This window comes from Sabethes cyaneus, chromosome 2 (genome assembly GCF_943734655.1).
Source record: "Sabethes cyaneus chromosome 2, idSabCyanKW18_F2, whole genome shotgun sequence".
Classification (NCBI taxonomy): domain Eukaryota; kingdom Metazoa; phylum Arthropoda; class Insecta; order Diptera; family Culicidae; genus Sabethes; species Sabethes cyaneus.
In genome coordinates, this window is record NC_071354.1 from 219072042 (window position 1) to 219216220 (window position 144179).

Consider the following 144179-nt stretch of genomic DNA (forward strand, 5'->3'; position numbering starts at 1 on the left):
CACTGGTCGACTGCTGGACTGCTTGATTGCTCAACTGGTTGACTAGACTGCTCGATTGGACTGGTCGATTGGACTGCTCGATTTGAATGCTCGACTGGACTGCTTAACTGTACTGCACGACTGTTCGATTCGCCTGTTCGACTCAATTGTTTGATTGAACAGATCGACTTAACTGCTTGACTGAACAGCTCGATTTAACTATTCGAGTGGACTACTCGACTCGACTGCTCAATCAAACTGCTCGACTGAACTGCTCGACTTGACTGCTCAAGTAAACTGCTTTATTCAACTGCTCGACTTTACTGTTCGACTGGACTGCTTGACGGAACAGCTTGATGCAACTGCACGACTCGACTGCTCGATTTGACTGCTCGCAAAATTTTAAAAAATTTGTTAATGACAGCAAACGATTGAGAATTTTCTAAGCAACATTTTACTCTAATCAGACTACATAAATATTGCAAACAACCAGGGTTAGAAGATGATTTCGAATGCAGCAAACTTTGAATGCGTTTTTCTTGAAGTCAGAATTTTGTCGGTCGGATCTGTCCGACTTAACACCGACCATATGAATCGGTTCGCGGTAGATAATGGACGGTTAAGAGCCACTCTCACAAAAGAGCCATTTTGCCCACCTATAGAATCAGCATAGTGGAAATAATGTTTTTATTCAGTTTAATAAAATCCAATGCGAGCATCAAAACTATTTGTTTCAGTTTCCGGCTATGACTTTTTATGTATAACAACTTAGGACTATATATTATGCAATATAAGAACTCAAAGAACTAATACAAAGATTCGGGCTCAACTAGTATAGTATAAGCGTGTAGGGCGCTAGAGGATGAAATGAAAACCAATCTATTCTTGCTTTTAATACATAAGTTGTTAATTTTCATGCAAAAATCTATGAAAAAAAGACAAAAACGAAAGAAAATTTTATTGGCAGATTTTCAGAAATACCGCTGTTTGAATTATTATTTCTATTTCATGCTAGAAGCGTTAACTACTAGAAGCGTAAAAACTTTTGAAATGATTTGCAATGGCCTTATTGGCTTTACAAGAAAATTTTCGAGTATCAAGGTCAGTCTCATTTAACCCTTTATAAGGCAGTGGCAACTATATTGCCACCTACAAAAATTTTTTATTTTACTTCTATAATTATATTGATGTCATTATAGACGCAAAACAAATATTTTTCGTTGGTGGCAAAATAATTGCCACGGCCTTATAAAGGGTTAACAGGTGTTTACATACTGAGTGTCGTATCGTATAGCAATTTCGCATCGTTTGCTTTTGTGCCTCGCTCGTTGCATTTTTCAGGCAGCGTTTGTTTCTAAAAGTCATTTTGAATTAGCTTGGGCTCACTTAACATTGACGTATTTATAAACCGTGACTTATATGGAAGCGTTATAAATGAGGTATCTCGCGCATTGTAATCGTGAAACTGGCGGGAAAGTGAAGTGGTCAACTTCCTAAGGTTAACCTTGGCCCGGCTAACAACACATTGTGCATTATGAGCGGGCCCTTTTCCCCACCTATTGGGGTCATTCTGCATTGGGAGGGCTTACTTAACGATTGACTCATGTGATCTAGTTTCTGGAAGGAGATTCAATACCCCTGGTACGTGCAAGTGATGTTGCTTGCCGACCGATTTCGTTTTGGCCCTTCATACAGGAGCTGGTAAACGTGACCAATCGTTATGTTTGTACAATTCCCCTTGTCAAAATAGGCCCATTGCTAAGAACGGTTGTTCTGCTAGGATAGGTGGTAGTCCTCATACTCACATACATACAAGTGTATTCTTTTATAGTCCCTCTGGCACTGTCGCTGCTACTCGTAAGCTGATGTTGGTGGTGGCGAAAACCAAATCGGCTGCTGCTGCTAAAATGATAGTCCGACACTGACATGACATGAGCAAACAATCGAACAATTTTACATACCTGCGATGGGGATTACGCAAATCTAACGTTAATTTCATCGTTTGGGGATCAAGCTGGCCATTGCCGTCTGATACCGTTTGTCAGTGTAGCCGTCAAGTGCCGCCAATTGCCATCGGTGATGATGCCAATTAGATCGGAAACCCTTTTCTGTGGCTTACAAAGTGGTCTCATACGTTATCATTTGGATCCGAATTGCTTGGTGTATCTAATTCCGTCGTCCGTGCTTGTGAAGCAAAGCGATCACAAGGGAAATGTATGGAGAAATTCCGCCTTGAAACTTTACATACATTTTCACTATTTAGCGTAAAAAAAATTATTATTAATATGCTACTATAAAATTGCTAGACATTTTATCCATCCAACGACATATTAACTGTTATATTTCGTGCAATAGTATAGTAGCTATTGGATTTTGAAATCTTTCGTTCAAACGTTACACTTCTATTTTTCGTTTTCACAAAGTGCTACCCGGTATAGTAAACAAAGACGTAGTTCTACGTCAAAACGGACTAAAGAAAATAGTAAAACGTAACAGAAAAAATCGAATAACAAAAGACAAAACGGAAAATCGGAGGGGGAAGGAAAAAAATGGGGGCCAAAAACAGAATAGGAAGACAGAAAAGACGTGAAGAAAACGCGAGGTATTAAAAGGAGGAAAACGCAACAAATAAAGACGAAAAACGTGGAAGAAAGGAGAAAACAAAGATAAATAAATATAACAACTGAAAGGGAGAAAAACTGGGCTGGAAAAGGGAAAAAAGAGGTCAAAACACGTAAGACGATAATACGAAAATTTCAAGCTCAAATTAGTTTCTAATTAACTTAAATTCAAGTCTTATTTAATGTACAATGTTGAATTAAATGTACGATTTTAAGCCAATATCATGTCTGACTTAACTCTATTTTTAGTCAAAATCAATAAAATTTAAGTCCAGTTTCAAGTACAATCAGAACTCCAATTTCAAGTACTTTAATTCCAATTTTAAGTTCAATTTCGATCGTAATTTCAAATCAATTTTTAAGCCAAATTTCAGCTTTAATTTTAAATCCAACCTAAAGTCCAATTCAAGCCCAATTTCAAAATATAAATTATAAACTATACATTCTGTTTTAAGTCCTATTTCATATCCAATTTCAAGTAACACTTTCATCCAAGAGAGCCCAAATTCAAGTCAAATTTCCAGTTCAAAGCTTTAAGACCAAATAAGTTCAATTTCAAGTCTAATTAAATGCCCAATGTCAAGTCAGATTATCAGTCTAATTTCCACTCCAATTAAAATTAAAACTCTATTCCAGTTCCAAGTCTTCAAATTGGACTTAAATTTTAAATCCATTTGCCCACAAAAGTCTGCAATTTTAAACCTAATCGGCTGGTATCTTTGTAATAAGTAGCAATAGAATCGTCATCCTACGAACCGTTTTTCCGTTCATGTCTAGGCATGCCAGTGATTTCAACTACGACTTGTAGCTTTCTTCCGCGTGTGGCAAATTTCCGAGCAACTGGTGAAAACTAAGGTCATATACATACTGACAGGGAAAGTGACGAGGAATAGCCTTGTCAGCCTTAAACGTCTGTGTTCATATTGGCTGGGGCGGCTCTTGATGGCTTGACGATTCATCTATCAGGTGCGTGCTTGTACTCCAGGTTAGGAGCAGGTCACGACAGCGTCTGATCCGGAGCGGGTTGCTGAACTAAGAAACGTGGTATCTCGGCACTACACCTATGATGGCAACCCCATCACGACACTCGGTAGCGTGGCCCTAGTAAGGCAACGTACCTACATCAAACTAACTACGAACAATCAAGAAAACGCGACTCGGAACATTCGGCAGGGGCATGCCTGGTACCTGGAACTGCAGATCGCTGGATTTCGCTGGTTGTGACGGGGTGCTGCTGGAACAGCTGGATCTGTCGCAAGAAGGCGTGGAGGATCCGTGCCGGCTAGCTTTAATTTTAGAACGGTAGAGCTACCAACGGGTTGTAAACGGGATTTGTAGTGATGGGCAAAATGTAGGATGTACTGGAAGGCGATCAGCTGTTGTTGGGTATGTTGAGGATAAAAGGCCGTAACGAGAAAATTTGTCGTTAATTTGATACAACTAAATAGGTAGACATAAATATTCAAACCATATTTCTCCCGAGTTTATAGCTATTAAAGCATTATGGCCTATAGCTTCAAACAGTTCTCAGTGACATTGCGAATTCGCGGAAACAGAAGCTTCGTCCGTTCGACAGGTGACCTATTGATTTTCTCCAGTGTACGCACGTGGCCCAACCCAATTAACTCAACTGTTCAAGTAAACCTGGACAGCTTTTGGCAATAATGTTACGGGCAAAATCACATCGACCATCCGCCACTCGGTTCGAATGGCGGGCCACCATCATCGGCTGCGTCATCAAGTCCGCAGTGACACAGGTCTGTCCGTCACACCCCACCGCCGGTGAAACATGTGCTACTTTCCTTTTCGAATGGTTTTTCTTTTCTGCGGAAAAAAAGGTCATTTCCGCCAGGCAACCATCATTTTGATCTGATATGATGGCTGCTTTTTTATATCATGATGGAATACTGTCCATTTTGTATGCCGCGTGCGTGAAAAAATCGATAACAGTTACAGTACCGAATCCGACGGTTTTACTTTCCATTCTGCATTTCCTGAATTCTGGTGGAGTGTCTCAATGTCATTTCCTAAGAATTTCCCCAAATGTAAAAGTTTGATACTAGTAATTCAACTTGTAAAGTTTTGCTTAGTAATACCGCCAACAGCTAAGTCAATTTAGTACAGTCAATAGAGTGAGCAAGCTTTCCGAATGTCATCTTTAGCATAACTTAGCTTCACCTTTAGATAAGATAGTTGTCGGCTAATGAATTTATCATGTTTGCGAATGTGACACATAGGCGGAATAGAAGTCGCCTTACGGTGAGATTGCGCCACGGGGTGAGCGTTTGTCAGCAGGATTTCCAAACCATTATTTAGACTCAAAACAGTTCCATTTGTATTGATTATTTGATAATACCCATCAGCAATGGGTCTGATAAGGGTATAGCTTGTTGAGATTTTTTTTTTCGGCCGGTTTGATTGATATCCGCGTTTACCGATTTTCAATTGTGGAAAATTGAGCAGTGCCTAGTGTATCGAATGCCGCGCAGCACAAACAGCCTCTTTATCTATTTGTCTAAAAGATACAACGGGGCACGTAAGTAGCAGTAACTGCGATAAGACGGTTGTTGTTGAAACTCTCATGGTCCTCACGCCTAGGCTATAGGAGGATATCGCGGCGGCTTTTTGAGTGGTCCGCAAATGCACATCGGAAGAATTCAAAAAGCCTGTTAACACAATCGAAAGACATCGTCGATCCGATACCGCCGCAATAAGTCGTGATTGGAAAGTCGGCACTGATCGGTAACTCATCATCGCTAAGTGCGCTGTAATTGTGACTTCGCAACAGAAAAAACGGCCTGAACCGCCACTCCGTTATCTGTGAGCGTGTTAAGTGATCCAATTTCTACACACCGACGATTGACAATCGACACAATGCATTGGCCGGACACGCTATACTACATGACGTAGCCTGATTCGATCGCAGTCAAGCCGAGTGGCCACCGACTGACTGGTTATGTTAAGTCCTGGCTGGTGGAACGACGCACGCACGCACGGCTGGTGGCGGATGGTGGCGGTCGGTAACGGATAGCTAAATTAAAACGAAAATCGAATCAAAGCTACTATCGATTTGTTTAAATCTTATCTGTGAGCTGACATGTTTTGAAAATTAATCAATATTGAGTGTATTTATGGCGTAAGCAGATAATTTAGAATTTGAAGCCTTAATGTGGAGGTTGTTTACAGGTCTGATAAGGCTGCATCTGCTGATTCGGGAATCAATTACCAAAGTGATTATGTTGCTGAAAATAAAGTTGGGAAGTTTCGACTATATCGCAACCAGCAACCATTTGAAAGCTTGTGACTTTATACTTAGCAATAAAATTCAATAAATGTAAAACTAATCTAGTCAATTAATAAAAATGGTCGTGCCATCGCAATTTTGCAGGTTTTGTAACTCATACTATTCATTTGCAAGCATTGTAAAACTTCTTACTGTGACTGCTAACTTTTCACAATATTGTGAGTTTCAATCATGTATTCAAACTACGCGTACTGAATTCAGTGACTTTATCTTACAAAAAAAAGTTTTCCAGGCGCACTGAATTTTTCTTCAATAAATTATTCGTAAAATGTAATTATTGAGACAAATATTGAAAATGCATTAAGTGTAATGTGCTCCATACGAAGACCACAGAAAAATTCCGTTCAGTAAGGTGTTCGGGTAGAGTAATGCGAAATGCTACAAAAGCGCTTATTGTAAAACTCGGGTAAGGTGGCAGGTTATCAGGATGCCGCCATGGGAGATGTCGTAGAGCCAGCCGAATAAACCTACGTTGCACACGTTCGATCCGTAGGTTCCAAGTAAGATGACTGGGGGACCAAACCAAATTACAGCTCTCAAGTAGCGGACGAACCAAAGCGCAATATAATGATTTCAGGCAGTGAACATCTCTAAAGTTACGTCAAATCTTAGCAATAAATCCAAGTTGTCGGGTCGCCTTGGAAATGACTGATTCACAGTGTAAATTAAACGTCAATTTAGTGTCCAGCAAAACACCCAGGTCGCTAACTTGATCCACTCTGCGAAGTTCAATGTCGTCGATAGTATAACCGAAGCAAATTGGATTTTTAATCCGGTAAAAGCTCATAACTTCACACTTTGAAATGCTTATAATAAACCAATTAAGTCTGCACCATTCAGTAAATAGATTGAGCAAATGTTGCAAATGGCGGCAGTCATCTTCACTATCTATCGTAGCAAATAATTTCAGGTCATCGGCGTAAACTAACTTGCAGCCGTGTTCTAGCAGAATCGCAACATCATTGAAGAACAATGAGAAAGGCAAAGGACCCAAGTTGCTACCTTGAGGAACTCCAGATTTGTTGCTAAACACTGTCGAAGTACTGGATCCTAGTTTCACACGTAGTACTCTATCGCTAAGATATGAGTGATGCTCCGATTACAGCTTGGTTCGATCCATGGAATCCCCCAGCTTGGATAAAAGATTACGGTACACAACTTCTTAAGCGTTGCTTCATGTGACCCTCCCTTACCCCCTCATCTTCCGCTCTTTCCCTTTCACACCTGGCCTCAATCTGTTAGATCCTTTCGACGCTTTGTTTAATTGTTTTCTTTTACCGTTCTTTCCGTCAATTGTAAAATCTACCGTTATAAAAACTTTTTTGTCTTCACGTAAATGCCCATAAATTTATTATTTTTCAAGCGATCAGTTAGAGATTTCCGCCCAGTTAGCTTTGAGGTACGTTGCTGGTCCAGTAAGCCAGTTGTCGTATGTTCGAATCTTGGCTAGGCAGTACTGCTAGTTAGAGTCAGTAGAATTTTTGCGCTAGCCCCGTAATTGTCCAGTACTCTTACAGCCGGCCGTGAAGTCTGCGGATAAAGAAGGGTCAAGTTTTAGAAAGATGTTTAAGTCTAAAGGCTTTGGTTTTTTAGAGATTTCCCAAAAAATATACTTTGTTCTTATTTTTTTGCAATTTCATACATACATACACCGTTGAAACGTTGGAAAGATTACAAAATCTGTTCTACTTGTAATAGACTGACAATTGACTAAACTCGTGACTTTAGTCATGACCTTGAAATGCGGTCAGGCATATATTAATATTTTTTTTTTTTGAAACGATGATTCTACAATTGATGAAGGGACGGTAAGGGAAAGTAATGAAGAAGGATTTTTTTTCCGGGAATGAAGGGGAAGGGTGGAGAGGAAGGGGGGGGGGGGTAATAGGTAACTATGCTTAACAAGTTGTCGTTGTGACTCCTATCTTTTGTCCAATGCTGGAAGGTGCATGGGTCGAACATGGTGCATGGGTGCATGGGTTACAATCTCTGATTACAGCTTGGTTCGACCCATGCACCTTCCAGCATTGGACAAAAGATAGGAGTCACAACGACAACTTGTTAAGCTTAGTTACCTATTACCCCCCCTTCCTCTCCACCCTTCCCCTTCATTCCCGAAAAAAAATCCTTCTTCATTACTTTCCCTTACCGTCCCTTCATCAATTGTAGAATCATCGTTTCAAAAAAATAGACTGACAGCCAATTAAAACGAGAAGTTATGGACGAATGCCAAAAGGTGGCCCATTCAAAAATCCAGATTTCATGAATCAGAAACAGCTACCGGAGAAGTGGAAGGAGGGAATAATATGCCCAATATACGAGAAGGGTGCCTAGTTGGAATGTAAGAACTATCGAGCGATCACCATTCTCAACACCGCCTAAAAACTGATTCAGAGCATCTTTCGTCGTCTATCGCCGCTAGCAAGTAGATTCGTGGGAAGTTATCAAGTCGGCTTTGTGGACGGGCGCTCGACAACGGACCAAATCTTTGTGCTAAGACGGATCTTCCAGCAGTGTCGCGAATACCAAGTCCCTACGCACCACCTATTCATAGCTATCAAGGTCGGGTACGATACCATCGACCGTGAAGACCTGTGGAAAATTATGGACGAAAACGGCTTTTCCGGAAAGCTTGCAAGACTGTTTAAGGCCGCGATTGATGGTGTGCAGTGCCGTGTGGGGATATCGGGCGCGTTATCAAGCCCGTTTTTGATACGCAGGATACTGCGACAAGGCAATGGTATTTCCTGTCTTTGTGTATCTCGAGCCGTTGATGACGTCGGTTAAATGCAGCAGAGAAATACGCAGACGTATTCTTGGCGGAAGTTATGCTTACTACAGACTCAACAAGACCCTATGTTCTGATAAGTTTCACCCCGTACCAACCCAACAAACATTTTTGTTTAACAGTAGCTTATTCAACTATTGTATAGCCAGTACCAATGGAATAAGCGCTTGATAAGCTATTATACAGCAACAATGTTCCTTGGGGCATGTACCATGTATAAAACGCTAATTATACCGCTAGTCCGGCAAGGGCGCAAAACGTGTAAAATGCTCGACGGTGACTTGGAAGCACTGGCTGTTTTTGAACGTGGTGGACTTAGGACCATCTTTGGTGGTGTATGTGAGAACGGTGTACGAAGGAGAAAAATGAACCACGAGCTGGCGCAGCTCTTCGGCGAACAGAGTATCTAGAAAGCTGCTTAAGTTGGAATTGTACTATGGGTAGGACATATTGTGAGAATGCTGGACAGAAAATGGTTTTCGCCTCGAATCCGGTAGGTACCAGAGGCAGAGGTTCGCAGCGTGCTCGATGGTTAGACCAAGTGGAGCATGACCTTGAAAATGTGGGAGAGCTCCAAATTGGAGACATACAGCAATGGACCAAGTTTGTTGGCGGAACATTACCCAAGTAACAATTCCAAGTTTTATTACGTTCGTATAGCGGTTTTCATGACCAATTTCATAAAACCGCTAATAAAACTATAAGCTACACCAGAACTTCCTGACCACTATAAAACGGCTTTCTGACCAAGTAGCCCACTTTTCAGAATGTTTTCATAAGCGCTATAAGAATCAGGTTATAAGCTCAAGTAACTGTATCACGCTCTGCTGAAAGCAGCAATAAAACCGGTTAAGCTTTCGCTGCTTGACAGCCATCCCTATAATATAAAAAAGCTTTTTACTTTTTGCTCTGGCAAAAGCTAAATAAGTTCACCAGCTTTGTCAACTTGAAAATACATCCGTGAGCAGTAAAGTAAGTTTTACTGTCAAATCATTCTAATCGATTTGGTTTATAGCGACCGTAATAAAATATCTCATAGAATATTTAATAAATTTGAGGCAATTTCGTAGGTTTGCAGCATGTGCGCATTTAATTACATCGTGCATAATTAATATGATAGGTCGATAAATCAGCGCGCTACTGAAATTTTGCAATTTCCGAAAACTGGTTGTTTTCGGAAATAAAAATATTCAGTTAGTTAATCTCAATTTCTTTCCAAATCATTTTAGTTGCTTCCTCTGACAGGAAAACCGATTGATAATAACTTTCCTTCTGCAAAACACTTTGCTTTGATGAATTGTTGTTTGCGAGCTAAAACAAACTACTGAATATGGCAATATGGCTTCGCATAAAAAAATGATTTTGGTGTTAAACTTTGGTGTTCTTCATAATAGCAGCAAAAAAACTGTTTGGTCAGGGTGTTACCGTTTTAATAGCTCTATAAAACTAACAGATATATTGCGGTGTAACCGCGATAAGATCAATTTTGTTTGGTGCGCCATTTTGTATTGCTACGCCACACTTATGGTAAGTTTATAGGAGTCGTGGTGCAGCCAACAAGTTTTAACGTGGTGATATAAGCAACTACAATAAATTTGCCTTAATAACAGTTTTATTATGGTTTTATAGCTAGCTATAAGTGTATTTGGACTCGTATCTTCTTGGCATTGCGCATTACCACTATAAACACAGAGGTAATGATTAATACCGTAATAAAACCTTTATGTAATTCAAGTAAAAGCAAGTGACTTTAGAACTGTTACTTGGGTTATGCAGGTCAAATCTTGAGAGGATACGTAAGTAAGTAATATCTTATGAACCAACGGACTGTTTCGTTACGAGCAAACAATTTGTTATGAAAATATAAGAAAGTTTTCCTAATCTATTACCGATGGATCTAGAGGTAGGCCGTCTCTTGTTGCTCCTGGATAAAAAACGAAAGAAAAGCTGGTGAGAAACGTGAAAAAAAACTAATCAGACGTGATTGCAAAGAAAAACTGTTATGAAAAAAAAACAAACGCGGGTTACAATGGGAAGGAAAACGTAAAGAGAGAAAAAAGTTGAGAAAAAAGGGGGGAAAAGTGAAAACGAGGCAAAAAAAAGAATCAGAAAAATAGGAAGAGAAAAGAAGTAATGTGAGATAAAAATACGAAAAATGAGAGAGAAAAACAATAAAAGAAGTGAAAGTAAATAACAAACCGGAAAGAAAAAGAGCAAAACGAAACAAACAGGAAAAAATGGGATATAAAAGGAGAAAAACAAAAGAGGAAAATAAGGGAGCAGGAAAATTGAGAAACGAGAAAAAAAACATGGAAAATGGAGAAATAAATGAAAACAAACGGTATAAAACAAAAAAAAAGCGCGACTAAAAGGAGGAAAAGCATAGATGTGCAACGGAACAAACGAAAACTAAAACATATAAAAAGAGTTAATAACGGAACAGAAAAATAAACAAAACGAGACTAGAAAAGAGGAAAATCGGGTCAGAAAATGGAACAAAAACGACAAAAATAGGAACAGCAAAGAGAAAAACAGAAGTAAAATTAGGACAAAAGAGGGCGCAAAATGGGGCAGAAAGAGGGTATAAAATGAGAAAAACGAGATAATGGGAAGAAAACGTGACAGAGTGAATACCGAATAGAAAAAGAAAAACACGGAAAAAAAGGAAAATGTAAGAAAGGGAAAAGGGAATAGGAAACAAAAAAATCAAAAGGAAAAAAAGAATAATTAGTGATAAAAAAGAATACCGAAGACAAGAAACGAGGAAAAACGGAAAAAGATGTCAAATGGGATACAACAGGAGAAAGATGGGACAAATAGGACTGAGAAATGGGATTGGGATGGGAAAATGTGATAGTAAAAGAAGCAAAGACAAGCAAAAGAAACGGACCAGTGAAAGAGGTAAACCTGGAGAAAAAAACGAAAAACAGTAGATGAAAAATAAAAACCGGAGAACACAGGAAAAAGGAGCCAAAACCAGAATAAACGCAACAGAGAAAAAAAAACAAAATAAACGTAGCGTTTAAAATATTAAAAACGGAACCGACGAAACACGAAAGGAGGAGAGTTTGAAAAAGATGAAAACTGGAAATGGAAAAAGTGAAAAAAATGAGAAAAAACGAAAGACGGAAAAGAGAATTACAAAAAAAATAGTAAAACATAGGAATAAAAACAAAACAAACGGGACAGGAAACGAAGAAAACAGAACAATGAAACAGAAAACACGGCACAGAAAAAGAAGAAAAATTCGAAGTAAAAAGAAGGAAAGTGAGAGTGAAAACCAAAAAAGGCATAGAAAAGACGAAAACAGTTCTGAAAAGAATAAAAATGGAAAAGAGGAGAAAAGGAACATGAAATCCCTAAAATGTGAGGAAAATAAAAAAACGAAATATGTCAATCCCAATTTATTTTTATGAACTCCTACGTTTAAATCCTAGAGAGTGGTAAAATCAATATCAATCCTAATTTCAAATAATAATTTGTGTCTAATTTTGTGTCCACGTCCAAATAGTAGCGTGTAGGGCGCTATATTTTTGCATATTATCGTTGGTAAGAGGAAATGCTTATCAACTTGGGGACTATATTGGCTCGTTTCATTATGCCTGATTGTTTTCAGGTATAATAAGTTCAAGTTGTCATACGGTTTTCGAGCCGTAAATCTCGCATGTGCATAGTATTTTTCGATATAAACTAACAAATTATGGTTGTTTATGAGTAGCATTACCATTATATTAGATTTATAATAAAAAGGATGTATTTTATATCTTAATTTTCGTAATTACCGGCTATATAAGAAGTTTTACGGAAATCTAGCTTACTTGCTCCCCCATCTACTAACAACAATTCCCTTCCCGAAATACTTGTGAAGATGCAGAGGATTCGCTGGTCTTTAGTAGTAACAAGTATTGGACTAACATTCCTTCCCATCCCACCAGGGATGCACATGCAGGGATAAGGATGCACAATGAGGAATAGCATGCTGTCCCAAGTATGATTTTCCTGGCATCATTTTGTAATTTTGATCGGTCCTGGTCAATAACGGAGTAGCAGCACACGGGCGGTATCCTATGCTTATGCTAATTTTGTGTTCACGTCCAAATACAAGCCTAATTTAATGTACAATTTTTAATGCAATGCCAAGTTCAATTTTAAGTCCAATTCCGTGACTGTTTTAGGACCCAACTTTAGGTCTAATTTATTTTATTATGCTTATGCTCTGCTCATAAAATAACCTTAATTCTCTGCGTTTTACTGGCAAAGCACAGAAGACGAATCGACATGAGTCATTCCACGTCAAGTGACCGACAAAAAATACAAACTAGTAACTGACCTCCTCGGATTTTTACCAAATTCGGCCAGATTGTTCATTTCGAGCCAAAAAACCAAAATTCCAAGTTTGGTGCCGATTGGACATCCCCTCGATTTATGGGAGCCCCCTTTTTATAAGAAAAAGTCTCATTTTCGTCAAATCCACTTTTTTTTGCTTATATCTCCGAAAGTAATCGGTTTAGAAAGAAACTCTTTTCTATATTTTCAAGGGAAATTATCAGAGGAATCCGAAAAAGATATTAGTTTTTAACGGCAGTGTTGCCAAGTATTTTTGTTTTCGAATTTAAGACTAAATTTGCATTTTTCCCTCAACGAGTACTATTTGATCTCAAAAATTTCAACACCATCGTATTCTTCAGAATTTTTTACATAAGAATCACTCATAACCACGAGATGTTCTTTGCCGATCTCGAGATATACCGTTTTGAAATAAACAATTTCCAATTTCTCATGTCAATATGATGAATATGAGTCATGATTATAACTATGACTCGTACACTTGGTGTGGAATAACCTCTCTCTCAATTGGATGTTATGTTTTCTAACAAGCCTCGACACTGCTTTCTTTTAAAGTGCTTTGGTGCTTTGCTCTGCCTCCGAATGAGCGACAGTTTTATTTCCTCTTTCTTTCTCTACAGGAACAATACCGAATGCATGCTGTCAAGGTCACGAAGCAAGTTGTTTTAGTCCATATAATTCTCTGCGCGCTTCTCTTTGGCATACGGAGAAAATAGTCTCTAGCCTCCAATGTGTGAAGAAAAGATTAGCTCTGCTTGTAGTTGTGCTCTTTCTGCGCAAATTGAGTGACTGTAAGAGAAAACAGTATTCTTGCGCAGAGCCGTAGCGTGACATTTTGTCGCCCTTGGCGGAAACCCAACTTGGCACCCTCTCATATCTTAAATCAGTGCTCGTTCCAGGTTTATCACTTTTTCGGATTCACCCCTTATCCAGTATTGAAAAAATTAATCGGCGTCATCACTTACTTTTTGGTGGGAACGTAAAGTACTCGGTCCTTTGCCAGCCGTTACGTCCACCATCAAATAGTTTTCGTCGCCCATTATGACCATGACCAGGGATGGAGAAAAACGCTTCTAGCGATCAAGAGCATAGGAGCGACCAGATTCAGATTCATTGACATCACTACTTGTAAGCGTCAAATACTTTATCGCGATCTGTACAGATTATGACAAACTTCATGTCAGATCATGTTCATTGCATGATTGCGTTGAGAAATATAAGAGATACAGATGATTGGTTGTATGCATCATATGAATCTCAATACAAACAACATGAGTGACCTTTTTTCTCGCAGCTAGGTAAGATCTAACACTATGATCGACTGCTGAGACGGTTTAGAGAACAAAATCTTGTGATCAATGGTAAAGATTCATGGTGTCATGATCTGTGCGGATCGTGATCTGCGTGTGTGGCAATAACTGACAGGTTTGATCAAAATCACTAATTTTCCATCCCTGACCACGACATCGTGCTTCGCCGGTAAGATATTTTTCACTTGCACCTTCAGCCGTTTTCTAGTCGATTGCCTCCTACTCAGACACGGTCAGTCTCGACTGACGCTTCCGCATAAAAATGTCCATTTTCGGTCTCACTACGGGGTGTAGCTGGAAGTAGGAACAAAGCATCTAGCGTAGTTGTTTGACGGTTTTCACCATGGCTGCTGCATGCAAATCAACTGTTATCATGGCATGAAAAACCGCTACAATTAGTACAGTTTTTAATGTATACGTTATTACTAATGCTTTACTGAAATGCAGACCTTTTTAGGCGCCCTTTAGTGCTTGCGCCCTTGGCGTGGGTTAGTCTGGCCAACCGCACGCTACGGCGCTGTTCTTGCCTGATTTGGAGGCACAGCAAACGGTTAATCAGAAAACAAAAGCACTTGGTCATTGTGATAAGCAGATGTCTCTTGAGGTTGAGATGAGCAACATCAAGCCTAAGATTTTAAGTTAAATTTTAACTCTGATTGCAAGTCCGATTTCTAGTAAAATTAGTTCCTAATTTTAAGTCTAAATTCAAATGTAAATCCAAATCTAATCTCAAATCCAGTTTAAACCCAAAAGAGCAAAGCTATGGGCTATAAACGGCTTTAAAACTTAATCCTTCTTTATCGGCACACTTTGCAGTCGGTTATTAGACTACAGGCAGTAATTGTCCTGTAATTGCTAGTGTAACAATACTACCGATGCTAGCAACACTGCTCTGCGGAGTTTCGAACATACGGCGACTGGCTTGTTAGACCAGCATCGTACCTCGAAACTAACTGGAAGTTCGATTAAATCTACTTTACGTCCACCTTTAATTCCAATTTTAAATTCAATTACGAACATAATTTCAAATTAATTTTCAAGTCCAATTTCAGTCTAATTGTATTCCAATTTTAAGCGAAATGTCAAGTCCAGTTTCCAGTTTCAAATTCTCTTTTAAGTCCGAAATTAGCAGTCATTTACTTTTCGTCAGAAAGTCCAATTTCGGAAGTACATCATTTTGAGCACAAAACAGGGGTTCTGTATTTAAAAATGTATTTACTGAATTCTTCTTGTCGATCTGAACCCAGCGAATATATGTTCATGGACAGAATTTTTACTTTTGAAATGTACAAAATCAATGACGACTCATTTTACCTTAATTGCAAATAAGACCAAATCCAAATGAGTTTAAATTATTTAGTTTGAGGTCCAATTTCCAGATCAACTTGTAAAAAAAATCTAAGTCCAAATTCAGTCTATTTCAATGCCCTACGTCACGTCCGATTTTTGGTCAAATTTCGATTCCGATTTTAAGTTGAGTTCCAAGTTAAATTTTTAGTCTAATTTCAACTTTTAAAACCAATTGCACCCAAAAATCCGAAGTTTTCAACCGAATCAGTCAGTATGTTTGTACCTAATAAGAAATAGTAGATTCGCCGTCCTACGATTACTAAAACTTTCCCGATCTTTCAGGGTGCCCAATTTTTTGTTCATCTTTGGTTTCGCTAGTGGACATAAAAAAGCAAAGCCTAGGTGCTACATTCCGTTATCGGAACTTGACCTTCTGTTTTTTTATACGACAGACTACGCAGCCAGCTGTTAGAGTGCAGGACAATTGCACGGCCAGTTGCTACGATCCTATTGACTCTAACAGTCTCTCCCAGTCGGGTTGCGAACATACGACGACTGGCCTAATTGGCCATTTGAATGTATCAAGCGTCCCACTTTTCTGGTAATAAACATACTGGTTACGGTTTTAGTACAAGCTGACGAAATCAGCAAAATAAATTAGCAAAAACTTATTCCACTACGAAAAGCATGATGTTCCGAGCAAACGCCAAAAATGCCGGTGAATTTGAGAAATGCTTTCAGATTTATCGTCTTCTTCGCTCACTTTTTATAATTTCGAAGTTTCTTTCTCATTCACAATAATATGTCAGAAGAACAGGTATAGCAGGAATGGAATCCCAAAGTATGATCAACTTTCTGGGTACTCTCGTCACCGATTTAGAGCAAAACAATTTGTTTTTTTTTCAGATTTAAACTGATGATTGCTGACCGCTACGCCAGGATTACCAGAATCTTACAAATAGACAGTAATATTGTCAATTTAAAATAAGTCAATTGCCAGTCATCGTTCAACTGTCCTACAGTTTCTTATCAAGAATTATATGTATTTTACAATATAACCATTATGTCAAACGATTATAATGCAAAACAACAATATTCTAAACAGCATTGGCCAAAGTATCAACTACAAAAGATCAAACATAGTCATTGGTTAAATTATATCTGTTTATAACTCAAATACCACTTATTTGTCCAGCTTTGCAAGAAATAAATCCTATTAAGGAAGCAATGAAATGAGTAATTCGTAACATTCACAACAGCTAATAAAAAATATCTCTTTGGATTTAAAATCGATTACCTGAGCAATATCAAAATTTATCATAACGACATATCGAAAAAAAAGCAATACTAAAATTTATTTTACTGTATTACAAACTTAGCAAAAACATTCGTTTGCAATGGTTCATGGTCATCCGATTCAAAAATGTATTCCCCCTGAATACCGTTAGGTTTCAAGCCAAATTTCCAGCTAAGTGGTGCCAAATTTCCATCCAAAACAAGCCCCCGGTTCCGTCTACGTGCTGTTGTTTCAATAATTGATTAATTACAGCCAACCGGTTCGTCGCGCCATACGCCATGACATCAAGGCTCGTCAATTTTCGAAGTGCCAACACCTAATTTGCGGCCAGAGCGGCATGAAAAGTGTCACCCGGACACGAATTATGGCGCCTCGGTACGATGGTCAAGCCCTCCGCCATTCTGCTGCGGCGGCGATGAATGATTACCATCGATTGCGATTAGGTCGATATAGGAATAGGTCTCTGGCGCTTAACGCACTGCTACGGCTAGTCCCACCGATGAGCAAACAACGGAAAAACCGCTCCACGCGGCTTGGAAGGTCAAACTAGAACCAGACCGAGCCGGCCAAGGAAATCCCGCATGGGGGCGGTGCTCGAAGCTGCAACGGTGGATAAAACCCGCCTCTCTCTGCTCGACAGCGAACCGAAGCGAACCAGAAAACGGCGCATGCTCCCCAAAGATTCACCAACATCGAGCAGATTGGGGGGGTTTATTGGCTTCTTTCGTGTTTTTTTTTCTTCTCGGCTTTCTTCTCGTTTCGCTATCTTCATCCCTGCGTATCCGATGCCGTATTTTCCGAGAAGACGATTTTTCCCATCCCCACGGAGCGCGAAAGTGTATTAGTAGCACATAAGCTGCTGTGCTTTTCTTGGATGCGCTCTGCGCGGCGGATGGGTTGCTGCAGTGGAAGGTTGATAACTGACAGTGTGCTTTTTTGTGTATCACGCAGATGACAGGGATATAAAGCTCATATCGGGTGGTAAGGAATTTTCTCATTCTTTCACTTTAGTAGCTTTGTGTACTCTACCGGAGTACATAGGGACGTGTACTTCACGCTTTAGCTGGAACGAGACTTTTTGGGGTGGTTTGGTTGGGTCTAGTACACGCGACTCGACTGATGCTGGAATTATTTTTCCCATCTCGTTAGCTCTGTTACATTGGACTTTTATCTTGGAAAATATTTTAGGTGAACGTGAAAGAAAAAAAAAAACTTCGGGAAAGCATGATCGTGATAGCTTAACGTAAAAAGCAGTACTTTGTTAGAGTAGAAGACAGTTATATGGGATGGCTTTCGGTTTTATTTTCTCTCGTTCGCTTCAGTGCCATCGCGATATAATGCACTTTACTGCTAATTATGGCTTCATTTTTCTTCGTTAAGAGCCAGCGCCCGTTCCAAAGTGCAGGCAGCTTTTTGCGATAATGAAACGTATAGCTGGAGAGAGTAATGAAATTGATGGCTGAGCAGCTGTGCTGCAATACGGAGGAAAGTCACTTGTAACTAGCGCTAATGACTAGCAGTCTATAGTGCACAAGTGCAATAATTTTTGTTCCCCCGTTGGCAAATGCAACGTAATCTGATAAATGTTTTGCAGCTAAGGTTTTTAGTTCTTATAATTCGAACCATAAAATGCTAATTTATTCCGATGGTTTTTTATGAGTGTTAAATTAGTCGTTGTAAACTAATTACCATATGGATGACTATATTCTGGGAGAAATTGGTATCAGTGTTGATATAAATTATGATTCAGCAAACTGATCAAACATTGAACTAAATTTCTAGTTCACAGTTTCTGAGGTCAAATTAATTAAATATATTACAGCTATAGTTCATTTTTGACAACAAAACTGAAACCCTATGTTGCCAAAATCGAACAGTTTCTTCATTTTTATTTTAGTATCAATATTAATTGTCCAATCCAAAATTTAAATGTTACATTGCATTATGAGGCACTAAAAACTAGTTTAAACCTGCTTCCACGAGTACTGCAACGCCATTTAAAAACTATCGACAATCTGATTCTGAATCAGTCAAATCTAAATAGACAGTTTATATTCATGCAAGAAGATCCATGATTGTACAAATTATGATTGATTCATTGCATTAACGACCATCGTTGTGTGATTCTGAAGATCATCACATAGACCACTAACTATCTTCGTGAAAACATTTGTCCCCTTTTAAAGTTTGCACAGCACCTGAATCATGCTTGATTTTATTTTGAAAAGCTTACTATATTAGTTATATATATTCCACAATTTGTTTCGCTCATTTATCCTACTTTTCGTGATTTATACTAAAACGCTCGAAAATAATTAATAATTATTCTTGGATGAATAAAGTTTGAGTCGAGTTTTCCTTGTCTTTAACAGGCCAACAATTTACAAAAGACTTAATTTCTTTCAAAATTCATATCAAAACTTCGTGCAGCGGTCAGAAACTGTCTGCTTGGTCTAAAATCATATCTAATAACTAGGTTTCCAAGAATCAGCTTACCAGAAAGGTACTTTTAACGGTACAATGAACAATAAACAACTTCGTTATAAGGTAACTCGATATAACATAGCTTTTACTTCGATATAACGTAATTTTTAAAAATTAATAAAAAATGAATTAATTTTTTTGTGATTTTCTACTGAGCTAAAGCATTAATATTTTTAAAATTTTTGAGTTGTATATATGAGTATGATGATATATAATTCCGTTAATTCGATTTTCAAATTTCAATCAACAAAATCATCACACACTCTTCGTTTCGTCGCATTTCTTGATGCTTCTTTCAAAACACAAGTCCATTTACTAATTTGAAAGTTAACGGTTCGAAAGGTTCCCCTTTCTTTTGCAATCAACTTCATTTGGCTTCAATATAACGTAACTTCGACGTAACGTAACGAAAGTTGCTTTCTAACGAGGTATAACTGTATCGTGAAATTTCCTGTTTCTCGGCTGCACCGAAACTATTCGAGATAATTGTTTCACAAAGCATTCTCTCCGGCGTGAATTACTATAACTCTCCAGATCAGTCAGATTTTATGCTGATTGATTTCCCGTTTACTTGTTTTACACAAATTGAATCGAAAGCTCAGGTTGATTTGGTTTACACTGACCTCAAGCCAGCCTTTGATAGAATTGATTATCGCATACTTCTGCCCAAACTACGTCATCTGAGGACCTCAGATAGCTTGATTGAATGACCTAACTTTTGTAACACCAATATAATACAACTCGTAAAATCGGGAGTAACTTTACCGTTTGGTAATGTGAGCGGAATAGCACAGGAGAGCAGCTTAGGACCTTTGTTGTTCAGGATATTTTTCAATGATAATTGCGTTTTTGCTCAATGGCTGCAGACTCGTTTAGACTGACAATGCCAGCACATCATGGCTATATGTCACATAGTCTCGAAGTTATCACGGTGTTTCTTGGGAGACCTTTTTAAGATAAGGTTACCAAATATGGGTATGAAATGAAGAGAGTTATCTGGAAGGAGTGCCAAAGCCAGAGCCAGGAAAGCCAGAGCTGTAGCTCTCTCAAGTCCCTAACCAGCGCCTGCTCGAAAACTTAAGTCAGTGATGTCGATCGATGGCCATACCTAGAAATGCTTCATGTACATACTGAAGCAGCTAAGCTAAAAGGTGCGGAACTGTTCTCTAGGTGAGGGGTGGTTCAAACAGCGTCTGTCTCGGAACGAGCGGTTAAATATAAAATGTTATATCCCGCCAAAGTGTATTGAAAGGGAGGTGTGATAATAGCGTGACCGCTCCTAATATTGCGCAGCTCCTAATTCTGCGCATTTTTCTTTATATTAGTATTTTTTAACATTGTGCATAACTATGACCATTGCGTTATTTTTTTAAAAATGTCTGTTGAATATTACGCCATTATTCACAAACGGATCATAATATTTGAGAGCGAAACTGAAAGTATTTTATATCGCAGAAAACATCGCCGTTAGCACCAACGCTAAGATTGTCCTTCTAGAAAATTAACAAATTTATGATCGAAATTCTTTGCAATGATCAAATTACCCAGCATAATTAGAAAGAATAATTAGTTTTAGTCATGTTTTAGATAAAAAGAGTGACTGCATGCATTGCTTTACTTAGAAAAATGCGATGCAATAATGCGCAGATTAAGGCACAGATTTTTTATTCATGTACCAAATTCTGCGCAGTAATGTATCCTACGAAGAAATCGCGAAAGAATACGCAACCTCACCCAAATGGCTGAGGTATAGAGGCATGAAAATTCAACTAGAATCTTTAACTTGCATTTATTGGCATCCTGTGCTGTGTCTCGGGGTCCGAACCTACGAGCGTCAATTCATGAAACTTCTATTTTTTTTAATGTCCAACCTCATGGGGCTGTCAGAGAGTGGGGAAGTGGTTTCTACATAAAAACACATTTTTTAGTATTAGTTTACAGTGTAATGTTCAGTATGCAGAAAACCCGAATCCATTCGCCCTTCTCGTTATCGAGAATAAAATATTTAAAATGAGGCAATCAAAATGATAACAATATTCCTTTGCCACCCGGACAGCACAAGAATGCCGGATCATGGATTTAATTATGGTAATGGTTAATGCCGCATTTTTTGGTGTGCTTTCAGTGTATAAAGACATAAACAGCATGGCAGGAGTATTTATTTTCACTTTTTGGGTGCACAGAATTAGGCGCAAACATGCGCAGAATTAGGCACCGTGGATAAGTTTACAAAACGAAAAATATACTCAATTGTTGGTCGACTTATATTTTCCATATTTTTTACCAGATAGAGTAAGGAGGGGTAAAAGTGCGATGCGGGTAAAAGTGCGATTCAATGATTTATCGGTGCAGATTCCGAGTAAATTTTCTACATTGGCATGGATGGGCGACTACTTTGACAGCTTGAATCTAACGTAAACTTTGGTTGCTTACGAAGCATAGTTGCTGAGTTATGTGCAAATGTTATTTTAGGGCGATTTTGATGTAATTTTTCGTTATACGGCAAATACGATATCAACAGGAGGATATTACTTGTAGAAAATTTGTAGCAGCGTTTTACATCACTGACATATCTGTTTTGAAAATACGGTCAAAAGAATTTACAAAATATATTTCGCTTTTCCGTAATTTAATCTAACCCCGTCAAGTGCTTATCGGGGTAAAAGTGCGATTCACGGACGGGACAAAAGTGCGATTCATGGACGAGGCAAAAATGTATAGCTAATTATATACAGCTTTAGGCACTATATTGCAGATAGTAGAAATGGAAGATCTGCAGAAAACTGTGTGCTCTACAGATGTTGGCCGAAGGAAAACAATGTTTTTCCGCTGATGAAACAAAAAACAAACGTTTGGAAAAGTTGTGATCTAACGGAGGCTGCAATAAAGAGCATCGCACTTTTGCCCCGCTAGTGGGGTAAAAGTGCGAATTGGCACTTGATCAGAAGAAAGAAGAATTTATTTTGCAAAACACTATTACCGTAGATGATTTATAGTTAAATGTAAAGACATTGAGTTACTGCATCACTATAAAATATATTATGTTGTTGTCCTTCTTTATATCTCACGAAAATTGATGACAACTTCAAACATCGCACTTATGCCCCACCCTACTCTATTATAGACCATAGCACTACACGTTTCTGCTATCCACGTTGTTAATTTAAATCTAGAATACTTAGAATAGCGGAATAATCATAAAAATGTCTTAACTGCGCAGAATATAGTACGTTCAAGGTAGGTCAAATGTTTATGTATATGACTACATTTTTGGTTAACATTTTTTTGAAACGGTAGTTCTTTTACAATTGACGAAGAGACGGTAAGAGGAAGTTATGAAATTTAGAGTGAAGGATGAAGAGCGGAAAGGTGAGAGGAGGGTTCTTTCCGTATGGGCTTATCACTTTGACCACAACATTGTTGATCTATTGTAATGTTGCCCGGGTGTATGCTGTATTCTGCACTGCATTTCTGTGCTCCATTGTTATTGAGTAAACGATAAGCTTATATTTTTTTATGCGTGCTTATGTGTATAAGGGTTTTACCATTGCTTCGATGCATGTCCTACTATACCAAACCTGTTTCGCCTCGTTGTAGGTATAACTGGTAAGTCTTCATGAGGTTCAAAACCATTACCTCAATAGGTCATCATACCAGTATACTAACCAGAAGAAGCGCCTTCGGGATAATGTAGAAACTCAGCATGAAGGAAGGGTGATGAGGGGCCTGAGAATAAACCCTAGAGACTCTAGTTTCCAGATAGATCATGCCTTGATTGTGGGTCGAAACATTGCGAGTGTCATAGATGGTCTTTTCAGGGACCAAATATCCCAAGCAACAATGTGAGTTTTATTGTACTCTTATTGCAGCTTTCAAGTTCAATTTTGGTCTTAACTGCCATCATAAGAGTGTAATAAAACTCAAATTGTAACTTGGGATCGACTCTGACCAGTATCTCGTCGTGTGTAAGAAGAGAGCGTAACAGCTGGTTCGATGCCAAATACCAGAGAGTGATGGATGAGAAAAATCTGGCCAGGAGTCGCAAGCTCACTCACCTGATTGTGGACTTTAAAGCGGCGTGTGATTCTGTCAAACGAAATGATGAACTGTGGAAGATAATGCTAGAACATGGTTTTCCGACGAAACTAGTTAAGCTGATTCGTGTGACGCTGGATGGGTTAAAATCAAGTGCCAGAACTGGGGATGGAACCTCAGCCACTTTCGTGAAGTTGGATGCACTGAGGCAAAGGGATGCATTTCCTAACCTGCTATTCGACATCGCCTTGGACAGTGCAAACGTGTCATGGAACAGATCTATCATCACGAAATCTCACAAGCTTCTTGGTTTTGCCGATGATGTCGATATCATCGGAATCAACCGTAGTGCAGGGAAAGAGACCTTTAGAGCTTCTAAATGGGAAGCAGCGAGGTGGGGATTTTCCATTAACACCGCCAAAACGAGTTGCTGGTGTCCAAAGTAGAGGAGGAATTCATATACTTAGGAACACACGTGGCATGTAACAACGATGTAAGCCGCTTCCGTGTGGTCCGTGTGTTCTTCTGAAAGCAGCAATAAAACCGATTACGCTTTCGCTGATTGACAGCTTTCGCCATAATTTAATAAAGCTTTTCGCTTTTCGCTCTGGTAAAAACTAAATTAGTTCGCCAGCTTTGTCAACTTGAAAATACATCCGGGAGAAGAAAACTTAAAGTTTTACTGTCAGATCAATCGTATCGATTTGGTTTATAGTGACAGTAATAAAACTTCCTATAGAATATTTAATAAATTTTAAGCAAATCCGTTGGTTTGCAGCATGTGCGCATTTAATTTCATCGTGCATATTGATATGATAGAAGGTTAGTTGTTCTAACAAAATAAAAATATTCAGTTAGTCAATCTTAATTTCTAGGAAAATCATTTTAGTTACTTCCTTTGACAGGAAAACTTATTGATAATAACTTTCTTTCTGCAAAACACTTTGCGTTGATGAATTTTTGTTTGCGAGCTAAAACAAAATATTAGAATATGGCAATATGGCCACGCATAAAAAAAATGATTTTGATGTTGAACTATATTCTTCATATCAGCAGCAAAAAAACTGTTTGGTCAGGGTGTCCGTTTTAATAGCTCTATAAAACTAAAAGATTTCTTGCGGTTTGGCAAACAACCGCGATAAGATCAATTTTGATTGGTACGCCATTTTGTATTGCTACACCACACTTATGGTAAATTTATAGGAGACATGGTGCAGCCAACAAGTTTTAAAGTGGTAATGTAAGCAACCAAAATAAACTTGCTTTATAAACAGTTTTATTATGGTTTTCTAGCTAGCTATAAGTGTGTTTGGACTCGTATCCTCTTGGTATTGCGCAATACCACAATAAAACCAGAGGTAATGATTAATAACGCAATAAAACATTTATAAAATTCATGTAAAACCAAGTGGCTTCAGAATTGTTACTTGGGAAAACTATCAATCGAATCGAATTCAATCGAATCGAATAATTCTAGATCATGTGGGAATTGACCGCATTAAAAGACACTTTAGTCGAGTATGAATAAGGTCTGATGAATACTTTTTTCACCGTCGTTTTTTGTTAAATCCTCACAGATCAAGATAGGTCTCGTATTCCAGGGTTTTGATTTTCGCAACCTGGATGATGCCGCTAGGGCAGTAACGGGTGGCAACCAAATTTTGGAATATTTTTCTCAAGCTGTTAAAAAAAGACAAAGATACATGTAGAAGATCTGATTTACCGAAATTAAAGATATTTTTTCTTTCTTTTTTCTAACAACGTATAGCAGTCGGCTTTACTTTTCTGTTTGGGAAGAATAAATGCTTAATGCGAGAAATGTAAATTCAGGCAAACTGAAAATTCTTGATATTAGGCCAAAAATATAGACTTAGCGAAGGTGAGAGTCGAACTCACAGCAAATGAATGATAGAATCAGGCAACAAAACCTTGATATAAGACCACAGAGTATAGACGGCTTAGTGGTGTAATTGGTTAAACAACACGCTCAACTAGAGATTGGGAGCTGTGAGTTCGACTCTCACTTTTGCTAAGTCTATATTTTTGGCCTAATATCAAGAATTTTCAGTTTGCCTGAATCTACATTTCTCGCATTAAGCATTTATTCTTCCCCAACAGAAATTAAAGATACATTATCCATTGTTGAAAAAAAATTAGTGTACATTTGAAAACGGTCCGCAATCGGCTGTTCGGCGAAGCTTTCGTTTGACGTCGAAACAGGAGCGTTGTACGGCTGTCATGTCAACTTTGTCAACTTCATGTCAACTTTGCGCTGTCATGTCAACTTTGCGAATGCATCTCTTGATTCTACAAATCAACTGTTTACAATTCGTGGCTCTCCAGTTATTTATGTACACCAAGGAACTCAAAATCTCGAAGAAATTTTCGATTGGGCGCACTGAGACAAATTTTTCGGGTCGTGGTTTTTGAGTAAAAATAGGATCGAATGGGTGTTAAGTAACGATTGTGTGTTTTTGGTAGTAATGCGATGATGCTATATCCGGCCAAAACACGTATCACATTCACATTCGTTTGGTGCATCTTAATTGATAGCCAAACCAAAGGGCTTGTTGTTGAAGAAACGAGAAAGAGAACGATGTCCTTCTGCGTCCATAATTTTGGCTAGTCTTCCACTACCTTGCTTGCGAATAGTTGTTGGGCATCTTAGGATATGGTAAACAGTCAAAGGCGCAACATATTTGCTTTTTAAATGTTGTACCCTATACTTTTTGCCGAGATTTCTGTTGCAGTACGTAGAAGTGTACAACGCGCTCCCGAAATGCTTCTTGTTTCGACGCCATTTTTAGCAAAACTGGGCAAGTATAAACAAAACAAAAAATATTAACAAAAAGAGGAAAGAGAGAGCTAACACATACATACTCTCATGCCTCTCTGAGCTCGTTTGTTGTTGAGCATAAGGGCCGCGAAAAAATTCCAAAATTTTAGTTGCCACTAAAATTTAGTTAGTATAATGTTCAACGGCGACGAGTTTGAGCTAGTCGGCTCGCATCAAAAATAATTTATTGGAGTAAAACCTTCATCGAAAAAAATATTTGGAGTTAACCACTTCGCAGAACAATCAGTAAAATTCTTTAGTGAGAATAGTGATATGGTAAGGCCGTCTAATCGAACTCAACGAACCGAGACTGCACTAAGCCGCTGTAGTAGTTGTAGTCTGAACTGGCCCTTATCCTGCCGTTGGAAGCGGCGGCCTCATGAATAAGCCATACTGATTTCTTAGGCCTACTCGAACTATTTTGGAAAGGGAGGAAGTGTTTGATACGAAGAATGATTATTCGGATAAACTGGAAAATTTCGACATAGTCCAAAAATATATTGGGTGGTGCAATGGTAGGTGAGTCTCGCATCCACACTCTTTCGACTGATATCCGTATGCTTTACTCACTAAACTACTGTCACCCGTCATAATACCTAGTTGTGTTTAATTCTCCCAATTCTATCATATATTCTGTCGTGTGTGGTGCATAGAAAGAAATGATAGAATTGCGAGAATAAAACCAAACTAGGTACTAGACTACATAATTTAACGGGTGGCAGTAGTTTAGTGAGTAAAACATACGGATACCAATCGAAAGAGTGTGGATGCGAGACTCACCTGCCATTGCACCACCCAATATATTTTTGAACTACCGTGACCACCCCTAATTCTGCGCAGCTCCTAATTCTGCGCTTTTTTTCTTTATATAAGTATTTTTTTTAACATTGTGCATAACTATGATTATTGCGTTATTTTTTAATAAATGTCTGTTGAATATTACGCCATTATTCACCAATGGGCCATAATATTTGAGAGCGAAATAATTTAACGTGAATCTGAAAGTATTTTATATCGCAGAAAACATCGTCGTTAGCACTAACGCAATGATTGTCCTTCTAGAAAATTAACAAATTTATGATCGAAATTCTTTGCAATGATCAAATTACCCAGCATAATTAGAAAGAATAATTAGTTTTAGTCATGTTTGAGACAAAAAGAATGATTGCATGCATTACTTTCCTTAGAAAAATGCGATGCAATAATGCGCAGATTTAGGCACAGATTTTTTATTCATGTCCCAAATTCTGCGCAGTAATGTATCCTACGAAGAAAGCGCGAAAGAATACGCAACCATTCCCAAATGGCTGAAGTATAGAGGCATGAAAATTCAAGTAGAATCTTTAACTTGCATTGATTTGAATCCTGATGTGCTGTGTCTCGGGGTCCGAACCCACGAGCGCCAATTCATGAAACCATGTCTTCTATTTTTTTTAATGTCCAACCTCATGGGGCCGTCAGAGAGTGGGGCAGTGGTTTCTATATGAAAACACAATTTTTGGTATTAGTCTAAAGTGTTCAGTATGCAGAAAACCCGAATCAATTCTCCTATCACGTTATCGAGAATAAAATATTTAAAATGAAGCAATCAAAATGATAACAATATTCTTTTGCCACCCGGACAGCACAAGGAGGCCGGAGCATGAATTTAGTTATGGTAATGGCTAATGCCGCATTTTTTGGTGTGCTTTCAGCGTATAAAGACATAAACAGCATGGCAGGAGTATTTATTTTCACTTTTTGGGTGCGCAGAATTGGGAGCAAACATGCGCAGAATTAGGAACATGGGCAAGAAAGTGCGCAGAATTAGGTACCGTGGATAAGTTTACAAAACGCAAAATATACTCAATTGTTGGTCGACTTATAATTCTCATATTTTTTACCAGATATTATAGACCGTAGTACTACACGTTGTGGCTATCCACGTTGTTAATTTAAACCTAGAATACTTAGAATAGCGGAAGAATCATAAAAATGTCTTAACTGCGCAGAATATGGTACGTTCACGGTATGACGAAATTTTACAGTTGATAGAAATAATCATTATTCGCATCAGACACTTCCTCCCTTTCTAAAATAATTTACGTCAGAGACTATGTTTTACCGGCAACGGCAGCGAGCTTAGAATGCATTTGCATATGAAGTTCGTAGCAGTTTAAACAATGTTCCCAACGTGCTATAATACATGATAATTTATCAAAGTACTATTGGCCGGAAAACTATTGCATAGAAAATTTCGTTCTGCGGGCACAATATTTTTGCGGCACACTATCTCGCGTGCCGATGTTATGGTCCGCACGTATGGAGAGTAAGTGTGAGCCAGCCTTATTTGCTACCCAGGTAACCAATAAGCATCACCAATGCTATTCAAATGCAAGCCAATAAGCATTTAAGTCGCCTTAAATACTACTTAAATGCTGCCGCTAACCTTCTTATAAAGCTGAAAATGCTAATTTGCAGCTAATTTCCGACACGAAGAATTTGAATTGAATTTTAGATGCCAATTCACAACACCTATGCAGTAAAAAAGCTAACATACAAGATACAAGATATGCTAATAAGCGGTTGATTTGCTGCTTGTGTTAATGCAAATGAGACATTTTTGGATCAATCTAATTGCATCTGACGGGGAAATTTTTCTAGATTTTTCTAAAATATCGCAAGAATTGCAGCAGTCAGTGGACATCGGAGATATTCCGGGTTGTCCGGGGGTATGTCAAAACTGATGTTTTTCAACTTTGGTATCTTTTTTTATCATAAATTTTTTTATGATATTCCTATTTTATCTCAAAACTAGACTTCATTTCCAGTCGATTGGTGAAATTTGGACGGAGATTGCATGTAATGTAAGTAATCTGCTGTTCTTTTGTTTTTAGACTGGGAAATTCTGGGAAATGGTTTTCGAATACGTAAGTAAACAACGAGGAAATTCGTTCTAAGCTCGACAATCTTTTATATCTTTCCTCCACTCCAAAAGCATTCACCTTAAATAATAGTGTAATTCGAAAGTCAAGAATATTTCAAATGCCATGCTAGTCGTTTTAACAAAGTTACGTTCCAAAACATTCCAAATACCGATTCGAAAATGTTTCCATTCAGAACTGGGATATAAAGCCAAGATTCCCGACATTGTTCCGAGGCCATCAAACGAGCGCTCAAGCAAATAAAAATGTTTCACTTCGCCCCTCCCAACAGAGCAGATCGTTTCCACCCGGCTTCAGCCTCGTCCGCGCAGCGACGGAATGACGTCGGTGATTGCCTCGCAAAAAGGGAAAATTTCTATTTCAAACTCAATTATGAACGAAATTTTGTTTGAGATTTTCTTGTACCGATCCTACTTTCCAACCACCGGTACCAACTTCGGATTCCCCACCACCACCACCAACAGCCAGTGGAGCAACATTCGAAAAAGATGGTTTTCTGCAAAATGACTCCTACGATGCTTGGCAGCGGCTGGTGTTTCAACCGGGAAAAGCGTTTAGATAACATCAGCTTGTGCTTGATACAGTTTCCACGGGGCCACCTTCACGAGGCATCACGATGATACGATATGGAACCTACGGGGAAAGAATCTGCTGCCTTGGAACGATGAAACCGCCCGCCGCTGCTGCTATGCACGCTAGACTAAATATTGATTCGTAGCCTTCTGTGGAATAATTTAGTCGGAGATGTTTGACCGAACCGGGAAGGGCAATGGGCGGACGAAGCAACGGGGTTGAATTCGAGCAAAAATTTATATTTAATACATATTGATGTTGGTGAATTTATGCTAAGTCTATGTACCGTTTTTGCGACTATGGTGCGATAAAAATGTTTCTGGGCGAACGAAATTCACAAGCCGTTGAACAATTTTGAATCTCCTCACTCCTCAGTGATGATAATAACCAAAATGTTACTTTGGGTGTCGAAAGAAAAATATGCTAGAAATCATTATGTTGTACGCACCAGAGTGGGAAAATTATCTGCGTAACATCTACAGCGTTGTTCCGTAATAAAAAAGAAATCAAATTTTCAATTATCTTGAACAGCTTCAGAAAATTATTACGTAAAGATAGACCACTGGATGGATAACCACTTCTAAATCACTTTAACCACATTGTCGTCGCATTCCAAACAGCAATGATTTACGGAAAGTGAACTGATTTTCGATAAGCTGATAAGAGCGTCGATTGTTTGGTATTCAAAAGCAGGCCGCGTCGTCGTCGTCGTTGAGGCTAAAACATGCACGCCATGGCACTTCCCTCGCAGGTATTTGTAGTGTGTATTAGTTGTCAGCGGGTTTTAGGTGATGAATTCTGAGCGATCCAAAAATAAAAAAATAAAGAAAGAAAGAAAAACAAGATATCTAATCGTTCCCGATAGGTCCTATTCCGAACATGGATTGACAATTGAACTAATTGACAATGGGTGCTTATTCAAACGAATTATATTTGTTGTATTTCGAAATACATCCGCGACTGGGGCTCGATGGACGAATCGGGTCACACCTTTCCGTTCCGTCTTCACAAACGCCTCGCTTCTCGGTGGCAACTCAATCCGTACCTGTCCGACCGCGCCAAACGAGTGGCTGAGCTGATTGCGCACTAATTCCCGCTATGACTTACGGTATGATGGAATATCTGTCGGAATAAGAATGATGGCTTATCGTTCTGTTTGTATTCAAACACGGCCCGGCCTGGCATTAATCGAGTGATAAAACGCTGGTTGTGTTGTGCAGCAGCAAAGTCTCACTCACTAGTGCCGTTGCGGTAATAATCCCGCACAAACGGTCCGTTTTGACTTGTCACACCATACCACCATGGCACAACACACAACAGCCCCACATGGCCCGGGCGGAAGGGATATCGTCACCGAACATGCATGTTATCCGCGAAAGGTGCAGATAAGCTAGATAAGCAGTTTATTGAGGTTTTATTGCTAGATTAATTAGAGTCTACGTGAAGCCATAGAGCAGTGCCAAGCTGCGTCGCGTCGGCAAACGTCCGCAGCGGCTGTAAATGGGAATAAAAAAATGCGAAATACGTTGCGAAGAATTACTCGACTGTGGTGGTGGTAAACATACTAAAATAACACTTTCGGTTAGTCAGAGCAAATATTTGATGACTAAATTAGTTACGTTTTATGGAAATAGTCAAAACTCACCGTAATATAGTTCAACAACGTTTGTTTCAGAAAATAACAAAACAATCGGAGGGTTGGATGATTTCAAATAATTCAATTACTAGTACCTACATATTGGAATCAATCCTTGGTACCGTGACCGCACATAATTGCGATCAGCTCCTAATTCCGATCACTCAACCTAAAGAGTCATTTTTTAAAAAATTGAGCCAAAATCTGTAGTAAATGAGTATGCTCCGTTATTGTGCTATGTGTTTATGTGTCAATTGTTGAAAAATTACTGTCTTTGGGGAACCGAGCACTTCAAAATAAATTAAATACGACAGGCAGTCGCAAAAAACGCCATCAAAATGTATTTTCTTAGCCAAAGTGCTAAGCGCACGATCAAATTTGCTAAGATCATAGCAGCGTGGAAACATATTACCTTCTTTGTTATTCTATCATAACAAATAGATACAAGAATATATAACCGATTTATATCATATTTGGCCGAAAATATGCTGAATTTGCGGAGTTTATTCCATTAAAGTGATTGATCGGAATTATGAACATAACTTTTTTTTCTGCTTTTAATTCCGATGACTATATCATAGTTATAAACTCTCAAAATGCATGTTAACGAAGTTGCTATTTGGATTTTAGGATTATTCGCAACATGATAACAGGGTGGAAATATTGAAATCTTTTGACGTAGAACTACGTCTTACGACAGGATGTCAATCCAAAATTTGGAGTCAAGCCAACGTCACGAAAGAATGAAAAATTATGAACGCTAATAGCACTTCCAATTTAAAACGGATTTTGATCATAAACGATGCAGCAATTGTACGACTTTCTTAAAAAGATTGTTTGCCAATCACTATTTAGTGAAAATTAGCGGAAACTTTTATTTTTTTCATTTTCATTTTCATTTTTTAGCGCATGAGGGGGTCTAGGTGACCAGGTCGCCAGTAAAAAATATCTATACCTTCCATGTTGTGCTAAGGTAAAGGGAGGGGTTTGGTATCTCAGAATAATAATCTTGCTGGGGCCCGATGCCAGACAGGGAGATGATAGGAAAGTAGTGGATAGCTGAGATAAAGCTGAGAATAGTGTTGAATATAAAAAACAGAATGAGATTGCAGCGTATAGATGATGCAAATGCCGTGTAGTTCTCTAATCAAAATGCTTTTGGGGACACATACCCTACCTTGTACCTACATACCTGCTATAAAGGGTACCTGGAGTAATCTTCGTTACCAACCTCAGTTTACAGGTCCTATTTCGTATTTTGTATCTGTTCCGTTTAAACTTCCTTCCTTTCTGTCATTTACGTGTTACCGTGAACGCGGGTAATTCCGATCAGCTCCTAATTCCGATCACTCAACTAATGTAATCGATTTTTAGAAGATGCAATCAAAAAGCATAGTTTATGGGGATCCTCATGATCAAAGCTTGCCAATGAGCTATAAATATTAATTCAATCTTTTAAAAATCGGTTACTTTAGTTGAGTGATCGGAATTAGGAACTGATCGGAATTACCTGCGTTCACGGTAATTCTAGTCCAGTTGAACTTGCCGCTTTGACGGCCTCGGTGCCATTGTATTGCTTCTTCGAAACATGTTCGTTTTTGTATAATAAAGGATCTTAATGCCTTATACTGAATTGACGGTCAAATAAACATTAGCACCACTACGGAGCCCTTCTGTCTTGTTTTCTCCATCATTTTCGAAAGAAATTAATGCTTGACTATTGAGTAGTAAATAATTGCAGGCAACTAACTGACGTAAAGCAGCACTTGAAACATTCAAAACTTTTCTCGGATAAAAGAGTCGCTGGTTTTCCTCACTTTGAGAATTGCTTGCGTACCTATTCGCGACTCGTGAAACTTAACGAAAACTTTCAAGCTAAAATTTTTCCATATATTTTCCGTATGATAGTCTTGCTTCCCAGGCTGCGGATAGACGGACGACCATTACACACGCCATTATTAATGCCTGTTCTCTTAATATAACATATTACTTTGAAGACTTTGCGTATTCTCCTAGAACTTTGTTGATAGCGTGTGGCAGATTTTTATACTGATTTACTCCGATTTTGGCACTGGCAAAAATCTTCTTTTTTGGTATCACAAAATACCTCTCCTACCAAAAATACGCTCCAATTTATTAAGCAAGATAATATTATTATGCTGTTTGTTTTATCTCACTTTACGCTACACATATACCAATATGGTGTAAAATTCTTTAATATTCGAGGTATGTTTGCGAAATACAGCTTAACGTAGTTCTACGCCAACTACGCGGTCATATCTGAAACACAACCTTTCTGATTTGAAGGCTGAATGTGGCTCAGTTCTATTATAATTGTGACAATTGAACGAAGATACAATAAGGGGAAGGTTTCATAATGCATGTCGTGCTCTAATGATAATACTGATCATTAACGCAAGCAGAAGAAGACTGGTAGGGGAATTGTCGTCAGACTCTATAAACGCAAAACATTTCAGATCCACTTTCACTTTCGTATCCATTTGGTACAAATTGACAATAGTTTTATACTCTAACAGCTAATCATGACGTGATCGGAATTAGATACACCTGTGATCGGAATTAGAATCACCCCTTAAAATTGATGATCGGAATTAGGTGCACTGATACAGCATACTTGTTTGCATTTTTTGTAACTTTCGGTTAATAATTTAGGCATTTTAACATTTTTCCATGAAACATAATTGAAAATAATTACTAAAGACACATACTATGTAAATAAATGTGTAACCTTTATTTTTCAGTAGGGACTCAAAGATGAATCATGCCTTAGGTGATCGGAATTGGGTGCTTTCACGGTATAAGATTTGCCAAATGCTTTGTTGAAATTTATGTAGCATGTAATCAATGCTGTTGTTTTAAAATCAAAGGCAGATGTGTTACTATTTCTAATGATGGGCCACGCCACCAAACATGAAATGAATTGTTTACCCTTCAAACCTTCACTAAAAAGTTTATCAACGTCCAGCCAGTCTGATAATTATAATTGAAAGTTTCGAAAATTAGCTCTAGACGGTTGTACAACATTTTCCCGAAAACCTATTTCTCGAATGTAGTTTTTTCCCGAATGTACCACTTTCCCGAACACCATTTTCCCGAATGTACTACTTACCCGGAAAGTATTTTCCTGAACTTACCATTTCCCCGAGAAGTAACGTTTTGTTTTTCGAGGACACAGATTAGATATATGGGCGTTGAAGCTACGCACATCAGAGATCAGACAAGCAAAAATGTTTGTTATAGTAAGTAAACCAAACGGGCGAGTCTTAATAAAACAAAGCAAAATCTTAGATATACGTAAAAACGTCTTTAGGACTTGACCCTTTTTTGTAGATAGAGATAGTAGCTGGTGGCTAGATTACAGGACAATTACGAGGTTAGTGCAATGATCCACCCAGTACCACCCAGCTAAGAATTGAACACACGGCGACTGACTTGTTAGACTAGAATTGTACCTTGAAGCTCACTGGGCGAAATCTTAACAAAAATATTGGTTTTGAAAACACTGATTTCGAGATGTTCGTGCGGTGTACGAACTTCATCAAGGATAAAGAACTGTAGACGCTTTATAGATGACTAGCTGACCCGACAAACTTCGTATTGCCACAAATTAAACTGTGTAGTACATAAATCGTGAATCTCGGATGACCTTTGGCTCGAGTTTTGCAAGTTTCTGGGAAGTTCATGGGTGTTTTAATATACAGATTTTGCTCACAATAAAGTAGAAAACAAATCCCCCCCATTGCTTAGCCTGATAAAATAAAGCGGATAGCATTTAAATATTCGCCATCATTTCAAACCATTTCGCGGAACACCAATTCTGGGTTGGCCATAACGTGGAATATAGAGTTTCGCAGAATACCATTTCGCGAAAAACCTTACGCGGGATGTACCATTTCACGGAAAATCTTTTCGTAGAAAGTACCATTTCGCACGGGTGACCCAACTGAAGGAAAGTAATAGAGGTCAGTAGATCTAGGAAAATAAATAAACCTAGATAGAGGTGATCTCTACGGGGGGCTGCCCCCCGCAGCGGCCGGCGCTTCCGACGGCAGGTCGCCGGCAACACTCTTGGCCTATGGCCGACTCGCGCTGAATTATCTAATGTTACTATTGATAGTTTTTGGTGGTCTTGTTATTGATTAATGTTTTATGAGTCTAAAATTTCTCGAGTTTGATTAGTTTTTGAGTTACGCAAAAATTTCTGTTTTATTTGTATGAGAGTCCTTATCCCCCTACCACAGGGGTGAGGGGTCTCAAACCATCATTAAAAAAATTCCTGCCTCCAAAACCCCCCACATGCCAAATTTGGTTCCTTTTGCTTGATTACTTCTAGAGTTATGAGGAAATTTGTATTTCATCTGTATTGGAGCCCCCCTCCTATTGCAGGGAGAGGTTGCAATTCACCACAGAAAACATTCTTGTCTCTAAAAACACCCACATGTCAAAGTTTGTTCCATTTGCTTGATTAGTTCTCGAGTTACGAGGAAATTTGTATTTCATTTGTATGGGGCCCCCCTCATAAAAAGGTAAGGGGTCCTAATTCATCTTAGAAAAAATTCATGCCTCCAAAAACACCCACATGTTAAATTTGGTTCCATTTGCTTGATTAGTTCTTGAGTTATGAGGAAATTTGTATTTCATTTGTATAGGAGCCCCCCTCCCAAAGTGGGGAGAGGTTTCAATTTACCATAGAAAAAATTCTTGTTTCCAAAAACATCCACATGTCAAATTTTGTTCCATTTGCTTGATTGGTTCTCGAGTTATGAGAAAATTTGTATTTCATGTATATGGAAGCCCCCCCCTATTAAAAGGGAGAGGGGTCATAATTCCACTCCAAAAGAGGGGAGGGGTCTCAATTTACCATAGAAAAAATTCATGCCTCCAGAAACATCCACATGCCAAATATTGTTCCATTTGATTAATTAGTTCTCGAGTTATGAGGAAATTTGTATTTCATTTGTATAGGAGCCCTCTCCCTCCTAAAGTGGAGAGAGGTTTCATTTCACCATGGAAAAAATTCTTGTCTCCAAAAACACCCACATGTCAAATTTGGTTCCATTTGCTCGATTAGTTCTGGAGTTATGAGAAAATTTGAATTTCATTTGAATGGGAGCCCCCCCCCCCTCCTAAAGTGGGGAGGGGTCTTAATTCACCATAGAAAAAATTCTTGTCTCCAAAAACACTCGCGTTATGCAGAAATTTATGTTTCATTTGTATGGGAGCCGCCCCTCTTAGTGGGGGGAGGGGTCTCTAACCATCATAAGAACCTTCCCTAGCCCCAAAAACCTCCACATGCAAATTTTCACGCCGATCGGTTCAGTAGTTTTCGATTCTATAAGGAACATACGGACAGACAGACAGACAGACAGAAATCCTTTTTTATAGGTATAGAAGATTAAGTAAAACTTTCCTCTATCTTTCATTTTTTTCCCAAATCTAACTTCGTTTATTTATGTTTTCTTTATTTATGTAGCCGCTCGCACTCATGGCTTCGTGAGCAGGTTATGAAGAAAGACGCTATGAGGCTGTTCGCTCGTGAGTGTCCAGAATGTACTCACACAGCAACAGCGGTTGTTTTTGTTCTTTGTATGCCAGAAGGACATTGGGTTAAACGGCCACTGCAACAGTTTTAATGATCGTCTTTGGTGGCAAACCCCGATTGCTTTACACAGCTTACGGACCGCTCTAAACCATTGACGAAGTTGAGCCGGATAGTTGTAATCATGTTCAATTGGGGGTACTACATGGTTAATGAATGGGTTACAAATTAATGCGTCAAAAAATTAAATATATGGTAGGAAGAGGCTCCCGAGAAAGTAACGTTTGCCTCCCACGGACAGTGACTATTGACGGCGATGAACTGGAAGTGGCTAATGAGTTCGTATATTTGGGATCTCTGGACTAGAGATGGTCGGGTATGAATATTTGAATACCCGAACCCGACCCGTACCCGATCAAGAGAAAAATTGAAAACCCGTACCCGACCCGAACCCACAGGTTTATTATTTTTGATACCCGAACCCGACCGCAACCCGACGGGTACGGGACGGGCCCGGGTACCCGACCATCTTTAATGTTAAATGTGGTCAATAGAGATACCCGACCCGACCCATACCCGGTTTCAAAAACAAAAATTAAGAACCCGTACCCGACCCGAACCCGCAAATTATTTTTTTTCAATACCCGAACCCGACCCGAACCCGGCGGGTACGGGTATGGGTGCGGGTTTCGGGCAAATTTTCCGCTACCCGACCATCTCTACTCTGGACACCGCGGACAATGATACGAGTAAGGAGATCCAATGACGCATTCAAGCTGGAAATCGAGCCTACTTTTCCCTTCGCAAGACGTATCGATCTAGGAGCATACGCCGCCGCACAAAGCTGACGATGTACAAAACGCTAATAAGACCGGTAGTCCTCTACGGACTTGAAACAGTAACTTTACTTACGTAAGACATACGTGCACTTGTCGTTTTAGAACGAAAGGTGTTGCGGACTATTTTTGGCGGAGTACAGACGGAAAGCAGAGAGTGGCGGAGTCGTATGAATCACGAGCTACAGGCACTGCTTGGAGAGATTCCCATCGTACACCTGACGAAAGTTGTGAGACTACGGTGGGCCGGCCACGTCGTAAGAATGCCGGATGACTGTGTAGTGAAATCCGTTCTCTTTAAGAACCCCACCGGAACCAGGAATAGAGGAGCTCAACGTGCACGATGGTTCGACTAGGTTGAAGTCGACTTGCGTGTATCGAGACGCGCAACGAATTGGCGACGAGTAGCCCAGGACCGAGTACAATGAAGAGCAATTCTTGATACGGAAAGAGCCACCCCGGCTCTCGGCTGAATAAGTAAGTAAGTATGGTTAATGAAACCAATGACCGTTTTGGGATTTAGGCTCCAAACCTGATATGCAGTAGGAAGGAAACTTCCGAAGAAGTTGTGCCTTGATAATGCAAGAGCCCTGCAATAGCAGAGCAGATGCGCTGAACTTTCAGGTTCAGAGTTATAAACGCGGCAGGTGTCAGATGATACCTTACCGACATTATTTAAATAATAAAGAGTGGTGCTGTGTCCTGTTAGGAGTTCCGTGATTGTGCGTAGTTCACTACGATTTAAATTGAGTAGCTTTTTAGCTACTGCAGGATGTGGGTAGATAAACTGTCCCAGCGGTTGTTTGTCGAACGCTTGCATCAGTGGAGTAAGCGTTGGATGCTAATGTTCCTCACACTCGCTCGTGTAAGACTTGGTATCGTTTGCTTCTCACTCGATTTTCACCCTTAATTATTGATCCATGCCACTATACCAGCTTCGTAGACATTGAAAACGTGGTTTTGTTGAATACCATGATGCGCTAATCCGGGGTGCTAAAAAATAATTTGTCGGCTATAAGTCAAAATATTTTTATAAAATCAATTGTCTGTGAGCTCTATAGCCTAAAAAACTCGAAAAATGAGTTTTAACGCTTCTAACACGGTATAGAAACGTAAATTTCGAACAACGGAATTTCCGAAAATCGGAAAAAAGCACGTGATGAAAAATTACTGAAATAATCGTTCGAACATTTCTTGGGGACCATTTAAACTGTGCCTTCGAATCAACTTCTTTAGATTGCACTAGGTCTTATCTCCCATTCTTGCTAATGTATCAAGCACATTTACAGCTAATAGCCAATTATCGCTGAGAAGCTCTCTATCGCAAATGGAACAAACTCGACCCAAAGCCGGCCTTCTTAAAAGTATCCTAGAGTGATAACTTTTTCCCGAGCACTTTCCCGTCCGTAACGTAAATGTCTGGATTCCGAATAGCTGCGTTACTGCCGTACCGTTCGCTCTGTCCATGTCCATGTAATTTTAATTGAGACAAATACCGCTCATATATCACAGGCAGCCAGCAGCTAGCAGCGGCAACAGCGAGCAAGCACCGTTTCCACATTCTCGGAAAACTTTCTATAACCTCCACCCCATAAGCAGAAATCTATGAAAATGAGCCGGCCCCACTTTGCGAACAAGCGCAAATGAAAGTCGTACCTCGTAAGCGCTAGCTGGAAGCTTCTTCCCTCATATATCCTGGCATAACGTCTTCTCTCGACAGATATCTTACGACGTTCTCCGGGAAAAAAGATTTCCTGCATTTTAAACGGGCGGTTATTTTCCATCCAATAATTTCTGGGTCCTACATCGTTTCCATTCCGCATTTCGAGAGAGAGAGAGAAAGAGAAAGAGAAGAGGATGGGAAATTTTCCCACCGACTAGAGCCGCACTTACCGATGATGCGTTGGTGTAAACCACACCGTCACCACCCTTCCACCACCCGCAGTCATCCTGTCCTAGCCGTTTTGCGTATCGTCGTCAGCTAGCTATTGTTGTCATGTCACACAGCATTACAGGGAGGTTCCACGGTTCAGTTGTACATCTTTTCAACAATTAAATTCACGGTTGAAATGTTAATTATGCCAAAGAAAATTCTGAATATTATTCAATTGTGCTGCAACGAGTGCTGTTAAGAAATCATCATTCCCAACCTTGATACAAGTGTCGCATGGATTTGCCACCCTAAGGTGCAGCACTAAGCAAACCACATTCGCTGGTGAAGAATTTCCTGATGCTAAATCGAAACCACTGCACTGCATGGTATATTACTACTTCTGAAGGATAGTGAGACAGTTTTCAAGCTTCATCGGAAAAAGACTGTCTCCCTCGTACTCCCCAATAACCCGACCCGGGAGGGCGTGCAGCAACCTGAAACGATACCTGCACCCGTTATGACGGGGACGACGCTTAAGAAGATATGAAAATTTACAATGTCATTATGCTTTGATATAAAACTTTGATTGTAAATAATTAAATTTTATCCTTTTTAGCATTGAGCGTTGAGTGTAAACGGCACCGACCGACCCAACCGAAGGCGGTGTTGGCACCGAATGTGATTCCCCCCGCTGCGGCAGCAATGTCCTCGGTGTGCAGATTTTGAATTTCCTCCCGGTCGAAACTATTTTGCTGTGGGCAGGGGACACCTTTGTTTCAGCATGATATGTATTGTGCGAAACTGTCAGACTAACGATTATTCTGTGTTGAATGATAGCGTTGAGACCGTTCGGTTTAAACTGTGGGGATTCGTTGGTATATCGCGTAAGAGTTTCCATTTAGCGAGTGTTTTAATAACTCGATTTTGGTACGGTTTACTTGAAATTTCCCAGAATCAAACACAACTTGGTTGCTTTGGATCGTAAGATTCATTAATTGTGGATTTAAGCATTTAAACTGAACTAAAAAACTACGAGGCATTCAGCCCTAAGGGTTGTACGAAAGAGTGACGTAGGGCTATATCACTCGCTTTAAAAGGGCCAAATATGACGTGCCATTCGAATGTCCTCTTTTGACATGAATGGCAACAGGCACGTAATTTAGCGGTGTCGATTCACTGTCTCTAGGTCCGAGAAGATTTTACTAGGTTCCTGCCTCCAAAAACCCCCACACGCCAAATTTGGTTCCTTTTACTTGATTAGTTCTCGAGTTATGATAAATTTGTGTTTCATTTGTATAAGAGCCTCCCCTCTAACGCCCTCCATAAAATTGCTGGTCATTTTATCTATCCAACGAGATATAAATTGTTCAGTTTCGTTCAGTAGTTTAGTAGTTATTATCATTTAAAATCTTTCATTCAAACATTGCAATTCTATTTTCGTTTTCACAAAGTGCTACCCAGTCCCATTATAGTAAACAAAGACGTAGTCCAACGTAGACGTAGTTCCAAAATGAAAATTTATTTTTCAAACCGACATTTAAAAAATATTTGGCAGCGCTGGAAAATATTAAGATTTGACAAAAAAAGGATCTTTTATTTAAGAAAGAAGTTGCTCTCATTAATGGAGGGGAGGTCCGACTGGCACCGAATTTGGGGCTTTTGCCTACTGACTTGAAAGCTGGAACAAAATTTGGTTCCAATCCGATAACTCTTTTGATTATCTATAAATATTCAACGACGCAATCGAATTTTGTTCACTCTTTTCGACAACACGTTAAAATAAACGAATATAACCATGCGTCTCCTTCACAATTGGAATCGATTATGGCGCCTTATTGTTCAGTATGGTTGTAAAAGTTTCTTTATGATAAAGTCTGGAAAAAACAACAAAATATATCAGAAATATAATGCTTTAATGCCCGTAATAATTTGTTTAAACAGTATTTATTGGTATTTTACAGTTTAACAGTTTAACAATTTTTTGGGATATTTTCGAATCAGGAATTTTTGAAAAAATAGGAATGAATAAAAAAATAGTATATACAAGAAAAGAAAGAAATACAAGTTGGGTTTTTATTGCACTCTAAGAATGGCAAAATAATAATGACCAAAATTAATTATTAAAACCACCATGAGAATATAATGAAACTCACATTGCTGCTTGAAAATATAAATTCCTTTGTTCCTCACGCACCTTCGCCACCATGGCCATCGTTACCATCGCAAACACCTTAAAGCATACCGTATAAGCTTTCGTTGTACGGCCCCAATGCCAGAGGACCAGTTTTCAGTATAAGGGCCGCAAACTACTGCAGCTGTTGCAAGTAACGAGGACACCAACGTATGGTATAGAGCCCTCGGGCAATAAGCATCATGGAACTCTTTGGCAACTCGCATAATAAAACCAAGATTTATATATGCTTTAATGACTGTGTGGCTCTAATGCACTTGAAATGTAAGTTTAGTATCCAAAAAAAGGACTTCCAGATCCTCCACCAGCGCCGTAGCGTGCGGTTGGCCAGACTGACCCCCGCCAAGGGCGCTAGGTTTTGGGGGCGCCAAAAGAGGCCTCAATTTCCTACCACCTGGTGATGAATTCACTTATGCATTGCCAATTGTAGCAACCCTGTTGTGTACAAAAAATAGAGAGTGTTATCAGTTGATTTACAAGCAACAGCCATAGCGAAAACACTCAAACTACTCTCGATGCTTTGTTCGTACTGCCAGCTCCAGTCCGTAGCGCAAAAGTGGATATGATGAGGCACTTCGTATCCGCTGGTTAGAGCCATTCCTCTCCCTGCGAAAGCGCCTAACGGAAGCCTGGTTCCAACTGCCCGACGGTGCTGAGCGACCGTGGAGTGCAACAGAAGCTGAACAGGAATATCGAAAGGAAGGTGCCCGTATCTTTCGGCGCTTTGGGCCGGGAGTTCGGAGCAACCGGCCAAACGGTGAAGTTGGTCAAAATGGATATTTTTATTCGGAAGCGTCAGTCGAAGCTGGCGGTGTCTGAATAGTAGACAAACACCTAGAATGTGTTAGTGAAAAACAGCTTTTTAGTGAAGTGAAACGTCGTGGTCATAATGGGTGACGAGAACTTCTTGACGCTGTACGGCCATGATTGGCAGGCGATCGAATGTTTTTCATCCCTCACCGAGAAGGTAAGCGATGATATGAAGTATATCTTCAGCATCAAGTTTTCGAAGAAGGTCCTTCTGTGGCTGACGCTCAGCGACGAGGGGATGTCAGACAAGCCGCGTTTTTTCTTTGCTTCGGTGTTTGCAGTGAACGAGGATATATACAGCATCAAGTGCCTGCTAAAAGTTGCCGCCTTCATCAAGAAGTATCACGTGAAGAATAGGGATGCTATACCGGTTTTACCGAAACCAGTTTTACCGGTATTACCGGACTATTTTCCAATACCGAATTACCGCTTTTTCCACGATGAAAAACCGGTATTTTCGGTATTTTTTTGCATGATCTAATAGCAACTCAAGAAGCTTGAACGCTGGCAAAACTTTTAAAGCACATGGTGAACTAAATTTCATGATTGAAGTTTCTACAAATAATAACTCGATTATGTGGATCTTCCAGAGGAAAAACCCAGAAAAACCGCAGTCAGCATCGAGCCAGAGTGCTTCGTGCTTTTTAAGCAGTCGTCTCCATTCAACTCGGTCCACTCCATGGGCTACTCGTCGCCAATTTCTCTGTTGTCTCTGAAGTCGTAAATCACTATCGATCTGATTGAGCCATCTTGCACGTTGAGCGTCCGGCATCGGCTGTCGTACGGCGTCATGTCCAGCCCACCGTAGCCTTCCGACTTTCGCCAGCTGTGTGATGGGAATCTCTAGTACCTTTAGTTCGTGATTCATACGCCTCCGCCACTCTTTGCTTTCAGTTTGTACTCCGCCAAATATCATCCGCGGCATCTTCCGGTCAAACACGACAAGGGCGCGTATTTCAATCGTGAGCACAGCTTCAAGTCCGTAAAGAACTACCTGTTAAATAAGGGTTTTGTACATTGTCAACTTCGTACGGCGGCGTGTGCTTCTAGATCGTAGAGTTTTGCGAAGGGCAAAGTAGGTTCTATTTCTTGCTTGTGTGCGCTAAATAATTAAGAATATTGCGCAACAAAAGAAATATGCGATATACAGTGAAGCTGTTCAGAAAATCTTCAGTGAAAATTAACGGAGTACTCTAGAGAAATGTCAGAACACACCACGAAAGAGGATTTCGTTCGGTTGCTAGTACAAACTGGACTAGAAACAACTTTATGATTAGTTGAAATAACCTGTTGGCTGAGCCAAGTCTGCGGGCTCTAATCATCGCTTGGAACGTCTCTGTCCGATATAAGAAGCAAGGATACGCTTTACTTAAGCGAGGAATTCGTGAAGAAAGAAGAAATTGTCACAGTGCTAGAACCAGTCTTGGCTGCTGTCAAATTGCTGTACCGGGAAAATTGCAACAACGAACTACGAACCCTAAAACTACACTCAGAGCACCATTCAGGTATCACACAACTGCTGTTCGAGTTACTGTATTGGTAGAATTTCAGAGAAAATTCGTATATTTAAATTTATTCGTGAGGACTTTGATAATATTCTTCAAGGCATCAAGGATGTTTTGATAATAATAATAAAGATAAACCAAGTAGAACCTAATGGACGGAAAAGTTGTCCGCAGATGATGAGCGAAGACCAGTAGTAGCTCGAAACGTCCGGACTAACTGGTAATTAAAATCTTCATACTTACTTCGCCGAAAAACGTCGATTAAATCGAACAAACATAATAATATTCTGCAAGGTTTCATTAATTTAGGAGCCATTGGAATAAATCCAGAAACCGAGCAGGCAGAGGAACCATATCCACTGAACTTTCAGTGTTAATTTATCATAAATGTCAGTATCTAAGCCGCTTTTTAGAAGCTCTTGAATAAGGGTTTCCTAAGCCACATTTTTATTTTACCGCTAGAAAGTGTTCTTTATTTCTCCATGCACACAGAATGAAGATTCTCTGTCTCCGTAAATTTTTGACGTAGGACTACGTCTTTGTTTACTATACTGGGACTGGGTAGCACTTTGTAAAAACGAGAAATAGAAGTGTAACGTTTGAATGAAATATTTCAAACGCTAATAGCTACTATACTACTGAACGAAACATAACAGTTAATATGTCGTTGGATAGATAAAATGTCCAGCAATTTTATAGTAACATACTAATAATAATTTTTTATACGCTAAATAGTGAAAATGTGTGTAAAGATTCAAGGTCGAATTTTTCCATACATTTCCCTTGTTATCGCCTAGCTTCACAGGCACGGACGACAATTAGATACACCAAAGTATTTGGATCCAAATGATAACCTTGAGACCACTTTGTAAGCCACACCCCTTTTCCAATCCAATCGGCAACATCGATGGCTATTGACGGCAACACCGGTCCCAAAGACAAGCGGAATCAGAGGGCAATGGCCAACGTGAATCCCACATGATGCACTTAACATTACATTTTGCATTATCCCCATCGCAGACATGCGAAATTGTTCGATAGCTTGCTCAATCAGTGTCGGACAATCATTTAAGCAGCAGCAGCCGATATGGTTTCCTCCACCACCTACACTAGCTTACAAGCAGCAGCGGCAGTGCCAGTGACTATAAACTGGTACTCTTGGTTCGCCGTCTGCTCATTCATCGCACAATCGCACTGACGGACGGTCAGTATTTACCATCGACGGTTATTGGTGGCGAAAGCAACGGCATTTATAATGAGTATTATATGACACAGTCCTACGTCACCATTTCGTACAACCCTTAGGGCTGTATACCTTGTAGTTTTTCATTAAAATTGGTTCTCGTTTAAAAGATGACACGGTAAATTCTCATCGCTTTGTTAAATATTATTTTTTCAATTAACTCTTTAATTAGTTATTCCATTCAGTACCATTGATTATGTAAAGATCTTCAAATCATATAATTCTTAAATGTAGGTTTCAAGTATTAAATTTTACCGGTTTTTTACCGGTTTTACCGGTATTGCATTTATCAATACCGAAAAACCGGTTTTCGAAATACTCCTCGGTATTGTCATCTCTAGTGAAGGAGGGTTTGGTCTTCTGGCCGGACCAGGCCATGCGATCATGCGAAGAGATCACTGGAGGAGATAAACCGGTTGAAAATAAACGTACCGAAGACCGCTAAAAATGGCCATAACGGAGAAGCAGCTGATCGCCAGGGCCACAACTCCGCCGTCTACCTTTTCGCCGACAATGGCGTATGTTCCTGACAATTGCTGTAAGATCGCCCAGCAGAGCCGCGAAGCAGTTTTGTCGAAGACTCAAAAACGTAGGATTTACGCAAACTGTGTTTCAATGGATTATCCTTTGTAATTTTTTTTTCGTCATCTAAAATTAGTCCATTTTTTCAATGCATACGTGAAGTATAGCGAAAGTTTTGGATAAGGGACGAATACGAAAAAGTGGTAAACTTGGAATCGAAGGAGCGCCAAATTGGACCTTCGGCAAGGGCGCCACCATGTTACGCGACGGCTCTGTCCTCCACAAGATACTTCCGTTGAACTGGCTGGCTGCTTATCACATAATGATAGGGGAGTGACGTCGTGGTTGGGCCACGTTTTGGAATTCGCCCATAACTTTCGTTACAAAAAGAATTTTGGAAATCTAAATACATCGTTGCAAAGGTCTAAGAATAAGGTATATTTCTGGAAAATTTTGAACTGATTGCTTGAAAAATAAAAAAGTTATAGACATTAACGTGAAGACAAAAAACGTTGTCATAGTCGGGCCATGTTGTACAGGTTGGGCCACCGCAGAAAATCTAAGGCATACGTATTGAAATTCTATATAGAGACGTGAAAAGAATGAATTCCGTGAACAACGACTCATATAGGTACAAATTCCTTATTTTTAATTGCATTTTTGCGAAATTTTGGCTATCTTGTAAAATCAATATTGCTACAATCGCCTTTTCCGAAGTGTACAACTACAATAAAAAAAAACAACAAAAATCTAGGTTTTTATCGTATTAATTTTGCTTTATTTCATCACATTTTACGTTACTGACGTTCTCTAGCGATTATTGCGCTTCTGCGCTGAAAATTATGGTGGCCCAACCATGACTACTCAAGTGGCCCGACCTTTACAAATAGCGCTTTTCTAGTATTTCACCTTAGCCTTCCCAAACACCTTACTGGAGGGAATTTTTCTATAGTCTTCGTGTGGAGCACAACACACTTCATACATTTTCAAAATTTGTCTCGATAATTGTATTTCATGAATCATTTCTTGAAGAAAAGTTCATTGCACATGTAAAACTTTTTTTGTAAGATTTAGTCACTGAATTCAGTACGGGTGTTTTGAATACACGATTGTAACTCACAATATTGTGAAAAGTTAGCTATCACAGTAAGAAGTTTTACAAAGTAGTCAAGTCCCCCTTACAAAAAAAAAGTTTTACAATCGTTGTATCATAGATATCATGAGTTACTAAAACTGTAAAACTGTGATGGCCCGACCATAACAGTGGCCCGACGATAACCACAATACCCTACTCTACGACGATAACGAGTTTTATATGCCGAACACTTTGTGAAACTGATAATCAGCCTATTGTTAGCACACCAACTCACCAACACCAAAATATTTGTTTTTGGAGTTTTTGGAGATTTTCACAATCAGCTGCTGAACGGACAACCTTAACCCTTAAATGCGCACACTGAAAAAAATCATTTAAAAAGAAAACTTACTTATCTAAAGGCGGTAAACATGATTTACTTTGAGGATGTTTTTCACTATGTTGTTTTAAAGCACCATTGCGCATTTAAGGGTTAAATAGCCTGAGAACATCTGCATATACAATTTTACATCCACGAGGAAGAGCTAAACATGCATCGCAAAGTACAACGAGAAAAGCAGTGGTCCGAGGGTGCTTCCTTGTGGGACACCACATGTGCTATGAAAACTTCTAGACTCAGTATGACCAAGCTTCACAGAAAGATGACAGTCTGATAAGAAAGAGTTAAGCTGGTGAACAAACGACTGCGATGCACCTAAGCGTTACACTTTTGAAATTCGGATGGAAACATGTAAGGGAACTTATTTGCATCAAACTGTCACAACTTGGCTTGAAGCAGTAAATGAAATGCTCTTAAACTATGGTTCAAAGTATGTCATATAGCTTTTCTGAATAATATAAGTTACTAGATGGCCTCTTGAAAAGCTAACAATTACTCTAATATTGCTAGTTTAAATTTGTTCGATAAAATTAAAGGTTAAAACACGATGAAACGATGACGCTAGAGATCTCCCTGGTGGAGCAATCTCTATATCGGCCAGCAGACGATTTTGGGACTCAAAATCTCCACACAGCGACGATAGGAATGTAGCAAGTAAATTTATGGTAAGTTATCAAGCTCAAGGTTTTGTAGACGGGCGATCGACAATGGACCTAATCTTTGTGCTGCCACAGATCCTTGAAAGGTGCTGCGAATACCTATTCTTAATTTTCAAGGCCGCCTAGGATACTATCATCCGTGAAGAGCTCTATGCTGAATCACGAACAAAAACAGCTTTCCTGGGAAGCTGACACGCCTGATTATGCCCACTGTGGACGGTCCACAGTGCAGTGCAGGAGAATATTGGGCGCGTTATCAAGCCCGTTTGAAACTTGCAGAGGACTTCGACCAAGTTATGATGTTTTCTACTAACGAGATGCGCGGGTTTTTATGATGCGGGTACGAGCTTTAATAAATCTAGCCTATTTATCTGTTTCGCTGACGACGTGGACATTGTCGGAAGGACGTTCTAGGTGGTTTGCTGAACAGTATATCAAGCTGAAACGTGAAACAGAGAAAGTTGGATTAGTGGTGAATACGTCTAAAACCAAGCACCTGTTAGCAGGGGAAACCAAGTGTGATAGAGCTCGCATTGGCAATAGTGTGATGATAGACGGAGACGAGTTCGAGGTGTTGAACAAATTTGTATACCTTGAATCGTCAATCGTCAATCGTCAAGTTGTTTGCATCGTAAGTGGGTTATGCAGAAAGCCGCTACGAGGCAGTGCGATCGTGAGTATGTAGGTAGCAGAATGTCTGCACACAAACGGCAGCTGTTTATCGGAGGCTTGCATCTCATACTCACTCGCGTGAGAGTAGGCATCGTTTGCTTCTCGCTCGAGATAAATAAAATTATTTTCATTTGCACACTTTCATAATCATAGTTGACATAGGAGAGCTTGTTGAATCAAACTGAATTCCCGCAAGGCAGTAACCTGGGCTCGCTGCTCGTTTAGATTTTGACAAGCTATGTTACATTTTTGATTTCATATAATTGTATACTGTTTTATGATGACGAAACAACAATTTTAAAAATCGACACGTTCCTGACCGACTGTGTGGAACTGCAGGAGTACCTTGGAGTATATTGTTTATTTGTTTATTAGTAAAATATATCATCGGACACTTGGTGGTCTTCGTGATATAAACACACACGACAGAATATACATACATTAGTACAATAATAAATTTATCATCTACGAGCGAGTCGTCGTTGAAAGTTATTATCTGTTAAACCGATGTGGAATCAACCGTGGAGTTCGTTGATCCGCATTGCCATAATTCGGATAGGGTCGTACGGTCCGCAGCTTGCATTCCGTCCTTGCAGGTGCAGGAAGTACCTAGTTCTGAGCAGTCGTTCAAGAGCATACAAATTCAGTTAACTCAGGGCAGTCAATATCTCCTAATAGCAATTTCGCCAGAAACGTGGCTTGAGCGTTAACACGTCTTCTTTCAAGAGTCTGCTAGTTTTTTTTAATTAACCCTCCACACACACCCGTTACCAAAAAGCTCACACAAAAAGCCCCCTGGTATCGGACACTTACAGACCTCAACTAGTAGGAAAAAACTGGACAGCGAACAAACTAAACACAAATTTATAGCTGAGGTATTAACAAATATGGTATAAATACTAATTTATTACACAATGAGCACCCAGTGAAATCTATGATTCCTTTTAAGGGGCTCAAAAATAAAAAATAAACTTAACATTAAACTAAAAACAAAAATAAACTAGGCTACAGGTTTTAATCAACAACAAAAAAATTTAATATTATTTTAATTTACATACGGTAGGTTGATACGGCTAGATTATATAAGTACTTATATTAGTTTTGAGGTATTTTTTCACATTACATTTAAAGACGTTGATGCTGGTGATCTGTTTCAATTCATCAGGTAAAGTGTTATAAGTTGAGGGACCGAAAAATGAAATTCGCGACTGGCCTAGATCTGCTACGCTGTATGAAATTTGCTCGACGAGTATTTTGCAATCTATTGCCAACATTTAAAGTCATATTATGGTGGTAATCTGGTTGGTGCAAGACTTTGTGAATATGAATAACAGTCTGCAGATCACGTAAGGCGAGGACAGGTAATATAGTGTGGCTATTATTGAAGTACAGTTGGACAGTTGGATAGAGTATTGACAGTGTAAATATGGTTTTCAAGCATCTGTTTTGCAAGACTTGAATCTTTTTGAGTTTTGATTTACAGGCATGACCCCAAGTTATTGCTAAGTATTGGATTTGGGAATGGATGCAACCATAGTAAAACTGTAACAGTGCCTTTCTAGGAACGAAGCAACTCACTTTCCTCATGGCACCAGATAAAGATGAGATCTTCTGATGCAAATGCCTAATTTGCTGAGCCCAAGACAACGCAGAGTCAAGGTAAATACCCAGGTATTTAAAATTATCCACTTTTTCTATCAGTGTTTCATTAACACACAGGTTTAAGTGACCGGTTGGTTTTTTTCTAGGTGGATGGAATGCCTTATATTTGGTTTTTGCCAAGATAAGCGAAAGCAAATTTGCGTCAAAATATTGTGACAGAATTTTTGAATCCTGTTCCATAGCTGATACCACACTGCCAATGTCAGCGCAAGGGTAAAACAATGCCGTGTCATCCGCGAATAATCTTGGTATCCCTCTCAAATTTAAATTTCCAATGTCATTGATGTAGCTTAGAAATAATAACGGACCAATATTGCTACCTTGCGGCACACCAACTTCAATTTTCTGGACTGAGATGCGTGCATCACCAATTATTATAAATTGTGTCCTATTGGTTAAATAACTGCGGATAATGTTATTTGCGACTCCTCTTATACCATATAATTCTAGTTTCTGTAGTAAGATATTATGATTAAGCGTATCAAATGCTTTTTTGAGATCGAGAAATAATCCTCCAACAAGTTTTTTTGACTCAATTTCATTGATTATGCCGTCTACTAGCCCTGTTATGGCTGTCATAGTACTGCGTTGCTTTCTGAAACCGTATTGAAATTTGTAAAGAGCATTATTTGCTTTGAAAAAGTCTAATAGCCGAGAAACGAGCAATTTTTCTAAGATCTTGTTGAAGACAGACAATGTAGAGATTGGACGATAGTTGCACGCATCCAAGGGATTACCCATTTTAAAGATTGGCACTACCCTTGCAGTTTTTAAACAGTTAGGATATTCTCCAGTGTCAATAATTTTATTGAAAGCTTGGCTTAAAATTGATGCAAAGGCTTGAGGATTTTTTTAACTGTTCTTGCTGTTATGTTATCTGGTCCACAGCTCTTATTTGCATCTAGCTCTTTAAACTAGTTATGAAAACGGCAGCGTTCCTTTTATGGCGGAAGGTTTCTGAGATCGCACCATGGAAGACTGTGCAAAGCATACCGCAGAATTTTTTCTGTACTGTTCCAAATTTGTTGATATAAACACTAGATCACTGATCCGAATTCTAAAACAGACCATGCAAGTGCATAGCACAAGGAACGAAAACAGTGCGGGTCACGGAACTCCTTAGTGGTTTTTTTTAAAGAAACAAGTAAATTCACAATGACACCAAGAACACGAATGTGATAGACGCGTTGTAACAAATGACCTGCCATGTTGTAGCTAAAAGTTATAGGTTTATTTTTACGGTAAAGATGGCGAAGCATATTGAGATGCTGACGGTAAGCATGTTATTCGAGCACCAATCTTCAAATTTCTTCACTAGACGTTGCAGTTTAATACTGTCGGAGTCCATTTTAACTACCCTAAAGATTTTTCCATCAACGACATAAAAAGACCGAAAGCCTGGTGGTAGGAGAGCTGATAGTTCATTTATAAAAAAAGAGCGAGGGTTCAAGGTTACTCCCCTGTGGTGCCCCAGAGACATTGCTGCACGAAACGGAAAACTCGGATCCGATCTTCACACTCAGCCTACACTGAAACAATAACCATGGCATCTCGTACCATTTTGCAGAGAACGCTTGCTTTTTGAATATACCATGAAAAAGCTATTCAAATTTACCATGATTCTTGTATAAGGAACATGTTTTCAGATAACTTTACCACCGCGCATGTAATGTCTAGTAATTTTGACGGTTTATTTATTTTTGTTATTTTTCTTATGCATCGGCGAAACACCGAAAGTAACGTATAGTATAGTTTTATTAGAACACTGCTTAAGCTAAACAAAAATCTTTTAGGCAAAAATTTACCGGTGTGCCCGCTTAATTTTACGCTCTAATATGGTAACAATTACCATGGTCCTTGCTTCACTGTACGGTGTGTTAGGTACGAGTGTAGCCACTTGCAGTTCTGTGCGGAAACTTTAAGCTTCTCCAGCCTAGCAAGCCACCAGCCTAGATGCCGTGATCCAGTCGATCAAGCACTGCTTTCGGGTTCGTGCACTCCTTCATTCATGTTGCGCAGGCAGAATGAGACGAAATCGACGAGAAACGTGGAGACTGAACGTTTTGGGAAAAAACCACGCTGGTCGAAGGAAATGTAATGTTGACAGCTAGCGAACAAAGCGTCGTTCACGAGCACGAGAGTTCTCGAGCACTTTAGAACTAGAGCATTACGAATACGATGTAATCCCTCGATAGCTTTGAACATTGCCTTTATCACCAAAGTATCTATGTTGTACTACACTTATACAGTGCTGGCAGGCAGCACATAATAGTTTTTCCACGGTAGTCTCGAATACCTTGGATTCAGCATACAAGGTGGTTTACGACTCTCCAGTAGTTTACGACATTACAGTTGTCTTCCTTCTTATAGATTAAATGAAATATGTAGGAATTTTTTCATAACACCGGAAAGTATTGTTGCCGGAAGAGATTGTTATAAAGCGACTGGGGTCGCATCCGCTATTCTGACGCTTGATTTTGTTCCATCCGGCATCTAGTTTCGTCGAAAAACCATGCTCTAGCATTATCTGCCACAGCTCATTTCGTTTAACTAAATCGTACGCCGCCTTAAAGTCCTAAAGGTTTTGAAGGGTCTTAGTAGAATGCGAAACCAGAAATTAAATTAAAAAGAAAATTTCTACTATGTATATTTATTTTTGATAGATACGTATTTCGCCTGCAAGTCGTATCTGTCGGCGAAATACGTATCGGTCAAAAATAAATATACATAGTAGAATTAATTGGAAAGTTTTTTTTTTAATTTAATTTCCGGCCTTAAAGTCCATAAACAGATGATGAGTCTGTAAGTTGTACTCCCGAAACTTGTCTAGTAATTGACGCAGGATAAATATCTGATCCGTCGTGGAGCGACCCTTACGAACACTACCTTGGTACTCGTCGTCTCGTTGATAAGGGATTCCGCTAACTGTCTTAGTCTACAGAACGTCAGAATGAAGTAATTTTCGTTTGGGATTTCAGTAGCGCTTATTTGTGTCATGAAGACATAAAGACATGTTCTTGAAATCTTAAAATTGAATTTAAATTAGGCATAGGCAATCTAATTTAAAACTACATTCGTGACAGGTTTTATGTAGATATCCGAGGAACAAAGAAAGAAAACCATTTAAAAACTGTTGGAAATAGTTTTTGTGATTTTCAAAACGAGCAAAGAATAAAATATACTCCTAGGAATATGACTGACAAAAAAATTTGAAAACGGGTGTGGTTTAAAGAAATTGTACATAGACTAATTCGATAAAATGTGCAAAAATATGCACAACCAACCGAAATAAAAAAAAAACAGACGAACAAACCACAACTGATCGCAATCGACAGGGAAGCAAGCGCTGGTTGCAAGCGCGATTGAAGCAACTGTTTCTGCCTGCCTGCCTGCCCAGCAGTCAGTGTGGAGAAGAAAAACGAACAGAGCAGAAAAGAAGCAGGAAAATCCGAGCAGATAAATTAAATTAAGTTTACTCCCCGACTCAACGTGGCTTGGCGGCAGTCATTCTGCTTTCAGCTTCGCGGGTTCCCTTTTGCACTCCAATCCGCGGATGGCGACGCATTGCACATAGCCAGAGCTCGCAGAGCCAGCCAGCTCATTAACGACAACATCAGGCCGCTGCCTTCTCTTTCGCTCCGCTCCAAAAGCTCCGCCCAGTTCCAGCGATTCCGAACCGGGAACTGGATACACGGAGAGGACCTCTTAAAACTGGCTGCATCTTTATCTTTTTATCGGGTTGTTGTGCTCACCGTTCGCCTGTCTCATCTGTGGCGCTTTATGTATTAGCGCGGTAGGTCGAAGCGGTCGAGGGATTCCGAAGGAGAATAGGCTTTGGATGGGGTTTCTTCAATTTCATTCGAAAGTTGGTGTTACCATACAAATGGTTTCGTGATCGTTTGGTGGGAAAATTAACTTTTTATCTTTTAGTTGAAAAAGTAATAACCAGAAGATTTTATCATTGAGTGCAAAGTTCTCGTTTCTTTATTAACCGATCAACATTACATTTAAAAGTTTATTTACCATGGAACTTTTCAATCTGCTCAGTTTTTTGTGCCATACTGTTTGTTGAAGTTTTGCAATTAGAAAACTATATTAAATTTAACTTCAGTTTAAGATAGTTACTTTTGCGTCATTATCATAATAACCCTAGCTTGGTAAACTAGAAAAATTTTTGTTCTCTAGAAAACGAAAACAAAATGGCAACCTTCCAACAAGCACAAAAAAAAACATTGGAAAATCAAAGCGCAATTCCAAAAATTACTCCAAGCTTCGGGAATGGAAATCCTCCGTAAATGCTTCTTATGTAAAACCTTCTTATTGGATGAGAACAATCCGACACGCGCATTCGAAGCTTTCGCCGTGCGCCCGTAAGGCCCTCGGCACAAGCCATTCCTTCCCGTTGCGCTCGCCGGAGGAAGCGAGAAGGAGACAGTTTCGAAGTGCACCATAAGCAACCACCACACCGCCGCAATCATCGTAACGGAGAAAATATCTGCAGGCTTTACGACGATGGAGCCCAACCGTGGTCGTCGCAGACGACGGACGTTGATGGAAATCCTAGGAATACAGGAAAAAATTAAACAAAAATACGCTCTAGCGAATGACTTAAACGGAGAAAGCACATTTCCGTTTCAGCTTCTCCGGAGCGAAAGCCGCTGGTGGGTGGTAAAACGATCATCATTATCCTTCCCTGTGTGTTCTCTCCTCCTGGCAGCAGCACATAAGCACGGAAAGCTGGTTCAGTTTTATATTATGTACTTGTAACAAACTTCATTATCTCGCGTTCTGTTGTCTCATCCACTCGAGGCAGCGGATCGGCTAGCATAAATATTTACCTACAGCTACTGTTGTCAATTCATAGCATACAGCAGTGTCGGTGGGTGGTTGGCGAGGGTGAGTATTTACGATTTTCCACGCTATTTTCTCTCACCCACACAACAGCTGATATCCCAAAGCTTCCGACGCATCATTCTATGTGCAAAAAACAGAGCGAGCGAAAGAGAGTGCGAGCAAGGTGAGCATAGGAGGAAATCCGAAAAAAGAAACTGGAGTGCGATATCCGTTTCTTTTACTCCTGTGCGATTATCGCTGAAGGGTTGAACTTATCCTTTCTCCTTCTAGCGGTTCCCGACAATTACACGCACACACCGGCTCGATATCTATTGTACTCACCCTAACCCGAACCCGTTTGGAGAGGATACAACATAAGCGGGCTTATGAGGCTGTTCCCCGCATGTTCCTCACCAGCATGAGACTTTCATGCTTCGCATAGATCCACACACAAGTTGCTAGAGGAGAGAGAGAGTGAGATCCAATCCACCTCGCAAATACACGGAAGAGAGGCGGCCACGTTTTAGCTCAGTTTAAATAGGTGCTTTGCTGCTGTACATAAAACGCACAGCCGAGTTTATCCGAGCTAAGGCAAACCAACAGCGGCGCACTCACACAGATACAGTGCAAGCGTTGCATCGGATGAGCGGCACACTGGAATTGGCCCGTATGATAACACGCTGGAAACTCATTTTATGCTGCCTTATTGAGTGACACGAGAAGCGTCGCACTCGTATTGCTAGTACTTAGAGGCGAGTTTCAGCTTCATTATGATGTCAAATGCTCCAGAATCCAGTTTTAGTTGGCCTCAGGGTATGATACTGGCCTAATAAGCAAGTCATCGTATGCTCGAATCTCGGCAAGAAGAGGCTGTTAGAGTCAATAGGATCGTAGCTACTGGCCCTGCAATTGTCCTGTACTCTAACAGCTGGCTTTAAGTACGATTCCGAATTTGTTAAGAGATATTTACAATAATTTTCGTACATTTCGTATATTTACAATAATTTTCGCAAGATTATCTAGAAACACGATTGACCTAGTCCAATTTGATGTACTGAAAGTGAACAGTGATAAAAATATAAGGTGATATAGGACAACGTGAGTCTCTTAAATAACATTTATCCGTTTTTGTTTTAGCAGTCGAGAGCCGGGGTGGCTCTTGACGTATCAAGAACTCCTCTCCATTGTACTCAGTCCTGTGCAACTCGTCGCTAATTCGTTGCGCGTCTCGACACACGTCAGTTGGATTCAACCTGGTCGAGCCATCTAGCACGTTGGGCCCCTCTATTCCTGGTGGGGTTCTTGAAGAAAATGGATGTCTTTGAAGAGAATGGAGAATGGAGTGCACAGTCGTCCGGCACCCTTGCGACGTGGTCGGCCCACCGTAGTCTCCCAACAACTTTCGCCAGGTGTACGATGGGAATCTCACAAAGCAGTGTCTGTAGCTCGTGATTTATTCGCCTCCGTCACTTTCCGCCTTCCGTTTGTGCTCCGCCAAAAATAGTCCGCAACACTTTTCGTTCAAATACGGCTAGTGCACGTATGTCTTCCGTAAGCAAAGTTACTGTCTCAAGTCCGCAGAGAACTACCGGTCTGATTAGCGTTTTGTACATCGTCAGCTTTGTGCGGTGGCATATGCTCCTTGATCGAAGCGTCTTGCGGAGGGAAAAGTAGGCTCGATTTCCAAGTTGAATGCGTCGTTGGATCGCATTTCTCGAATTATTGTTGGCGGTGACCAGAGATCCCAAATATACGAACTCATCAACCACTTCCAGTTCATCGCCGTCAATAGTCACTGTCCGTGGGAGGCAAACGTTGCTTTCTCTGGAGCCTCTTCCTGCCACATATTTGGTTTTCGACGCATTGATTTGTAACCCTATCCTCCTAGCCTTCGCTTTTAGTCTGGCGTAGATTGCCTTCCCAAGGTTTCTAGTAATGATGTCGAGGTCGTCTATGAAGGCTAGGAGTTGGCTACTCTTGCTGAAGATCGTTCCTCTCGTTTCGATGCCCGCTCGCCGGACCACGCCTTCAATAGCGATATTGAATAACATACAGGATGATAGTCCAGCCCCTTGCCGCAACCCTCTGCGCGATTCGAAAGCATTCGAAAGTGTCCCCGAAACGCGTACGTAGCACATCACTCGCTCCAGAGTAGCTTAGATCAGCCGCGTCAGTTTGTCTGGAAAACCATACTCGTGCATTAGCCATACCTGATCTCGTTCAACTGTATCGTATTTTGCCCTGAAATCCACGAAAATATGATGCGTGGGCACGTTGTACTCCCGATATTTCTGGAGGATTTGTTGGAGAGTAAAAATTTGATCCGTAGTAGCACGGGCCCCCATAAAGCCCGCCTGATACTGCCCTACGAATTCCCTTGCTATTGGGGATAGACGACGCAACAAAATCTGGGAGAGCACCTTGTAGGCGGCGTTGACCAACGTGATACCCCGGTAATTACAGCAATCTAGCCGGTCGTCCTTTTTGAAGATGGGACAGACTGCACCTTCCATCCACTCCTCCGGTAGTTTCTCCTTTTCCTAAATCCTAGAAATTATCCAATGAAGTGCCGTTGCTAGCGGTTCTTGGCCATTTTTGTAAAGCTCTGCCGGGAGTCGGTCCTTCCCGGCGGCTCTATTATTCTTCAGCTGACGAATTTCTCGCCGGATCTCTTCGAGATCGGGAGCTGTTGTCGTTTGTAGGCACTCCGAGGTTAACTTCCATTGCGTCTTGAGGTGCTCATCGAAATACTGCTTCCACCTGTCGACCACCTCGCGATCGTTTGTGATTAGATCCCCTTCCTCGTCCCTACACATGTTAGGTTTAGGTGTGTAACCCTTACAAGATTGGTTTTCTTTCTCGTAAAACTTGCGCGTGTCATTAGCCTGAAATAGTTGTTCCAACTCCTCCGGATCTCTGACCTCCTTCTGGCGCTTTTTCCTCCTCAGGATCGTGGTCAACTCATTCCTCCCTCGTCGATACTTGGCCATATTATCTCTCGTGGATATGCCTACATAGTTTTTCCAAGCTCTTTTTTCCTGTCCATCGCTTCGCCGCTGGACGTTCATATCCCCGATGACGATCTTGATGTCCCGTCGTGGGCAGCTGTCATACGTCGCCTTCTGCCGCGCATAGAACGCTTTCGTCGGGTCGACCTTCGTGTGAACAATGCTCGTTTATGATGGTGTAGTTGAAGAAACGGCCTTTTATCCTCAACACGCACATCCTCTCGTTGATCGCTTTCCAGTTCATTACGCGATCCTGTATTTTTTCCAACACTACGAAGCCCGTTCCCAGCTCGTTGGTCGCTTCACCGCTCTGGAAAAATTGGGCTTTGCCGCCACGGATTCTCACCATTGTGACAGATCTCCTGCAGTACCACGATGCCAAACTTTCGGGGTTCTAGTTGATCGAGCAGCACACACTGTCGCCACCAACGAAATTTAGCGCGCGGCGGTTCCAAGAACCAAGTTTTCATCCTATTTCCTTATTTCATCACCTTTGTTCATGCCGAATGTACCGAGTAAAATTTTCTTGACTCTTTTTAGCTTTTAGGGTTTAGATAGGCCTACGCTACCGAGTCTCGTGATGGGGCTTAAAGTGGATCTTAGGATGTCGAGACACACGTGCCTCGCTTTCCTGTTGGTATACGACCTTAGTTTTCACCTGGGGTTGGTTACCCGATCTCCGCTAAGGTTGCTCGTATTCCGGCTTGTTTCACGTGGAGGTGGATACTAAGGACCACTAACCCCAATCAGCACACTTTGGGCACTTTTAGTTGAAGAAACTTATTTACGACTGAAAATGGTTCTAAAACAGTTGTCACAACTGTGCTAGTAGGGAGGGGCTGTTTTACACATTATCCAACCATTTACCAACCAACCAACATTTATCCATGCATGTAAAATAATACGATTACACTACGGATCCCTCGTGCCATGTTTTGTCCATCATTTTTGAAAGAAATTTATCTAAATGTAATGCATGACTATTGAAACTATGTAAAGAATTGCAGGCAACTAACTGGCACAAACCAGCAAATGAAACGTTCAAAACTATTTTCGGATAAGAGAGTCGCTAATTTTCCCAGTTTTGAAAATTGCTGCAGTGCGTCACATTGCTAAATATCCTATCAGCCCTGTTCACTTGTAAGATAACAGCAGGGATGGTTCGATCACTTTGACTCAATTTCGATTCATTTGACAGTACCGTCTTAGCCTAGCCAAATATAACAATGTTATGTATGGGACATTTGTAGAACTAGTTCTAATCTATAATTTTTCTGAACAAAGTTTGGCTGTATCTTTTGTAGTTACGGTGCTACAACGCTAGTAACTCATCAGTGACTAAATGAACGTTCATTTTGTCACTAATAAGATTCTAGCATTGTAGCGACGTGACTACAAAAGATACAGCAAAACTTTATTCAGCAAAATTATAGATAATAACCTGTTCTAGAAATGTCCCATATGTAACTATGTCATATTTTGCTCCGTTAAGACGGTACTGTGAAATGAATCAAAATTGAGTCAAAGTGATCGAACCATCCCTGGATAACAGTTTCGAACGAATTCTTGCAGCATCTATATGGATACAATCTGGCAAAAGTAAAGGACGTAGGACTAGGACAGGAAGCTAGCTGGTCAGGGAATAAATATAAAAAAAATGCGTGCGTCACAGAAAAATGAAAGATTTTGTTGCTCTGCCAATTATGAATGAATTTTGATGGTTTAAATACCGATTGATTCAAAATAGATGTAAAAATTATGTAATTTTTATTACAATTTTAATTTTCAAGAACTAAATAGTGAAAATCAACGTGGCCTTTCATGATCGAATTTCTCCATATATTTTCATCGTGATTTCCTTGCTTCACAGGCAGATGTTGTTATTGGTGGAAGTTTCTGTTTTTGCAGATAAAATACCGTACTTTCCTACGAAAGTTGTTTGATTTGCCCGAAGTAACCCGGAATTGAAAGTAATAAATAACCTCGATATTGCTGATTGCAAGGAAAATTGTACCATCCAAAGTGCGATATCGCTCATAGAAGTGCCATTTTATTTTAAATCGTTTCGGTATCTTCGGCGCACTTTTTCGTTACATTCCAAGCAATAAGTGCGCCGAAGAGACCGAAGCAATTTAAGCTAAAATAGCAATTTTAAGAGCGATTTCGCACTTATAGATTGGACAATTTTTCTTGCAATTAGCAATATAAGACAATTTTTAATTTCAAAAAGTTGTCTTATATCGAAATTGTCTTATTTCGAAACTTGATTTTTTTATTTCGGATATTCAATTTTTAATCTGCATTGGAGGTTTTCAGTTGTTACCTGTTTATTAATGACTATTTGAGCCCTAATATCTATGCGATTTTTAGGATGGGATCAAAGTAGTGATGTACTAATATGCGTTAGTATTTTTGTAATACTTTTATTGCACGGAATGCGAAAAAGGTAAACAAATAAACAAACACAAGAAATAAACAAAAACAAACAAATAGACAAAAGCTGAATCAAGATTTGGATAATTTATCCAGTATACCACTGCGCATTTCTCGCAATGAGAATTGTGACCTCAATATCCATCCATTTTCTTCTGCGTATTCAATCAACACGTCCATTCCATTAAATGCGGCTTTATGAATAACACATGGTTCATCGTCTAGTACGGATAATTTATCGGTATTTTGGTTGCTGTCGATCGTAGAACTAATATCACCACACAATAATTCATCACCATCGAACGAATTTAGAACACGTTCCACGATTTCGTCGTCTGTGAGCAATTCACACCCAGCACTTTCCTCATTAACTCGCTCAGACTCCTGTATTCTTCAAGAGAGTGCTCTTATTCTTCCTCTTAATATTGCTGGCGGAAGATCATCCTCGTCAGTCTGCTCTGGGTTATACAGAAGATTCCACGATTTTCTGATAGAATCTTCAGGGACCAGTTCCCATGCTTGTGCAATCCAGAAAAGCGCATTCATGAAAATCTCCATTTCTTCCCTGGATTTCCCTCAACATTATGTTACAGTAGCGTGCCTTTATCATCTGTATGATATTTTGATCCATAGGCGGTATAACGGTCGTAGTGTTGGGAGGAAAGAACTTTGTAAAAATTGTCCCATCGCTTGATATAAGCTCTTCGACATCAAAGTGAGCGTAACAATTATCAAGTACTAGAACAGCCGTAGGAGGCAGACCATACTCTTTCAAAAAAGCTTGGACTAACGACACGAATTGCTCAAAGAACCAATTTTTTAACAGCTCCCTGGTCATCTATGCGTTTTTTGATGCCTTGTAGTAAACTGGGAGCTCTTTTAGGTGACTTAATAGTTATGAAAGTTGTTTATTTTCTTGACAAAATGTTAAAAATGCAAATAAAATTAAGTTTTACATTGACAATACACTAAACATACCATAACCATACCAAGTATCTCAAAACAGCATCGGAAATGCTATTCGCAAACTCGACAAAAATCTGTCACCAGGTCCTGATACACTATCGAATAAGCTTTTGAAAGAATTTCAGAATGAACTACTAGAACCTCTCGCGAGTCTATTTAATGCGTCTCTAGGCTCCGGTTTCTTCCCCTCGATTTGGAAGGTATCTCGTATTAGTCCAATTCATAAAAAAGGATCTCGCTCAGAGGTGGAGAACTATCGTGCAATAGCTATCCAGTCGGCTATACCGAAGCTCTTTGAACAAACAGTTTACGATCATCTATACGAAAGTGTTGTTGATCGTATCCCTACCGCTCAACACGGGTTTTTGAAGAAAACATCTGTAACCACGAACCTTTGTGAATTTACGTCTCTGGTAAACGACTGTATCTCAAGGGGATTTCAAGTAGGCTGTGTATACTACATTGACATGAGTAAAGCCTTTGATTCTGTTACGACGGATAGTATAATGCAAGCGGTTACAGACTTCGGCATCGACGGACCGACTTACAACTGGCTAAGAACATATCTTTCGCGCAGAGTTCAGTATGTACAAATTAAGGAAAACGTCTCTGCTTCATTTGTTGTTAATTCGGGAGTACCGCAGGGTAGTCATCTAGGACCATTGGTTTTTGTACTAGTGATGAACAGGCTTCCCAGCTAGCACCAACTCGTATATCAATGTACGAAAACTATCATAAATATCCCCTAACACACTCGAAATCGTAACTAAAGCTGGACAAAGTGGGATCAAGTTGATTTTTTGTCGTATATAATGATAATGACTGACATACATACGATTTTCAGCACAGAATCGTAGAGTAGTACGGAGCGACTCGCGCCTAATCGGATATTATCGTATATGAATACTTATATAGTTGTAACGCTCAAAATTATTCGTAATAACGTATATCGCCTCCAGAATAGTACCGATATGCCAATTTTGCGCGTGAAATACGATTTATTTAGCATGTATACCTGTACGTTATGCTGATTTTTACCTTGTTTATACATATGAAAATGCTAGCTGGGTTCCGGATATGTTGTCCAATGCTACAATATTAATATACGCAGATGATGTGAAAATCTTTTTACCTATCAAGACTGACAGTGATTGTCTTAAGTTACAAATTGACGTGGATAACATTGGAATATTCTGTTCGAATAGCGGTTTGAACATCAACGCAGATAAATGCTCTGTTATGACTTTTTCACGAAAACTACGTCCAATCGAATTTCAATACTTCTACAACGGAATCGTTTTGCCACGCAAGGAAACCATTCGTGATCTAGGAATCATATTTGATCGTTCACTTTCGTTTACAAGTCACATAGACAACGTTATTAAAGACTGCTTAAAGCTATTCGCTCTTGTGAGACGATACGGTCGTGGCCTTAAGGATCCATATGCAATACTAGCAATTTATGTAGGCCTTGTGCGAAGTAAATTAGACTTTGCAAGTGTAGTTTGGCGTCCGCTATATGTAACCTATAGGGTAACCAACGTATTTTGCACCCCCTCAACAGCTGTACATAATTTGGACACTTACAGCAAAATCAAATGGAAGTGTCCAAATTATGTACAGCTGCTGATGGGGTCCAAAATAGGTTGGTTACCCTATTCAACGGATAGAGACAGTCCAAAAAAAGTTTGTTCGTTTTGCATTGCGGAACTTGAGGTGCAATGGAGATGAACTACCGCCGTATCACAACCTATGCTCTCTAGTCAACATTGACACAATCCACTGCAAAAATAAGATTGCCAACACAGTGTTCTTCACAAACATCCTGTCTGGACGAACCGACAGTCAAATGCTTGCTTCACGGTTGCACTTCAATCACAGCCAAGTTGCACTTCGGAATTCCCGGGTGTTTAATCCACCTCACCGAAACAGGAATCACTCCCAACATGAGCCAACGTACCGTTTCATTAAAGCTTTCAACGATCTACAGCATATAGTGAATGTTACCATGGCACCAGCGAGTATTAAAAATAGGCTTAGCTTGTATTTTAGGGGAAAGCTGCATCCCATTTGAGTTTTTTAATAGTTAATGTTCATAGTTACTAAGTACTTTTTTATTGGAAAACGGGCTTGAAGCCTAAACCTTAACTGAGCAAATAAACAGTTCCAGTTCGGCTTCGATATAATTGATGAAATAACGTAAACGAAAACCAGCAACTTTTACGCAAAAGGCCAAGAACAAGCGTATAAAGTGAAAATCTGAGGAAAACATAGAGATGTTTTGATTCAACCGGAAAAATATGCGTTTTAAGTATTTTTACTTAAAGTTTAAAACCAAATCTATTGTTGCTTTTCATATAGACGTTATTATTTTCCTAGCAAAAACCTACGAAAAACGACAAAACTGAAGAATTTTTTTTGCCGGTTTTCAGAAATTCCATTGTTGGAATTTCCATTTCTGTTTCGTGTTAGAATCGTTAACTCCAATCGTATACCGTGAACGTACCATATTCTGCGCAGCTCCTAATTCTGCGCATTTTTCTTTATATATGTATTTTTCAACATTGTGCATAACTATGGCCATTGTGTTATTTTTTTATAAATCTCTGTTGAATATTACGCCATTATTCACAAAAGGGCCATAATATTTGACAGCGAAATAAATTAAAGTGAAACTGAAAGTATTTTATATGTCAGAAAACAACGTCGTTAGCGCCAACGCTAAAACTGTCCTTCTAGAAAATTAACAAAATAATGATCGAAATTCTTTGCAATGATCAAATTACCCAGCATAATTAGAAAGAATAATTAGTTTTAGTCATGTTTTAGGCAAAAAGAGTGATTGCATGCCTTGTTTTCGTTGGAAAAATGCGGTGCAGTAGTGCGCAGATTTAGGCACAGATTTTTTATTCATGTTCCAAATTCTGCGCAGTAATGTATCCTATGAAGAAATCGCGAAAAAATACGCAACTTCTCCCAAATGGCTGAGGTATAGAGGCATAGAAATTCAAGTTGGAATCCTGTGTTACAGCTCGGGGTCCGAACCTACGAACGCCCATTCATGGAACCATGTCTTCTGATTTTTTTGACAGTCGAACTTCATTGAGCTGTCAGGGAGTGGGGAAGTGGTTTCTATATGAAAACACAATTGTTAATATTAGTCTAAAGTATAATGTTCAGTATTGAGAAAACCCGAATGAACTCGACCTTCACGTTATCGACAATAAAATATTTAAAATAAGCCAATCCAAATGATAATAATGTTCCTGTGCCACCTGGACAGCACAAGAAGGCCAGATCATGGATTTAATCATGGTAATGGCTAATGTCGGATTTTTGATATGCTTTCAGCGTATAAAGACATAAACTACATGGTATGAATGTTTATTGTTACTTTTTAGGTGCGCAGAATTAGGAACAAACATGCGCAGAATTAGGAACATGGGCAAGAGAGTGCGCAGAATTAGGCACCGTGGATAAGTTTACAAAACGAAAGATATACTCAATTGTTGGTCGACTTTTAATTCCCATGTTTTTACCTTTGTTATACTATAACAAAGGTTTAAAAATTGGTCGAAAAACACGAAATTGATCCGAGGCCCGGAGGGCCAAGTCACATATACCAATCGATAGGGTTCGACGATTTGAGCAATGTCTGTGTGTGTGTGTGTGTGTGTGTGTGTATGTATGTAATGATTTTTTCTATCGCCTGTTTCTCAGAGATGGCTGAACCGAATCGTTCGCTATTACTTTTGTTTGAAAGGTATTATTGTCTAGTAGATCACTATTGAGTTGCTTCGTGACACGACGTTTCGTTTAAAAGTTATAAACAAAAATGTGAAAAATACGTGACACGGGTTTCTCTAGAACTACATGACCGATTTCAACGATCTTAGTATCAAATGAAAGCCCTTATTAAAGCTAAATTATTCAGAAATTTTTAATTGAAAACAAACATGTAGTTTAAAAGTTATGCTTAAAAAACCTGTTTTGACAAGGTAATAATTATCGCCTGTTTCTTAGAGATGGCCAAACCGATTTATGCGCTATTAGTCTCATTTGAAAGATAATATATGCTAATAGATCACTATTGAATGGTTTTTTGATTGGACGTTTAATTTGAAAGTTATGAGCAACCGTATAGACCACACCAAAATTAACAATAATTTATAATGATTTTAACCAAGATAATTTACCTAATTTCAATTATTTTAATATCAAACGAGAGGTTTTGACACTACGAATATATATGCAAAATTTCATAAGAATTGGTTGTACCGGTCAAAAGATATTAACCCTCGAACATTCGCGCCAACTTTTGCAACACAGTTACTCGCGCGCACTATAACCCCAAACCAAAGAAAATGTGCGCACTAGAGGTTTGACTGGGAAAACTTGGTTTTAGGTTTATCGAACCTTTAAAATAGTTTCTTGAAATTAAAAGCTCTATCGTCTGGTGGAATCTAAATTTTGACTAATGCCCCTAAAAGTGAAATAAAAAAAATTATTTGTCTTCAGTGTCAATATAACACATTGATGTGCTCTGCAAAGTTATAGAGCATATTATTACAAGAAATTTTGCTAGAGACAGTAAGCTTCCATCTGTACAGCTAAGATAGAAAAATCTTATTTATTGTATAGGAATTTGTAAACTCAGTTTTTATATTTTTACTCTTTTTGTAATTGTTGTATGACTTTTTCTTGTATTACAAAATTGTACAAATGATAAAAATACACAACTTTGCTGAATATAGTATACCTCTATGTTTGCTTGTTTAGGAACTGTAGAACTTTGATTATAAAAAATACCTTAATTTTGACTACGAATTACTCGACTACCAGCAGACGGATACATTTTAAACATTTTACATTGGCTAGTTTTGCTGCATACAGACACCATTTTTCCATATGAAGAAACGAGAGAAAATTCCACTTGGGGTCAATTGCGGTACACCTCGCATGCTGATTGTTTCGTTTCTGTGATGGCGGTTTAAGCTGATCTATTTTTCCAACAATTTAAATTATTAATGCATTGAATAATTATGACATTTTGCTCAGAATAAGTTTATTGAAGAATATTCGTTAGTTAAACAACGATTTGTAACTTTATAACAATATGGCGTTGAAAAACCTACACGTGTTGTACAAAATACAACAGCGTGAGTAACCGAAGGTTAATAAAAATTGATTAAAATTATTCAAGAAAACTCTATTGATGTGAATCAAATAGAATGGCATTACAGGAAATTATGCATAGTTCAAAAACCTATAAACTAGACCTTTACTAGGCAATGTATATGTTAAAGAATAAGATTTCCTCTTACAACTTACTTTTATTTGCACTTACTCAAATTAATAACAACTTACTTATCCTTACTCAGCAATTACATGAAAAAAGGATCTATCAAAATTTAAAAGTGTTCCTATTTTGTTCAAAATTTGTAAACTTATTCAATTTTCAAAAATTTTATGTAAACCAACGCATTACGCAACGTTAACCAATAGATGAATTGTATTCCGAAATCGTGTCGATTTCTATCTCAAATACCAAGTAAGACCGTATAACAAAGGTTCCTTTCACCACTAGGTGGATTAAATCGGGTTTTTACCATATATTATAGACCGTAGCACTACATTTTGCTGCTATCAACGTTATCAATTTAACTCTAGAATACTTATAATAGCGGAGGAATCATAAAAATGTCTTAACTGCGCAGAATATGGTACGTTCACGGTACTCATTTTTCGAGTTTTTTAAGCTGTGTAGAGCCCACAGGAAATTGATTTTATAAAAAAAGTTTACCATATTTCCAACAAATTATTTTTTTGCCACCCGATTTTTCAAGCAAATTTCCAAGGAGATGACAAAAACTTTAAAAATAATTTGCAATGGCCTTATATTCTGATTTAAAATCTCATCAATACTAAAATATCATGCTTTTGCAGATCTACTCATAACTTTTTGCCGTAATTCTCTCACTTGCATACACCCCATCGAACCAGAACACGGTCATTCAAGATTGGATTTGACACTCTCTGTTGTTCGTAGAATTGATTCGCTCGTTTTATCTTTCCCGCACCGCAGCCACCTCGACTCCTACTTCCACTCGTTCCACACCAGCACATAAGCCAGCACCACGCTCGCTCTCTAGCCCAAACCAAACACTCAACGTGGCAGATAAACTGTGTGAGTTCCTGGCTGCCGGCGGCGGCCGTTCTCTCGCACTCTTTCGGCTTTTCCTTTCGGTATTATCCGCGCGCTTGTAGAGCATTGTTTTCCACCGACCGAGGGCCTTGTTTGTGTATTGCCTCTTCCTCATCGAACTGGCGGCGGTGGGTTATTAGTTGCGCGACAACATCGAACGTAGTAAGACGTTTATCGTCGCTCGTTTCGCACCCGAACTAGTGTGCTTTTCCTTTTTGGGGCCCTCAAGTGACGACTGTTTATACCCCATCCGATGCCACCCCTCCCCGGTTGATTCTGCGCTGGGATCACGACTGCCGGAGACTGTGTTGTTATCAGTGCACAGGAAGGATTTTCTCGAGCAGGTTTTTAGTTTCGGGAAAGCTTTTGGCTTGAGCAGTGCGGTGTGCCAACCCAAAACCTTATAGAGTGTTTGTGATCTGCGGCCAATTGGTGCTTGACGTGTGTTTGCCCGCTAAGCCGGTGAATTGTGCTAATCCGCGGTGAGCTTTCAGAAGAGGCCAGCAACGAATTTTAAATTCCGCCAAAGACGAAAACCCGTTGCTAATCCTTGGCCGGGTCATAAAAAACGGTGAAACGTGCGCGCGAACATCGGCTTAAGTAAAGACGACAGTACACTGCTATTCGTGTATGTGCGACCGACGACGACGGCAACGACGGCAACGACGACGACGACCGGTCGGTGGCTCTACCCGGTAAACGGTTGACAAGAAAAACCCTCCCAACTCCTCGTCGGATCGAGCGGGGCCGAGTGTTGCTTTGCTTGAAACATAGGCGGTGCACATGTGTGCTACCTTGAGCCGAGAGCGCCAACGAAGAAACGACACGGGGAAACGAACGCGGGCGAAACAAAACATGATAAATTTGTTTTTGTGTTAATTTTTAATCTGATTAAAGAAGGGTTAATTAATGCATTTAACATTAATTCGCGAGCAGCGCAAGAACAAGCGACAACCTTTCGAAAGGTTAAGGCACATTTCGTTGTTTATTTCTCTAAGGTGGAAGACTCTCGACGGTTCGATGAAGTTGCTGCTGTTGTGAGCTTTGACAGGACCGAAGTTGTGCCTGGTGGTTTGCTTTTCTCGGCGTGGAAATGAAACGAGCCAGTTCCGTTAACCCGTTCCGAGCGTCGTGAGTGCTGACGGAGTGTTTTAGTTAGCCAAATGAAGCCGAAGGGTACGCCAAAACTACTGGCAAGAGCGAAGCAACTTTTGAACCAAAAGAGGAAACAATAGGAAACAAAGAAAAAAAAAACAAAATAAACAAAACAGTTGGTGCATTGGGAAGGGTGCATGTTCTTTGGCATGGATTTTCAGAGTGCAATGGAGACTTTTGCCGAAGCGTGGGTTGCCGCGAGTGCCGGTGCACAGGTGAGTTTGATTTCTCTAATTGCAAGTGGAAGGAGGAGCAGGAGGAGGATGCTGTGAAGGGAGTTTTCCACTATCAGCACCCGTTATAGATTTTTCGATCCACCTACGAATATGTGTACAACTAGTCTTCCTTAAAGTCCTTGCTATTTTTAGTGATTCTGTTTTCTATGGATGATACTAAGATGAAAAGAGTGTTTGAAAAAATCTTTAATTTGAACTTAACTCAGTTAAGGATTAGTCAGAGATTCAGCAAATGGTAATGCGTCTGCAAGAACTCTTATTTGATGTGTTATAAATAATGGAAAATCTTATAATATTTGCTCTGTAAACCAATATAGATTTTAAAAAAATCTTTTATTATTGCCGTACTCAAATTTCGTTGTTTACGGCCAGTATAAGTCTTCCCGGTAGCTCTCTTAAAATGTGCGTGCTAATATTATATGCATTTATTATAATTTTCAATAAGCCCAATGAGGCACAGCACGATTGATCATGCATCTGGCTTGGACTCATTCTTGCACGGAAAGGTGCCATGAACGATACGTTCGATTACAGTGTTTAAGGAACACCTATAATTTGTGCACAGCAAACATAATTTAAAATAAAAAGATTCCTTTTTAATTTATCATATTTATCTAAATTATATTTCACTCCAGGGCACAGTGGTTGGCAATAACGTATTTCGACGAAATAATACCCCAAATATATCGGTTGGTTTCTCTTCCGAAATCGCGACATAATAGCATTTTAAACTTTTCTTATCTCTTCAAAAATTTCATTGACATCCTGCTTTCGTCTTTTCTGGGAGTTTCAAGGATTTTTTTGCTCAGGCTGCCATTTGCCAGTTTCAATTTCCACATGAAACAATTGTGGTTTTCCAATTTAATTGAAAGTATGAGTCATTTACAAAATAATCTGTACTGATTGATCTAGTTGAAAGTAACAATAGGTTAGATTTTAATAGTTGAAACACACATAATTACTGTTGGTTAGAAATAGATGGCAAATATTCATTTAGAATAAAAGTCTAGTGATGTATTGAAAGCATTGGAAGTTGTGTGGTCTTTTCAAAACTAAATGTCATAGTGTTTGGTGAAAATGCTTATTTAAAGCTTTTGTTTCCGAAAGCTATTTTTAGTGAAAGAGATTATTTATAGTTTTCCAAAGGAAAGTCGACCCTCCTTTTTCTGTGTGTTAATTTTTGATTTTGCAAACCTTAATGGATGGCACATTAAACGCACAAAAGTACAAAATGTACTCGCCTAGTTCGAACGGTATTTTTGAACAATAATTTTTTCCATAAATTAATTTAAAGTTTTATGATTTTTCAATTCTCTTTGTCTAATTAATAAGCTTTTATGCAGAGTAATCACAATGTATGTTTGCAATCCATTTTACGCGTTATATTTTAATTCAAATCCAAATAACATGAAAGATATATAATAATACCAATAATATCAAGGATTGGGACACATTAATGATCACAAGTTTTAATTTAAAACATACAAAAATAGTACTTTTGAATCGATAAATTAGAGTTTGCCTATTACATTTTGAAAACTGGTTGTGACTAGTCTCAGGCTTAACAAACGAGTCGTTGCTTGGTCGTCGCTCATCTCTACTGGAAGAAACGGTTAAAGTCAAAGAGATCCTGTACTCCTTGCATCTGTTTTGTACTCCAATTTAATCAAGGAAGCGCATGTTTTGGAAATGGATTGTTTGGCAGGTCTGTTTTCTTTCACTAGCTTCATTGTGCACGATTATGCATGCAGTGTACAGTCATATTCCAACAGCTGATTCTTTGCTGGTTCAGTCAAACAGATGAAAGGTTACACGTGCTCTCACCAAAAGTAATCCGGAGCTGTCAAGTCCAATGATCTAGGTGACCAATTTACAGGTCCAAAATGAGAAATTAATTACTCATCAATCTCGTCTCTTAATTGATCCATTGTTTAGCGCGTCCTGTGTGGCAACCCAGCTAGCACCAAATCACACATCAATAACCGAAAATTATCGTAAACAACTCTTAACAAACTCGGAATCGTAACTAAAGCTTAATAAAGTCCGCCCAAGTTGATTTTCAGTCGTATATAATGAAATTAGCTGACATAAATACGATATTCAGCACAGAATCGTATAGCCGTACGGAGCGGGTCGGACTTAATCGGATATTGTCGTATATAATTACTTATATCGATGAAATGCGTATGTTTATTCCTCATCACGTGTATCGCCTCCAAAATACCACGGATATGCCAATTTTGCGCATCAAATACGATTTATTAGCGTGTACATATGTACATAATGCTGGTTTATAACTTTTATATACATATAAAATTTGAGACAAAAAAGATTGTAATCTTCAACCACTAGCGGACTCCATCGAGAGTAACATGGCGGCCATCTTTATCTCTGATAAAATACAGATTAGTGATTCCGCCAGCACATAAACCGCACCACATAGATCTTGTATTGCGATTTGAATTTTCTCACCGAAAAAAACTTTCGGTACAAAAGTGTTGATCTGAGGCTTAGATAGCTTAGGCAGGTTTTCCGTCCTTAATTGACAGAACAGAATCCCAACTATTGTTAACAGTGATGGGTCGACAATTCACGGTTTGTCAGGCTGTTTGAGTACATGACAATTACGGAGCTAGTGCTACGATCCTATTGACGACTACAGCCTTCCGCAATCCAGATTCCAACATACGAGTCTGGCTTAGAAAACCACTAACAACTAACAGCAGTAGACGACCAGTTTCGTATCTCGGGGCGAACCGGGAGGCTCTTTCATACTACAGAGGAAAGTTCGTGCAAGTCTTGTCATGATGAAATTACTAAACAAACCGACCATTTTATACTTTGAGACCTTCCACGAATCACGCGTATACTGTATGAAATAAAACTGTGAAAAATAAACCCCTAAAAAGTATCCTTTATGAATTTGATTAAAAATTAAATCCATATCTCTACTGATTTTTTTAACTTACGTTTTTTGGTAAGTTTCAGGATTATACAAAAATTATTATATAATCTTAACTTATTTTTGAGCGTCTTGATAGAATTTCGAATATGAGCACGTAATTTTTTTGACGTAGAAAAGCTTATTCTTAATCAGAAAAGTATACTTTAGATTTCATTTATTTCCAGAAGATTTCGCTTGAAATTTCTCATATTGCCTTCAAATGCAAAGAAAAATAAAGCTTTGGAATGTATCAGCATGATAATTGGAAAGAAATAATGCTCTTAGAAGAGGAAACTTACCGAACTGGTAAGTTATCAAGTGAGAAACTAATTTCTAGACGTTTTCTTCTGAACCTATGTTCAGACATAACAAAGGCAACCGTCCTAGAATAAAAAAAAATCTTAACAAGACGCTTCCATCGATTCCGACCAAACAGGGGTCGCCCGGTTGTTTGTTAACTTGCAATGCCAGATTGAATGCAATGAAGAAAAGACATCAAAGTTTAAAAGTGCTCTAATTCTATTCAAACTTTGTGTACCTGTTAATCAGTTTTGAGCTGAACGATGGCATTTTAGTATGCTTTTTAGTGTTGTGCTCATAGTATTTAATATTTGCGAAAATGTTAAATATATTCGTTTTTGCACGTTCTCACTATGGATGATGGACCAAAGAGATCCTGATTTATACATGCATGGAGATGCATGGTGTTTCATGCTTGTGATGAAATGGATATTTTTCGCATAGATGAACCAGAAATATGCGTTTCATTGCAGGTAAATGCAAAGGAATTATGCTTTCGCTTGGTTTTATATGTTATGCAAAAAATCTTTATCTCTGCAGGAAAAATATAAAAACTGGCGGTCTGTTTGGACGAAACGAAAAACGAAAAACGAGAAACTAATAATTTTAATACGTGTCCGCTTTTATCGAATGTTATCATTAATTTTAATTGTGCCATATTAAACATATTACTAGTAACTACGTTACTTATAAATTCACTCATATCCGCTTTTGGTTGATTACATCCGATTTTATTTAGTTTTTGTCAGATTTTCCTGAATTGGTATCATGTAGGCTGCTTCATTCCTGTAGTAATAATGGTTCACATGCAGTAAATTAGCGCTCACGCGACAAATGTCGAGCAACTAAAAATGCACAGTATGGGCATGATTATACGATAGCAGAGCATAAACGTTCACAGATATTGAGAGGTTGGTGCCAGCAACAACGACTTGTTCAAAAAAACAACTCATGTTTTTTTTACCAGCAGCATAAAACTTAAGTTTTAATTTTATGGTTTTAAACGAAAGCTAAATGTCTCCAAAATATTATTACAGAAATCAACATTACTCGAAGGTTGATTTAAAATAACCGCTGAGAACAATAGGGTGCTGGAGTACTTTTTAGACATATAGACAAGAAACCAGCATTATAACCAATTTTGATGCAAATTACATTCTAACTAACCTGGTATCGATTGTCTCTTCGCTATCGAGGAAAACATTATGTTTGTATTATGTAGTAGTTCTCTTGATTTTTCTACCAGTTTTGAGTATGACGAAGAGAATTTTCTGGCCGCTCGAAGTAACTACTTGGAATTTTGAGCTGTGATTCAACCTATTTCCACTTTTTTTATAGTAGTTGGGAAGCTCTTGCAGACGGCTCAAAGAATGCATTTAGCATAGATTTTTGCAAATAATTGCTGTCTGTCCATGATAAACGAAAGAAATCTCGCTTTTGACAAAGTGCAGTTTTTGTATGACAAACTCCCGCTGAAGCTTGAAAAATTGGGAATTATTAGCAAACAAACAAACCTGCAGGATCGAGAATCGCCAGTATAAACAATTAACAATGAAATTTTTAGATATTCCAAAGTCCATCTGCACCAACTCGGAAGCTGATAAACCTGCTGGATTATCCTAAAAGTATAGTGGTGCGAGTGATTTTTTAGTACAAGAAAGCTCTCATGAATGTCCGCGAAGTGCAAACCAAGCGTCGGAGTGAAACCTTTGACCATTATCCCTTGATCAGTTGAATGTCATTGGGAAAACTTAAGCTGATCTGGAGATCATGGATTATGGTTTGGCGAAAGTAAGGGACGTTTATCGTCATAATGGGCGGCGAATCCATCTCTGGAAAGGCTATATTTTTTACCGAGTTATTAGATAACACAAACGAAGCCTCGCATAGCAAACAGTGGCTAAGTAATGTTTGTTTTGTAAAGTGGACACTTGTTTTTCAATGCTTCAAGGTTAGTTTTTATTGAAAAATTATGAAAACTCGTCCAGTGTGTTTATAAAATGATCTGACTGACAAAATAAGTGCAAATTTAAAGACTACGGGTCAGATTAGCATGTCGACACGCAGATTAATTCTGCACAAATGGTGATCCGAGAAGTCGCCAAGTGCTCAAAATTATTAAGAAGTTGGAAAAATTTACCAACAACCTGACACAGGATGGAACCTGTCGACTGGAATAAGGAGCTAAAAGAACCTCATCTTTTAGCATCAAATGTTGCGCATTCTGTTAGTGATATGAATAAAAGAGTATGCCTTACTTCGTCCATAAGGTTTGTATGAGAAAAGCAAAGCAAACTGTTTTACTTATTAAAATATTAAGAAGCGCGATAACATCAGAACCTACAAGAAACAACGAGCATCTAAAAGGACTTCTTCCAGGACAGCAAATTTCCTAGAAGAAAAGGGCACGGATTTGGTTTATCTTTCTCTTGGAAAAGTCCGATCCATGCGTTTAGATGCACGTTAAGTTGGCGAGACGAGGACAACAGGAAGGAGTACATTAAAAAACGACTTCTGCCTATCTACCAAAAGTGCAATAATCAAATGGTGGCTGGTAGAAAAGCTAACTCCATTGAAAGTTTCAAGAAAATGTGGTCAGTGTGGTCAGTCCGAAAAGTTTCAGAGAACGTTGTGTAAAACCTCATGAAAGGCATCATCAGAAGAGCTAGCGCATTCCTCATAAATAAACAATAAATTATGTATTTCACTTGGTTCTATCATAAGGTACAATTATTTTCCATATTCAACACAAAGTTATAAATTTGATCGAAAATAAACAGTTTCTTATCAAAATCGCTGTGTCCACTTTATAAAATGAACAGTCCTTAGGTTGTGCTTCAGAGACTTGTTGGTTCTGTTGGATTGTGTTGGACTTCCCTGAAGAGTTTCGTTCGTTGCATGTCTATGTTTAGTGAAAAAATACCTACTAGGTGAATGGTAATGGTTTTTGACTTTTCTAAGAGATTCGGTATTCAAAAGTTTGCAGTAACTGATGTTGTGACAGGGTTCAGTAGCATTTTTTTTATTACTGTGACAATAAACAATAAAGTTTTGTTTATTGTAAAGTGACAAGGTTATTCTTAGATGAATGCGAGCCATATTGGTTGGCAATATAAAGAATGGCTCAGTAGTGCATAATATTTTTTTTAAATAACCTAACTCCAAATAAGATACAGTTTTCCGTTGAATATACTTGTTTCAGCAAACATTCTGTCTAACCCGTAGCATTTCTTTGAGCATATGAGCATTCAACGGTTACGATAAAAAATCATTTATTGTGGGACACTTTCCGAGACACTCAATTATCCGGAACAAGCCATTCAAATCCGGGATATTTCACTCTATCGACTGACTGGATTAAATAACTACCTTTGAACCTAACTATTAATATTTTTTTGAAGTTTTTTTTTTCAAATAACATAATTTTGACAATTCATTGTATCGTTTAATACCTAAATCGATATAGATTGTAAGACGCTTCCAGCTGGAAAGGATTGAATTGAAACAGGATTCCCTTTGGACTTGCTAAGGCAATCTAATTTAGAGTACACGAAAATCGCTTCTTCGCGGGATGTTTTTACGCGACTATTTTTACGCGAATTTTGGAATATACACAGTTTTTTTCACGCGAATTTTGGAATTGACGTGGGTTTTTCTACGTGGTTTTGATTTACGCGTAACGTATCCTTCGCATAAAAAGTGACTTGAGTGTATATTTAAAGAGTAGGAAGGTATCGTAGCAATTTTTTTCTCGAAGGCATTAACGCGTTAAAATATAAAGATTGTCTAACAAGGCGTTTACATTGATCCCCGCAAAAAAGGGGACGCCTAGTTATTTGTCAGCTTGCAATGCCGGACTCTTAACAGTCCACCATTTTCATAAAAAAGATATACAGAAATTTAAGCATACCCTTTTTTTCTAATTTGTGTACTAGTTCTTTTTCGCAAAATTTTAAGCCGTATTTTTCATTTTGCGCTTCTTCTTTCGGTCGTCCAAAAGTCGTCATTTTTATCAACCTTTTTCAAAAAATTCGAAGCTTCTGAACCACTCAACCGATTTTAATGATTTTGATGTCAAATGAAAAGTATTTTAATAAACTTTTCAGAAAACATGTTTGAGTTTAAGTTCAAAGTATTTCGGGACCAACAGTTGAAAGGGGTCTAAGTCCAATATGTGAACAAATCCAGTGATAGTTCATTTCGTTTTTGCATAGCCTGTCAATAATTCAGAAAACAAAAGTTACTAGTTATTCAGATATCATTTTTTGACGAAATAGAGTCGTGAGAATTCTTCAATGGCGACACATTGTGAATTGTATTTTGATGCAATGTAATTGATATTTTTAGGAAAGAAAAATTAAAAATCTGTTCTTCTTTGCAAGAAATATTCGTTTCATTGCAAATAAATACAAAAAACAAACTTTTCTGAATTTCCGTTGTCTTCCAATATGTTAAGACTGTTTCAGTTTTGTAGAAAAACTATATTTTTCCTGTCTTTCATGTATAGGGTAAAGAACCTATTTTAACCAGTCTAGTCGTATTACTGATTGGTTTACCTTACTATAAGCGAACGGTTGAATGATCCTTCAAGCTGTTACCACTGAACGTCACTATCATTAAGCTAAACTTCTGATAATTTACAGTAAAAATTGAGACGCTAAAACTAATTCTAATCAGCCCAAACGCATTTCAATCACCAAGGTGCGTCTTTAAGCGGTTCTGAATTTTACTGACTTGTCCCAAATTTTCACTATTATAAGCTTGTGGCGATGGCATCAATTGACGCAAGCGCTCACATTTCTACTTCAATATGGTATGTTCAAGTTGAGTGCTTGGATTTTCGGAATGTTGTAATCAGTGCTCAAAGTAGCGAAGCGGTGATCCTTTTCAGCAGTAGCGAGGTGGCGATTAGCTACAGCGAGGCGAGGGCTACAGCAGCTGAAAATGCATGTTTTTAGAAAATAATTTTGAATCCATCATATTTCTTGTTAAAAACTTGTCAGAAATTGTATTTGTATGAATTACATCTACGGTTAAGTGATTCAAGATGATGTTCTTATCAAAGATACTGAAAATATGAACAAAATACTGTATTTTATGCTTATTTATGTTCAACTGATTACGATGGATGATTAATCCTTACCGTTCGTTACCGTACTCCTTTCTCTTTTGTTTCTACTCCATAAAAACACGAACATATTTCTTCAATCATAAAAAATAGAAGTTCAACTTTTAGATGTTTTTAGCTGAGAAAATTTTGTATTGAAAAATACTCTTAAACCTTTTACTTTATGAAATTTAGTGACTTCTCTGCTTTTAAATAAGTGCCTTTGGAGGCGTTCCTAGCTAGTACCAAATCGTACATCAATAAGCGAAAATTATAGTTATTGCGACATTTGCCCCTATTTAGACTACCCCGATTTACACGATTATCACAGTCGAATCTCGCACACGATTTCGCTCAAAGAAAATGAAATGAAAAAGAAAGGGAAGAAGGAAAAAGAAGTCAAACTCATTAGTAGATCAAACTAAAAGCCACTCTAGTGTCAGATTAACAGTGCAAAATGCGGTACGTTGCATTAAGGCGATACCGAAAGTGGCTCACGTTATTGTGTTAGTGCGACAAACACTGTACTGTACATCTCATGTGTTCGTTAAAAACCTAAACTTTTATTTGAATATTGCATTAGTATTGGTAACATATGTCAAATAGCGGAGCTTGCAAACATAAACACACCTGATCAGCAGCCAACCGCACCGACTACAAACAGCCTGAAATATGGTTTGTTTTCTTTATCAAGGCATTCCGATTCAATCAAGATTAACAGCAGCAACTGAATAATGCGTAGGATCACTAGGATGTTTAATTAATCCGTTTGCATCGGAGGCCAGTTTTTGATTTCTGCGCTTGCGTTTTGTTAGTTTATATCAATCTAAGCTTATCGATGCGGCGAGAGTTGAAAGCTCTTTAAAAGCTCATTGATGTGACGAAAGTTTGATACTGTGTTGCTGCTTTTTCGGAAACCGCTAGTACAATGAAATATGTGCGCAACAAAGTATCTATTAACTAATTCCAAATTATACATTGGTCGCTTTTATGAACACGTAATGATCGATATGATCAGTTAAATTTATTTTCCATTAGCAATTATGTTTTGCTGAGCGTTTGTTCATATATATCAGAACGATGAATGGAATGACAAGTTTTAGGAAATTATAACAGCACTGGAAGCACTGATTCCGTGGCGAAAGCGTGTCTAAATAGTCATAGAAGGGGCAATAATAACACTTAACATATTCGGAATCATAACTAAAGTCTAACAAAGTCCGCCCAAGTTGATTTTCAGTCGTATATAATATGCAGCACAGAATCGTATAGCAGTACGGAGCGGGTTGGGCTTAATCGGATATTGTCATATATAATCATTTATTTATTTATTTATTTGGGATAATTCATCTGACCTTGAATTTGTCTACACTCAAGTACTTTTTTTACACGGTTTGTTTTTTCGATTATTAAGAACAGGGCAATTTAGGGACCATTCATTTATATCTCAATACATTTGGGAGATGCCCGACATTCGTCACGTAGTTTGTAAATGGTCCCAAAGTTGTACCGTTCTTGAGTAATAATCAAAAAAAAAAATTGTGTAAAAAAAGACTTGAGAGTAAATTAATAAAACTTAAGTTAAATAAAATCAAAACTACGTAGCTTGTGCGCAAACAAGTGCGTTGGTTCACCGAAATTGAACAGTTCCTCCACCTTCGAAAAAGTTCTAATGCATTCAGTAATTGGCTCTTTGTAACCGAATGCAGTCCGGTGAAACTGGGTTTGCAATAATCCCGTTAAGAGCGCTCTTTGGAGAACCACACCAAATTACAATTCTCTAACAGCGGACGAACTAGGGCGCAATACAGTGATTTCAGACAATGTGGATCTTCAAAATTTCGTCCAATCTTAAAAACGAATCCAACCTGCCGAGATGTTTTAGAGATAATTAGCTCACGATGTAAGTTAAACGTCAATTTTGGGTCCAGTAAGACGCCAAGATCACTAACTTGGTCCACTTTGCGCAACTCAGTACCATCAATAGTGTAGCTGAAGCAAAGCGGGTTTTTAAAGAACAACAAGAAAAGCAAAGGTCCCATGTTGCTACCTTGGGGAACTCTAGACTTATTAGTAAACACCGATGAAATACTGGAACCGAGTTTTACACGCAATACTCTACCGCTCAGATATGAGTACAGCCATTTGACCATTTGTTAAGAAGCACCTTGCCGAGATAGTTTTCGTAATAGTATTGTATGGTCAGTTCGATCAAATGCCGCTTGTAAATCTGAATAAATAACATCGACTTGTTTCTTGTCTTCCATTTGCGAAATACACATTGATGTAAATTCTAACAGATTAGTACAGACAGACCGACCAGGCATGAAACCGTGCTGGGGCGTTGAAATATAGTTCTTAGTGCGGGACAGTATCACTCCACTTACAATAATTTAGATGCCGCCGAAAGACTGGTGATTCCACGGTAATTCCTCACCATATGACGATCGCCAGATTTAAATACCGGGAACGACTGTTTCCAAATATCAGGAAATACGCCTTGCTCGAAGGACTTATTGAAAACTGAACATAACGGATAAGCCAACACTGCTATGCAACGACTCAAAACTACGGCTGGAATACCATCAGGTCCCGCAGAATAGGAGCGCTTTAGTTTTTTGGTGGCTGCTATCACCATATCAGTAGTAATGGTAAACAAAATCAAATCTACCAAATCGGCCGGAACACGTGCAGCGGCAATTTCAGCGATACTATCCGAGGCAGTTTCATCAGCAAAGACGGAAGCGAAAAATTTTGCGAACATCTCGCAAGAGTCAGCAATTTAGTTTACTTCAATACCGTCATATATCGATTAAATGCGTATATTTATTCCTCATCACGTATATCGCCTCCAAAATATCACGGATATGCCAATTTTGCGCAAATACGACTTATTAGCATGTATATATGTACCTAATGCAGATTTTCAACTTTTATATACATATAAAAGCTAGCTAAGTTTTCATCAATTTTTTCTTCTTCTTCGTGATAACGTTGATGCATTCTGCAATTCGTTCTTTGACGTTAAACGGCTATCACTTTTTGTTTTCGTTGCAATTTAATTTTAAACGTATCGTTTTGGGATTTGAATTAGGCCATTACAAATATTTTTTTTATTTTTTGAATATTACATTAACACTCCGTAAGCTCTTTTTTCGAATTCGTTAGGATGTAAAACCCACAAATAATAGATTTTATACAAAAATTTTTACCCAATTTTTTTTGTCCCCCGATTTTTAAAGCCAATTTTGAGGGGGAAAACTTAAAAAATTTAACAATTTTGAGGGGGAAAACTTTAAAAATTTAACAATTTTGAGGGACAAAAACTTTAAAAATAATTTGCAATGACCTTACACTCTGAAAATTGCACAAATTCATCGATCACGCATAGCGCACTTGATCACCGCGTGCGACGAACACGGTCTGACGTGTATGGAAAACAACAACGAAACAGTATTCTCGGGTCTCTCTATGACGTTTCTGAGAACGATCGCAGCATCAGGATGTATTCTCCGGAAGAACTGAGTTATTTGCACCAAGTTAACTGATACCCTATATTAGTAAGGAAAGAAACCTGTAAGTTACATTTGGCAGACGTTATAAGTTGAAAATGATTTTTATTAATTTATTATTGTTATTCTTACGGCAATCGACAGGTGCGGAAGAGAAGTCAGCTGGGATCGTTTTAGTGCACAAAAACTGAACCGGTTTTACCTAGATAAATGCACAATATAAATTGTTTTTAGGGGCAAATTGAGCTCCAAATGCCAATGCCAGAGTTATCAAAGTTGGTCGGGTTTATGCTCATGTCATATCTAGGCTGCCACTATACTGCCGCTACTCGCATAACAGTCCCATTTTCTATGGAGTTTCCTATATAAATGGGACTGATATGCGAGTAGCGGCAGTATAGTCGAGAGACACTTCAGTTAAAAAAATCTCAATCCACCTAGATAAATGTTGGCAATTGTTAAGCTGAAGCCGAAATAGAGTTACCAGATGACTCGAAATTCTCCAGCGAAGAGATGGTGGAATAAAATGGCCGCTCAGGTTGAACAAAAGTGTGTTTAGAAGGTATTCAAGGTCGTACCTTCTTAAAACAATATCGTAATAAATTGTTCGACATTTTGTTATCTGCTTATAAGTTAATCTGTTTAATTATAAAATTCAACTGCCAAAAATATTTTATTAAAGATTTGGTGTTTTCTAGTCTAGTTTAGTTTAGTTTAGTTTAGTTTAGTTTATGTGCCAATTTGTGCGACTGTTCACCAAACTTCAAAAGACTTTCAACGGTGGAGAAAGTTTAAATGCAGGCAGTTATTGGTTTGTGGAATCCAAATCGGTCGAGCTGCCGAGAAACTTTTGATATTGCCATGGGGCGATGCAACTTGAAGGCACATTTAGCGTCAAGAAGACTGATCTGACGAGACGGTGGAAAGTCATTACTTGACATTTCCGGATGCTGATAATAAGCCAGGTCTTCCTGCACCAATTCCCAAACAAATCGTAGAGCTAATGATGAAATACCCTTTGGGTTAAAACCACTCTAAAAAAATCGTAGAACCACTGCAGCTGGACACAATCATTTGTAGAACAAATCACCAAATATAAGTTCAGGTCATCAGAATACATCAGCTTGCATCCAACGCCATGCAACGAATCAATATTGTTGAAAACAATACAAATAGGAGAGACCCCATGTTGCTGCCTTGAAGAACATCCGAGCAGTTGGTAAATTTGGAAAACAGCCAGGAGTTAAGCTGCTCTAAGCAATGTTCTAGAATATCTGCAAATTTCTTTTGACAGAAGCGTAGCACAGTATTCTAAAGCTACCCGCCTTGCATGGGAAGAATTCCGATTCCAAAACCATGAATAAAATTATGAAATCATATAGTTTGCAATGCGATGAAATCATGACCTGACTGACATGTCAGGCAATACAAGATCATAAAAGATTCACTAGATTTCTGAAATTATGAGTAATTTGCCTCATTATGGAGATTGTATTTTTTCCGTGTATAAATAAAAACTGAGATGCTAGAAATGTAGGTACTCTTGCAAACATTTTATGTCACTAATTCGATCAAAAGACGAAATTTTTGAAAGAACAAAACAGTAGTTTCATTATTTTCTTATTAAACGAATCGTGTCACAAGCTTCAAACAGTCACCAAACCGTATGATGCTTTTTTCATTACCTTCTGCTTACTTGGCCCTTCAACATTTGTGTTTCGAGCGGCACGTAATAAGTCCCTGTTCCCTGTCCCTGTAATATGTCCCTGGCACGTAATAAGTCCCTGTTGTCCCTCACAAAATGCTGAAACCTTTCAAAGAAATGGTGGATGGCAATCATTGCAATCAACATTCATAGTATTTTCTGAGAATTACAGCTGAAGAGGACCCCCGAAATATTCTTGGAATACAGCCTCTACTCGACAGGAAATGCCGTCGGGACCACGATGCGCCAATCACTTACGTTGTGGATGTTTTGAACGAGTACAACAACCGACTATCGAATAAATGCTAAAAACAAAACAATCCGTTCGGTCTCGCTGGACCGGATAAAGTTGACAAATTTATCGGAAAAAAAATTAGATTGTGGTTTTCACGAATGTTCTACAAATCAACAGCAGAGAAAAAATCACAATTCCGCTCTTCTGATAAATACTCTCGACTTTCGAAACATTTGTGGACTTTCCGAGATGAGACGTCAACACGAGACGACGGAAGGCGCCTTACTTAGAGTACGGACCGTCTTATCCGCATTATGTCCGTAATTTCGTAGCAAAATTGCCCCCCGATATCGCACCGCTGCGCTGTATCCCGTGATAAGGCTGAGACGATTTGGTCGGTTCTTTTTAGCTGAAGTTATAATCGTACTCTGCACACCAGGCTGTTTGTAAACCGATGACGTGGTTTGTTTGTCATTTAGAAGTCTAGTCTCTAAACTCTAAATTGCGTTGTGTCAATTACACTCACCCTTCGACGGGATCGGACGTTCCCGAACGTCCGACGTCGGAACAAAGCGAAAGCAATTACTTACGGGATGATTTCGCTTTTATTATCCCAACTGTTGCACGCACCTTCGAGCAGCAAACGCCCGAAGGTGGAACCCGGCAGAGGTAGAAGGTCATTCATCGGTGCAGATGTGTGCAGTGGTTAGTAGGTGCACAGAAATTACCATGTGCATAGTGCGGAAGAGGTGCTTGAAACAAAACTCGTACTTCTTCTCAGCTCAGCTCAGCTACCTGCCTGCTTGGCTGCCTCATTGGGAGGATTTGCTTTTGTTCGTTCGTCCTGCATGCATGTATGCGGCTAGCCCTAGCCCTAGCCCATTGCTTGCCGAGAATGAAACTTGACTTCCAAATCACCCGCCGTGTAAGGTGTTGCGAGCGTGCAAGGTTGTCGGTTGGGCAGATCGGCAGCCCTACGGGGCGGGATAATCCCATTTAGCTGTGGATTCTTCGAACAGGATTAGCCGGGCAAATAGGTGTTAAATTTGAATATGCAGTTGTGGCAAATTTGAACCGTGCAAGAACAAAGACGGCGCTATTGGATTACGAAGTTTTGCTGCTGAGCTTGAGCAAATAAAATAAATGACTGCGATTCTTTGCAGTTTAGTTTTACTAAGATAACAAATTTAAACTTATAAAGTTCCATTCCCTTCACACGTCAATAAGAAATCAATCGATTTGGTTCCCAATTTTAAAGCAAGTCGGACAACCATTTGTCATCATTGGCGTGATTCTCCTCAATCCAGCTGAGCACTCGACGAATGGTGGTCCAGTGTACATTCCCTGATCTGATGGATGGTTCACTGCCGAACGAATAAATACGAAGGAAGGCTAAGTTAAGGTAAGAAACCTGGCCGAGCAGCATCAGCCGGCAGAGGTGCAAAGCACTGACGAAAGAAGGATGCACACGCAGCGCGAGCTCAGCCAAAACATAATCCTTCGTCCTTGTGCGATTTACGCCTGGGTCTGTTTGCTGCAAAAGCATGACCGACAAGAGGAGATACGAACGAAAAGAGGAGAAAAAAACATAATTTATGTCATGCGGCTTATCCTTGTGATTCAGCTCACTACTGTTGGTGCGTTCGGAAATGTGTTAAATAGGAATTACCTTTTGTTACTTCGAAATTCTCTCACCATCGCTTTTTTTTCTTCATCTTCCTTTACTAAATTGTTCGCGTTCCGGTATGTGACAAAACATACGGGCAAGGATCTCGGTTCATCGGCTGGCTTGCTGTGGAAGTGCGGGACGGAGGAACGGTGAAACGGCGACGTGCGCGCCAATAAAACTGGATTAAAATCTAGCACCATTCAGAGTTGGAAATTTTTCTCGAACATTGTCTTCAGCCGACCGACGACGCACGGGATAAAGGGCAGGAAGCATTAATTCGATTTAGGGTAATTAATCGACTTATTATTTGCCGTGACCGGGATGATCGGCGGCTAACGAGAGATGTTTGTGTTCCGGATTTGGTGAGCACTGCTGTCAAACCGGATGGGACAATTATTCATCCGAAGCGAGGAATTACTCACCAGGCGAAGTTATCGACACATGACAGCTCTTCTCCGAATGATGACCGCAGCGCAATGGTCTAGGGTGTCTAGTGTGATAACAAGAGAAAAGAAATCAACTCACCCCTGCATGATGGCCAGCCCAGTAATGTCCGAAGAAATCCAGTTGCAGTTCTCTTATCTGCTCGGGGCCTCTTCCTAGAAGTAAACCCCGAACGGCCGAATGCCGCACAGCTCTGAGTGATGCTGCAGCCACGCAAACCCGCAAGTTGACGCAGTGCGTAGCACAGCGAGGCACACATTAAACCATGTGAACGTAGGTGGTGACGGCGGACAGAGCAGATTGCGGGCGGGAGCAAAGAGCGAACGGATATGCAGATATGCTTTGCATAAAACGGATGGAATGGTTTGCTGCGCCGGCCGGACCAGGCCAGGAGGAAAGTACACTCGCGCGGCTTATCGCATCGGCTTCCGAACGCGGCTGCGAAGTTTCTTCGGTTGGGTGCGTTTAGATTGAGCTCGCACAAACGCACTCCCGGCTTATATGCAGTGGAAAACTAATTAGAAATTTAGTTTTGCGTTTATTGCGTGCTGTCGTGTTTTTTTTTCTCCCAACAGCATATGATAAATGGGCTACTCGAGTTGACAGGAGTTAATTGTTGCTTGGAAATAAAAAACTATATAACTCCGGAATAGTAGATCGTGAAAAAACAAATAGACTAGTAATGATGCTACCGGTTTGCTTATGAATTATCTAATGAAACACAAATGAAAGCATAATTTGATTGGTTTATTTCTCATCAAACTTAACAAGCCGTAGGTTGTTTGCATTTGCAGTTAGATCTTATATAGCTTTACGCTACTTAACGTAAGGGAAAATAAAGACCTTACTTTCACGAAGCCTGAGGTGATGATGATTAAGAAAAAAGTAACCTTTGATAAACACCGTAAAAACCATGATTGTAGGATTCAGGAACAAATGCTTCTGGAAAATGTGGTTACATTTTCCTACATAGGTTCGGCTGAAATACATTATTTCGTATGGGAAATAGTTGCGTAAATCGAAGGCAACAGGTTAATTTGAGCTGAGAACAGATTTTGAACTTTTGTTTTCCAAAATGAACCAAAAGATGGTGAAATGAAATTACATTACTTTCTAGCCAGGAGTATTATCCAAGCACATAACTTTAACTAAATAACAACTGTTATTGATGCCATTTTTGGTGAAAATCTTTAAAACCTCAGAACAGTAATGTACCTGCTTGTTCACTTGGTGCTACAATTACCGCGAAAAACAGGCTTTTTCCTCTAAAATTGAGTTTTGACTACTTCAGTCAAAAGGAGGGAGCCATAATTAAAACTAGTTAGTTTGAAGTACTCATAACACCGGTTCATCTGCTTGCTCGCAATCGTTACCGATCTCGGTGTCAGGCTTTGTTTTCTAATCATAATTAAAAATCGGATGGTCCATATAAAACCTTCGCAACCGTTGAGATTGTCTGTCTGTATGTCTGTCTGTCTGTCTGTATGGTTAATTACGGCTGCTGCGGTGGAAGTTAGATCAATAAATCGGATAGTCTTGATGCGCGACTAGCTGATTTGATTTACACCCAAATACCTCCAGTACCCCTAGTTGGCCAGAAAAAACAGTCGAAAGTTGCTTGCTTGCTCGAAAAGTTGCCTTTTTATGCGTAAAACGAGAAAATAATGGGGCCTGACTGACAGATAGCGAACAATAAGTTAGTGTTCTTTGCTTGGGAAGTTTTGTACCAACGAAACAAAACTTGGTGCAACTATCGCTGAGAAGCATTGCACAGCACATTTGTGCACTTTATGCATATGGAGTGAATTTTTCCTAAAGGTTATCTTTGTGTCACAATCTATTTTTGGTATTTCTTGGCGCTGTTTTACCGTCTCTGCGATTTCTCGAACACGGTGCGACTGGAGCCTTTTTTGCTTTTAATCAAACCGGAAATGGGATTTTCTAGTATTTTTTCCTCACTTTACCAACGAAGCACTCTGAAGTTATCCGTACTGCATACAGATGGTTAACGTTCTTAAAAGATTATTAATATTTAGTGATTTTACCGCCGGTTTCCTTGAAAATATTCTTGAAGTACCCCAAGGAAGCGAATTAGGATCTATTTTATTTATGATATAATTTACGATATAAGCATAGGGACGATTCAAATATGACGTCCATCAAATTTCTGCTTTTTAGACCCCCCCTCCCCCCTCCCCCCTCTGTCCGATTGTGTCACACAACTCAAAATCCCCCCCCCCCCCCTCTTTGGACGTCACACAGACTCAAAAAAATAAAAAATGAATATTGAAAGTAAAAGGTTTCTAAAAATTCCTTATTCTTTTAAAAGTTTAGCGTATGATTCATTAAAAGAAAATGACAGTCGCAAAACTAAAATTTAAATTTTCCAATTTATTTTGGATAAATTGAGCATTTCAGAGTTATAGTTTTTTACTGAAATTATAAAAAGATTTTCTAAGCCTTTTTCTAAATAATTTTTTTTTTCGATGGATGTCACATTTGTCTACACCCCCTCCTCATCTCTGTCACAACCTGTCACAAAAGTGACACCCCCCTCTCCCCCATAAGCCGTGGACGTCATTATTGAATGGTCCTATACTGTTATAGTTTGAAAGCACATGAAGCATAGTTGATTCTAGACAAATTTTTATTCATTTTAGCTTTGACAACTAACACGACTTCTCAACAACTTCGTCATGACTTGACTACTTGAAGACTTTCTAACAAATTTTTGGTATTTCTCTGATGATTTTTTGGCGAATTTTCGACAACTTTTTGTCGATTTTTCGACGGCTTCATGACGACTTTTTGATGACTTTTGACAACTTCTTGGCAGTTTCTGGACGACTTATTGATAACTTTTTGATAATTTCTTGACGACTTGTTGCCACCTTACAAACGACGATTTCTTAACGACTCCTGAAACACTTCTGGACCGCTACTAGATGACTTTTTGATAAATTTTTCTTGACGATTTTCTGACACTTCTTGGCGGCTTCTTTTTGCCGATTTAGTGATTACTTCTTCATGTATTCTAGATAACTTTTGGGCGGTTTCTGGGTGACTTGGTGATAACTTCATGGCGGTTTATTCGCGGCTTCTTGACGGCTTCTTTCCGATTTCTTGACGGCTTTTTGATGTGTTGCTGGTAACTTGTTGACGACTTCTTTAGAATTTTTTGACAACAATTTCTCGAGGACTTCTTGGTATCTACTAGAAGACTTCTTGACGTCTTGCTAGCAACTTTTTTGCGGTTCCTTACAATTTCTTGACTTTGTTTTATGACTTGACTTTAGGGATAATTCGGACTTCTCGATGATTTCTTGGCGACTTCTTGCGGATACCTTAACGACTTTGTTATAACTCTTTTTTGGCTTCTAGAACACTTCTTGACGGCTCATACATGACCTCTTGCCGATTTATTGATGAATTCTAGATGATTTTTTTTACGACTTCTTCACAACTTATTGACGATTTGCTGACTACTGGCAGCTACGTAATGAATTTTTACAAATTTATTGATGATTTCTTGATGACTTCTTGACAACTTCTTGACGATTTTTGGATGCCTTGCTGACAACTTCTTGATGGCTTTCTGACGGCTTTTTCTTGACTTCTTATCGATTGCTTGACGATTTCTTGACAACTTTTTGATAACTTGCTGGCGAGTTCATGACAGCTTCTTGGCAACCTCTTGTTGACTTCTGGACGACTTGCTCACAGCTTCGTGACGGTTTCTTTACGACTTCTGACGACTTCTTGCTGATTTCTTGACAACTTGACAAATGACGATTTCTTAACGACTTCCTTATGATTTCTAGAAGACTTCTTTATGATTATCAGAACCCTTCTTGACGGCTTTTAGATGACTTTTTGACCAGGTTTTCAAGGCATTTTGACAAGTTCTTACTAATGGCCTAGCTTTTGTCGGTTTCTTGACGACTCTCTGACTATTTATTGTCGATTTTTTGATGAATTTTGGATAACTTGTTTACGACTTCTTGACAACTTATTGACGATTTGCTTACTACTGGTAGCAACTTAATGAAGTTTTACCAATTTATTAAAGACTTTTTAATGACACTACAATTTTTTTATGCTTTCTTGATTACTTGTTGATGACTTCTTGTCGACTTTTTGATAATTTCTTAGCGACTTTTTGACGGTTTTCTTAACGACTTCTTTATGACTCCTTTATAACTTCTAGAGCGCTTCTAGACGGCATCTAGATGACCTTTTGATGAATTTTTCAAGGAGTTTTGACATGTTTTGACTTGACTAGCTCTTGATGGCTTTTTGACGACTCTTTCGCGACTTCTTGCCGATTTATTGCTGAATTTAAGATGAGTTCCTTATGACTCCTTGACAACTTATTGGTTATTTCTTGACGATTTGCTGATTACTGTGCCAGTAGTACTGGTGACTGTTTAACGAATGTTTGCCGAAATATTGAAGACTTATTTATAACTGCTTGCAACTACTTAACAACTTTTTGACGATTTCTGTATTTATGATTTGCTGACAACTTCTTGGCGGCTTTCTGGCGGTTTTTATTGACTTTTTGTCGATTTCTTGACAACTTTTTGCCTTACTGGCGACTTCTTGACGCCTCCTTGGCGACTTCTTGTTGACATTTTGACAACTTGCAGAACATTTCTTGACAGTTTTTACGACTTCTTGATGACTTCTTGCTGACTTACAAACGATAATTTTTTATCGGCTTTTTTATGTCTTCTAGAGGACTTCTCCATGGTTTCTAGAACACGCTTTGTAGATTTTGAAGACGTTTGACAAGTTCTGACTTATTGGCTAATCCTTGACGGTTTCTTGAAGACTTCTTGCTGATTTATTGATGAATTATGAATGACTCCATTTTGACTTGGCAGCAACTTAACGAATTTTTACTGATTTATTGATGCCTTATTTGTTACTTCTTGACAACTATTCAACAAATTTTTGACATTTTCTTGCGGGTTTTTTCCGACTTTCTGCCAATTACTTGACGATTACTTGACAACTTTTTAATGACTTGCTGGCGACTTCCTGACGGCTCCTTGGCAACTTTTTGTTGACTTTTTGAAAACTTGCAAAAACCTTCTTGGCGGTATATTTACGATTTCTTGATAACTTGTTGATGGCTTCTTGCTGACTTCTTGATAATTTCTGCCGATTTATTAACGTCTTGTTTATGGCTTCTAAAACACTTCTTAATGGTTTCTAGATCACTTCTCGGCGACTTCTAGATAACTTTTTGATAAGTTCTGATTAATTTGCCTAGCTCTTAACAGTTTCCTGACGGCTTTTTATAACTTATCGACGATTTGCTGCCCAGTAAACCACAAATCGTATATTAAGGGAGCATAGTACTTTTCACACCATATTTTTTGCTTTATTTCAAATATTTTTTTCTCGATAACGCGAAAGGCGAATCGACTCCGTTTTTTTTTGCATTCCAAAAATTGTATTTTATACTAATATTTAAAACTTTGCTTTTATATGTGAACCTCTTTCCCTCTCCCCTACGGCTTCTTGAACATGATCATTCGAAAAAAACATGATTTGCAGTACCATGGATTGGCGCTCGGGGACTTATCCGAAATGAAAAATTCCAAAACGACATGAAAGTATTGTTTATTGTTTATTAATTAAAAATCAACAGATTTTTCTATCCTACTGACTACTTAAAAACTAATAGCAAGAGCTCTAAATCGGGTTTTCAGCACGTTGCGGCTGACGTCAAAGTCGAAGTAGGACACAAAACGGTTGAAGTTCCGTTGTAAGCCGGTTATAGTACCGAAAGTGCTGTAGTTAGTTCTCCGATGTGGTATATGCAAGAAGGAATTGTTCCGCGTTAAGTGAGACCGAGTTAAGATGTCTAGTCTTCCTAGAATCCAAGGACAGTCAATCCGGGATGTCAGAACATCTGATACGAAGACGGCTCTAGTTACGTCCCGACGTGTTTGCAGGGTGTCCAAGTTGATTAATCTGCAGCGCTGTTCGTAGCTTGGTAGCCGGAACGGATCATTCCATGGTAACCTACGGAGGGCAAAGCGGATGAACCTCCGTTGTACCGACTCTATTCGAATGACGCCGTTTTGGTAATACGGGCTCCATACGGGTGCGCAATACTCGAGGTTAGAGCGAACCAACGCACAGAAGAGTGATTTCAGACAATAAATATCGTTAAAGTTTTTGGCGATGCGCATGATGAATCCCAGGTTTCTGCAGGCCTTGTCGACAACGAATGAAACATGCTGTTTGAAAGTCAATTTAGAGTCCAGCAGTACCCCAAGATCCTTGACGCAATCTACACGGCGTAAGGGTACGCTTGATAATCGGTAATCGAATATTATAGGGTTCAGCTTTCTCGAGAACGTTATCACTTCACATTTGTCGGGGTTTAGTACCAAGCGATTGTGTTCGCACCATCCAGCGAATATCAACAGTTGCTCCTGGAGTGCGAGAGTGTCCGTTGAATCGTTGACTTTCGAAAACAGTTTCAGGTCGTCGGCGAACACAAGCCGAGGACCTTTGAGCATTAAGTTGACGTCGTTGAAATAAATAAGAAAGACCAACGGTCCGAGATGGCTACCTTGTGGGACTCCAGAAAAAGCGGTGAAGGTCGGTGAGGTGAAGCCATTGATAGACACGTTGATGGGACGGTTCGTCAGATACGATTTAAACCACTGAAGCAGCGGCCCTCCAATACCCAGTTTGTCCAGTTTTGCAACGGCGATTTGATGATTTAGCTTGTCGAAGGCGGCGGAGAGGTCAGTGTAGATAACGTCCGTCTGGGATCGGTCGTCAAAGCAGTCCGTTACGTACGTAGTGAGAGTTAGTAGATTGGTAGACGTTGAGCGCTTCGGCATGAATCCGTGTTGTTCATCGACGATGTATTGCTGGACGAACGAGGAAATTGGCACGAACACAACGAGCTCGAAGAGTTTCGATAATGCACATAAGGCAGAGATACCTCTGTAGTTGTCTATGTTCCTTTTGTTCCCCTTCTTATGAACTGGAAACATGTAAGCGGATTTCCAAGCTGAAGGAAATATGCCTGAGCTAATCGAGGAGTTAAATAGACGTCGGATTGGAGCAGCCAAGGCATCAATGCAGTTCTTTAAAAATATTGAAGGTACGCCATCCGGTCCACTGGAAGTTGAGCTTTTCAACTTCAAAGCGGCCTGCTTGATCATAGAATCATCAATAGACAGGTTAGTGAGAGAGTCGCTGAGATTTGGAACGCTGTCTAGAGCAATCGATACTTCTGTTTCGGACAGCCTTTCATCGACATAGACGCTGGAGAATTTCCGCGAGAACAGTTGACAAACCATATCCAATTTGGTCGCAGTGTCGCTTCCAAGGAACATGGCTGATGGAAGACCGTCGTCTTTCCGTTGTGCACTAACATATTTCCAGAACAACTGGGGGTTACGCTTCAGTCTTCGCTCAACGTTGTTTAGGTATTTGCGGAAGCAGTGTCGGCTTAACTTTTTGTAGCGCTTATTGAGAGCCTGATAGTGGTTTCGCAGATATTGGGTTTTATACCTTGAGAACCTCCTCAAGGCAGCCTTTCTTTCAGATTTAAGGCGACGTAGCGTTGCGTTTATCCAAGGCAGGTGCGGCTCTATGCGTATCGTCTTTTTCGGTACGTGGCGGTCGATGATATAATTTAAAATGTGCGAGAAGGTCAAGGCGGCAGCATTTACGTTGTTCTCTTCCAAGGCTGCGTTCCAGTCGATACTGTTTAGTATACCTTGGATCGCATCAAAATCGGCACAGTTGAAATCGTAATAGACAGACGACGGTGAGTCGGTCGTTTTGCACGGTGTATGTTGATAAATCGGAACTAATAGCGGTGGATGATGGAGAACATCTTTAACGAGTGGAGCAGGCGCCAACATACTTAAAGTATCTTAAATTATCTTGTCTTTGACCCATCCTTTTTTTAAAAATCGAACGCACAACGAAATGACGGACATTCAAACATAAAAGTCAGTTTTTTTAGTCGAAAATTGGCTTTAAACTTTTCTAAAAAATGCATAAATTGCAATATCGAAAAAAGAATGGGTCAAAGACAAAACAATTTTATTAGCTTTTGAACAAAAAAAAAGAAATAAGTGAATTGCTTGAGCCGTTCTTGAGATATTATTGTATTTATGGTTTCGAGAAAAACGGCGTTGAAGTTTTTATTTGCTGTGTAATTGTTCCAGACAAATAGCTGTAACTTTGTCATTTTTTGATTTGATTTTTTTGATTTTGATTGATTTCTGGATGACTTGCTGATAATTTTTTAACGGCTTCTTGCCGACTTCTTAACTATTTTTGACAACTTTTTGATGACTTGCTGGCAAATTCTTGACTTTGTTCTTGACGATTTCTTTAAGATTTTTTGACGACAATTTCTTAAGGACCATTTGATACCTTCTAGAAGACTTCTTGGCGGCCTCTTGACGACTTTTTGAAGACTAGTTGGGGACTTTTTAAAGAATTCTTGACGGGTTAATAACTTTTTAACGGATCTGTTGGGGAAGAATAAATGCTTAATGCGAGAAATGTACATTCAGGAAGACTGAAAATTCTTGATATTAGGCCAAAAACATAGACTTAACGAAGGTGAGAGTCGAACTCACTGCTCCCTATCTCTAGTTGAGCGTGTTGTTTAACCAATTACACAATTTTTAACGGATGTTACACACTTAAAAAAATCAGCAAAATTTGCCGAGATTTGGACAGCCGAGCGTTCGGTGAAAATTTCAGTTTTGCAAATCGACGTTTACGGATCTTTACTAACGTTTGGCATCATAAAAAATTTTACCGAACGCTCGGCTGTCCAAATCTCGGCAAAATTTTGCTGACTTCGGCACTTTTCTGTAAGTGTGTAGATGAATTCATGGGAATTGTTTATGGAATGCAAAATACGAAACAAAATCTTCTCTCAAGTTTTCAACCTGTTTGATCCACTTATTTTAAATAAAAAGAAGCTCTTCAGAACGACACCAAGATAACGAATACGATAGATGCGTTGTAACAAGTATCCCGCCTTATTGCAGCTTAAAAGTGATTGGCTTATTTTTACGGTAAAAGGAGACGTCGAAGCACTTTGAGATACCGACGGTTAGCATGTTTCTCGAGCACCAATTTTCAACTTTATCTCCTAAATGATTGAATTCAATGCAGTCGGAATCCGTTTTAATTACCTTAAAGATTTTTACATCTTCAGCATTTAAAGATCGACAGCGGTCCAAGATTGCTTCCCTGTGGTATACCAGAGATGTTGCGGAATGAATCGGAATGAACTAGGACCCGTTCTTCATACTCAGCCTACGACGGTGAGCTAGGACCGAGGGTAGCCACTCGCAGAATGGTGCGGAAACTGCCAACTTCTCAAGCCTTACGAGGAGGATATCGTGATCCACACGATCAAACGCTGCTTTAAGATCCATGTACACTGCACCAATTTGTCCTCCTTCATTCATGTTACGCAGATAGAACGAGACGAAATCCACGAAATTCATAGAGACCGAGCGTTTTGGAAAAAACCATCCAAGTAACAATTTGTGATTTGTTAAACTCTTATTATGGTGTTTATGACCACAATTGGTCACGAAAACTGCAATAAGAGTGCAGTAAAACTCACATTGTCACTTAAGCATCTTGGCCTTAATCACCCTTGTGCTGGTCTTGTGACCCTTCTTAGGCGACATCCATTTAGTACGTCACGCAAATTGTGACCAAAATCAACCCCCCTCCCCCCTTTGTCACACCTTCATGAACCCCCCTAAAAAAGTACGTCACGTCACGTTTATCCACGTTTATTTAACGAAACGCAGCCAGAGAAAAAAGAAAAAGAAGACAAAATTTTATTTTTTCAGCCACCTTCCTTCTTCTTTTTCGTGTTTCTCTGGCTGTGTTTCGTTTACAAACCTCAAAAGTTATAAAAGTGTTTGCCAAGCTCCTATCAACAAAACAAAAAAAAGTTTGTTTCAATACGTTGTGTAGTTTCTGAGAACAAGGTACATAAAGTTTGAAAATCATGGTTTAACAGGAGCGGCGTTTTATTCCGCCGAAGTTGTTCCACGCCGCACTGGAATGCTTATGTGTTTGATCGTTTTTCGGTCACTTCCCGTGGTCGTATCGTTACAAATTTGGTATCAAAATAAGCGAAAAAGACTGCTGAATCAAAATCTGAATTAAAAAAATTATAATTTTTTCAAAAATTTTAGTCGTTCATGTCCCCTTAAATATTTGCAATTCAGGGCCAAAATTTAGATGGCCACCACTCTGACTCAGAAGGGGGCACCAAAAATAGAAGAGCGCAATAAAACTAGATATTAGACTACCTAATAGAAGAGTTGCGCGATGGTGCAATGATGAATCACGCTTGGCCGGCAGTCGAGCGATGTGGGTTAGTGTCTTACTTGTCCTAACCCAAATTTGTTGGTCTTTATATCAAAAATTTACACTCCTTGCAAAAAATAAAATTGCTTTTGGACCTTTTTCATACTTTTTGATCTAATGATTTGAAGGATTTTAGCTGCAAAAGGCAAACGTTTTTAAGGCTTGACCCTAGCTTATTGACAGACTTTGCAGCATCTAATAGCAACAAGTTATCATTGCCTCCTTGAAAGAATTTTTACTCGATCAGAACCGCCAGCATGATTCGTCAAAGTCAATCTAATAAAATGCCTCGTCGTGTGAAAAGCAAACATTACTTCTATGCACCCAGGTAATGTAGATAAATATCAACACAAAACAAAAACAGCACCAGCCCGACACCTTGCAAATGCTTTGCCAAATTTGCCAACCGAACTGCCGATCTGCTGTCATTTGGATGAGCTGAACCCATTCTACATGCTGATCCTTCTATCTATGTCAGTCACCACCCATGGAATCATCGAACCATGGAGGAATGGGTGATGTACGGAAAAGGATCACACAGCAGCACAGTGACGATGACGGCTGGTCGGCCGGCTAAAGCAAACGTAACAAATTCGGATTATTGCAGCAGCGTGCAGGTACGGATGTGTGCGGGCACAGGATGCTAGCTTTTTTCTCGTCATTTCGTTCCTTGGACCGTTTGTTGTTGTTCATTCAATCTTCTTTGTGAGAAGTTCGCGCTGAACGTCTTATATAGAGAAATGATGCTCCGAATGTGTGAGCGGCGATCTTGTTTCGATTTGTTTTTCGGATCTTCCGAACGTTTAGGCGATGAAAAATGATAGTTTCCTAATGGACTTTTTGTCTGTGGCAGTTTCTTTTTGCTTGACTGTTCAGTGTGTGCTTACTTGCTTGCCAACAGCGCAGAAAGGGTTTCACCTCCTGGAGGGATGTTTCGGAGGTATTATCCGGAAAGTTATGGGAGGGCATTTCTAGGGGGTAAGTTTAATTGTATCGAAATTGGCATGCAGCTGGTTGATGCAGCGGGATGCTGAGCTGTTGGCTTTTTTTACTATGATTTAATATTAAAACGATGATTCAGTTTGCTTCAATTCTGCGGAAACCGCAAAACGTAGCTCGGTTGAATCGTAAGTTTTGCGTTAGCAGTGAGGCTGGGAGCATTGATTATTCATCACTGAGTTCTTTAGCTGAAGAATTCAAGCCGAGCAGAGTGGGTACCGAATGCGGGAGAATAAGAAATTAAATAATCCTCTAGACAAAAGATTAAAATCTCATATCTCCCGGTTTCGGCATTTTCCTCATAATCCTTCTCCATGCCGGTGATGGTGGTAGCACAGCAGACACACGCTCTGGCTGTCCGTGTGTGTGATTTCTGCCGAGCCAGATATAATATTTACTACACGAGACGGTCAGCCGGCCGTTCCGGTGCAGAGCGAATGGCACTACAAAAATATAAACGAACCGCCCCGTGCCGGGGAACAAACATGTGAGGAATGATAAATCCACTAATTCCCTCTCGCTGGATGTGCAGATCAAATCTCCGCCGTAGCTTAGCCGAGGCGCGACCGTGGTTTAGAGGCGGAAAAAATATTGGTAGCGCTTTGTATTCTGAAGTGGAGGAGATTTAATATGAGTCGAACAAAGAAATCGAAAACGTTAAATTTTTGACAGCATAAAATCAACAAAAAATTGCCAAAATTTACGATGCAAGCGAGGGTAACTGGAAGATTTCCACTATAAAAATTCCCAATGTCAAACATTTGAGTTCCAACTGAATTTTCTACACAAAATAAACCTTCAGCACCATTCACGGAGTGAATAAGTTTGTACTAGGGCAAACACTTCGTCAACACGCAGGTCTCCCCAGTCATCGCATTCAGCAACAACAATGATATTCATCATCATTCACGAACGCAACAAAACGCGCGCCGTGGTGCGGCGGCAGGAGCGGGAACCCGGCTGCTGGTGGCTCCGTTCCTGGCTTAGCTCGGCACAGTGCTCGTTCCTCAAGACGGTACGCATATGCCCATGTAGAAGCAAGCAGACTGATGAGGATTAGCCGCCACTACGGAGAGTGGCATGAGCCGCAGTAACGAGCGAAACCGACCGGGAGGCAGCAGCGCCGTGCGTGGGGGCGGCCGTAAGCGAAAGGATTAAGAGATTAGTTCGAGCCGTAACCGCAAGGCCTGTGAGCTCACAGACCATCATCGTCGTGCGTTGCTCTGGCTGACTGGCTGACTGGCTGGCTGGCTGGCTGGCTGGGGCGACCGTGCAGAGTAATCCAACAACATGCCTTCACGATACTTCGCAGTTCGCACTCAGACTCAGACTCAAGCTCATCATCTTAGGGAATAACATTCGCTGTACGTGTTATGATCTGCATTCGAGATGCGACTGTCGTTGGATAAATTGAGTTAAGGTTTCGAGGAATTGCTACCTTTGGCTCGTACGAGAATTTTGCGGTTTTAGTGCATTTTAATTTGCCCAATTAATAACGTGCACGAATTAAATAGCCATAATGACTTACATTTCACTACTCACCGTTTAATAAACACGTGATTTTATTTGACACTAAATATATCGAACATTGGTGTGCACCCTTCCGTAGAATTTTCCCTCCCACCGGCTGACCACCGAGCGACGCACGGGGCAAAGCAGAAAAATTGATCGCCACTAAATCAATTGAGGGATAATAGAAACTTTAGTAATTTATCCTCTTAGCTGCTACTGCCGTATGGGTGCCGATGACGGCCATGGAACCGCCGGCTACAGGCCGGAGATAGCCGGAGAAAAGCTGCTGCTGGATAGAGGCAAGCTTTTCTCCCAGCATCTGGTGGTTGTGGCCGACGACGTCGATGACGACGAACCGAAAGCCACTTTGTGTGGATCAGCGTGTCCGCTTCGGTGGACAACGGTCGTCGGTGCCCGGCAGTAGGTTGCTGGTAATATTCATAATCCATCGACAAACGGAATGAAAGATTTAAAGTCGTTTTAATTTATCTCTATGCATATAATAACTGACCGGTTCTTTCATTGGTGAGCAAGCGTCTACCAAACCAAAAGGTAAATATCGCTCAAGGATTGCTGGAATGCCATTGAATCTGTTGATCCGACTGAACAAGAGTAAAGCGGTGGAAATGGTCCAGCATCATTTCTAACCGGCAACTGGTCGAAAATGCTTCGATTGCCAAAAAGTTTCGAACCACAAGCAATTACCATTGGGGCACCCGATTTGGATAGTTAGTCCGTGACACTCTACTCCGCGGGGAGCTATATCTTGCTCAATGAAAATATATATAATCCGGGATTAAGTGTTTTCCACACATACTCTATCATCGAGGGGAGACATACGGTCCAGTTCATGGGGCTGACTGGACCGTCGTCGTCGTCGTGAACGGGACGTTCATGTGCTGGACCGGTTGGTTGTTGCTGTCGAACGAAAATACATATCCACAGAGGATACAACTCAGAGTGTTTAGCTGAAGGTTAGTTGCTGATGCATGACTTTTTTTTCAGCGATTCAGGTTGGATTCATAACCACAGAGTCTTAATACGAGTATTAGAAAACTTATTTTTGAGGTTTCATGTATTAACAAATATTGACAGTTGTACTAAGAGGCTGTTGGAGTTAATAGGACCGTAGCACTAGCCACGCAATTGTCCTGTACTTTAACAGCTGGCTGCGAAGTTCGTCGAATGAAAACAGAAGGTCAAGTTTTGAAAACGGAATGTAGCACCTAGGCTTGGCATTGCTTAGGCTATTACCAACATTTTATAAAATTTCTGTTGTTTCTATGTTGGGCAACTGAGCGGGTGGGAGACAAATAAAAACACTGTTTAATGTTTTTAGTTAAAAAAGCTTAAAGTTTAAGGTTTATTCGTTGTCGTTTCTATTTTACTTGAGAGGTACCACTTTTCGATCATTGCGTTGTGCGAACCTCCATCTCTGGTTTGTACCAGAAGCATCAGCAGGTTCTTTAGCATCCACAAATATGAAAAAAAAGACATGGAAACTTCTTACTTATGTATGTTCATTTTATCAGTGTTTTATTATCTCACGCATCGCCCAATCCAAGAAGTCGTAGATTTTTTTATGAAACTGTAAGCAAATTTTGTTAGCGATCTAGAAAAAAATACCTTAAAAAAGTTTTTCACACGATTTTTCTACGGCTGCGGAAAACTTTAGAGAAGAGTCGGAAAAATTGTGCTCTGCTTCATGAAAAAATTTTTAAATATTTTTCTCTTGTCTAGCAACTCCCCAGCTAGCACCTAATCGTACATTAATGTAACGAATATTATCGTAAATATTAAATCTTAACAAATTCGCCCAAGTTGATTTTCAATCGTATATACCCTGAAGTCGCTTTCTGCACAACGCAAATTTCGGTATTTACGAGATTTTTTAAAGCAAATTTTGGAATTTACGCGGTTTTGTTTTACGCGGAACGTACACTTCGCGTAAAAAGCGACTTAAGTGTATTGATAATAACTAATACACATACGATATTCAACACTAGAGCACTACGGAGCGAGTCGGGCTTCACATATAATTGAGTTCCGTGTTTTGTATTTCCTCGAAAAAGTTGGCAGGAAGTCGTTAAAAAGTTGTCATAAAGTAGGCAGGAGACCCCCAAGAAACCGTCAAAATTCGTCAAAAGGATATCCAGCAGTTGACTGGAAGTTGTCAAGAAGTTGTCAACAAGCCTTCTGCAAGTCGATAATAAATTGTTGAGAATTCGTCAAGATGGTCATCTAAGAAGTCGCCAAAAATCGTGGAAAAGTCGTAAGAAAGTTGTCAAAAAGTATTCGAGATGTTATCAGGAAGTGCAACTTTTATCATTTTGGTATCGACTTGTACTGGTCAAGTTATTTTGTATTATCTTATGAGGGAGTAAATGTGTTTTTTTGTGAAGAACGCACATTGGAAAAAGTTATATGCAAACTCTGAAAACTGAGTCAATTATTTTTCACAGTTAGCGTATCATTTTCCACAGTTCATCGTCAGGAAGTCGATAAGAAATCGCCAAGAAGTCGGAATAAAGTCGAAAGAAGTCGTAATTAAGTTGTTAAAAAATCGACAAGTAGCTGTTAAGAATTCGTGGAGAAATTTCCAACTAGTCGTCAAAAAGTCTCCAAATCTCATCAAGAGCTAGTTAACAAGTCGGTACGAGATCGACAAGAAGTCGCCCAGAACTTGTCAAAATGTCGTCAAAACGTTTTCAAGAAGCCGTCGAGAGCTAGTCAGCAGAATAATAATGCGTTGTCGAGAAGTTGTTCAAAATTTGGTAGAAACGTTGCCGGAAAGACACCAAGAAACCGAAAATAAGTCTTCGAAAAATTATCAAGAAGTCCTTGAGAAATTGTCGCCGAAAAGTCTTCTAAAAATTGTCAAGAAGTCGCCAAGAAATCGGCAATATACTGTAAAGAAGTTATCAAAAAGTCGTCAAGAAGACTCCAAGAAGTCATTGAAATCGACGAAAAGTTGTTAAGTAGAAATCGGAGAGAACTCGTTACGAATCAAGAAAGCCCCAACCAATCGTCAAACAGTCTTTAAGAAGTCATCAACAAGTCGACAAAAGGTCAACAAGAAGTTCAGAACTTGTCAAAAAAAATTTAAGAAGCCATCAAAAAATCGTAGAGAAGTCATCAAAAACAAAAATTGGCAAGATGTCGTCAAAAAGTTGTCAACAAGCCTTCTGCAAGGCGAGAACAAATTGATGAGAAATCGTCAAGAGCTACCAAGAAATCGTTCAAAAGTCATGCAAAAGTCATCAACAAGTTGTCAAAAGTCTTCGAGAAGTCGCAAAGAAGTCGGTAAAAATTGACAAGCAGCTATTAACAATTCATAGAGAAGTCTTGAACTAGTCGTCAAAAAGTCTTCAAAAAAGTCGTGAAGAGCTAGTCAACAAATAGATAAGCAATGGACAAGAAGTCGCCCAGAAGTTGTTAAAACGTCGTAAAAAAGTTTTCAAGAAGCCGCCAAGAGGCAGTTAGCAAGACAACAAAGGGTTGTCGAGAAGTCGTTCAGAATTTGGTCAAAACGTCCTCAAGAAGTTGTCAAAAAGTCTTCAAGAAATCTTCAAAAAGCCAAAGAAGTTATCTAGAAGTCCTTAAGGAATCGTCGTCGGTAAGTCTTCAAGAAATTGTCAAAATGTCATCAAAAAATCGGCAAGATCGGATAGAAGCTATTAAATGTTCGTCGAGGAATATGAATATGAATATCCGCAGAACATCCGTTCATAGCAATGAGCCTATCATGTCAAAAAGAGTTGAACATATTCAACGATTGGTCATGCTTCCCAACTCTTGTATGAAGGGCCAACAGGGAATTGGTCGATAAGCAACATCACTTACACGTACCAGGAATTTAGAGAATCTCCTTCCAAGGGCTAAGTCACCTGAGTCAATCGTTGAATAAACCGTCTTAATGCAGAATGACTCCAGCAGGTGGGGAGAAGAGCCCGCTCATTATCCACGATGCGTTGTTAATCGGGCCAAGATAAACCCTAGAAAGTTGACTGTTTCACTCTCTCTAGGCCCACCGCTTCGGACAAGTGCTCGGATGGTCCCTCCCTCTTCCCGATTCTAGTTTATTTATGAAATGTGGTATATATGGGTAAAAATAGAACAATCTCACCAGCAGTCCTTCGAATAGAATAGAGTTGCGTCCTTTTAGTTTCCATAAGTGCCTCTAATAATTAATTTATTAAATGTTCGTCGAGGAATCCCCAAAAATCTTCAATTAATCGTCAACAAGTCGACAAAAAGTCATCCAGACATTGTCAAAAAATTGTCAGGAAACCATTAAGAAATCGTAAGAAGTCGTAAAGAAGTCATCAAAAAAATATTCAACAAGCCTTCTGAAAGTCGAGAATAAATTGTTGAGAAATCGTCAAGAAGTCACCAAGAAATCGTCAAGTTAAATCGTAGTGAAGTCGCCAAGAAGTCAGCAATAGCTAGTCAACAAGTCGTTAATAGGTCGACAAGAAGTCGCCCAGCATTTGTTAAAATGTCGTCCAGAAGCCCAACAGAAACCGTCATGAGCTAGTCAATAAGTCCAAAAAACGGTTGTCGAGAAGTCGTTCAAAATTTGGTCCTCAAAAAGTTGTCAAAAAATCTTCTAGAAGCCTTCTAAGAAAAATCATTAACCATTTTTTTCAAGAAGTCGTTGAGAAGTCCTTAAAAAATTGTCAAGAAGTTGTCAAGAAACGGGCAAGATGTCGTCAAAAAGTTATCAAAAATTGGAGACATGCTGTTAAGTACCTATTCGTACAGAAATACCAACCAGTCGTCAAAAAGACTACAAGAAGTCGTCAACAAGTCGTCACAAGGTCAACTTTAAATCATCCAGCTCTTATCAAAAAAATATCAAGAAACCATCAAGAAATCGTAAGAAGTCGTAGTCATAAAAAATCGCCAAGAAGTTGTCAATAAGCCTTCCGCATGTCCAGAATAAATTGTTGAAAAATCGTCAAGAAGTCGCCAAGAAATTGTCTAGTCAAATCGTAATAAAGTTTCCAAGAAGACATCATGAGCTAGTCAACAAATCGATACGAGATCGCCAAGAAGTCACCCAGAACTTGTCAAAATGTCGTGGAAAAGTCTTCAAGAAATCGTCATGGGCTAGTCAATAAATGAACAAAAAGGCGTCGAGAAGTCGGTCAGAGTTTCGTCAAAACATTCTCAATAACCAAAAACTCACCAAGGAGCCGAAAAGAAATCTTCTAAAAATTATCAAAAAGTTTCTCAGGAAATCGTCGTTAAGAAGTTTTCTTAAAATTCTCAAGAAATCGGCAAGATGCCTTCAAAAAGTTATCAAAAAGTCTTCAAGAAGACTCCAAGAAGTCATCAAAATCGGCAAGAAGTTGAAAAGTTGAAAAGAAAAAATTGCAGAAAAGTAGTTGCAAATCAAGAAAACTCCAACCAATCGTCAAAAAGTTTTTAAGAAGTTGGGGTTAGTCCCAGTTAGCTCTCACGCCGAGGACCCCGCAGAAATCACAAATTACCCAAGTTACTAAAGACTGTTAAACAAACTAAAAATCTTTAACAAGTCATCAACAAGCCGACAAAAGGTCGAAAAGAAGCCATCTAGATCTTGCTAAAAAAAATTCAAGGAAACATCATGAAATCGTCAAGAAGTCGTAGAGAAGTCATCAAAAAATCGGCAAGCGGTTGTCAACAAGCCGTCTGGTGAATGGTGAATGACTCTGGGTTAAAACCACTCTAATAATAAAAAAGCCGTCTGCAAGTCGAGAATAAATTGTTCATAAATCGTTAAGAGGTCACCAAAAAGTTGTCAAGAGGTTGCCAAAAAGTCTGCAAGAAGTTGTCAGGAAGCCGTCAAAAAATCATAATAAAGTCAACGAGAATTCTTCGAGAAGTCGTAAAGAAATCGTCAAATATCGATAAGGAGCTGTTACAAATTACAAATACGTAGAAATGTCCCCAACTAGTCGCAAAGAAGTCATCCAGAAACCGTTAAGAGCTAGTCAGTAAGTCAGAACTTATGAAAACGTCTTGAAGAAAAAAAAATATCAAGAAGTCATAAAGTAATTGCTAAGTAGTCCTCAGCAAGTTGTCAACAAGTCACCAAAAAGTCGTCAAGAAGGCATTAATAAGTGATCGGTAAGACCAAGATGAGGTGAAAAAATGATCAAGAAGCGTTCAGAAATCGTCGTTTGGCACCGCAAGAAGTCGTTAAGAAGTCATTAAAAGCAGTCTTTAAAAAGTCATCAAGAAGTCGCCGAAAAGTCTGCTGGGAGGTATCAGTAAGTCTTCAAAAATTGTTGTTAAAAAGTCTTAAAGAAGGAGTCAAGAAACCATCACTGCCAGCAAATCATCAAAAATCATCGAAAAATCCTCAAAAAATCATCAAGAAGTTGGTATGAAACCGTCAAGAAGCCACCAAGAAGTAGTCAGAAAATCGTCAAGAAATCGTAAAGTTGTCAACCAGAATTCATCAATAAAACAGCAAAAAGTCGTCAAAAAAAAAAAAAAACTTACCAAAACGTCTTGAAGAACTCATTGAAAAGTCATCTAGAAGCCATCAAGAAGTGTTCTCGAAGCTTTAAGAAAGTCTTCTAGAAGTCATAAAGAAGCCGTTGAGAAATCGTCCTTCGATAAGCCGTCGGCAAGTAGTCGGCAAGAAGTCATCAACAAGTTATCAAAAAGCCGTCAAGAAATCATTATCCCAGCTAGCACCAACTCGTATATCAATGTACGAAAACTATCGTAAATATCTCCTAACAAACTCGAAATCGTAACTAAAGCTGGATAAAGTGGGATCAAGTTGATTTTTTGTCGTATATAATGATAATGACTGACATACATACGATTTTCAGCACTAAATCGTAGAGTAGTACGGAGCGACTCGGATATTGACGTATATAAATACTTATATAGTTGTAACGCTCAAAATTATTCGTAACCACGCATATCGCCTCCAAAATAGTACGGATATGCCAGTTTTGCGCATGAAATACGATTTATTTAGCACGTATATCTGTACGTAATGCTGATTTTTACCTTTTTTATACATATGTAAATGCTAGCTGGGATTATCTGCAAGAAGTCTCTATGAAAAAGTCGGAGTAAAGCTGTTAATAACTCGACGAGAAGTCATTCAGATCATGTCAAAATATTGTTAAGAAACATCAACAAGTCAAGTAAGAAATCGTCAAAAAGTCGTCAAGAGCTAGTCACTAAGGTGATAAGGGTTTGTCAAGAAGTCGTTCTGTACTTGCCAAAACGTCCTAAAAAGCTCGCTTAAGAAGTCATCAAGAAGTCGTCAAAAAGTCTTCTAATAACAAAGTAGCACAAAAGTCGTCATCGTCGTTTAAAAGCCGTTAGTAGTCGTCAAGCAGGTGTCAAGAGATCGTAAAGAAACCATCAAGAAGTCATTCATAAATCGCACGCAGCCGCCAAGAAACCGCCTAGAATCTGTCAGCAAGTCGTCAAGAAATCCTCAAAAAGTTAACAAGAAGTTGTCAAAAAGTCGTCAAAATGTTGTCAAAAAACCTTCAAGGAATCGTGAAAAGATTGTCAAAAAGTCTTCAAGAACGAGTAACGAAGTCGTTAAGAAGTCGCCAAGAAATCGTCACTAAATCGCTTAGAGCAATCGAGAATCCATCAAGAGTTTGCCAACAAGTCGGCAAAGAATTGTTACGGGTGGGCATCAAATTAAGTACTTTTATGCTTTCCAGGGCCACTATTCTCCACCAAAGGTGTCGAATAAAATTCAAATCATATTAGATTACTAACGCCATACTGTCGATGCTTGTGTTTTAATTGTCAAAGGTAAAATAAAAAAAATTGGCTTGTATCGACTATAGTTTTTAAATTTTTCTCGTAAACTGTAACGGTAGTCCTATAGAGTTAATTATATTATGAATAAAATGGACCCTAATTCGTTTCCTTGGGGTACTTCAAGAGTACAACGGACCCCCGTTCGTTTGAACGATTCCTCACGCATTATTAAGCTATTAGCTATTAGTGTTAGCTTTTAATTTGAACAATAACTAAACATGCTGGAACTTGTGTGAACTGGCTGCCCTGCTCTTTGTTATTGTTTTGGTAGTTTGATTCAGTTGGCAGTTGCAAGCAGCAAATATTTCATTCTCCGATCGGATTTCTTCTATAATCGTTGCGAAAACGCAATGTGAAACATATTAAACACGCAAGATCAGTACAAACAAATCTTGTTTATGTGCATTGTCTGCATAAGCAAATGATGTCATATCGAGAATGGCATTTGAACCATTTTTAATTCGCACGTCGTGGTTAAAATTAAAAAGTGTTCAGATTAAACGGGGTCCATGGTATTTTCAAACAAACAAGTGGTAAAATTACTGAATGTAAATAGTCTTTTGAGTTCGTAACCCGTCTGTATGCAATACTTATAACATTAAAGTACTTCGTTGGCAATCTGAGACAAAAGTTGCCTCAAGGGGTTTATCAAAGCTACGCATACTTCTGGAAAATGCTCAAATTATTGGGAAATTCCATCACCGGTACGATTAAAAGCAAAGCAGGCGCACTTCGCACTGTGTTTTTTAGTCATTTAGTCATTTTAGTGTGATATACAATGAGGGTGCTTTTTTAACACATGCAAAACCACTTTTGACGGCGGACTACGTCAAACAGGAAAGTTTAGGGGGCATTATAACCGTAAAGTTACCAAGTCTCCTTTGACAAGCGAAAGCTCGTGGATTCCAACCTAAGTAGAATCGGACTATTCGATGCCAAGTGAAATTGGCATACGTCTATTCTCAGGCTCATCATTACCCTTCCTTCATACTGAATTCTATACTACTTCGATGAAACCTTTTGATAGTACAAAAACAATGATTTTAAACTCAATTTCGGTAGATTAAACAAAAGTTGCCTTCAATTAGCGTGAAGGTAACAGATTCTGCGCAGTTAAGGCATTTTTATGATTCTCCTGCTATAATAAATATTCTAGATTTGCATTAACAATGTTGAAAGCAGTAACGTGTAGAGCAACGGCTTACAATATCTGGTAAAAAATATGGGTATTAAAAGTCGACCAACAATTGGGTATATTTTTCGTTTCGTAAACTTATCCGCGGTGCCTTATTCTAGTCACTTTCTTGCGCATGTTCCTAATTATGTGCAAGTTTGTTCCTAATTCTGCGCTTTTTAGGTTTAACAATAAATATTTATGCCATATTGTTTATGCCTATGAACGCTGGAAGTACAATAAAAATACGACCTGCTGTGCTGTTCAGGTGACACAGGAATATTCTTATCTTTTTGCTTGACTCATTTTAAATATTTTCTTCTCGCTAACGGGAAGCGCGAATTGATTCGGGTTTGCTGCGTATTAACCATCAAACTTTAGACTAACATAAAAAATTGTGTTTTCAAATAGAAACCAGTTCTCCACTCTCTGACAGTTCCATGAAGTTGGTCATTCAAAAAAGTCAGAAGTTATGGTTACTTGAATTGGCGCTCGTAGGTTTGGACCCCGAGACGCTGCACGGGATTCCAGTCAATGCAGGTTGAAGGTTCTACCTGACCCCCCCCCCCATGTCTCTATTGCCGCATTTATTTGGGGGAAATTGCGTACTCTTTCGCTTTTTCTTCCCAGGATACATTACTGCGCATAATTTGGAACATGAACAAAAAATCAGTGTCTAAATCTGCGCAATACTGAATCGTATTTTTGCAAGGAAAGCACTGCATGTAATCGCTCTAAAACATGACTAAAACTTTGTTAATTTCCTAGCTAGACAGTCTTATCGTTGGCGCCAACGACGATGTTTTCTGACATATAAAACACTTTTAGTTTCACACAAATTATTTCGAAAAAATAACGGCCTGAATAGGATGTAAACTGCTAAACGGTTAAAAATTTCGAAAAGGTAGAAACGGTTTGAAAGTACTTAAATGAACTGCCGATGGTTAAAAATAAACGCAGAATAAAAAACGAAAAATAACAAATACATAGCTAATTGCAGGACGAATTATCATTAGAAGCGAGACGCAGAATTGAGGCAATCCACCGTTTTAAACGGCAGAGACAAAATTGACATATAGTTTTGCGCGACAGATTGGGACAATCTTTTGATTGCTGTCCCCGTCTGATAAGCATAGTCCAATAGTTAAGTTTTATGCTTCTTTTAAAATGTTTTTTCATCGGGACAAAGCGCATTAAGTTATTATTTAACAGCAATTAAAGACACTGTAATCTACTTATAACAGCCTATTTAGCGTCCGGAACGCGCATAGGAAGCACGACTTTCCTTGCGCAAGCGTTTCAGTATGTCCCAACTTGGACACGCCACTTGATGGTGACAAGATAAAAAAAAAGACCCCGGATAATAGCAAACAAATGTTGCGCGAGTAGGCAGGAAAAAATATTTAATGATTATTATGATTCAATGAGTTAATTATTCAATAATTTAATAGCATTTATACGGAATGACTTGATGAGTTAGTCTCATATTACTTTAGATTTTATATATCTTCGAGTTAATTGGAAGATAATGCAATGTCTGATTCAGCGCTCCGAGTTGGTAACATATTTAAATGATGAAGGTAGAGCAATTGAGCAAAAAAAAAATTGCTATATATTTTCTTTGCTTTGAAAATGGAATAAAAGTGTGGTTTGCTGCACGAAGTTCCTGTTTTAGTCCCATCGATAACAGATGTTCATTAAACTTACTATACCTTTTAAATTGGAAAGTAGGTAATAGAGAAAGCTTCTACTCGATCATTTGATTGTCTTTACATCGTCAATATTTTCACTAATTTTTCAGTCAGTACAAGTCGCGGACAACTTCGCCGAACGGCCAAAACTGATATTTCGTACTCCAAGATGAAAATCACGCTTTGGAAATAAAACATTTTAGCATGTTTTAACATAACTGGATTTTTCAGATTTTTTGTAAAATCTTTTTGGTAGTCCCTTATGTTGTTCAATAACACGCAATGCAATGAACTTTCCATCGAATGTGCTAAATCGATGGGCCACCAAAGGATTAATCGTTAGCGGATTAATTCCCCCCGCAATCGTGTATAATCACATCGAAATACCAATCCACTAGTCCTAACTTACAATTAGTGCTCCACCACCCCACTCTACTAGCATACAATTCGCATCACCACCAACAACGGGTGCCCAATCATCATCAGCAGCTGCATTTGAGTGTGTGTTTGTTCGAGCACAGGCGCACCACACCGCGCTGTCGTGATTTGTTGTCTCTCGGATGGATTTAGCGCAGATTGTGCTCGTTAAAACCCCTCCAGCCGGCCGGTCGGCCCGTTGCAGCGCCGGTTAGTGATGAGCGTATAAACTGCAAGAGAGCTGGGATTTGGCGTCGGTTGCTATCTTACCTGAAGGCCGCGACGCCTTAAGGAAGCTTCGACCGCTCGACGGGGTGGTAAGGTGGTGGGTGCTTTCTCTCGACCCTCGCTCCGCTGCGCTGGGCAACCGACACGTGGTGAAGGATTTGTGTATGACTTCTCTTAGTCGCGCGGTCCAGTAATGCAGCAACTCGCGGTGCCGTCCGCAGCATTTCGCGCGAGCACTGACTGAGGTGTCCGCGTGGAAACAATCTGCTTACCGACGAGCGTCATGCGAGCGAGAGAACCAGAGCGCTCGGCCCTCCTCGGTAGTAGGTGTATGTACGGTACGTACGATGGGGAAAAGAGATCCAATGTGCGACACACAAAGTCATAAAGTAAGATGGAAATAAATAATATACAAAATAAATTAATTATTTAAATCCGATTGGATTATTTTAATTTATTGTATGATTAATATATGTGAGATTAAAATTTTCATGGTTCTTATTTTTGTACTTGAGTGTTGGTTGGTGAGTTATACAGCGCTGACTTGACATTGTAACGGCTTTCTGAAATCAACGGTGGATCGTAAATCGCTATTACGATGGTGTGACTTTCCTTTAAAAAATTGAAAACCAAGCTTATTCAGTACTAACATTATTTTTTTCTTTATTTCAGGTAAATTTCTTAACAATAATGGTGTGCAAGTTAGAAACCTCTTTAGTCAGACGATATATCGTAACCGTAAGCACTTGTGCCCTACGCCAGCAGGCCGCAGCAAACAATTGAATGCAATTACCCTCATGTTTTACGAAAAACAGTTCTCAAACCAACCGGGACCGGAGGTAACAACTCTGTCCCACGTGTAATCGAAACAACGGAAGTACGCAGTCACAAATAACCGATCGGTCGCTGCTGCTGCTTCATGAGGGTTCCTCGAAGGAATTATGTCTTTGTCCGTTCTGCTATCTTGTTGGCTTCTCCCCACTTATAACTATACCTACCACGATAAAAGCAACGTCAAACCTGGAAGATTTTTTTTATTAGTTCAACTGCGCCAAAATTTCCATTTCCGAGAGGGCATTCCGATCCCCCCGAAACAGCTCATACCGCTAAGCCGCTAAGGCTGAAAGCCACCTTCATCAAACCGGAGCAATAAAGCAATGCTAAAGATTTACATAAATTAAACTTAATCACAAATCCAAAAAAGAATGCTTAGCCGACCGGCTCGGTGGCGGCCGGTCGCCGCTCTGCCGCCACGCCGCGCCGCCGGTACGCGAACTGGATGTGTATGTGCGTCACCATCACCACCGTCGTCGTCGTCGTTTTCGCCGCGTCGCGTCGGTTGGCTCGCTTGTCGCTCTTGTGAGTACCTACAGGAGAATACACGCATTAAGAACCGTGCCGGCAAGTGTCTTTGGTCGGTGAAGAAATAGAAACCAACCCCTTTTTGATTAACACCTTTCCGGGAGTGACCTGGTTGAAACTGGTTAGTGTTAACACAGGTTTGGTGTAACAAATTGATGGTAAACAAATTTAAAATATTATACTCAGATTTTCTTTATCCATAACAAACTTTTGAAAGATCTGTATCGCATCTATTCTCTAAACCTGGGCACGCCTGTGCCTGGAAAGAGTTCTATAGCGTCCAATGAATGAAGGAAAAGGCACGAATTATACGCTCTTGGCACCGTTGAACACTTAACTTTTGAAAAAAACTTTGAATAAAATTGTGCCCGCTACTGATCTATGATTATTTTTGAAAATTTGGTGATATTAATCCCCCATGTTAGCTTCGAGGTAGGATGCTAATTTAACAAGCCAGTTTTCGTCTGTTGGCATCTCACCTGGGAAGTTTTTCTAAAGAGGGTTATGTCTAAAAGAAGTTTAATCCCAAAGCTTTGCTTGTTTATAACTTCAACAAATTTCACGTTAAATAATTTATTTGAATTATATTAGTGTGCATTTCTGCGACTAGAAACTTAAAAAGCATTTCGAATCCTGTTCACACTCACACGAAATCTAGGTCGGAACTGTCAACACTTGCGTGCAGAGCCGGCGCAAGCTAATTTACCGCTCCACACAAATTCTCAAAATAGCGCCCCAAGAACAAACGAAAAATAGCCGGCGTTGCTGTGTGCAGACATTCTACTACCTACACACTCGGAAGCACACAGTCTCGTAGCGTCTTTCTGCATAACCACTCACGAGGCAAACATCTCGTGAGCAGCCAGCTGCCCATGTATCCATTTTGCATTACTTTTTGTTCTCTTCTTCATCTTACGCCCTCGATTCTACACGCGGGTGGGAGTCCTCGCGAGTGATCGGTATCAGTTGCTCAGGCTGCAATGACATGCGAGAGCGACGACTGTGGCTGTTAGCTAAATACACACTCGCAAAAGTCGTTGCTGTGCATGAATAAACAAGAGCCGGAGTCCGAAAGGAATGCTTATGCCGGCGTGTTCATTAGAACGAGTACGCGTGTTAGAAAATTAGCCCACACAAGTTTAGAATGATCCTTAGAGTGAACCTTCTGTTCGGATCCCAGATGGACAAATAAACTGTGAGCAGTCCTTTTGTGGCAGCTAAAACTAAATTTTTATTTATTAATTTTAAATTATGTAGAAAATATTGGATCCTCACTTTATAATTTTCCTCTCACGCTATTGCTTTCTGATCTAGATTCAGGCTTCATTCTCGGTTTTTTGCTCAGTAGATGCTCATTTGACTACAGCGCCTCAACTAAACAGAATTCGAAAAAGTAGTGTAAAGGGCTTATTATTATTTACACTATTGTTGAAGAAAGTATGGTTTTATCTTTTTTATTTACGGCGCTATGCGATTACTACCCCGTTGGTAGCCAAATGAGCGCTCTTTTTGCTTCCAAAGGGGTAGCAGCCCCATAGCGCCGTAAATACAAAAGATATAACTATACTTTCTTTAAGAATAGTGTAGATAATAATAAGCTCTACAATAGCCCTTTACACTACTTTTTCGAATTCTGTTTAGTTGAGGCGCTGTAGCCAAATGAACATCTACTGAGCAAAAAACCTAGATTGAAGCCTGTCTAGATTTTCTCCGTTTTACTTTCACTCTACTTTACTTCTCCTATTTATAGCGATTTATATGTATAAATGGATAACTTACACGGTAGTTAACAATAAATTCAATTAGTAGAGTATAAATTTGGTGCTCAGCACACTTCGTAGAATATTTCACTTATAAATTTAATTACAGGGGAAGGGCGGTAAAGACGGACACCTTATGGAGAAGACTCAATATCTACTCAAATATAACTATATTGATCGTAATTATCATACAAACTGAACCTTTAAGTCTCTGTCTAATAAAGTTACAACGTGTGCAAGAAAATCTCTTCCAAAATTTATGCTTTTTTTTAATATTATAAACATTATGTATTAATCAGAGTTTCTGCGCATGGGTGGGAAAGACGGACACTCGCAAAAGGTGTCACGCGTCGTCGAATTATCAGTGTTAAGAAAAATTAACATATTTTATCATGTATTTAGGAAAGAATTGGTTAGGGAAAACCCCCTTCCCGATCCCCCCTTTGAGCGAGAAAATAAAATGGTTCCCTGCAATATTTTAATTGGAGACGAATTAATCGTTTCTAAAAGTTGGTCCATTCCAACTGTTATATGACTTCTGGTTACTTTCAAACTAACTACGCAATGTCGTCGGTTTAGCATGAATATGTTGTTTTTCAACGATTTACCAGCCATTTTCTTCACACACAAAATTACATCGGATAGCGTATCCACGCATTTTTTCTTTGTTTTGCTTATAAATTTGACAGCTCTGCTGCTTAAAAATTGGCAGTTTAATTCAAAAGTGTTCATTTAGTCTATAGTAACATTTCCCATCATTAATTTGCTTCAGAAATTATTGTTTATGAAATATGACAAGTGTCCGTCTTTTCTGCAGTGTCCGTCTTTACCGCCCTTCCCCTATAGACTTCTTGCACAATGCGTTTGCCAAGAGATTCGTTATTCTTCTTTTCTGCAGAAGCTAGAAATTGTTTACATTTTGTAAACGTCATTTGTGATCGGTAAGTGCTCGAATCGATTTCGATCACTAAGATTCAGCTGCTGTAAAAAACCTTCAAAAAACGAAAAAGTTCGGTTCATATTTCCTGTTACTTCAGAAACTTCGTGCTCATACCTTGCTACTTCATCGAAGATGAATCTGCTGATTGCGCATTCTGAAGAGATTCGAAAATCTTTGAAGAAAAATTTCAAAATAATTTAATATCATCAATGCCACTTTTCCACCACGTTTATCTGAGTGTTTTGATTGTTGTGATTTGTTGCGAATAGATTTTCATCAGGAGGAGGTGGAGCGCAAACGGAAAGCGAATAATGGCGTAGGCGTATGAAGCATGCACTGCAGGCACTACTTGGAATGATTCTCGAAGTACACTTGTCGAAAGTTGGGAGAATCCGATGGGTCGGTCACGTCGCAAGAATACCGGATGACCGTGCAGTGAATCTATTCTCTTCAAGACCTTCATCGGCCTTAAGGACCCCATACACGTACGCATATGTTGAATTGGAAACGAATAAACTGTTGGCGGGTCATTCAGGTCGAGCGACAAGCCCAAAATCTTCTTTTACCTGCTTGGTTCGAGGCTCTCATACACAGGCGAGAATGTTGACCGAACATGAATTCACCAACATTTTCGGCCAACATGTTCGTTATGAAGGCCTTTAGTAATTGTCTCTCTAACCCAACTTACTAGACATAGAAGAAAGTCCTTTAAAAACCATCGTGTTACACATCTTGCTGCACTAGCAACATTTGTACGGTTTTATACTGAAAACTCGTAGCTACACTCAGGCGCTGCGGTATGGCCTAGTACCTGCTTTTTTAAAAAAATGAGTGGTTTTCGCATGAACGATGGAATTAATGCAAGTGTCTCGCCTGTTTATTCGTATTGAAATGTTCAGAGAAATGCTGCAGGTGAGTTTAGAGAGCTTTTAAAGAAGTTCTCTATTTACGAGTTATTATTGAAAGAAGTGCATTCAACTGAAAAATTATCGCAATTTAATAGCTATTTAGCAAATAATCCTTCCAATATATCCCGCCATCGTAGTCGTCATTGTCAGTACAAAGATAGGGTGGCCCGTTCTGTTTCAAGCAGTTGTCTCCATTCAACGCAATCTTGGAACTTGGACCACTCGTCGCCAATTTCAAAGGTATCTCAGAGGTCACAAAATGCTTTCGATCTGGTCGAGCCATCTTGCACATTGGACCCCTCTGTCTCTGATACCGGTGGGGTTGTTGTAGAGAACTATTTTCTTCGCACGGTCGTTCGGCATCCTTACGACGTGTTCAGCTATACGATAGGAATCTCTTCAAGCAGTGCTTGTAATGTAACTCGAGATTCATGTGCATCCGCGATGCTTCTAGTTTGGACCTTTCGCTCGAACTAGGATGTCCTCCTTTAGCAGCGTCACAGCTTCAAGTCCATAAAGAACTACCGGTCGATTAAGGAGTTTGTACATTATCAGCTTCGTACGGCGGCATATGCTTCTTGATCGTAGTGTTTTTGGAAGGGAAATGTAGGGTCGATTTCCGACCGGAAAACTCCGCTGGTCTCCTTGCTAGTGTTGTTGTTCACGGTAACTAGCGATCCAAATACAGGAACACCTCTACCACTTCTAGTTCGTCGCCGTTAATGGTTACCGTCCGTGTGAGGCGAGCGTTTGTCTCTTTCGAGCCTATTCGTGCATTTGATCTTCGTCGCATTTATTTTTAGCCCATTCCTCCTAAATACCGCTATCAATCTGTACGTTTCAAAAGCCGTAAGTCGCTAGTTCAGTCTGGTTGAGTGCACGTTAGGGAACAGAGGCAGCGATTGAGTTGTTGAAGAGAACCATTTTCGCCACTCTGTCGTCCGACATCCCGACGATGTGTCCGGCCTACCTTATCCTAGCGACTTTCGCCAGACGTACGATGAAAATCCCTCCAAGCAGTGTAGTGCCTGTAGGTCGTGATATATACGTTTCCGGACATTTGATAACGTTTGTTCCTGCTCCCGGTATTCAAACGTAGAGATCGTCGAATTGCCAGAAGCTACCGTGGTATTATCAGTTTGGACGTCTCCAAATTATTTGAATTCATAGCACTAGAAACTGTATTACTTCCAACCTACCTGGATTCATGGCTGGCCGCTCCGTGACGATGAACCTATTTGACTTCACTGCTAGTTGCATTACTGAAATGAAGCGCACGGTATTAGAAGACGTTATATATACTGACATAAGAGGTACCGCAAGGCAGTAACTTGAGATCATTTTTGTTCATTTTCATGACCTTAAAATAGGCTGCAGACGCTATCGCTAATACTTTTCGGCTGCAAAATTGGATCAAGGATCAGGAAATGAATGGTGGAATTCTCTATCCGAAATCGTCACCGTACAGGGATTGTCTCATAAGCTACTCGCCAGAATAGATCAAATAACTGGTTGCAGTGGTAAAAGTACCCAACAAGGATAAATAAAACTTCTCGGTATCTGGAATTTATAGCAAAAATTGGGCGAGATTTTGAGACCAGCACCGCCTAAAAGCGTCGTGTTGAGCTTTAGTTCGTCCCCTAATTTGGACTCCACATCAATCGCCTTCACAGAGAACGATCATTCGATTGGTCCTGCGTTGTTAGCCTCGGCGTGACCCAGAAAATTTACCTCGTTGTTCCGTACTGATTTTATTTACCTCTTCCCTTATTCGAGTGTTCCTGGGTATGTGAAGCAGATTGCAGGGTTGCAATCTCTTGGCCTGAGCTCGCTTCCTGCCATCGAAGAATGCGTGCGACATCTATCTAGCAAATACAAGAAGATAGTCATCGTTAAATGAAAAATTTGTTTTTATCAAACTAAATAAGACAGAAAGCCCTAAATAGTAACCCTACATGGGTTCAGTAAAGTTGATCTGTATTACGAATGCGAATTTATGTTGAATGAACCGGTTTATAATTTAAGCCAATAATTATAAACGAATTCGAACGTAACGTGAGTGTTGGCAAAAATCTATGTATAAAATCATTATTTAAATAAACCAACTTCAATCACAACTATCGCGGGCTATGTTGAAATACCTCTATCGAGCCTTATTTATCATCCCCACATGTTGCATGCAACTACCGAACGAAAAGTGTAAGCTAACTTATTTTCTAGGGTTCTAACCTAATAATTACACTGCTGAAAATCACCCATACATTTCCAAAGTCACCGCCAGCGACAGTAGCGCTTAGCGTCTTCGAAACCACGTCCCATCCCGAGCGGTTCTCCGGGTCGGCCCGAGACGACGTGGATTAAAACATTTATAGAAGATTAAAACCTTCGCACGTCGCTCGCACCGATCGTCACCTTCCACCGTGTGTTGTTGTGTATACGATTTCTTCGTTCAAAGCCGCGTCCGTTGATCGCTTGTTTTGCTGCTCGCTCGGCGTTCGTTGTATGGGTGAACGGATTGCCGTTTACCTACCGAATACGAAAACGAAACTAATTCGTCTCACGAAGGTAGCTTTGTGCGGATCTTCCGTCACTTAAAACCATCGCAACACAGCCGATGGGGGGAGATGAAGAACCACCTGACCACTCCGCCGGACTGCGACGGGCTACGGGACGGGTACGGTCGATGATCATCGCTTTGATTGGTGGGTAAAATATCGCGTAAAAGTAAAATACGCGACTACCGCCGCGCCTGCTGCGGTTGCTTCAGCCGCGAGAGAGGATAACGCGAATGTCTCTCGGACCGGCTTAAGATTGTCACCTAATTTCACCTCGCAGAAGCGACAGACGGGGGCCGGATGACCGCATATATAACCGATTTTTCTTGGAGCCGAGCTGTGTGATCGTACGGATTAATCCTGTTCGAAATGACTGGTGGCCGAAGAGTCGGGACCTGTGTCTCCGCGGCCACGGCGTGTGAGTGTGTGCGATCGCGAGTTTCAAATTATAATCTCCCTTTTATACTGCTTTAATATCGTAATAAATATTAGCAGATGGGTCGGCATTTCCGAGATCTGCCCGTGCTTGTTTTGGCTGTCGGTGGTTAACGGGTGAGGCGATATATTTCGTTGGTAATCCCTCATACGGGGTTTAGCTTGCAGTAAGCGTCCAATTTTCGTTCGGAATTTCGTGGATGTGATCAAGTTTTGACTGCGCAATTAAACGGTTGAATGACTTTTTTTTAACTGTTTATTAATGTTTGTATCCCGTATCCTGAAAGAACATATTGAGAGACAGAATTACACATTTGAATTGGGGGTCATTGAACCTAAAAACCAGTCCTCAACTCAAGCGCGAAAGGTGTTGATAGTTAATTGTTTATTAATTAAACTTTCAAAACAGTGCTACTGCTGCTGCTGAAAATTTGGAGGAATTGAAACGTGTGCCTGTCAATCGCCGAACGTTAGTTGCACATTCCCGCGCGAAAAGCTGCGACACCGAAGTTTGCCGCACTGCCGGGAAAAATCCACCCAAACTGCAGCCAAGCTTTCTAGCATCACGCGATATCAGCTCACCGATTGTGTCCACCGCCATATCACTGTGCCAGCCGCCACGTTTTGCTGCGCTTCCTTGCGTGGCATTCGATTAATGCGCGAGTTCCGTTTCTTCGCGCGCGCACGCCCCTCCCCCCTCTCTGTCTCACTCACCAAGGTGCACCGTCCATGTGTGTGAAGCAAGGCTTCGGTTAATCGAATCGAGTCGAGTGCTGTAGGAAAGTCGCTATTACCGGTCCGGCGCGGTACTTTTCCCGTTCGCACCGGGCCGCGATGACAGGCCGAACTTTACGCTTGATTGAGCAGTGGATTTTCGTTATCGCGCCTATTGAAGCGTGAATCAACGGCCTGTGACCGTAGATATACGACCTGTGAATGAGGCACTCTTCCTGCTATTTACTTAGAACTTCTGGAAGTTTGATAAAATGGGGTGGAGCGACGAGTGACTATGCGATACGGCGTGTGTATGTACATATAAATAGTCGATGTTTGTACTGCAATCAATTACCTATTTGGTGGGTCCTTCGTCGGGTAAAGTGATCGAATTTCGACCGGACCGGACCCCGGTCCGGAGTGCCGATCGTGATGAGGGTGATACAACTCTTATCAGACACTCAGGCAGCTACTGTACCTACTGGAACAGGAAAATCAAATCAGTGCTGGGTAAACCCTCATGCTTGCCATCCCAAAATGATTGTAATAATAAAACTTCGATGACTCTAAACATTGAAGTAGATTTGCTTATTCTTACTGCGTCAAAGTATATAGATAAAGCTGGAATCAATCTTACTATGGATTTTGCCCATATTTCAAATTATTTTTAGAGCATGCCACTGACTATGTTATGGAATCTGAAGATCATCATCATATCATCTTTCAAAATATTCTTCATGGTTGACTGCGAATTTATCAGTTCCTTGGCCATCTTACGTCCAGACTGCTCTGGTTTCCGTCGAATTTACTCACTTACTCGTTTAATGGTTTCCGGTGCCCTTGCTGTGCGTCTACGGCCAGGTTTGGGAAGTATTTTCCAAGGACCGGTTACGTCATATCGCTTGATGGTACGAAAGATGAATCTTGCGTTTATTTCGAATAACTTCAGCTTCCTGAAAATAGTAGAAATTTTTTCAACAACATACTTATCAGAAGTTCCCTTTTTGCGTCCATGATTACCACGACTCTTAAAAGAATGAAAATTCAAAACCAACTTGCCATTTGAATACACTCTAAACAAAAAATATTATTATCATTATTATTATTATTATAGAGTTTTGGCACTTCTCAGCAAAAATGCTGGAAACTTTCACCTACCTTCGGGCTTCTTTATGCCAAGAGGTGGTTCTCATTCACATTTTTTGTTGTTGTTACCTCTGCTCCAGTTATGTTTAATTGTGGTGATTCAGGAACCTCCTCGTTATATGACAGGTTCCAAGAACCACCGCTTTTTGGATACTGTCCAAATTTCTTTGCAGTTCCAGCTCTTCCAGGGAACGTTGTAGACTACAGGGCACTACCCAGCTAGCACCAACTCGTATATCAATGTACGAAAACTATCGTAAATATCTCCTAACAAACTCGAAATCGTAACTAAAGCTGAATAAAGTGGGATAAAGTCGATTTTCTGTCGTATATAATGATAATGACTGACATTCATACGATTTTAGCTTAGCTTAGCTTAGACTGATTGCACATATCAATGGTTGCACTCAGTGATTGACCCGAGTCAGTGAAATTGCACAATGAATCAAATGAATGGGGTTGGGAGTGACCGATCATTCTCACTGTGCAAAATTCAGTGACTCTTATTTAAAGGATCAATAACTGCGCCGGCCACGTCCTTGCAATCAGGTGGGATTGGGGAAGGAATGTTAGTATAATCTTTGTTGTTTTAGGGACCGTGTTAACCTCTGCATCCTTACAAAGATTATAGGAAGGAGTTGTCTTGTTAGTAGTGTAGGTTTCGTATGATCGGGATTCACCTTGATAAGTGATGTGATCGTTGTTAATGTATTATTTTAGAATTAATAGAATTTTAGGCATGTATTACTCATTCAACCGACCGATGAAAAATTCCTATTTAAAACGATATACGAACAGTGAAACTAGGTATTGTTTAAACCCGCAATCAAAATTTTGTTGAGTCTTCATGTCGATTAATATATTATTTCTATTAATAGTAAATTGAACTCCAGAGGGTTGCTATATTTTCATAACCGTAAAGAGGGTTGCTATATTTTCATAACCGCACCTGATTTATTTCGTAAATACCGTATTCTTTTGAGCGCAAAGTACGTTTCTGCATTGATCGTTTATTTAGTTATACTGTTTACTGCATAAAAAATCCGATTACAAAAGGAAATGAGTACAATCCCGTCGAGAACCAGGACCTAGTTCGCAAGTCACGTAGCCCCTAGAAAAACTCGAAATCTTAATAACTCTTCCGTCTCTTTACACCTATAATGAAAATTATACTTTCTAATACGCGACATATCCTTCAAATATAAAGGCGCGATCACTTCAGTAACCCGGCCGATAGAAAAGAAATTCCCTTGAAACAAAAAATAAAATTTGCAAATGTATTGCCTGTTATCGATTTATTCTGATACACCCCTCGAGACTATAAGGCCACCCATATACCACGCGGACAGCTCAGATGAGGGTGGTGGGGGGGTATAAAAGTGTCCACGCTTGTTTCCGAAAGGGGGGAGGCAGTACAAAAAGAATGGTCACGTATACAAATGAAAAAAATAGAAACTTTAATTGTGCCTGTTGTATCATTAATGCATAAACCATTGATCATATAATAAATAAAAATAAAAGTTGCGTGGTATCTGAGTGGCCCCATGCATCACAGCATCACCTATTTACCGCGACTGACATTCATACGATTTTCAGCACAAAGTCGTAGAGTAGTACGGAGCGACTCGCGCTTAATCGGATATTATCGTATATAAATACTTATATAGTCGTAACGCTCAAAATTATTCGTAATCACGTATATCACCTCCAAAATAGTACGGATATGCCAATTTTGCGTATGAAATACGATTTATTTAGCATGTATATCTGTACGTAATGCTGATTTTTACCTTTTTTATACATATGAAAATGCTAGCTGGGTACTCCAGTGGCTGAGATGACCACCGGAACTATACGTACGTCCTCAAGGTGCCACATCTGCTTTAGCTCTTCAGCAAAGTCGTGGTACTTCGTTATTTTGGCCAAGAATGTTGACTGGACATTGCCAGCGACGGTACAGCGATATCTATGAGAGTAACGTGCTTCCTCCTTTTGTCGTAGATCATAACGTCGGAACGATTGCCACGTATAAGGACGTCCGTAATAATCTCACGATCCCAGTACAACTTTATGCAGCTATTTTCTAGAATGGGGCTGGGCAGGTACTTATAGTAGGGTACGTAACAGTTTACAGTGCTTCAAGGCGAGCTGTTGATGCACAATCTTGGCAACCGCATTGTGGCGTCCAAGGTAAGCCGTTTGCCCGATCGTTTCCCCTACTCAATTGCAGTTTACGCAACGGTCTTTTATACCTTCGTGCAATATGCTCCTGCGGTAGTACTTCGTCGTAATAACGCGATCCTAAATGGCTACCATGAAGCCTTCCGTCTCCGAAAAGAGATCACCTCGCACCAACCACGCATTCGATGCCACTTTGTCTACATGCGCTTCATGCATTGTAGCTGCTTGCAATCTTCAATAGACTTCACCGTTAAGTAAATTTTCGGGTCATCAGAGTAAAATATCCTGCATCCAGTGGGTATAGCGAAACAAACACCGTTGATGAATATGGAGCAAAGTAGCGGTCCAAGGTTACTCTCCTGGGGTACACCAGAAGCACTTCCAAAGTCCCAGTTTCACACGCATTCGACGATTAGCGAGATATGATGTTACCCACTGCACAAAGCTAGCTGATGCACCAAACCGGTCGATTTTGGCGACTAAAATTTTATAATTGACTCTGTCAAACGCTGATTTCAGATCCGTGTAGACGGTATCAACCTGGATGCCTTCGCCCGTACTGAGCATACAATGTGACGTGAATTGTACTAAGTAGGTGGAAATAGACCTTGCAGGAAAGAAGCAGTGCTGATCGGTTGAAATATACGATTTGACGGCTTGTATAAGCTACTTACTGATTACCGTTTCTAACAGCTTCGATCCTGCAGTTAGTGATGTTATGCCACGGTAATTAGAGATATTCCGCTTTTCTACCTTCTTGAACACTGGAAACATGACCAAGCTCTTCCAACGGTCCGGAAATGTAGATTGGCTTACTGAACTGTTGCAGATGAAACGCAGATGTTCGCAGAGAGCTCCCGCACATCTTTTCAAAACAAGCGTAGGGATTCCATCAGACCCTGCAGCAGCGGACATCTGTGATTAACCCTTTTTAAATTAAACACGTCCTAAAACACGAATCCATAGGCATAAATACGCAACAAATGAGCTCCGCATAAAAAAGGCTTTGTTTTTGTAAAACAAGAATGAATCGAGCCAACTTTTGATACCACAAAAGGAAAGCATCTGTCAATGAGGATATTTAGTAACGATCGTTATAAATTATTGCCAGACGGCGCTAAGTGTGATGAATGTGGCGGGTGTGATAAAACTTTACATTTATTAATTATGAAGTAGTCTCACGATAAATAAGTGCAAACCCAGGGTCGTCATTCTGGCAATACTTGCTACAAGGAAATCAGTTGTCAGTTGTCAGTACAAATTTTCCCTGATAGTTTGTCTTGATTTCCGATGAACTAGCCATTTTTCTGGAGGCTTCAGAAAATATCAATATTGGCTGGTTGATGGTTCTAGAAGTTACTTTCCAGTAAGCAAGTGCAAATTTCTTGCAAAACGATGAGCTTTTCCAGGGGTTTCGACCACCTTTGCAATATTGCAATCTCCCGGGATATTCTAACGATCGAACGGGCCACAAATGGCCTTGGAATACGTTTGCAGTTGCAGTTTGTTAGCAAATTCTCATAGCGTTTCAAACAATCCTCCAGATTTTGTTTTGCTTTCGTATAATTTGTGTCTTTAAACATATCATATCAGTCCTCTTCCCTGCTCTCTGGTGATGAAGTGCATAAATAAAAGTGATTTAAAATAGGATTTAAAATTATTTTTAGAGCAAAAAAAATTTGGGAAATTACGTTATGGAATATGAAGACCTCAAAATGCGATATTATCTTCATTTCGAGAGTTGGAGTGCTTGCTGCAACCGTTAAAATAAATTGTTTTAACACATCCCATTTATTGCTTTGCTTTCTTTGAAAATACGGTAATATTCTGATTTTGTCAGCTCCCGATTTTGTCTAACCCCGATTTTATCAGGTTTTTCCCCGATTTTGTCAGCCTATAAATTTTGTTCAACTTTTGTGCTTTTAAACATGATTTCTAAATCTTTTCAGCCTGCTTGAAACTATTCTGATTCTTTGGCGAGAGTTTCTGAATAAAATGATGCCTTCTTGCGAGTAATTCGAGGTCAAAATTAGGGTATTTTTATAGTAAAAGTTCTATAGTTCCTAAACAAGCAAAGATAGAGGTCTACTATTTTCAGCAATGTTGTGTATTTTTACTATTTGTACAACTTTGCAGAACTTGAAAATGTCTTACAACAACTACAAAAATAGCTAAAATAGAAAAACTGATTTTAACGATTTTTCATTTATGTGAAATAGGATTTTTCTATCTTTGCTGAAGAGATAGAAGGTTATTGTCTTCAGCAAAATTTCTCATAATAATATGCTGTAAAACATTGCAGAACACATCACTGTGTTACATTGAAACTGAAGAAAAATATTTTTTTATTGAACTTACAGGAGGATTAATAAAAATTTAAATTCCGCTAGATGCAAGAACTTTTAGTTTTCAGAAACTCTTCCGAAGGTTCCATAAACCTAAAACCAAGTTTTCCCGCTCAAAGCTAATGCGCTCCAAAAAAGGTTTGGACCAGTGTGCTGTGCCCGGTTCATTGAACTTTCGGTTGACCAATTGAGGGTTGAAATTTACACCCATATTCTATATTTCGAACGAGTTGAAATATTTCGATCGACTTGGCAAATATTTCGTTCGAGTTGTTGTTTCATATGAAGATCTTTCGTTCGAGCCGGTGTTTTTTCGAACGAAATATCAGTTTCAAACGAAACATAAACCCGTTCGAAATACAGAATAGGGGTGTTAATTTTTAGTGGAAGTCTTCGATATTGCAAGGTCTTAAGTCTTGAGTTTAAAAAAAAATTTCGAAAGTTTTTTTTCCCGATTTTGTCAGTTTCCCTATTTTGTCATCCCAAAATTCAACATGGGGCTGACAAAATCGAAATATTACTGTATCACAAAACAAGGTTTTGAAACATTATATCAAAATTATGCAGTCAGTTCAAATCGACTATCCATTTAGAAACAAGTTCACTTCACTCTTATCGTTTTGGCTCAGTGTAAAAGACAAAGCTACTATTTAACTCAGTAAAAAGGATTTTGTTTTGCAATTTAAGCTTGAGCTTTAAAATAACTTATAAAAATTAAACCTTTCTTAATAATTTCATCTAATCTAATCTAATCTAATCTCACACTAACGCAGCCAATTCTGAAAGGCATCCTGGAAAATGACGATTACTTGAATCAATCATTTTTCTTGTCAACGGCCAGGCCAACTGCGCAGCATGTACCGCAGAGAGAATTCCAAGGAATCAAGTGGAACTAGAAAAAATACCTAATTCCATCAAACTCCTTGAAATCAAGGGAAGGAAGAAAGCGTGGACCTCCCGTACCAAACGCTTCCCATATACATAGATAATGATTTATTTACAGTCGTTGGGAGTATCTAATAAGGGTTAAGTGATACTCCGGACCCTCAGGGATGAACTAATGGCATTTAGACCAGAAGCCAGGCTGCAATTGGCCAAGGATATAGCGCCTTATTTCGCTCTCTGAAAATAGATTAGTTTACCAAAAAATTAGTATAAATCATATAATACTTGAAATTAAAGTCGTGTGGTTTAATGGTTGCCTAAAGCTACATTTGTAAGGTTAGGAACTGAAAACCGCACGACCCCGCACCTCCTATATATACTCCTATATATATATATATATAATTATACAAGTTGAAGTATTTCCAGGTATGGCCACGTGGAGGCGCTAGGTAGGGGCTTGGGATGGCTAGAGCTATGTTGGGCGCTTCTTCCTAGTTGCCTTCCCCATTTCATACCCTAAACCTTTCTTAATAATTTCAGTTCATTTTCTTAGCATATCACCTACTCAATAGTCACACTGCAAAGAATAAAGTGCAGAATACAGAAAAAACTGGGATATAATCACAATAATTCAACATGCTAGTAGCAGAGATGATTTCCATACAGAAATTATACCGTTTATCATTGTGGACCAGACCAAATCGGATAATGTGGAAGGAAAATTTGTTCTGCTTGAGTTGTCTTCAATCCGCGCAAGGTAAATTGCTGTAGGAAATACAGTAGGTATTTGGCACTATTCTGGGCAAAACAAAATAACTGGAACCTTTGACATGATTAGAATTGCCATGCAGACATCGTCCGATCTAAAGGAGTCTTTCGGACGCATATATCCGACGTCGTCCGAATAATTTTTATTGGGGAGTCGCTGTGTGAAGTGTGTGTTTCTTTGTTTATTTCCGGCAAAGGTGAACAAACAAAAGTCTACAAAACGAACGTTGGACAAAACGGATGATAGGTTGAAATACATGATGATAGGCATAAATACGCAACATATGATATCTGTCAGAAAAAGAATTCGTACATATAAGACAATAAAGAATCAAGCCAACTTTTGATACCGCAGAAGCAAAGTGTCCACTGATGAGGATACTAAGTCTGGTGAATATGGCAGGCAGTGTTGCGAAGCCGGCACACATGTAGTCTAATTTTCTCACACCCGCGATCTCGTTCTAACAAACAGACTGGCATAAGCATCTCTGCCGGACTCTCTTTCATATTTTTTTTTATTTATACCACGCGTTTTTGCGAGCGTAGATTTAGCAATCAGCCACAGTCGTCGCTCTCACTTATCAGTGCAACCCGAACAGTTGATACCGATCACTCGCCAGGTCCGCACTCTTATCCGCATGTGAGGGCATAAGTTGAAGAATAAAAGAAGAAGTAAACCAATATTTGTAGCCATACATCCTAATGCGGCGCTCGTGGGCTGCTGGCAGCTCCGTTGGCAATTGTTAACTTCGTGAGCAGGTTATGCAGAAAGACACAAAGACGCTTCGCAACCGGTTTTAGAATACAGGCCAATTACGTGGCCAGTAAAACGATCCTGCTAACTTTTGCAGCCCCACTTAGCCGAGATTTGAACATGCAACAACTGACTTGTTAGCATAACCTACGAGTCAGACAAAAGGTAAAGATATCAGTGCTAATTAAAAACGTGTTTTACTTACGAAGGGATACCTTTTTTTAGCCTCAGCAGCTCTGTTTAGAGATAGAAGTCAGGGTAGGAAATACCTTGAGAGGATCGACTAAACGTACGCTACTGGCATCTGGACAATTTCTATTATCGCAGGATATTAAAATATAACCTATATTAAAAATTTCGGAACGTCCTTTTTCTTCTCTGGAATCTAAAAGTAACAAGTATCTTAATCAATTGTTGTCAGTATAGATCTTCTTCAACGATTTGTTCTGATTTCAGATGAACCGGCCACGCTGCTGGAGACCTTAGAATATATCAATATTTGCTGATTGATGGTTCCAGAACTTACTTTTCAGCACGCAGTAGCAGATTTCTTACAAAACAATAAAGTTTAACAGGAATTGCAACAACTTTCTTATATTGCAGTCTCCCGGGATACTGTTACATTTCAATTAATTTTAACTGCAATTTCAGCGATACCAAATGAGACCGAAACGGCAGCTACTCATGATAACAGGTTTGCGTTATGACAGTGACATGCGTACCTATTCCCCATATGATCTGTCATAGTAAAGATATGCAAGGTGCCACTTTCCATCCCCGTCGTGTGTGACCCTCAGACGAAAACCCGCATTCGATCCTTTTACCTAAATTCTAGATACAGAGTTGAAAGTAGCCCCAACACACTCGCACCCGTCGTCGCTTCGGATGCCATCCATTGCCTTTCGTCGCCCGCAAAAGGTGCGAAGCAATTCGCTGCTCCGATCTTTTCCGGTTACCTCCCCCTCTAGCACTACGAACCCGCGTACCTGCACCTTCTGTTCATCCGCTGACGCACAGTTTCATTTCAACCGACAACGAAATTCCCATCAATTACCTCCTAAATTAGCTACAGTTTAGCCACTCCAGCCATCCTTTCGCTATGCTGTGCCCTGTGCCGTGCGCAGGGGTAAGGACCTTAATTGTCACCACCGATAAAGGCCGGTGTCCTTCTGCCTTTACACAGTAGTTGCCGTAAACAAAAAAACGATTAACGATTCCATGTGATGCTATGCAAACGCGTAACGGTTGATGAAGCACGCAGTCCGGAGGAATTACGAATCGAACGTTACGCATTCATCCGAACAGTCGGTTTTTCGGAAATCGGGGGAGTGCGGCGGGATCTGATCGAAGTTTAATTTCCCCGATTCGGATGGGAAGCTTCCGACAGCGGGCCCGGGCAGGTAAGAAGTCGATTTCGGTTCTGTGAACACGATCGACGGCCCGTTTGCTATTGTTATATTGACTATTCTTTCGCTTCCTTTCTCCGATTGCTCAGGGTTAGCCGCGGCAATGTGGGATTGGTCCTCCGGGTTTACCGGGCTGAACCGGTGAACTGCAGCACCGACTATTACGATGTGCGGTCGGTGAGCTTGTCGAGTGGATAATGACTTCCTTGGCGTCGTCCCTCGTTCGTCATTAGTGGCCCGCTTCGACGGATAGATAGACACAGGATGAGCTAATGGCTTTCTTTAGGGTCAACTGACAGCGCGGTCTCCGAATGACATCTGCGTCGGGTTTTTGCGACTACTTCCGGCGATTGTTTCTCTGCTGCAGGAGTTGTTCGTATCCAAGCAAATGCGGGTTAACCTAGGCTGGCTACGCACCGTCGCCTTGTATTAACTCACACAAACCGGGGGACAACGCAACGGCCGCGGCGGTTGTGCGTTTCATGCGTTCGGCTAATTTGCTGTAGATTAATTTTCAGCGAAGTGAAATTTGCACTAGGTCACATTGTAACAAAAAGTAAAACCAATTAATCGTGTTCCTTCCCTACCGGGCCTCCCTGCCTATCATTATAATTACTATAATCTAGCTTCCGATATCTACACGCACTTCAGCCTGTCACAGGCTGGCTTTTGATCCCGCTACCCCTTTTGCTAGCCTAGTGCGGTGCATTTCCCATCGGAACGGATAAGACCTTGCGACAGTTGCCGCCTGGTTTTGCCCTCACAACTTTTGTTTGTCATCGCAAGGGGGACAATAATTCGAATCTTCCTACGGCACGGCTGAGCCAGCAACCAACTTTTAGGGGACGGCGTCTTACGTGCAGGACGAACACACAGGCACACATTATTGGACAAATTTCACCCGGAAAGGTGTGCTGTGCTGTGCTGGGCTGTGGTGCAGTTCACTCAACTGCAACGAGGCAGCAACGAGCAAAAGGATTGTCCGTTCACAGATATGTTGTAGAGGTAGGTACCTACCTACCGACTGCTGCCGGGCGCCGTCAGCGCAGGATGGAAATGACTTTACTGTTGTTGCTCTGCAACAGGGAGTTAGCCAAATGAGCACAATCGGATGATCGAAATTTACGACCATTCCGGCTATTGACGTTTATGGCTGGATGATTTCCTCGAGGGCGTGTGTTTTTAATACATCGCTGCTGTTTGGAAAGTTTCGCCCTATCGATAATGTCGGTAAATACTGGGAAGACGAAACAGTATCGAATCTCAATGTTGAAATTTGACGAAAGAAAAGTAAATATTTTCTTATCAGTTTTGTGAGACTAGACAAAGCGCAAAAGTTGGGGGGCATCTTCGCGAATATTAATTGTTGCCAGCAACAATCGTGACAAAGACAAATGCCCAACTGCCTGCGGCGGATTTGCTCAAACTCGCTTTGATTAGATTTCTAGTGTTTATTATCCCGAAGCCAGTTGGCAGTTTGGTCTAACTCGAACAACAGTTTAACATAACAACGCAACGCGTTGCACACAAAAGTTGGGTGTAATTTTTAAGTTTTGCGTGCGAAACTTGGTCCCTGATATCTTGGAACCGACTCTGTTGGTTCGCTTGAGGCACTGCTGCTTTTATTATTGATGTCTAATAACTAGAACTTAGGATATATTTTACTTTTGTAATTCACAAACTGCGAATTGTGCTTTCTCAAAAAGTCGGTTTCTTGTGATTAAAAATTAGCTACTGGATTTTCAGCCAAATATCAGTAGCTTTCAGCCACATATTAAGATATTTAGGTATATCAATTAAGGATAAACAAAATATACCACAATAGTCAAAATCGAAAGATTTTTTTTTCCGATTTTCATAAATTACATTCTTTGAACTTCCACTTGAGTAATTCTCATTGAAACGGAGCCACTACTGACACGAGGTCTTCAAATATTAGAACTTTTGTACTCGTTTGGTTGAAAATGGGTAAAAAATGAGAATTGCACTATTAATACCTACCTCGAAATAGAGGACCCCTCGATCACCAAGCGGCCTGACAGCTTAAAAAATGTGGAATTTTCATCAAACCTTGCGATTTATATCATGTGATGTGATATTTTATAATTTTGCATGGAAAAAAATAACAAATGGCACAGATCTGTAAAGAAAAAGAGCTGGGCTTTCAAATGGAGTAAAAATTTTTTGGCGGTCATATTGGATTTTATCAAAAAAAGAACAACTGGACTTGAAAATAGAAAAAACTGAACAGAGGTAAGATGTGTGAGAGAATAAGGCGAAAAATATCAATCTTAATTTCAAATGAACTTTAAATTTAATTTAGTCCAAATGAAAGTCTAATTTAATGCCCAATGTCAAGCTTAATGTGAAGTTAATTTTGCACATGTTTTTCTTTCTTTTTTTCTCTTTCGTATTTCATCCTTTTCTGTCCCGTCTCCCTTCTCTTTGTCTTGTTTTTCCTCGTTTTCTCTTTCCCTTTTTTCTGACAGCTGACATCTTCGTTCTCTGTTCAATTTCTTCTCTTTTCGTGCCTCGTTTTTCGCTCTTTTCAGTTCTGATTTTCTGTTTTCTGTCCCGTTTTTCGTCTTTTTTCTTCCGATTTCATGCCCATTTTCCCTCTTGTACTGTCTCGGTTTTTGTTATTTTTAGTCCCGTAGCATCTTTTTCCTTTCATTCTTTTTTTCCCGGTTTTCGCATTTTTCTCTTTCCAATCGTTTTTGTCAGTCGTTTTTAACTATTCCTATCTTCCTCTTATTATATCCTACTTTTTCTTCTGGTCCTACTTTTCGAATCTCGGCTGGGAGAGGCTGTTAGAGTCAATTGGATCCTATGGTGAATGACCAATTGGTTAAAACCACATTAAATAACAATAAAAAAAGTCGATAGTATCGTAGCACTAACCCCGCATTGTCCTGTATTCTAACAGCTAGTTACGAAGTCTGTCGTATAAAAACAGAAGGTCAAATTTCGATAACGGAATTAACACCCAGGTTTAGCTTTTTCCTTCTGGCATGTTCTTTTATCCTGTTTCTGCCACATTTTTCCTCCATCTTTAGTCTTTTTCTTTTCTTTCTTTTCTATCCCTTTTCTTCCACTTTTTTGACCTGTTTGTCCTCAATTTTTCCGTTGTTTTTCTTGTTTATTTATCATTTTTCCTACTTTTCACTTCCTTTCTCTTTTTTTTCTCCAATTTTCTCTTTTGTACCTCGTTTTTCGTCTTTTTCTCTCTTGTTTTTCCTTGCTCTTTTTGTTTCTTGTTTTTCATGCTTTTTTCTCTTTTTATGTCCCGTTTTTCTTTTCATGTGTTTCTTGTCATGCGTTGTCGTTCATTTTTAACTTGTTTTTATTTTTTAACTTTTACTCATTTTACTCTTTTTTATTTTACTGTTTTCATCTTTTATTTACTTTTATTTATACAAAGTAAATAAAAGTAAATAAAAGATGAAAACAGTAAAATAAAAAAGAGTAAAATGAGTAAAAGTTAAAAAATAAAAACAAGTTAAAAATGAACGACAACGCATGACAAGTTTCGACAACGCATGACTTGTTTCATTCTCATTTTTCGTCTTATATCACGTTTTTCATAACGTAACGTTCACGCTTTTTCTTTCTTTGTTGTCACGTTTATACTGTTTTTGGCTCCCATTTTTGTCCCAACTTCTTTTTTTACATCCTGTAAACATACATCCGATTTCCCATATTTTTTTCCTTCCGTTTTTCCTCTGTTTCTGTCCTGTATTTCTTTTTTTGTCTTGCTCTTCTCTCCATTTCTCTCTCGCTTTTCCCCTGCTATCTGTTTCCTCGTTCTCTTTTCTGTTTCTTTTGTTTTTTGTTAACAAGATCAAAAAATTTTCAAATATTTCCAGTACAAACTTGGGACAGTTTTGATTCAGCTTTTTTTGAGAAGTACGTTAGAGAAGTTTCAGAGCAGTTTTAGTGAAGTTTCAAATCATCTTTAGAGTAGTTTCAGAATACTTTCCGAGCAGTTTCGTCACGTTTCCAGAGCCGTTCAAAGCAGTTTCGACGAAGTTTCAGGGACGTTTCATCGTAGCTTCGTTGCTTTTTGAGTAGTTTCAAAGCATTTTCCAAGCAGTTTTCGGAGAAGATTCAGACCAGTTTCAGAGCAGTTTTTTAGCAATTCTGACTACACAACAGTTTCAGAGAAATTTTAGAGCAGTTGTTAGACATGTTCAAAACAGTTTCGGCACAATTTCAGTGAGTTTTTTTAAGTACGCCAGACAAGTTTTTTGAGAAGTTTCTAGTTAACTTCAAAGTAGTTTCAGAACAGTTTCTGAGCAATTTAGAATAAACAGCAATTTTAGAAAAGTTTTCAGGCAGTCTTAGAGCAGTTTTTAAGCAAGTTCAAAACAGTGTTAGCACAATTTTAGCAGCATTTCCAGAGTAGTTTTTGAGGAGCGTCAGGCAAGTTTTTGAGAAGCGTCAGAGAAATATTTGAGAGGCTTCAAAATAGCTTCAGAATAGTTTCTAAACTGTTGCTGAACAGTTTCGACGCATTTTCAGAGGGATTTTGGAAGTAGTTTCAAGGAAATTCAACGAATTTTCGAGTCAGTTCCTGTACAGTTACAAGGCAATTCATAGAACAGCCTCACTGCAGTCTTCAAATAAGTTTTATAGAAGTTTCTGGCATTTTCAGAGCAGTTTTTAAACAAGTTCAAAACAGGTCTCAAACAGTTTTAGCACAATTTCAAGCGCTTTCAGAGTTTTGGACAGTCGCGTTTTCAAATCTGTTGTGAAGCAGTTTCAAAGGAGTTTCAGTGACATTTCAGTGTTGTTTCGAAGATGTTTTTGAGCAGTTTTAGAGAAGTTTTCAGACAGTTTTAAAGCACTATTTAGATGAGCAGATTTAGATGAGACAAAACAGTTTTAGTACAATATCAGAGTAGATTTGGTGGTGCGTAAGATAAATTTTTGAAAAGCTTCAAGTTAACTTCAAAGTAGTTTTAGTTTTAGTAGTAGTTTTTCTGGACTTTCCAGTCCAGATTTTCTTGTTTTTCTCTTTTCTGTTACGTTTTTCGTTTCTTTTCTTCCGTTTTTCTCATTTTCATGCCCGTTTTTGCTCCTGTACTGTCACGTTATTTTCTGTTCCGTTTCGTCTTTTTTTATTATTTCCTGGTTTACGTGTTTTTTTACCCCTTTTTAATCCTACTTTTGTTATCATCTGTTCTGTTCTTCCTTACATTATATCCTACTTTTCCTTCTGACACGTGATGTTTTTCTTCTATCCCGTTACTCTTTCTTTTTCTTTTTTTTTCTATTTTTTTCTGCCGCATTTTCCTTATTTTTGGTTCTGATTTATCTATTTACCTGCTTCCGTCTTTACTCTTTTACTTTTCTTCATTTTCCATCCCACTTTCTTCTCCTTTTTGTCCTGCTTTCCCTCAATTTCTCGTTTGTTTTCCTTGTTTTCTTTATCGTTTTTCCTTCTTTTCACTTCGATTCTTTCTTTTTTCTCGCCAGTTTCCTCTTTTATGTCGCGTTTTTCCTCTTCCTCGTTTTTCCTTTTTTCATATTTTTTCTCGTTCTTTTTATTCCCATGTTGTCCCGTTTTGTCATTCGTTTTTAAACCAGTTTTTATTCTGTTCCTCTTGCGTTTTTCCTCTTTTTATCCTATTGGTCCAGTTTTGATTCGTTTTATTTTGTGCTCTTATCGGTCTTTTCTCCTTTTGTCGAATTTGTTTAGTTTGCTTTTTTTTCTGGAGAGCAGCAGAGGACTATCATTGATTTAATTTAAAATTAAATAAAAATTAAAATATCTCGGTTTCTTCGTTTTCTTGTCCATTTCCCTTGTTTTCTCTTCCAGTTTCCTTTTTTTTGCCTCGTTTTTTTTCGCTGTGTCACTCCCGTTTTCCTTTTTCCCACATTTTATCTCTCTTTATGTCCCGGTTTCCTTCTCATACTATCTCATTTAAGTGGGAAAAAGGAAAACAGGAGAGACAAAAAGAAAAAACGAAGCAAAAAAGAGGAAACTGGAAATGGTAAAGAAAACGAAGAAACCGAAAAGGACATTGACGGCAATGCGGTCAAAAAACCAGAAAAATTTAAATATATGAGAAAGAAAAGAAAGAGAGTAAATACAGGAGTAGACAAATGGAGAAACCAGAATATTAAATGAAGAAAAACGCGGCAACAAAGAAAAAACCCGATTTAATCCACCTAGTGGTGAAAGGAACCTTTGTTATACAGTCTTACTTGCTATTTGAGATAGAAATCGACACATCTTCTGAACATAATTCATCTATCGGTTAACGTTGTGTAGTGCGTTGGTTTACATAAAATTTTTGAAAATTGTTTAAGTTTAGAAAATTTGAACAAAATAGGAACACTTAAATTTTGATAGATCTTTTTTCATGAAATTGCTGAGTAAGGATAAGTAAGTTGTTATTAATCTGAGTAAGTGCAAATAAAAGTAAGTTGTAAGAGGAAATCTTATCCTTTAGCGTATGAATTGTCTAGTAAAGGTCTAATTTATAGGTTTTTGAACTATGCCTGTAATGCCATTCTATTTGAATCACATCAATAGAGTTTTCTTGAATAATTTTTATCAATTTTGATTAACTTTCGGTTACTCACGCTGTTGTATTTTATACAACACGTGTAGGTTTTTCAACGCCATATTGTTATAAAGTTACAAATCGTTGTTTAACTAACGTATATTCTTCAACAAACTTATTGTGAGCAAAATATCATAATTATTCAATGCATTAATAATTTAAATTGTTGGGAAAATGTATGCAGCAAAACTATCAACAAATGTAAAATGTTTAAAATGTATCTGTCTGCTGGTAGTCAAGTAATTCGGAGTCAAAATTAGGGTATTCTTTATAATCAAAGTTCTACAGTTGCTAAACAAGCAAACGTACAGGTATTTCAGCAAAGTTGTATATTTTTACTACTTGTACATTGTACATGTACTACAACATGAAAAATTACAAAAAGAGCAAAAATAGAAAAACTGATTTTACAAATTCATATACAATAAATAAGATATTTTTATCTTCGCTGCAGAGATAGAAGGTTCCTGTCTTTAGCAAAATTTCTTGTAATAATAGGCTCTATAACTTTGCAAAACACATCACAATGACAACGAAGAAAAATATTTTTTTATTTTACTTTTAGGGGGATTAATCAAAATTTAAATTCCACCAGACGATAGAGCTTTCAATTTCAAGAAACTCTTCCAAAGGTTCGATAAACCTAAAACCAAGTTTTCCCAGTCAAAACTCTAGTGCGCATGTCTTTTTGGCTTTGGGCCATTGTGCGCGCGAGTAACCGTATTACAAAAGTTGGCGCGAGTGTTGGAGGGTTAATATCTTTTGATCGGCAAAACCAATTCTTCTGAAATTTTGCAGATATATTCGTAGCGTCAAAACCTCTCGTATGATATTAAAATAATTGAGATTAGGTAATTTATCTTGGTTAAAATCATTATATATTATTGTTAATTTTGGTGTGGTGTATACAGTTGCTCATAACTTTCAAATTAAACGTCCAATTAAAAAATCATTCAATAGTGATCTATTAGGATATATTATCTTTCAAATGAGACTAATAGCGCATAAATCGGTTTGGCCATCTCTAAGAAACAGGCGATAATTATTACCTTGTCAAAACAGGTTTTTTAAGCATTACTTTTAAACTGCTTGTTTGTTTTCAATTAAAAATTCCTGAACAATTAAGTTTTAATAAGGGCTTTCATTTGATACTAAGATCGTTGAAATCGGTCATGTAGTTTCGGAGAAACCCGTGTCACGTATTTTTCACATTTTTGCTTATAACTTTTAAACGAAACATCGTGTCACGAAACAACTCAATAGTGATCTACTAGACTATAACACCTTTCAAACAAAAGTAATAGCGAACGATTCGGCTCAGCCATCTCTGAGAAACAGGCGATAGAAAAAATCATTACATACATACACACACACACACACACACAGACATTGCTCAAATCGTCGAACCCTATCGATTGGTATATGTGACTTGGCCCTCCGGGCCTTGGATCAATTTCGTGTTTTTCGACCAATTTTTAAACCTTTGTTATAGTATAACAAAGGTAAAAATAGATAAAACTCTCCTAGTTAGCCTCGATGTAAGTTGCTGGTCTAATAAGCCAGTCTAGGGATGGCAATTATCGCCAAAAATGGTTATCGATAACAATCGATATCTCCCGTCATTTTATCGATATTATCGATAAGTATCGATAATTTTCAATACAAACCATATATTGACAGGCGAGGCCAACCAAGGCACTTTCAGCGTTCCTTATACTCTATGTGTGTGACAGTAACCAACATGAATATGTTAAGCTTGATTGGTTAGGTTATTCTAGTTGAGCGCTGAGCCCCGCTTATGCGAAATCCACCAAAATGTCTAGCAGCGAAAACTTTTTTCTTCCAGACTTTCAGACAAATATCTTCCCGCTGTTACCCGTGAAATAAAGCAGTAAGGCAACAACCGTTTCTAGCAGAAACTTTGCCTTAAGCCTAGTATAGAGTTCCGAGCGAAGTGAAAATCCCATACAAAACGCTCAACTTTTTCACTAGCGCAAAAGCCGCATTTCACTTCACTCGGAACTGTAAACAAACGTGATCCACCGAAATTAAAGATTGTGGATGACATCTTTTTCACTTGGGTACTATTCGTTCGCACGCGCCTACGCTCGTGAACAAGGCTGCAGCTAGCGAAAACTTGACGTTTCAAGCCAATGAGTGTGTAGAGGTGTGGAAAAGGAAAATATTTGTTAATTTTGGCGACAAAAACTTCATGACTCCAAAAACATACCGCAACGAGCAATGCGAACTTTTTTGTAGAATTGGACGTCACGCCTAACCGTTATTACTTGTTTTTCGGTTCCAAAAGCGTATTGATAATGTTTTGCGCTACACTTAACTGCTGCAGCACCATTGCCCCACTTGTAAATACCGCATTGGTTTTAAATTTATTTTCTCTTCGCTCGAACTGTAAACCCTTCAATTCACTTCGCATGAACTGTAAACCGAAAGCTAATGAAATTATTAAGAGATCCACAGTCTTTATTTTCCGCGAGCGAAAAGGGACGCTTTTTCACTTGCTTCAATTTTCACTTCGCTTGGAACTGTATACTATGCTTTACGCGGTTTTGCTCAGTTTTTTCTGCCGAATTTTTGTTCGTTTTCTGTCAGCCACGTTGGAACTAGAGTGACTATATACACTCTGTATATAGTCACTCTAGTTGGAACATGTTGGCAAAGCCTAAACTCGTCGAGATTCTAGACAAAATTTTCTAAGTTTGTACACGAATGGTGGCCTTAAGGTAAAGTGACCAGATTTTTTTTGGATGAATGCGAGACATATTGATTGGCTTATTTGCTAAATCGGTTGGTAATGTTGAGTTATTTGTAAACAGTTCTGCTCGGTATATTTTTTCGCAGTTTAAAGGTACCGTGGTTTCGAGATATTCATCATGCAGGAGAAGAAATGAAAGTCATTGTGTGCGGTCATGTGCAGAATCCAGCGTCGGGTCGGGAGTTGGCGGGACAGACGGATTATCCTAAAAGAGCTGTAGTGTGAGTAATTGAGGAGTGCAAGTAAACTCTCAAGGCTGGCGGCAAGGCGCAGGTCAGACGTTGGAGTTGAATTCTTGATTATCAACTACGGTTGAGGGACATTCGGAAAGTCAAGGCTAATCTCAGCATCACGGATTGTGCTTTGGCAAAAGAACTAAATTCAGACTGTATTGGAAATCCGTCTGGGAATGACTACAGGTGTTACCGAGCAAGAATAACAGAAACCTCAAACAATAAACAAAGGCTAAAATCCGGTCTCGTGAGCTGTGCGGCCAAGTGATGACGAAACGCGATGCATGTGTCTGACTCGATGATGAATAAAGCCGATTTCAGCCAAACCCACGGGTTAAATTCTTCATGCTCTGGCTCGCGGAAGGATTTTTAGCAGATTCGAGATTGGTTTTGGAGATGGGTTCATGATAAAAGGTCATGACTTGGCAAGGGATCTGTACACTGATACACTGGGGTAGGTACCTTACCAGGCGGATTTTGCCCTTCATTAAGTCCCATGAAGCCTGTCGCAGTTTCAGCATGCATGCTACAATGGACACTGGACTTCAATTCATCTCAAAAGAACTGAGTGCACCAAATTGTCCCCGGGTTCGTCCAGTTCTACAATACTGAAGATGACAGCAAAAGCTGAAGATGAAGAGAACAGTCACCAGCGACATTGGTCAGATGAGGAATTCGAGGTGCCATCCGAATCCGGGACAGTCCCTCATAATCCGGGACGTCCGGTCAGCCTACCTTAAGGGTGAATCGCATGGTGAAGAAGTGAATGCGGGTGTTTAATAGGGGGGGGTATGTCATATAACCAAGAGTTTAAAAATATCGATAATTATCGTTAATCCGAAAGTTTTATCGATGATCGACGATGCCCCGGAAATATCGATATTATCGATAAGAATCGATATGTTTGCCATCCCTAAGCCAGTCGTCGTATGTACGAAATTCGGCTGGGAAAGGCTGTTAAAGGCGCGAGAGAAAAAAATAAAAACTGTAATGAAGTTTTTATTTTTTTCTCTCGCGCCTCCTCTTTTTCTATCCCATTTGTCCAGTTTTGTTACGATTTCTATTGTGCCCTTATCCGTTTTGCTTCTTCTGTCTCATTTTTCCTGTTTTGTTTCTTTTTCTGAAGAGCAGCAGAAGGCGGATTACCTCTAGATCCATCGGTAATGCATCTGTGAATATGCTTAGAAAATTTATTAGCATATTTAAAAGAAACTGTATGCTCTACACTGTTTAGCTCTCGGAATCAGCATTTTTGAATGAGGGCAGGTAAACCGAATTTTTCGTCGATAACGATTAGAAAAAATGTTATAAAAATTTTTTTCATTACATGATTAGATATTGACAAACAAGATGAGATGAGACTGGTCGTAGATCTTGTGAAAAATGTATCCAATAATAGCAATTTTTATGTCAACAAAAGAATATAAAAACTATTGTTGAAAGGAAAAAAACGGTTTGTTGGTTACGAGGTACGACGCTCGTCTAACAAGCCAGTCGTCGCATGTTCGAATCTCGGCTAGGCAGTGCTGTTAGATAGAGTCAGCAGGACTGTTGCTCTAGCCCCGTAACTGTACTGTACTCTAATAGCCGGCTGTGAAGTCTGTCGATAAGGAAGGGTCAAGTCTTAGAAAAGACGTTGAAACCCAAGGCTTTGCTGTTTTTGTTCAAAGCAAAGGAACTTCTTCAGATATTAGCTAACATGTGTTCGATTTAATATTACAATGCAGCAACAATTTAGCTAATCATCTTAAGAACATGTGACTGTGTTCTAAGATAAGCTGCATTTTAAATAAGATCAATATCTTTGTTCGATGCGCTTCGCGTTAGTGAAGGATATTAAAAAAAGTAATAGCAAACAATTACATGCCACCAAAAATTATAGCCACTGTGCCATACGAAATTGAAATTTCCGTACCGCTTAGTTTGATGTCAAAACCGGATGATGATTAGTTTAAATTCTATACTATTAGAAGCGTTCATTATTTTCCGTCGAATCCTTAACACTATAGTGGAGCGATCTCACCGGAAACAACATTGCATAGCTAATGAACCGCGCAAGGAAGACAAGAAATAAAAATTGAATATTGCAATTTTTAACCGTACCTACCATCTAATGTTATTCAAATCAAAACCAAATGAAACCACGTTCTTCGTTCGCGAAACCGGCTCGCTCAAAAATTCGCATCCTTTCAACACACGGGGACTTTCAGCTGTTCAGTTTATGTAAATTCTCCCGCGAGCTTTTCCTCGCGTAATTACGCTCGCTCGTACCGTCAAATAAAGCATTTGATATCATCTAATTGATAGTCATTTCCCCAACCAGAAACACACAAGGATGCATCCCTCGAAATTTTCGAAGCAGGAAAAATACTCGGGCCGTACTCGGGCAAAGAGTATCTTTAAATTTTATTAACCAATAATGACAGCTTCTGTTCTGTTCTGCGAGCCACTGACTGACTGGCTGGCTGGCGACCACTTGGCAAAACTCGAAGATCTGTGCTGAGAGGCAGTGATCGGTGACCGTGCCTGTGTGTACGCAGGACATCTCGGCTCAGCAAACGTGTAACAATTGACCGACCGACGGAAGGCTCCTTAGATTATTTTGCGTGCTATTGCCCTTTGCGGGTTGCTGGTTCCTTCGCACAGTTTTCCATCCCTAATGACAGTATCAATCTCTTTCGTCAGAACCAAACCAGACCTGGGCAGAGCCTGTGCTGTCTGTGGTGTGATTTGAGCGCGGTGTGTGCATGCGTACTTACATTCCGGTATGCCCTTTTTGAACCCGAAAGGCGTCGCAGAACCATATATATATTCTGCTGCTTTTGCTGATGCTGTTGGAATCACATCCCAAAATGAGGTGACAGCTAAAATTTGTTGTGATTAAATTTCACAGAGCTGGTGGAATTCGATGAGAAATGTTTTGTCCAATTATGTGTAATTAAACGCGCCCGCATTGACCGAACTCGCGCCTGAACATGTTAAAATCCAGATTCCCTTCATGTGGGTAGACTGCACACTTGAGTAGGTACTTCCCAATCATCCGATACATAGTGAGCAGGCTTAACGCACGGATCATCGCCTTTTCGCTCGGTAGAATCCGTCGCACCAACACGAAACCAACCAAAAACCCATTAAGGGCTCAAAATTCCGTCAAAAGTAATTATTTCTGCCTCGGCATTAAGAGCCCTGCGAATTCACCAAACTGCCGACAGCAGCTCGCAGCCGCTCGCAGGACGACAGTTGATGGCAATATTTTGATCGGAACTTGATCCAGGCTGTCCAAATGCAGCCCCAGCCACGCACAAACACTTTGATCGACGCAACCGACCAACACATGTGATCGCGAATTCCACGCGTTCTTCCTCTTCCTTGCACACTCTCGAAAGCACTCCCGCTGTCGAAGGGACTCCCGGGGGGATCCACTCGGTAACAACTTTTATCATCATTATCATTCAGCAGCTTCTGTCCTGTTCGCTTCACCCTTCCTGCTGCTCGCTGACTGCGCGCACGGTATTATGCCTTGCGGTTTACAAGCACGGCTCAACGCCACACCGATCGGACCGCGAAGAACCACTGCCACTGGGGCTTGGGCTGGGGTCTGATCGCACAGGAGGAACGAAGTGGGTGCGGCTGGTGTGGCCGGCCGGTGGTGTGTGGAGAGTACAATAAAAAAAGATGATCGCTTCTGTATTCACCTTTTTCGTCGATCGTCATCGTCGTCATCATCGCCGGTACCGTGTTGTTATTGTCATCGTCGTCGTCGTCGTCGTCGTCCTCGTTCTCATCGTCATCATCGTCGTCGTCGCTGCCGTTGTTGTTGCTTATTCTTTGGGCTCGCGTTATCATCCGGGCTATCGGATGAGAAGGATCGCTACAGGCGACAAGGTTGTAGTGAGTGGAGTGATCGTTCTTTTGGGATTTTCTGGTTGGTTAGACTATTTGTTTATACTACATCTTCATTCAGATTCATATTTACTGTTCATAATATTGAACTAATATATCTGCAAAAACTTTACAAAACATATACCTATATCACCAAACTGTCATTAAAATTATAAAAGCTTTACAGTTATTGTATTTTTATGGCGAAAAACAGCGACAGCAACAGCGACAGCGACAGCGACAGCGACAGCGACAGCGACAGCGACAGCGACAGCGACAGCGACAGCGACAGCGACAGCGACAGCGACAGCGACAGCGACAGCGACAGCGACAGCGACAGCGACAGCGACAGCGACAGCGACAGCGACAGCGACAGCGACAGCGACAGCGACAGCGACAGCGACAGCGACAGCGACAGCGACAGCGACAGCGACAGCGACAGCGACAGCGACAGCGACAGCGACAGCGACAGCGACAGCGACAGCGACAGCGACAGCGACAGCGACAGCGACAGCGACAGCGACAGCGACAGCGACAGCGACAGCGACAGCGACAGCGACAGCGACAGCGACAGCGACAGCGACAGCGACAGCGACAGCGACAGCGACAGCGACAGCGACAGCGACAGCGACAGCGACAGCGACAGCGACAGCGACAGCGACAGCGACAGCGACAGCGACAGCGACAGCGACAGCGACAGCGACAGCGACAGCGACAGCGACAGCGACAGCGACGGCGACAGCGACAGCGACAGCGCCCATATAACACTCATTGAGAAGCAAACATGTGAACACTTTGAATAAATCGACACGTTTCATACGCCAATAATGGATATGGCAACATTCGATTTCCGTATCACTGTTTCTTGAAACGGGTCTGTTTCAATTTGCAGTAGCTGCCACACCGAGAACAAATTCGAACAATTTCTCATTTAGTGAGCACATTGTGAAAAGTGTGCGGTTGAGTAAGGTAGTTCTCTTTGAGTTTTGATTTTTCTCTCTTTGAATTTCTCGACTGTTGCAGAAGTTCTGCTCATAGTGATGAAGCAAAAACTTTACTTTGTGCACAATGAGCAAAAAAACAACAAGCCTGTTTTTGTATCATTTTTCATTTGACATTTTTGTGATTTGTGGCGCTTTTATCACGTTTTCATTATTTTTTTTATCATTATTGCGAGATTTTCATACACTTTTTGTGCCGTTTTGGTTTTATTTTCGTATTATTTTGACATTTCTCTATCATTTATGCAACCTTTACGGATTGGGCTATTTTTATATCAACTTTTCGATCACTTTTCGCTAGAATTTTTTTATTTTTGAACTATTTGGGAATAATTTTTGTATAATCTGTGCATTTGTTTTTTTTTTCATTTTATGTCTATTTGTCTTTTGTATTATTTGGCAATATATCTACATCGATATTGTATCATTTTTAGTTCATTTTTCTAAGCAACAATTCTAAGTTTTATTACGTTTGTCCAGTGGTTTTTATGACCAATTTCATAAAACCATTAATAAAACTATGAGCTCCACTAAAACTTTATAATTACGCAATAAAACGCTTTCCGACCAAGGGGCCCACTCTTAAGAAAGTTTTTATATTTTTTTTTAAGAATCTTCCTAAAAGATCAAGAAGTCTTATCACACTCTGCAGAAATGCAATAAAACCGATTTTGTTTTTCGCTGCTTGACAGCTACAAAGCTATAAAGCAATTAGCTTGCTCTGGTAAAAAGCTAAATCAGTCCACCAACTTTGTTAACTTAAACTTAACTTGAAAAATCCGTTAGCAAAAAAGTTATAGTCTTACTGTCAGATCATCCGGAGCGACCTGGTTGATAGCGATCATAATAAAATATCTCATAGAATAATGAATAAGTTTTCAGCAGTCTCCGTTGGTTTGCAGCATATGCGCATTAAATTTTATCGTGTATATTGACACGATAAGTGGATAAAACCAATGTACCATCATAATGTTGCAATTTTCAAAGAATGATTGTTTTAACAAAATAGTTTGACAATCTCCATTTGTAGCAAAATTATTTTAGTTGCTTCCTGTGACAGGAAACCCGATTGATAATAACTTTCTCTCTGCAAAACACTTTGCTTTGATGAATTTTTGTTTGTGAGTACAAACAAAGTACAATAATATGGTAATACCAGCAATAGATCTGATTGGGCTGGGTGTAATCGTTTGAATAGCTCTATAAAACTTACAGATTTATTGCGATTTGACCAGCAACCGTAATAAGATCATCTTTGATTATAGTACTACGCCACACGTATGATAAGTCGTGGTGCAACCAACAAGTTTTATCGTGGTAATATAAGCAACAACAACAATAAATTTGCTTTATTAAAGCTTTTATCATGGTTTTATAGCTAGCTACAAGTGTATTTTGACTCGTATCCTCTTAATATTGTGAAATGCCATAATAAATCCCAGATGTAATGATTAATATCGCAATAAAACCTTTATAAAATTGAAGTAAAACCAATTGGCTTTAGAACCGTGTGCTCTTTTTGCATTAATATAGTGTCATTTTGGTTTAGATTGCAGAGATGATACGAAAATGAATTTAAAAATGACACAACCCAGGTAACTAATGAGCATTTCCAATGCAATTTAAATGCAAGCCGATAAGCATTTAAGTTGCCTTAAATGCTACTTAAATGCTGTTTTGGCAAAATATGCGGCTACTTTACTGCTAGCCCTCTTATAGTGCTGACAATGCTTATTTGCAGCTAGTTACCGACAAGAAGAATTTAAATAGAATTGTGGATGCCAATTTACAACAGTTATGCAGCAAAAGGCTGATAAACAACAGCCTGCAGTATAAAACGCCAGGGATGCTAATGAACGACTGATTTACTGCTTATTTTAATGCTTATTGGTTACCTGGGAAGCACATTGAAATTGCACAAAAATTAAAAAATTAATGCGAATATAATTCAGAAATGACGTTAAAAGTGCACTTAAATAACCATTTCATCATAATATTTGTGTTTTGTTTTAATAATTTTTTTTTAATTTATGCTTTTTTGAGTATTTTGTGTCATTTTACATCTCTTATGTATTATTGTTGTGTCTTTTTGACATCGTTTTCTATGCTATTAGTATATTTTGTACCATTTTTAGTTAATATTGTACTAGTTATATGTG